Raw genomic sequence first — 143545 nt, 5'->3', positions numbered from 1 at the left:
AGCACTGACTGCTTTTTGGAACTGTTCACACTTGACTTAGACCCCCGTTCCAAGTGAAGAAAACTAGCCCCAAAGCATGATGTTGCCACCACAATGCTTCACTGGAGAATTCGAGTGGTGGTAAGCAGTGTTCTGTTTTAACCAATACACTTTTTGAAATTATGGCCAAAAAGTTCAAGATTGGTTTCATCAAATCATAATCAAAAATTTCCCCACATGCGTTTGGGAGATTCCAAGTGTGGTTTTGGAAAATATTTGTGGGTGTGGGTCTTTTTGTTCTTGAAAGCAAAGATGGGCGAATGTTCTCACATGTACGAAACAGACAGTAGTTTCCGCAGTAATTCCTACAGCTCCTTCAATGTGCCTGGTTGTGATATTTTCTTCACTGTGTTCTATAGTATCTTTCATGCCTTGTAAATTTGTTGTTACCCTTCTCCTGACTTGATACCTTTGAACAATGAGATCCCAGTGAAAATTGTTGGCTCGTGCTGTAAAATGTAAAAACAAAAATGTCAGGAAAAGCCAACTAGAACATCAAAACTTCGGGTCAATCAGAGCAACTTTGAAATGTGGCAGGTGTCTGTTGACTCCCATTCAACAGTATTATCCTTGTCAAAATGTTTTATGTTTTTAGTTGAGTTGAACAGGTGACCTATTTATGCTGCAAAAACGTTTCTGATTGATATATCTTGGTGTAATTTTTTTTTTTAAATCACAAATTTTAACCAGTGTGTAGACTTTTTATAACGATTATAAATGCATCACTATTTAAGTTTTAAAGAGGCGTTAAAGTCCCTCCCTAAATCACCTTTTATTATTATGTTAAAATAAATAAATAATAAATCAATAATCATTATCGCTCTGTTCCTCGAAAAATATTTTTCAATAATGATCACTGAGGGACACTGTGACTTGGCTGGAATGGACTTGACCAGCAGAAGCGGTTATTCTCGCCTTCTTTGAAACAATGACTTCAGTCACACAGTACAGGAAATATTTATTCTCTTTCTCTCCTCCATTCTGAGGAGATGTAATAAAAGTTAACGGTTTGCGTTAGAGTTGTAGATGGGGAGAGCGGTGACTCAGAAACTTAGAAATACTGGGTGTGAAACATGTTAACTTTGTCTTGTAGTCGAAGAGAGAAATGAGCACGATTGTCTTGAATGAAAAAAAAGAGAAGGTGCACCGAAAGTGAGATAGTGAGTGAGGAATTTGCCTGAGAGGAAAATGGAAAGAAAAAAAAAAAGGTATGCAAGTTTGCCTGTCACTTATCACATTTATTTATCACATTTCAGCACATATTGCAACATTCTACTATTAATCTTTTGCGAATGAAATGAATCATGCTGCGTATACTCGGATGTCAGGGAGAATGTGTTAAAAAAAAAATTATAATAATTTTTTTCTTCTGGTGTGACCTGCAAGCAGGGCAAGTGGACGAGATCCAGGTCAAAGCAAGAGATTTATCCACACGGACAGACTGGGAGGAAAGGGCACACCCCTGCAGCAGTGCACTGACCTGAGGGGAAGCACCTCCCCACGGCTCCATGGGTGGGAAGATTTACTGGAGTCCTAATCACATGCCCGCACTTTGCCTGCATGTTCTCTGGCCAATGGGAGCGCAGCTGCGGTCCACGCGTTGTCTCCTTGACTTCCATTTTGACAGCCTGTAAATGTCAGACATTTTTGGCATGCTGGACTTCTTCACGCCACAAACGTTGTTTTCTTCATTCGTGATCTCGAAATTAGGATTGTGTTTGTAAAACTGTGACATGAAAAGTCTCAGCTGTACAGAGCTTACTGCACTCATTCTCTACGCTGACAAGGAAACACTTTTCATTCTAGCCTAATATTGTATATTTCTTTTGGAATAGAAATTGAAGTAAAACAAAAAACATCAGGAAGTGAAAGTCTACTGTATACAGTAGGATGAACTCTATTGAGTCATTGGTTTTCTTCTTATCAAATTGAGAATGTGTGACTAAACGACGGATCGCAACAACAGGAGAAGATAAATTGTCATTCAGTTGGGTATAGACATGCAAGGTGTCAAGAGGTTGCATCACAGAGGTGTTGCAAACTTCGCGACCTGTCCTCAAGTTTCTTACAAAGTCATTGATCCAGAAAATTGTTTGTTTCATCACTGCGTGGAGTCAAAACTCATGAGTCACAGATGGCACCCCTTCCAAACTGATGAAGTGTTCTGCATCTAGACTGACTTGTGAGAAAAAGTAATTTCAAACCAATCTACGACGTGCCATGTTTGTGTGAAGGGTTTTTGCCATTCTTTTGTTGTGGAAAAGGCTTCTTACATTGATTACATGATTGCATCATGACATTGATAAAAGTCAGAACTGCCTCGAGGAAATAAGTAAGCTATAAGTTTAAGTTAAAAAAGAAAATTCCTTGCCCTCTAAAAGGCTACAGCCAAAGTGACCCAAACTGTAAAAAATGGTAGGGGAAAAAAATCCAACTGATGCATAATTTAAATAAAATATGTCCTGTTTGTCGGAACACGGCATATATTTGATGACCCACATGGATAAATTGCGATGTAGTTTGGGATGAATAAATATGAAGTGAAGAACCAATGTACGGGCAATTGATATTTGTCCCTCCAGTCTTACTCCCAGAAACACACCGACACCTTTTCTTCATGACACATCTCGGTAGGCTGTCTTGGCGGCAGTGGAATGCTCGTTCAGGTGTACGCGCTGCCTCTTTGATCCTGACTGATTGGAGGTAACCATCATCTCAAGGTTCCTTTTCTAGGTCAGCTATGCCACCGACATCTTTTGGTTTGTCGGTGCTGAACGTTATGAAGGGGGTCATAAAAATTGAGTCACCCGGGTGCTTGAGATGAGATGCGAACGGCTCTTTAATCTCCTTGAAAGGACATTAGGTGCACTGGAGTGCCCTAAATTCAATCTTTTTTGGGTCCATGTGATTGTCTGAATACCATCCAAAAACTTTGTAGTTTTTTTTTTTCTCATACAAAGTGATAAGTTCCACAGTGTGCCCAACAAACATGGATTTGCCGCAGAAGTGTTTGACGTGTCACTTTCAAGATCCAGTCAAAATTAAAATAGAACATGTTGCTTGGTTCCTTGCGCACACATTTGCTGCTGATTCCTGAAGCTGTGATTGAAAAAAAAAAGTGGCTTCCCAATTTAAGCTATGAAATTTCACAATATTCAGCAAATGAATTTGCAAGATGCAACAGGTACTGCTTTGCTTTCATGACTGTCTGCATACCATTGTGACCACAGTCTAACTATTACTCTCTTTATCTTTGCACCCTGCGGCACCAGTTTAGAACATGCTCTGTTCTCCTTCCAAAAAAAAAAAAAAAAAAAGGGAAAAAAATCCCTACTCTGGAAAACTTTGTCGAAATATGTACATTTGTTAGTGTTTAAGCTCAACAGCCGGAGCCTTGAGTGAGCTTTTTTTTCACAGACCATCACATTCAAACACACCACAAAAGATGTTAAGGGCATGACACAATGTGCACAGTCGGGTCTGTTGGTTGGCTTTTTTGGGGGGATCTGCTTGATGAGATGGCTGTGTGTAGATTTGACATGAATGCCAGTGCATGTGGTAAGCAGGTTCGCTCAGACTGACATCAGACTGACCATATTTTTATCCCCCAAATAAAAGCAGCAATCAACATCAATCATGTCCTCCCAAACCCTTTTAAACGCTTCAAGAGATGTTTTTTTTTTTTTTAAACGACAGGTTGATTTGCTGCTATTTCTGTCTAAACGTCTAACTAGTCACCAATGTACAAACTTATGACTCACAAGCGACACACCCAGATAATGCTGTCTCAAAATTTCCCTGGCGCTTCACAACTCCTCTCAAGTTGCCTTGGGAAGCGTACGGGTGACCATTTGCACTCGGAGCACAGTGAAGGTATTTCCTTCTCCATTCTCCAAAACAACTTCACCTGACATGTAGTCATTTTTCTGGCTGACGCAAGTGAACCGTCAAGGCACGGGGGAAATTCTCATCATGTTGAAACAATGTCATCGCAAAGGTTTTGACAGGGAATGCACAGTGAGTCCTGTCGGGTGATAGAGGCCGCAGCTACTAAATATTTTCAGCAGTATTTTTTTCGGTGCAAGCCATTTCCCAGGTCAAGAAGATCTGGTCAAATGAGTCTTTCCTGAGAGGCCTTCATGTTGTGCACAGGCTACCCTCAACTTTCAATCAAGTACACAGGGTGGAGTTATGTGGTGGCCACCCCTGGCCACTCTCTGGACCCCTCCCACAGACTTCATATACAGCTGTCACATTGGCACGGCCTGTTGGCGTCATGGTGGCCATCGGCCTGCAGATTCTCACTTCCGCTTAAAACCTGAAAACGTATTTTTTTGTGTGGGGGTGGGAGGGGTCAACGCTCATGTGCATTTTTGGTTGGCTGTTATATCTGCTACATGGTAACACCGTTTACTGACGGTTCCAAATTTGAATCATGGCAAAAACAGTGGCCGACTATCTGCCACTCATAAAAACTGGTTGGCAAACAGCATTGCGCACACAGTTCTGTCAGTTTGGACTACGTGGTTTGGTGTGAGACAGGCCATTGGTGCATGTTGTTTCTGTCACCGTTTGTTTTCATCATTTATCGTTTGGTCGGCACGGTGGTCGACTGGTTAGCATGTCTGCCTCACAGTGCAGAGGTGCAGGGTTCAATTCTGGCTCTGGTCTTCCTCCCCGTGTCTGCATGAGTTTTGTGCGGGTACCCCGGATTACTCACACATTCCAAAATTGTGCACGGCAGGCTAATGGAACACTCTAAATTGTCCCTTGGTGTGAGTGTGAGAGCGGATGGTTGTTCGTCTGTGTGTGCCCTGCCATTGGCTGTCAACCAGTTCAGGTTGTACCATGCCTACTGCCCGAAGACACTTGGCATAGGCTCCAGCACCCACCGCGACCCTTGTGAGGATAAAGCGGTTCCGAAAATGGATGGATTGATTTATCGTTTGTAAGGCTATAACATCGCATGCTGCCACTGGTGCTTCTGTCATAGGCTCCTCCAGCCAAGGGTACTTTTCGAGACGAGTAAAATGATTCACGCCAGTTATCTTAAATATGAACAAAAACATTCTCTCTTTGAGCATGATTGTGATGCAGTACAAAGTCAAGGACTAAAAAGTCAAGCTTGGGTGAGTTTTATGTGGATGGACTTGAAAGCCCTTTCAAAGACCTTTGGCATGAAGGGATGTTTTAATGAAGAAGGGCACATAGACGCACTGCTTAGTAAAGTGCTTTGTCAACAATGGAGGCCGCATCCTCAGTTTTCTTCTGCAATCAGTTCCTGTACTGGCAAAGTGTCACACTACTTTTGGGTGCATCATGTGTCTGGTATCCAGTGTGTGAAAAGAGGGTTTGTAACTGTGGCAAGGAACTGCACTGGACACTATTAACTGGTATCCAGTGTGTGAAAAGAGGGTTTGTAACTGCACTGGACACTATTAGTGGTACTTTCAAGGCCCACTTTGGACAAGGTGCACACCCGACATTATGGAAACGGGAGGAACACTCAACAAATTCCTCAGATAAAAGTTGAAGAAAATGACATCCTATGAATGCCGTCATTGTTTCCTTTCCTTTGGTGTTTCACATCATAAAGCTCACGGAATGCCACGTCATCGCCGTTTGAGCTTGGACTTAAAATCCATTTGGACTCTTTGCTGTGCAGTCATTCACATCACACACACGCACACACACACACACGCACACACACACGCACGCACGCATGCACACACGCGCACACACACACACGCACGCACGCATGCACGCACGCACACACACAGTCGTGATGCACACACACAGTCGTGATTATCAGTCATCTACTGTGGCACTCTGCATCGCGATCAACACGCAACAGATCTGTGCAAACGCTACACTTCCTTTCACTGAATCTGCTCCTTCTGATTTCTCCTTTCTGTAGCCTACAATGCAGGGAGAACACTATCGGTTACAATCACACATGCTATCAGATGCCTTCACGGCTGCATTTCACACCCTTGCTGCAAATTATTGTCATGACTGCAAAATACACAACATCCAAAACAACAGCAGTAGTTGTTGAGCCTTCTGAGAAAGGAAGAAAAAAAAATGCCAGCATCGAAGCTCAAAGGAGCAATTCAGCTGCATTAGTGCAAAAGGGCCCGGAGTGGGTTGGAGACTTTTGGTCTCCTTTGAATCCGAACAGAACTTTTAGATCAGACCTGCAGCTATGCTCTGACTGCTAGTTTGATCAAGCAGCTGCCAATATGAAAAGAAGCGCTGTATCCTCTCAGCACCTGGGGGCAGTGTGAAATGAATACAACCCGCCTGGTTCCCCTCTTACATGCACCTCTCAGCCTTGGAGACATTTTTTCATAATTGCGTATAATTCTATGGTAGGTGTCCCCACTCCAGAGAAGCCTTTCTACCTTTGTCATGCTCGTTTTGGGCCGGTGTCCTTGATGTAACACACACACACAGACACAGGATTCCCTTTCATGAGCGCAGTGCTTTTAGGAGTTTAAAAACGTCAAAGAAATATCTTGGTGAAGAACCCACACTAAAAAACATTTTTGTTGAATTTACTCAATTTTATTTCATCAAGTGGCTACATTCAATAAAAGCATCTCGATTCAGGAGCATTTCTGATGTTTGTCTACTTAGGAATATTTACCTAGATGCACATCGTTTTATTTTGTGTAAGCACTTAACAAAATAAAATCGACTAAATTACACAAAAGAATAAAATAAATACCCTGTGACCCTTATGAGGATAAGCGGATCAGAAAATGGATGAATGGATGGAATAAATTAAATAATAATTAGTAGGCTACACATCTACTTGGATTCAGACAATTTGAATTTATGCAACCACTTGAAGAAATAAAATTTAGTAAATTCAACACACTTTTTTTGGATTTTTTTAACTCAATTCAATTCATCTCGGCTCAAGCGTATTTCTAGAGCACTATAAAACAACCACCGCTGTATACAAAGTGCTACACATGGAGCAAAACCAAAGAATGAGTTTTAAAACGAGTTTTAAAGAGATAATACGTCATTAGAATGTATTCTTTCATTTTTATTTGCTGTTTTTTTTTTTTTTTTTTTTTAATGAACCTGCATGATCATGTTTAATGCCACCGCAGTTGTCTATTTGGCTAGAGGATCAATAGAATTATGAATAGTTGGGCAAGAGTTTATCCTTGGTTCACGTTGCTCTTATCTTCTTGGTAGCTCAGGATTTTTGGCTAGATTTTTACTGACATGTTCATGAAAGTGCGCAGACGTGCACTCATGCCTCCACTTGCATGCACGTATTCTCGTACACACCACGAAGGGGATAACTGTAGTTTTGTCTTCAAAATTGGGAGGATGGGTTCATTATGGGATTTTAAAAAGTCAACTCTGGCATCAGAGGATCACCATTGCGCAAAGATCAAATAAGAAGAATCACGGTGCAATTCATGACAATAACAACTGTTCTCTCTCTCTCTCTCTCTCTCTCTCTCTCTCTCTCTATCTCTCTCAAAATGTACACTTCTCCTGAAGATATTTTTAAATCGCTTGTAAGCACTTTCAAGGCCCTACTCATTTGAAGCCATCACTCATTTCTACGGGACATTATGAAAACAGAAACACATTCTTATGGAATTGCAATTATGACATAATGGTTGTTTATGATCCACCCCGAGCCCACTGAGCGCTGCACTGCTGTTCACCGCTGCGAAAAAAAAAAACAAAAAAAAAACATGTTTGGTACAGGCTGAGGCCCCAAGGCAAGCTGAGAGTCAGTATGCATTCCTTTCTGCTTGATTTAAAAGAGGCTAATCAAAAGGTCTCATCTTTTTTTCTTCATGCATTTTTAGTTGATCAGAGATGAGCAGGAGGCATTTGTTGATCGAAACTCGACAATATGTGTCTGATTTCTTGGATCTGAGGTTTAATATCTCCTTATTGAGAGCAAATTAAGCTATGATGTGTGTCTTTATTGTTTTAGTGTAAAAGAACATTGCGTTCATTTAAAAAAATATCTATATTTAAATTGACACGATATACCAGTTCAGTAAAACAACTTGCTTTCTTTGTTGCACTAATACAGAGGTCAGAAATGTCAATCATTGAAAGTTTTTTTCCAATTTAAATGACTGTTTAAGGCTCAAAAATACAAGTTTGTGAATGCGCGTACTTGTGTGCCTGTGTGTGTGTGTGTGTGTGTGTGTGTGTGTGTGTGCGCGCGCGCGCGCGCGCGTGTATTTGTTTTACAGTGTACTGTACTTCCCAATAATCCTAATTCATGTTTTCACTGAGTAACACCGAGCAGTCACAACATTATAACCCCAATATCAAGACCGGTGAAAGATTCAGAATTTGTAGATGGCGTCGTGTGCAATAGTACTTGCATCACAACGAGAGCTGTGTGTAATATTTGGGCCACTTCCTGGAGTCTGTCATAGTGCGCTGAAACTCCAACCGTCTGATGTAATCAGATGGTAAGTGTAGTTGAATACATTTAAAATCGGTGTCATCTGTTTAGATGGTTCATGTTAACATCAACAACAGCAGGAACCAACGCTGTGATCTGTATCCTTTCCAGGGAGATGCACCGTCTTGTTTGTTATTTTGTTGACTCATCACGATGGAAGAGGAAACAGCGCTCCCTGGTGGCAAATCAGTGTGATCGAGGGGAAAGGCGGGTGGGCGATTGAATTAGGGTTACTGTATATCGAATGGTTATAGTTTACTCGGTGCTTCTCTTTGGTTGAGAGTAGCAAGGGAAGAAAAGTGGCTGAATCGCTGTGACTCCCTGTGTGTCACTGAGTGTCCACTCGTAATAAGCTGATCATGATTTCATGACTCATGTCCCAGGTGCAATGGTCTCTGACCGTATTCAACAAGCATTTGTATTTTCCTCCCGTGCCATTTCCTTTTTTTGCGTGGCCTATTCATCCAGGACCCATTTGGATTTTTACCTGCAGGGCTGTGCTTTCTCTGTTTTTCTTCCCCTCTGCCTCATTGACTCTAATATGGGCTTCCCGGAAGGGTTATCTTCAGACTTGTTCCCACAAGAGCTGATGACTTCAAATCATTTCAAAGGTGCTCTTGATGAGAACGTAGATCTTTGTGGGTTCAAACAGCTGCATTTGATTTGATTTTCCTGCAGACACACGTGCTGCGAACATGGACGATAAAGAGCCCTAGCAGGGCAGCTGCATACGTACGACCCTCCCTCACCATCACCCTTTACATGTAATTCTTCTTCTTCTTCTTCTCCTTTCGGCACGTCCCTATTCAGGGGTCGCCACAGCGAGTCAGTAATTTCCATCCGCCCCTGTAAACCGTCCTACCAACTCGCATGGTCGTCTTGGCAAAAGTTTTACGCCGGATGCCATTCCTGACGCAACCCTCCCCATTTCTCCGGGCTTGGGACCGGCACTGGGGAACAGTGCACCCCCAGGGGAGGGCACTGCTTCCCAGCGGCTGGGTTACCCTTTACATGTAATTATTAGAGTAATACGTATAAACTGATTACGATTACAGCTTTGTGTTAAAAACAGATAAAGCACAGTGATTAGCATCTCATGTACCCAAAATGTGTTCAATCGCCAATACCTGACCGAAGGAAGGACAAGTGATAAAGACACGACCAGACACAGTGTCAGCGGTAAGGTGTCCTACTTGTTCCACCAATAAATTTACTTACGCTTGCGGGTATGTGAATGTGTGTTTTACCTCAACCAGAGCTCGGAATAGTTGTATGCTAGAGGAGGCTCATTTTCATATAACTTTGGCTTACTCATGAAAAACGTGTGGGCCCCCCCACTCCTGAAATGATGGTTACGCCCCTGTGTTGAGACATTAATGGTAACCGCAGGATTAATTTCTTTCTCCCAGGCACATATCTGTTTTTTGTTTTTTTAATTCATAGCTAAATACCTCCACACGCAATGACATTCCCATAGGCATAGGTTGTACTTTGTGTCCCCTGCCAACTGGCAAATGCAAACATGTTACAGATTTTCAATAAAAATAAATGGTAAAGATTAAATCTCCATTGTGTGGTGGGAATCGACCAAATTTGGATCAGTATGTTCAACTGGTGTCATAATAGGATATTTTTTTTTACAGTACCGCTCATACAGTAAATCAGAGTCAAATAGAAACGTCACAGCATGTTAAATGGTTAAGCTGTTATGGCTCGTGGTTTTTTTTTTGTTTGTTTTTTTTTTATTGTTCATGATGTTATAATTCACTTTAAGATACTTTAAGTCTGTTCCAATTAATATGCTTGCCAAAAATATTTTCGTTTGTGTTCCAAAGTGTCTTCTGTGTTGAAAACAGGTCAGTAATACCGGACACTCATGAAACTTTACACATTCTCATTGTTTTGGGTTATATTTCATTGACTAAATGTTGTTTACTCCAGAAAAAAAAAAATCACATTCATTTAATTTATCAGTATTTTCATCAGACAATTCCGAAAATAAAAAATACGAGTATGTAAGGTGTATTTTGTGTAAAGCCTTTTTTAAGTGTTTGTATGTTCCACAAGCTAAAAATATTATTTCTACCCGTTTGCTTCTTTTTTATAAATACCGTGATGCATCGTGGACCTTTTTCTCCCTAATTATCGACAACTGTCTTTCCTTCCATTTACAGGACATGTTTTTAGACCATGTTCTCAGGAACGTGACGTGTCTCCATAAGTTACGGCAGGAAGTACAACAATGTACCGAGTCGATCAGTAGCATTGCTAAGCAGTGGAAGGGAATCCCGCGCTGTACATTTTGTTCAGAAGCAAAGTTGCGGTGGCAGTTAGCAACCCACGGGTCAATGTAACGAAGGCGATTTCATTATTTTGTGGGGAAAAGCCTGGTCATTATAATGAATTTGATGCTGTAAAAGTGTTAGTTATAAGCAAAATTAGCAAGCAAAAATTTACGTACGTGAAATCAGAACTTTGAACGTTATCAAGGTGAAAACGTTGGAACCAGGGTACGGTGAAATGAGGTTCGACTGTACCATCCACAGTCATGGTTTCATGAGGTAAAATGCACACAAGGACCAATCTTGCACTCACACTCATAATACAAGTAGGAAAAAAAATAAAAAGCAATGTTTAGAATTGTGAAAAGTCCAGAGTTTTGTTGGGGTTTTTTGTCGCTGTACTTTTAAATATGATTTTCATGAATGCGCCATTGATTGCAGAATGCCAAAATGGCGTTTGCTGTCGGTGACAATCGATCACACTGACTGGCTGTAAGCTAGCGAGTCAGAGCATGAGACAGAAGTAGACAATGAGAGAGTCCATAAAGTCAATTAAGTTCAGCAAAACTGAGGTGTTATGTCACCCTGGCCACCCCACTGAAAAATGTCTGGCCGACGCCCCTGCGTCTAATCACCCTGTGAGGCAAAGGCCATCATTAGCAAATTATCACAATAACACAATCATATATTGAATTGACAAGTATCCAATAGAAAAAGCATGTTTATCGTAGTAGGACTAAAAATAAATTACGGCCCAAAACTAAAATAAGAAAAAGCAAGTATTTCTTTGTGCTGCTTTAAACATGCTGACACAAATTATTGGCCATCGTGAATTGTTAATGTGCTATTAAAGGCCTCTTGCTTAAGTTATATTAACATCTTAGTTAACACCTTTTGGTTGTGGACTGCACCTATGAAACTACTGCATTTGTGGTCAGAAGTATTCGCCGCTGCTCCCACAATGACATTTCCTCGGCGGGTGCAGTGCATTCCACATGGTGGGTTTGCCTCACACAGCTAACCTGCTACAGTCATGCTTATTATCGACACTAAATGGCAATAAGTCAGGGCAATGAAATGTCTGTGGCTGAGCAACGTGTTGTAGGTTGAAGAGTTGGGGCTTGCCGTGGAAGAAACAATGTCATCCAAGTCATGATTTGGCTCTGACTGTTTGTTATTTCAAAACACATTTTTCCTCTTCACGGTGTGAACCTGAAATGGCTCGAGACTTTGCTGTGGCATGTTTGGGATTTGTCTCGGGATTCCCACAAGGCTGCCCGGCTCCGAGGAGCGCAGCAATCCTAAAATAGAATTAATGGACATAAATCTCGATTTGTGACAAATCTATCCGGACATAAATAAGTGACAACGGAATGCTATGTGATCATTGCTTGAATGAATGAACGAATGGATGATTGAATATATTTCAACGAGCGTTTGCCAGGGATTGGCGCTACACCAGGGCGAGGTGGGTGCTTTAGCCCAGTCAGAAATCAGTGTAGGCCCTGTTAAGACCTCCTGCATTTTATTTTGATCTTCTAAAAGAATATTTGTTAACGCTTTTTTCATCCCCACTCTGTATCTGTCAAGCCCCCCTTTCAGCCCTAGGAGACAAAAAGTCCTCGCATGGTCCACTTAAAACAAATTAGCACCTCTCCCCAGGTAGACAATTCCTTTTTTTCTCCTGAGGAATTAAATGGAAAGTAACTGTCATGACCGTTTGTGCACACTATTGTTCACCGATGTGTAGTATTGAAAATGCAACCATTTATTACGAACCAAATCAGTAGCACCAACATAGAGTAGGTGCAATATTTTACTGATCATTTTTAAGGACAAGTATGGAACTGCGAGGGAGTTTTCTTTTACTGGCTGATCTGTAGTGGCAGTGACATGCTTGTGTTTTATGGTGTTGTATCCCTTTGTGAAATTTTGAATTCACTTGAAGGATGACTGGAAACTAGCCAGTCGGATGAATTTTAAATCCTCTTTTATAAAGACATTGCCATACATGTTTGGAGTTGACTCAAGTTGGTATTTTAAATTGTGTATTTATGCGATTGTTTTTTTTTTTTTTTAATTTTTTTTTTTTTTTAATTTTTTTTTTTTTTTAATTTTTTTTTTTTTTTAATTTTTTTTTTTTTTTAATTTTTTTTTTTTTTTAATTTTTTTTTTTTTTTAATTTTTTTTTTTTTTTAATTTTTTTTTTTTTTTAATTTTTTTTTTTTTTTAATTTTTTTTTTTTTTTAATTTTTTTTTTTTTTTAATTTTTTTTTTTTTTTAATTTTTTTTTTTTTTTAATTTTTTTTTTTTTTTAATTTTTTTTTTTTTTTAATTTTTTTTTTTTTTTAATTTTTTTTTTTTTTTAATTTTTTTTTTTTTTTAATTTTTTTTTTTTTTTAATTTTTTTTTTTTTTTAATTTTTTTTTTTTTTTAATTTTTTTTTTTTTTTAATTTTTTTTTTTTTTTAATTTTTTTTTTTTTTTAATTTTTTTTTTTTTTTAATTTTTTTTTTTTTTTAATTTTTTTTTTTTTTTAATTTTTTTTTTTTTTTAATTTTTTTTTTTTTTTAATTTTTTTTTTTTTTTAATTTTTTTTTTTTTTTAATTTTTTTTTTTTTTTAATTTTTTTTTTTTTTTTTTTTTTTTTTTAATGTCACTGAGATCAGTTCAAGCGTGATTTTTCACCGGCTGCCATTCCGATGTAGTAAACGAGTTCCCTGTGGGGTATTCAAGATGAATACGTGGAACGTTCCAGTCACGTCTGTGCTCGCTCTGCATTGTTGTATGCGTCCATTTTTGTTCCAGAGAGCTTGCTACAGTTCCTGTTTTCTTTTTTTTGTTTGTTTGTTTTTTAGAATAATTATGTTTTGGGTTTTTTTTTTTTTTTTTTGCTTTTGGCCTGGTGGTTAGTACGTCGTGGAGTTTGCATGTTCTTTGGCTTACTCCCACATTACAAAATTGCCCATGGGTGAATGGTTATTTGTTTATGTACTCTTGGATTGGATGGAGATCTGTCCAGAGTGTACCTGTGGCTGGTCTATTTTACCTGCAACCGAATGACGACCAGCACATTGTAAAACGGATGGCTTGTAAAAGTGATTTAAAACAAAGATAATAATTACATTTACATTGGTCAACAAATGTTGACATTTTCTTTTTAATCAGAGATGCAAGTCTCTAGGGTTCTTTAATGCACAGATTCAGAATGAGCAATTTTTTAAAAGAATAATATAACATGTAATGTTTTTATTAAATGCATTTGTGCAATAAAGACCTCGCCATTATTAACCATAATGTTACCATTAGAAAAAGAAAAAAATAGATTAATAACAACAACAACAAAAACATTGTGTTAAAGCAAGTAAGGATTACATTCTGTAACTGTACATAGTGTGCCATGTATTCTAAAATGCTGCCCCCATCTGGTGTGGAGTGGTATAGATACTGTAAAATGTAGTGGAAAACTGTCGTTCATAAAATCATGTATGCCTGTACAAACAACATGAAATAGGAAATAAAAGACATTTACCACAATTTAATTAGCAGGACTGGAGTGTAATTAACACTTTTCATCTAGTGTCGCAAAATGTGAGGGCAATTATACTTAACAAAACAAAAACAAGACCAGAAGACAATTTAAAAAAAGCTGCATCTAAGCACTTTGACGATTATAGCATGAGAATCAACTCTTGACTGTTCTTGACATGTTTAGTCAGACTGAACTGTTGTTTACCTAAGCCGGCCAGGGAATGAACTTTTGCAGTTTTGATCTTAAATCATCACCTTGCTGAGTGTTCATGTAGGAGGTCGCATCGTGGGCCGTGGCAGCCTTCGTGCCATTTACCCTCCACATGAGTCTTGCGCGTGCAAATGCAGTTACGCACGTTGGCACACACAACGAGGAAGGAATGCGCTGCCTGCCTTTCAAGTCGGAGGTAACCGAGTGAAATCCGTTGACAAAGTGCGCGATAGCCAAAGATCGGTCTGCGCACTCAGCTAGTCAATCGCACTCATCCATGCTGGGATGATACTTCTCTGTCAGTGTGGCCCTCTCAGATTGAATTACTGTCATAGCTGCCTTGATGACTCTCTTCAGGTGATAAAAGAGGTGTTGATTCAGCCGCATCTGGCAGGCCTGGAGGATCTCGACAGATTGCGCTCTCACCCAAGTCTCTCCAAGCGCCGAATCAGCTCACATCCCCGTTAGCCAATTTGGCGCATATGGCGGTATCCAATTAGGTTGTTGAATTTGCGTGACAAGCTCTTGATGTTGTTGACTAAACTTGGATTCATTCACAGAGAGAAGGAAGGCCGGGTCTATAGAACATCTGCTCCTTAGCATGAAAACGGCAGGGTTTTTCCTGAGCGTGTCGCCCGGGGCATGTGTTTGAAAGCCTTTGATTGATCACAAGCATTTAGGGTGAAATCCCGCACGATTGAAAACAAATCATGAAAGACTTGAGCAATGTGCCGCAAAGATGCTCACCGCTGACACCTTGGATGTAGCAGGACACCTGTTCTCATTCACAATGTTGACAATGAAAAGTAATTAACTGTGTGAGTAGTAGAGTCATCATGACTGTGTCTCCTTCCACTTACACACATACACACGTACATCATTTCTTTGTCTCGCATGGGGGCTAAGAGCCCTGCGCAATTGAAGACAATTTTCCGTATAACTACAAAAATACCTGCCCGACTGGTTCTGAGAACGCCTTTCCAAGGAGCGGTGACTCTTTTCTATAAAGTACAGTAGCACTCATGAAAACCCGTGAGCATGTGGGTTTATTAAAAATATATATATATCGATATATAGATCTCTCCCTCGCTCTCTCTCTCTCTCTCTCTCTCTCTCTCTGTCTCTCTGTCTCTCTCTTTCTTTCTCTCTCTCGCTATATATCTATATCTATATATATATCTCTCTATATATATCTATATCTACATATTAGATATATATATATATATAGATATAGATATATATAGATAGATAGATAGATAGATAGATAGATAGATAGATAGATATAGATAGATAGATAGATATCTATATTAGAGCTGTCAGTTTAGCGCGTTTTTATTGGCATTAATTTAAATGAATTTTAACGGGATTAAATTTTTTCTCGCGAGATTAACGCGGCACACGTCACATCGGATGTGACGTTGTTCTATAAATAAACCGGAAACAAAACAACAAGCGCGCTGCATAGGTCCACGCACGTTTGTTTTGCCAGCCACGGCAGCGCGAGACACCGAAAACGGATACTTAAAGAGTTTATGAATGGAAAGTTTACTTTTAAAAAGTTGCCAGATTGCTCCACTGACAAGACCAAAGTTACCTGTATCATACAGGTATACAATGTATGCCACTGACGCGATTGTTACTTGTTTGGAACTATTTTGTGTGTAAGGTTACAGTGTTCCGTGTCCATATAAATAGAGCGGGTGGAGCTTCTCTGTGTTCATCTGACAGTGACGGTGTGCTGAGGCGATGACATGACAACGAAAGTTCAGCGGTGCAGTGGTCGCGACCTAGCGAAAATAAAACGTCTCCAGTGTTGTCATCGAACCAAGTGTAGTCATCCGAAATGATGTCTACACAAAACCGTAGAGAGACTTCCGCGCAAGAAGGACCAACAGAATCAACATAGCCTGACTGCTGTGTTCAAAGCAAACTTGAGAAAAACGAAGTATGCAACCATGGCTTAAATCCACTATAGGCTGAGTACTAGTTTACCTTAGATGTGCACTTTATAATGTTATATTGCTCTGTTTTGATTCCATAAAAAGAGCTGTTAAAGCAGCTGTTGTGTGACAAAATATTTTTTTCACTTTTGTTGATGGACAGTAATATTGTGTGACAGATTATGTGTGAATAACTGCTCCAAATGAAAAATGTTCATGTAAAATTGACAATCGAAATTATTTCAGTAAATATTTGCATTTTGCACATAGAAAACTGATTCATGATTCCATGTTGATGAGAGCATTAAAATGGGGGCAAATAGGACAAAAAAAATATAAAAGGAAATTCAGAAACGATAAAAAATGCGTGAGTAATCATGATTAATTTTTCGTGAATTTAAGTTAATTATGACAGTTGCATTTTTAATTAGATTAAATATTTTAATCGTTTGACAGCTCTAATATATATATATACTTTTTTTAATATTGTCTTTGCTGTATATATGCAGATACGCTCACTTTTTCTGCCACATAGAAATACGAATACGAACACAAATACGAATGCTGACGCTATGACCCAACACTGACAACTACATTCAGTTCCGTGAGGGACATTAGCAGCAAGGAATTTCCCTGAGGACAAATCAGCACAGACTTGGTGAGCTGACACTGTCTTTGGGGTGTACAGCAAGTCTGCTGAAGCTCTGAGGTAATGTTTGTCTCTGTCTCCCTTCCAGATAAACCTGTCATTAGCCCACTGACAACCATGTCACATTCTCACTCTGTTTTCCCATTTTGTTTCTCAATCAGCAGGGCAGTCCATCACAAAAGTCCTATTCAGGTGAAATAATATTCTTTTAATGTCCACTGGTGAACGCTACAAGATGGACTCTTCTTAGTACCGCTTGCTAACTGCAGGTGGAGACGGGCTTCTTTTGCAGTTTCAAGTCACCTGATACTGTTTTGACATCTCTCCGTCTTCCCGTGTGAACTACCTTCGTGTCACCTTTGAGTTACTTTCACCAAAACTACCATTCATGCACACATTGCCACCTACAAAAAATTTCAGACAGTCTTCATGTACTCTAACGTGCATTTTTTTGGAAAGGTGGAGGAAGTAGATGGAGAAACCCCACATGCGCATGGGGAACCTACAAAACTGCACACATGAGGCCCAGAGTGGAGATTCAGACCCCGAACTTCACAACGGTGAGCCAAACATGCTGCCCTGCAGTTTGGTACTTGAAATTCATTAATTACCTCATGTCGTTTAATGTTTTTATGTTATTATTTTCTTGTTTTCACTATCATTGTCTTTATATGTCCGATTTGTACTTTCTGTCCAGCACTTTGCACGCCCCTGTGGTTGTTTTTAAAGTGCTCTGTCAATAAAGTTGAGTTGAGTCGAAGTGAGCTCATTGATTTGAGTCCTTCGAGGACGAAAGGTAGCAGCAGTTCATCATTGACCTTTGTCGCCTCTCTCCAGAAGGAATGCACTTTGCTGCTTTAAAAATCAAATAATTTCCCAACTTTAGAGAGGAGACGCTTGCTAATGTTTGCGCCCAGTGTCATTTGTCTTGTCTTAATGGCAAATCATAATAAAGCAATAATCATCAATCGACATACGGTAGGTGTAGACTAAGAGACTCTGTAAAATCATTCAAGACAAAGTGAAAGTGCCTGTCTCTCGATTGTGTTGCTTTCTTTATGTCGCTTCCCTTTTGTGCTATTCTTTGTCTCATTACCATCACTGAAGCTGACCTCAGTGCCGAGCATCCAGCTGTGCGCCCCTGCCCTACAGACAAACCTTTGCCCCGGTGCTGAACTGCAGGATCATCTCGCACTGTCACGGCCTCATCTGCAACTGTCAGCGAATGACCCCCGGTGACTCGGACGCCATTCAGGGCACATTACATGGCCGCTCATTTCAATTCCTATGAGAACCTAATCACTGGCAGCGACCGAGAGAGTGAAGAGCGCACAGTGGGAATTATTTTCGCGATGACCTGAGATTTTTACCTGTTGGACATCTTTGTGTTTACAGCCAACAATGACTGTTATTTGCAGGCACTCGGAGATAGACGGTAAAACTTCAGTACACAAAAGATTTTCGTCATCCTCATACAGGAACCCAATTTTACGTCCCCATGTACTTGGACCGATCGCTTGTGTGTTGTTGCCTCTTGATTCAGCGTCAGGAAATGAAAGGGTGATAACGTTCTTGAAGAGGTTTGTGGCACCGACTTCAAAACACTTTGGTCACCAGCATTGTGGGATACATATCAAAAGGTGCACTTTCAGGTATCGCTTTACGTCTTTGGGTGGAAAGTGAGGGTGTTCCCACATCTTGGCAAGGCATGAGTGGAGCGAAGGCAGAAGATTAATGATATAATAGCTCTGACCACATGCTCTAGTTATTTAAACTGGCAGCACCAGCTCAAATTGTTTCATGGCTTTCTGCAATGATACATTTGGAGCGTGTCTGGACAGGTTGTAGGATGCTCGGGGAGAGAATTCATTGCAACTGCTCAGCCAGAAGACTGCAGCCTGGAAGCTATGACACCATCAGGAAAGTACACGTACGGCGAGTGTTTACATCCCGTGGCTTGTTTGTGCACCTTTCCATTGTTGACTCTTCTCTCCCGCATCACTGTCAAAGCACCCGATTGTGTGGTGAACAGCTGCATTAAAAAAAAAAAAGTTTTTCGATGGTGAAAGTTTGACGGTGTAACAATATTTTTTCTGCTTCCAATACTTTCGATGGGGGAAAAAAATGGAAGTCAACTGGCATCCCCTCATTCATTACCATTCAATCTCCGAGGCTCTGCTCTCTTCTCAATATTGTTTTCGATAAATCGACACTTACTGATAACCAATCACTAAGAAGATGGCTAACTCTCTGGCAGTGGAAGCAATCTTAACGGCCATTGAGCATAGGAATGTGGGTGGCAGTCTGTTACGAGGTCTGATGACGATCAGTGATGTTGCCTATAAGCATCTGCAGAGGTCTGTAGTGACTTTGGTGTTTTGATTCTAAACATCCCGTGTCGTGACGCCGGAGACATTGGAGGATTACTGTAAGCTTAGTTAAGGTGACGTCCTGTGTGTGTGTGTGTGTGTGGGGGGGGGGGGGGGGGGTATCAGGTATGAGGGCCCGCCGTACTACTTAACCTTGTTTACTTCATGAATAAAATAGAACAGCACAACTCCTCATCATGTCTGTCAAATGCGGCCTTTAACCCGGTCCAGTTTCTCATGTCGTTTCTTCAACGCACAGTTACGCTTGTTTTCAGAGCTTTGAAAAGACTGCACAACGGGGCTGGTATGTTGCTTCAAATCATTATGAAAAGCTCCTACAACAATCCCCCCACAGAGCTCTTTGTATAGGTGCCTTAATGCCACTGACAATACCTTGAAGCTATTTGACCGCTGTGTTTACATGCACAAATCAGATAGCGCATGGGAAGTCAGATAGACCTTGCAAGGCCTTGTGCATCTCTCTTGCTGGGAGTGCAGATTGTCTCCTATCTTTGGCTTCCATCTCCGAGCCTCAAACACCGTGCTGCGAAGAGAGTGCCTGAATGAGCTCCTGCAGCTCCTCACAGTATCTCTGGAATCACATAAAGACAACTTTGTGCTCTGCAATTTACTGTGCCGTGCTCAGGTGCTTGTGCATGTCTCAACCAGAGGCAAGACAAAAGTATGACTGACATAATCATGTGTCATGAGATTTATGGCCAGAGAAGGCGAAGTGGAGAAAGAAATGTGAGCGCACGCTTTCTCGCTCCGCCTCCACCTCCTTCAAATGACTGTCTTCAATGCCCCCCACTTGTTTGATTGAAGCGTCGGCGGATGTTGACACGTGAGCAGTCAATTGAATCCGATCACACATGCGTCTTTATAATGTCGGGGCAGCTTCATTGTGCATATGAATTATCAGCGGCTCTGATTTGAACCACTGGCAGGAGTTCATGGCGAAACCAAGCATAACTCTGCAGACCACTTCCAAAAGTGAGCGTGTTTTGACAAACACAATTCCTAAGGGGAACGCCACCAAACCTCACAGCAACATGCACATCACACCCTTGAGCGTGTTGGCGTGGACCCGATCCTGTTTTTGGAAAAACAGTGTTCGCAGTATAATTAGCATGTCGGTGATTGCACGGGGCATGTAATATCAAAGGACGTGGTATTTTGTGGGGATCAAGCTACTGAGGTCTTTGTGTGGTTTCTACTTTGTGCAGCTGGAATACACGGCAGCTGGATCATTTGGTAGCTCACCACAGGGTTTTTATTCATAGCAAACCGGTGCAAGATTATTATTGAAGGTTTGATGGCAGAGACCATTAAGATTATTAAGGATTGGAAGAATTTAAGAAAAAAAATCCCAAGTGCTCTGTAACTTCAGAACACCACATTCAAGATAATGGTCGCACCGAGATAGTACTGTATTATGAATCAAAAAGTACATTTGTTAAAACGCCAAGCCAAGTGTAGTTAGGTAGATGATGAGATTTTGAAAACACACAACTCTGAAAAGTAACACTAATGGACTGGTACTCCTAACACAACTTGAGGGCGACCTAGCAAGCAGTGTAGCATCAAAAGAAAGGATTCAAAAGTATAATTACGTACCACAAAATGTTTTCTCTAAACAAGCTGCCTGATGTATAGCAAGTTAGATAATGCAGGCCTACTACATATCACTTTTGGCACAGTTTTCAAGAGAACTGCACACACCCCTGAAATGCAACTTTCGCGTTAGCACACGTAGGTTGCTAGCACATAAGCAGTCCCAGTTAAATCATTTCCAAGTAAGGTATAGTTACAACAATTGCTGTTATTGTGGTTGCTTAAATGACAGCACTGCTTGGAACTTAAAGCAACTTCAAGATTGGAGCTTCTGCTCATGCCAAATGGGAGTAAAATCTTTTTGATACCGTTATTTTGAGGTATGAACACAAAACCAAAGCGCATTCCACATTCTTTATGCTCTCATTCATACATTTTGAAAGCTGCAAGCAGCAGTGAGGACATACAAAAGACTCCGAGGTGTATGTGTTCATGGGGTAATGTGATGCATGCAAAAAACTTCAACAGAGGCTTAACCTGAGCTTTTTGAATGCCTTCCGAACCTGACATCAGCCTTTTGTATGAATATCATGAAAGGCCTTTGTCAAAAGTGACAAGCCTTCGTTATTGTTTCCATCGTTCTTTATGCGGAGCGCTTTAGCACCGGCAAAGACACATGATATGGCGAAAACACAGTAAATTAACCTGAGGAAATTGCTCAGAAAGGCAACAAAGGCGAAACATGTATCTGTCCTGGAAGATGACCCGGAGCAGGTTTCCCATCAAGACCTTAAGCCCCGTCTCTGTTCCACTCCCATGCCGATGAGAGTGGAATCTGTAACGACCGTGGGCTCCGGCATCGTTAACATTTCCCTGACGTGTCGGCCGGCCTCTCTTGGAGACTGCCCCGCATTTTCTGAGCGCCGCTGAGGTTGTTGTGGCAACGAGTCGCCCAGAAGTGAATGAAGCAGATGTGCTAGTCATCTATCACCTGACAGCTCCCACTCCCCCAACTGAGCAAGCCATCACCGTGACAGTTGGTCCAGCTAGTCTCATCAATTACGCCGGTACCCTGCTATTAGAACACAAACACTTCTTCTCTTCCAACACGTTTAACCACTTCCCGGTCTGCAAGATGGGCCCTCAATTAAGACTGAATAACTTTCCCCTCTCACAGCACATCTCTTTCTTCCGTCGTCATTGTATACATAGACATAGCGGGATTTATCAGCATGGTGATATCCGAATGACCGAGGAGGATTAATAATTAACTTCTCCGTTCATCTGAAAGCTAAACTAATGATTAAAGCTCAATTGATCAATATTTAATGAGTAATTGGTAATGTTTGTCATGAAACTTGAACTATTAGCCATTTACAGACGATCACTAATGAAGCTCCTAAAGTAGGCTGCAGGATATTTTTTTTTGCTCTTGATAAAGAAGTGGAGGGAAGGAAACAGTGATTGCATTGTGCTGCATAGTTCACACAAGTACTGCACACATTTTTGAAAAACTATTCGCCGAAGAGAGGGACAAGGGGGAGATATATATATATATATATATATATATATATATATCATTAATGGTGAATGAATGTTTTGAATTACCCCCCTAATAAAAGTAAAACTAGCAACATTAACCTGAAGCCAACATTTGATGTTAAGATTATGACATTGGCTTTCAAGCAAAGTGCCTCACTGAGAAAGAGGTTGTCAGAGGAAACAAAAATGAAATCATGCCATGTTGGTGTTATTCTGCGCCTGTATTCCATCAGTAGTAGTCATGAAATGCAGTAAACAGCAGCTTCTATAACTCACACTACACAACCACGGCAGTGACAACAGGGGCAAACGTACATTATCAGCATTTTACAGACATGTGTCCGAGCTTAAAGTTGAATATTATGCAACAGATATAAATAAAAACATCCATACAAAAATAGGCTCTTACAAAATATACTCTATGAACCAATATTTACCAAAGGTGGAAAATGTGCCTGTGTTTTTGAAGCTCCGACCTAAACAAAAAAAAAATTAATGGGATTCTCGGGACTAGCAGCAAACAGAGGGAAGACACAAGTGGGTCACGAGTTAATATGACGGATTCCAGGTGGATTCAAATCCAGTGTGTTAACAGTTTCTGGTCCCTTTAATAAACTAAGCCCTCCCAACATGGAGTTATTTGTGACCCATAATGGACAAAATCAGTAGTTCTTATCCAATAAATTAATATTAATTATCTCCATTCTATAAAAGACAGTATGTTAAATATTCCACATGGATGAGTTATACCATGCGTGACAGACAGCAGTATGCGCGGCTTAGGCATCGCGCGCGCCGTATTCCATTTCTCGTCCCCACTACCGTACGTGTCCGTGTAGATTCAAGTCTTTGTGCTTCAGTTGTGTGCAGTTTTACCCCTTAACGGTGTTTGGCCACTCTGCATCCCAACCAACCCAAAGTGCGCACACCAGTGGCTTCTGCTCGTGCCGCAGGAAGATCCAAAGAGACACGCGTGTTCACGACCACACGCACGCCAGCACCAATAAATATTCTCATTTGCACGTGTACACCTCTGTCCTCTCACTGCACGTGTTGCATTTGACGTAGCAGCACCAGAAGAACTTGCAGTTGCACTGCCACACTCTGGAGTACTGATGCGTGTTGTAGCCGCGGCCGCAGCACATCAAGTCGCAGCCGCTGATGTGCTGCATCATAGTCTTATTGCACACTCGCCCTTGCGTCCCCAAGCTGCCCGTCACCGTGTCCGCCTCGCAGTAGTTTGGGGACTTGTCTATGTACACCAGGTCTGTATCCATGGGCTTCCGGTAAGAATATGGCTTCTTGATCTTCAGGAATTTGGGGCGCTTGTTGCGGCTGGCTTTGACCGGTTCCACGTGCACTGCGTGGGCATATTTCTCCTTGAGAATGTAGCCAAGCTCGCGGAACTTGGGAAGTGTAGTCCAGCAGGTTTTGGTGGTGCAGGAGCCCGACACGCCATGACACTTGCATTCCAGTCGCATGTTCTTCTCCAAGACCTAGAAACACAAAAAAACGCTCAGCAACCAAGACATAATACAGCCATAAAAACTTGGTCTTAGCGGCCAAAAAAAAAGCACTCTAAAAATGAGGTTCATAACCGTTGTTGACAGCAAATTGGAATCAGAGATGGCTTTATGTGACCCAAAATATAATATTTGATGCCGCTTTTTTTAAAATTCTTCACACATTTTTTTTCTAGCACAGTTTTTGAGCTATTTTCAGTTCTTGTTTTGAAGTTTGACCTTTAAAAGGTTGCGGCCTATGGATTTCTTTCATGCGTTGTCATTTATAGTTATGATGTTTCAGAAAAAAATTCGGAACCTAACTCTGAATTCAATTCATAAATGTTACTAAAAATATTACTGGAATAGAACTGGTGTGATTCAAGGAAAAGAAGTTTCGGGGCATCTAGTTTATTAGCTAGTCAGTAGCACCTTGGCTTTAATATTAACGTGCGCATGGCAAAAGTGGGACTGTCTGTCCACCTGTAACATTGCAGCTAATTCATTCATAAGAATAAACAATTACTGATGGGTAAGTGCAGAATAAAATAATACTTATACAAATGTGTTGATATCGAGTGGTACAAGTTAAAAATTTTGCGACACCTTGTTGAAGTACGGTGGGGCCACTCACTCAAACTACTCCATGTGACAGAGGACTGGATCAAACCATTTTTGAGGCAAAAGGGGTGGACATTGTATTTTTGTGGATGATGATGATGATGATTATCATTTTGAAAACCTGCTGTGCTTGAGAAAAAAAACATGGGCAAATTCTAAATCAGCGCAAAAAAAAGTACCAGTAGTAAAAATGTGTTGACCCGTGTAATCATTTTCCAAGTCAAGCATGGATTGAGTATAATGTGCAGCTCTGTGACATGACAAGCGAGCACCCTGCAGTTGGGGATTAAATGGAAGCCCATCGCATTGCTGCTTTATAGCGTACACACAGAAGCCAAAATAAAGTATCAGATGTCAGCCGGTGTGTGTGTAGTCACCACACAACACACAAATGTCAAGAGAGAGCATCGGAGGCGTAGAGTGACTGGGATTACTGCTAAAGCCCGGCCTGATGACAATGAGGAGCGCTATTGGCCAGAACGGGAATTTTCTTAACAAGGTGAAATGTGAATTTCCTCCCGAGTTTCGTGTTCAAAATGGCATCTTCAAGTTGAAAGCCAAGCGTTCCTTAACATTGTAACTCAAATTCCTTCATAAAGTTGCGAGCTTCAGCAGCCTTAATCCATCAGTTCTTGCGTGACCAACATTTGTGGCAGCCTTTGTCTGGAGGATTGGACCAGGGGAGCTCCTGCTCGGCGTCACTGCCTTTGATTAGCATAAATAAAGGAGGGGGGGGTCGCTATCAAAACAGAGAGTGCCTTTATTAGCAAAAAGAACAAAAAAAAAACGCTGCTCGGCGTTTCCTGGAAGACAAATTTGCTGTCCAGAAAAGCCAGTTTCGATTCACCGCCACAGAAACTGATCGGCTCGGTGCGATTGTGTCCGAGGGCTTTCAGACGACGAGGCCATGGACGTGTCGGTTGTGTGAATCGGGCTTTTCTGGCACAGGGAAAGGAAGAGGGGGATATGAGTTAACTTGGCCAAAGCTACTTTTTATTCTTCACCAGGTCCTCTTTAGCTGTTTGGCACGTCACTCCACTTGGTCTTTAACCTCTTAGACCGAATGGAGTCTCATTGTCACCCTGTGCTGAAAAGGAGAACGCGATGTTTGTCCTCTTTGTATCCTGCCGCACAATTGTTGTCTGTCTTGGTGCCCTGTGCTGCACATTCTGTTACTTTCTCGCAGAAAATGGAAGTGTATCATTATTTTAGTCATGTCCCCGGATAAGAATGAACCAGTGGCACTGAATCAAATTACACCCAATAATTGAAAGTGAATTGAAAGAGGCCATTGAATTGCACTCATCACTGCAGTCCTGGAGTGCACAAACAAGCACAAAGCTACTGATTTATCACGTTCGAGGGACATTAGAAACGAAAGTAATTGTGTCAGGCCCGACTGGTGAAGCACCCGAGGGACGGGGATAATGTCTTTTTGGACGGTGCCCATGTCTTTTCTGTGCAATCATCTCATCAATCACTTTTGACAGTTTTTTTTTTTCTCTGAAAGCCATCTTCATTCCACTGTTTGTTCAAGCTGGGCAGAACCTTGGCAACGCTCGCTTCCGCCACTACTTGGCAGAGGTTTCCAGGTCACTGCGATTATCAAGGCCACCCCAAAAAAAAAATAGTAATGATTTTGGAGACGGCTGCAGCTTACCTTGCGTCCCACCTCATTATTATGGAGGTTCATGAGCGTCCTGGCGTTCTGCTTGACCTCTCGGGCATCAATAAACACTTTGGAAAAGCCGAGGCCGTAGCTGATGTCCGCAGAGCAGCCTCCCCACTTCCATCCTTGGTCCCTGCTATAGAAACCCTGCTTCTCTTTGTCACAGCTGCAGTCGCTCAGGTTACCCTGCGTACAGGCGGCGGTGATGGCGTGGGCCACCCCGGCCGCGATAATGGCGTACGTAAAGGCTGCTTCTTTGCTCCCTGCAAAAGCGCAGAAGAAAATACATCAGAGTAAGGAATGTGGTTTTTGTTTTGATTTTGCTTCACGCGCACCCCTTCAAGCTCTGAAATGTAATTGACTGTCGAATCTGGAGTAACTCCAACATATTGTGTATATGTTGTATTTACTTGCTAAACAGCTTGAGAAAAAGACACCTTGTGACTTGGTTTGATTTGTAAAGACACCCTGCACAGACGACACAAGTCAGTGCAATTCATGTTCGTGTTACATTCATTAATAAGTGGAGTTTTGGACAAAGTCTTTTAAAAGGGAAGTCAAGTGAAAAATATCTTAGGTATGTACTCTGTGGCCCGACTAATCTAAACGAGGCATTCTGGTTAGTACTATTTTTGTGGAGTTAAGCAGCAAAAGCCATCCATTTTTATCCATGTAAGCGGGCGGCCATTTTCCCGCTTGCTATTGACTGAAAATGACATCACAATGTGTATAAGTACTAAGCTTGCAAATGTCACATGACCAAAACGCAGAAAAACAGGTGAGTCGTCATTGGTCATTAACTGAACCCTGAGGCACTCTGACGTCATTTTAAGTCCACAGCAAGTGTCAGTACGGGGCAAAATGGCCGCCACTACAAACGCACTTGTAATCGGAATGTCGTGTTTCAACTCGTGGGGGAGCAGATAACACATTTGTATTTTTTTTTCTTTTTTCAACTTTGAGCTGAAAAAAATGGAAGGGATAAAATTCAAATAAAAAAATATACATGCTCAACTCAACTAGAGTTTCTTGAGTTTATTTGTGTTTGTTTGTGTTGTGTTGTATTTGGGGATTTACGATGAATTCAGTTCAGATGATCAGAACAACAGCAACATAAAATGTCATGAAATCATATCTTGACATCAACATTGTCGCGCCCGTCAATGTTTGCACCACCGATATCATGGACCACAAAGGCAGATGACGATGAAGCAGCTGCTATTCTAATTATGATAACATTATGACAGTTTCTACTCAGTGTCAAATGTTGTTGGTTTTAAATGAATGATACGAGATTACCAATTAACAGTATGTGAGTTGACATCATGGTCTCAATGACATATCACTGAAGGGCGCCAGTGTTTTGAAATCTGACCTGGAAACTGTCCTGCCTGTGAACCAAGATGGCTGCTGGCAGTTTAGTCAACAAAGCAGCATGAATAAGAGGGCTGTCAGGAAGGGAACAGCTATTGATCCATTCAGAAATGACACATTCTGTGTAAACTCATCAGACATGAGCATCTCCATCCTGGCCTTATCTACGCCAGGTCTGCTGAACAAATCATTTACACATGCGGCAATATTGACAATAAACTAAAGGTTAATCTGACAGAGTGTGACGAATAGTTTTGGGGTGAAATATGACAAGGGGAAGGAGCCTTATTTTAAAAATGCTTCAACGGGAAATTAAAAATGCCAGTTTGAATGTCTAAAATGCTAACCGGAGGCAGCAGATTACGTCCATCAATATTTGTATAAACAAGCTCCTTTTTGGGCTGTTTGTTCACATCCTCACTTTCTTTGTGTCCTCCTGCCACCGAGCTCACCAGAAGCGCCACATACAGCAAGCATGTCCTGGCCGTGTGCCACCTTTCTATCCTTGAAAGAAAGATAGAAAGAAAAAAAAAACCCTCATATCGAGGCATAAATTATGTTGACATTTTTACAGACTAAATGGGCTCCGGGCCAAAAAACAAGGTGTGTCGGTGCACTCAGTCACATCTGAGTGCAGTGCTGTTCATTTTTCTCTGCGATTCCTGCGCCTGACTCCTCCAAAAGAAACAGTAGGAGCACTTCATAAGATTGTACTGAGTGATGGAAGATATTTAGAAGGGAGAACTGAAATTCAGTCGTGAAAATGTCCCTTTTCTTTCTAGTCGGGCCTCTCCTCAAAAGCTTATTCTTCAGCCTTAGGGGCCAATCGTAGCAAAGCGATGCACCTTGCACTACCCACACTCCTTCAGAGAACAATTGCAAGCCACACAGCCCCACTCGGCTTTGCGCCAACAATGGCATCCATTTGCAACCACTTGGCTTCTGGGCTAATCCGATCGGTGAAACCAATCTATTTGCTATGCCTGTCCAAGCCGTGGATGTGCTGCCGGCTTTCACGCCAACACCGACACTCCTGATGGGCCAAAACTACTCATTCATAAAAGGACAGCTTGTCAAACGCGACTGACAGCATGACTGGGATTAGCTTTTCTTTCCACTGGCAGTGGGCAAGATGGCGTCACGCAGCTGGTGCAAGATACGAAGCCTTTTATTTCTATAGCACTGTTAATTTCCCCATTCAATATTTTCTATGTTCAAATTTCTCATGACACCAGTAACCGAAGGTATCTCGAGCTACAAATCGAGAATAAATTAGTCACTAAGTGTTCTTGGGTTTGCTGTCTAATATAGTCCACACCAGGGGCGATTCTAGGGTAAGACTTTTAGGGGAAAGGATCTCCCAGGAAGCTGAGATCAATTTAACCATTTGTATATTTCAACGCAATTTCATTGCCAGATTTATGAAAGAGAAGTGTAAGACTTTTCGGTCATGGGCATCCAACCAGTTAGCTCGACAGTAGCACCTTGTCTCGATTGTTTTACAGGATATTTACAACAGCTTCCCATTCCAATTCAAGCTGAGGAGAGTGCTGCCGTCTCTCACCATTCGAAACTTTTCCTGGCTGGAAACAAAAATGTCAGCTAACTTCTACCGAACAACATAAACTGTGAACTGAAATTAAATGCAGCAACATTGATAACTGTTATAATAGAGCGTTGTCAAGGTACTGAGTGGTAAAAGGTACGAAATGTTCCACATTAGGCAGGTTTAAGACAGGCATTTACTACATACACCACAACTGTACTTTCAGGATATTATTTGAAGGCACCTGTGCAAAAAGCGATCAAGTGGAACAAACCATTTTTGAGGCAAGGAGGCATTGCTTTAATTTTATTTATTTATTTTTTTTATTTCACCAGAGTGCTTTTGTTAATGCGCTTCTCTAACTTGTTTAAAAAGGGCACATTCAAATAAAGTAAAGAAATATTCGTTAGAGAATGGTGGCACGGTGGGCGACTGGTTAGCACATCGGCCTCCCAGTGCAGGCTACAGCCTCCCTGTGTGGAGTTTGCATGTATTCTCCATGCCGGCGTGGGTTTTCTCCCGGTACTCCAGTTTCCTTCCACATTCCAAAAACATGCATGGCAGGTTAATGGAACACTCTAAATTGTCCCTAGGTGTGATTGTGAGCGTGGATGGCTCTTCGTCTATGTGTGCCCTACGTTTGACTGGCGACCAGTAAAGGGTATGCCCCGACTATTGCCCGAAGACAGCTGAGATAGGCTCCAGCATGCCCGCAACTCTTGTGAGGATAAGTAGATTAGGGAATGGATGGATGTATAGTTGGAGAATCACTTGTCTATAGCAGTGATTCCCAACCAGGATGCCGTGGCACACTAACATGTCCCTTGACAGATCATCCGCCGTGCTGCAGAAAATTCTATAATTTTAGTGTGTGGGGGCAGTCATTCAATTTAGGGCTGCTTGATCTCTCCCCAAAATGGGCTAGAAACACGGACCACCATACTCAAAAACAGACAACACCAATTACCCAATCTCTGTCGGACACATCCGTCTCCATTGGAGCTGGCGAGTTTCTCTACTATGGTACTTTGGTCATTGTAACTTATACCCGTGGTAACGTCCACGTCCTTACAGTGGGAGCTGCAGCACCCATCAGCAGATGGGAGAAAGTCCACTGAAACTGTGTCTCATGAGACTCGGCCTGGTATGAAAAGAAAGGCTGTGACTATTCACAAGAGCTATGTTACAGTCTTGGCTCCAGATACCTTTTATACATGCTCCGCGAAAAAAAAAAAGTCTGGAGAGCAGCTGACACTTGCTGCAAAAAAATATTTACTTCCCATCTAAGCAAGCACATTTGTGTTCTAAAATATAAATTGCACTTCCATGCGATTTTCACACCTAAAAGAATGCCCCTACCCCCTCAAAAAATAAATAATAATAATAGTTATATTTGCAGTATGTTTACAAATAGATTCATATGAAGTTTTCCAAATTTGGATGCAGAAATCAAGTGCACCTTGCATTTCAGGGGCGTTTGCTTCAACCGGTTATACAATGTTCACTTTCATTGAACGATGTTAGAAGCAGAGTGTGTTTGTACAGCTCAAGTCGGTACTGAAATGCGCATGCAATCACAAACATGGTGGGGGGGGGGGGACACCTTTACGCAAGGGGCGCACAATTGTGCACCAATGCAAGTGACTCAATATTCTAATTATGAACAAACATGAACAGATAGCAACATACCCACTTTCAACTCTTTTCCGAAGACGGTCCTCTCGCCCAGGGCCGAGCAGTTCCAGCGCCCGTTTTTGAACTGGAACTGACACTCGTTGATGCCCATTTGCGCGCCCTCTCCGATGACGATAATGGCATCGGGGCGACTCTGGCAGATAATCCGCTGCCTCGGGGCCAAACCGGGGATTTTGTTACAGATTATGCTCGCTCCGAGGGCCACCACCGATGAGAAGCCCCTGGGGAGGGGAACAAAAAGATTTTACCTTAAGCGGCAGGTGCAATTTCACTTCCCAAAAGTTCCATAAATAACACGTAACTATACCCACGTTTCACCAAGCGCAAACATTGGACGACACTTCAACTTTCAAATACTACGACTTTAGGACGCTGTTTAACGACTTTAACAGATGACAGCAATGTCATTACGTGTCTTGATTGTGGTTAATTGCAAACCAATGACACAAAGTCGTGTGCTTTAGAGAGCGTAATAACACTCTGGTATTAACCCACAACGGCGTGGCGCAGCTCACCCAATTTTCAGGTAGACTATTCCCAGACAAAGTAAAACTCTTAAAATCCAGCGCCGAGTTCTCCGACTCATCGCGGCCTCACGGTCATGCAATGACTGCTGAAGCTGAGGAGGAACTCGATTCGGTTAGTCTCCGATCGATCACAGCACAGGTAACTCCACAGGCAGGTCCACAAGCCGGGGAAACATTGAAAAAAAAAACTTATATTGCCAAGTCGAGCCAAGATCCTTTTAGGTGGCCCCCTTGTCGCCGGGTCCCGTTGTCATTGCGATGATGATGTCAGCACAGGTAAGCCTCAACAAGTGCGATGGCTTATTTCTCACAGTTCTTAGGCGAACAGCACGTCTCGACTTTATATCGCGCTCATCTCAGTGGGCGTGGCTGCGGGAGACTTGCGAGGGGCCCCACGGAAGAATCCTCTCTCTCTCTCTCTCTCTCTCTCTCTCTCTCTCTCTCTCTCTCTCTCTCTCTCTCTCTCTCTCTCTCTCTCAAAAACAGGACGTTCAGGTGTCGCATTCATGTTCCAGGGCCTGATAACAACGCGTCTGAAATGTGAAAGTTGTTTAAAATTGTAAAGAATTTAAACACCCTAGCAGTGGTTCCAATTAATCAATAATAATAATCACAATAATTAAAAAAATGAAAATGACAAGGAGTGTCTAGCTCTGGTCCTCAAGGGCCCCAATCCAGCCTGTTGGAGATGTCGTCCTTCTCCAACACACTTGATTCAAATGATCAGAATCATTATCAGGCTTCTCAGGACTTGCAGGTGATCATTGATGATGATCATTTTGATCATTTGAATCAGGTGTATTGCAGAAGGGAGACATGTAAGGCGTGATGGATAGGGGCCCTCGAGGACTGGGGTTGCCCACCCCTGATCATGACCAACATTTAATACAGCCTACAGTAGCTTAGTCGGCTCAAGTGTTCATTCCTTAAAAGTATATTTCATATAATTGTGGGCCACTCTAACATTATGTACAGTTTGAACACTAACACTGCACTTTAATCTAGGAAAATAAAAACTGAAATTAGATATTCAAGATGCAATGAAAATGTTAGTCATGTAGTAGTGGTACATTCGCCTGGCTTGTATGCGGGCAGCGTGGGATCAGTTCCCACTCAGTGACGGTGTGGATGTGAGCATGAATGGTCGTTTGTCTCTGTATGTGCCCTGTGACTGACTGCCGACCAGTTCAGGGTGTCGTCTACCTTCCACCCGAAGTCAGCTGGGATTGACTCCAGCAACCGGCTGCTCTTCAGGATAAGCGGTGTTGAAAAATGGATGGATGGATGAAAAAATGAAAATGTAGTACATGTAAATGTTAAATAGCAATTCTACCAAAATAAAAACAAACAGTTCTAAGATTGAATGCAAATGCGGTGTACTTAATCACTGAACAGTCCATAACAAATATATTGCACTGGATTTTAAAAAATTATTAACCCAGAGTAACAATATGCACAGTTGAAATATTTAATTCGGCTTTCAGTTCCCACGACAGGTAGCCTGCATCTACCACTAGTGGTGGAAAAACACTAACGCGAAACCTAACTCTAACCCAACCCATACCCTAAAACTTACCCTAACCCCAACCCGAACCATAAACCTTGACTCTAACCTAACCCCAACCCAACCCTACTCAAGGATCCTGTTTGTGGACTTCAATGCTGCGTTCAATATATCATCCCGGAACTCCTCGCCTCCAAACTTCATCAGCTCAGTGTGTCCCCTACGATCTGCCAGTGGCTCCTCAGCTACCTGACGGGAAGGACACAACAGGTGAGGCTGGGAAGGACAACATCATCAACACGCACCATCAGCATTGGGGGCCCCCCCAAGGATGCATCCTCTCTTCGCTGCTCTTGTCCCTCAACACAAACGCCTACACCTCAACACATCCAGCCATCAAACTCATCAAGTTCGCAGACGACACCGCAGTCACCGGTCTCATCAAAGACGGTGACGAATCTGCGTACCGACAAGAAGTGGAGCAAGTGGCGCACTGGTGTAGCCAAAACTACCTGGAGCCGAACACGCTCAAGACGGTACAGATGATCGTGGACTTCAGGAAAGATCCTTCACCACAGCTGCCCCTCAAACTATCCAACTGCCCCGTGTCAACCATAGAGACCTTCAAGTTCCTGGGAATCACAGTCTCCCAGGACATGAAATGGGAGGTCAACACCAACTCCAACCTGAAAAAGGCCCAGCAGAGGATGTACTTCCTGAGGCTGCTGAGAAAGCGCGGCCTGCCATAGCAGCTGATAAGACAGTTCTACACAGCAGTCATCAAATCAGTCTTGTGTTCCTCCATCACAATTTGGTTTGGGGCTGCCACAAAAAAGGACAAAATCCGACTGCAACAGACAGTAATGACTGCAGAATAAATCATTGGCACTGCCCTACCCACTCTTGAGGACTTGCACACCGCAAGAACCAAGACAAAGGCACAGATAATCCTACTGGACCCCCGTCATCCCCACACTCACCCTTCCCACCACCTTTTTCAGCTACTCCCAGGCAAGCGCTACCAATCCATCTTCACCAAAACCATAAGACATTCAAACAGTTTCTTCCCTCTCACCATTAATTCCCTAAACAGTAACCCAAATATATAGTGGCTCTTTGTATTTTTGCACATCCATGTGGAACAGTATTACCGCAATGATCGTTGGACCTCCAGCTCTTTACATACTTGAACAATAGTACAATACAATACATGCTGTGATGTATATAGCATTTTCACAACAGCTGCAGTTTAACAAAGCGCTTAACAAAACAGTTAACATAAAGTAAAATAATAAACACAACACAATTGTCATTGAATTACATTCCACAGCACCAGACACTTTAAAGTGCTCAAGGACTTTCTGTACGACTGCACAATTTAAGTTGTTCTACAAATGTTGTTTTATGTTGAGAGGGAAGAAATTTCATCTGTGCTGTATGTTACACATATGCACAGCACATTTGACAATAAAGTTGTATTCAATTCAATTCAATTCAAAATACTGCTACTGGTCACTTTAAAAATGGTGCAGCGATTATCTGCACCAACTGCACAACCGTCATAGAATTGTATTCCACCACCGACCACTTTGCACATTGTCTCACAGCTGTCATTGGGTGGTACTACTGCACGATGGTACTGTACCCTTACATTACGGAAAGTCTTTCCATACTTATTTGTCATGTCCTGTCATGTCATGGATACTGAGGCGTTCTTGGGGGTTGATTTCCCTTTAAGATGGCGACATCTAGTGGCAGAATGACAATCATGCCGGCTGCGCGTGATCTCACTTATTTCTTCCTGCTTTTGCTTCACAATCGCAGGACGAGAAAGAACGTCACTATGGATCCCCAGCACTTGCTCGGCGATTGTCTCATTCATGTGTTTACATTTTTGACCGAGGAAGATTTAATCAGGGCCTCGAGCGTGTGTATGGTAAGGGCATGCGAATATACAACATGCGGAAGTAACTTTAACAAGCGAAACAACACTCAGAATAGGTTGTCTGTTTTCCAGAACTGGCACAATGCTGCCGAGACTCCGTGGTTATGGAGGTGAGTGTTTTGCGTGGAAATACTTTTCTTGTCACCACAGAAATGTCAAATGGTCGTTTGTTTTCTTCTCATCAGGAGGATGTGCTTGCAGCGATGGGGCTTTTGTAGCCAGGCTGTGTTGGGGAGCCCTCACGTCAATAACTCTTGGAAGAAATACTTCCTGCGACGATCCCATTTGGAGACAAAGATGAAGGAAGGTCGAACTGGGGGTTACACTTGCAAGAGCCTCCGAGGCCACACAGGTCTGTGAAAAATTTAAAGCCAGTTTAAATCAGATGCGTCAAAAGTACTCATACTCTGGACTCAAGTGGAAGTGCAGACACTGAAAAAAAGTATTCCATTAGGGCAAATAGTGGGCCTGGTCTACCTGCAGGGGAGCTCACCTCTGGGTCCTGACCTCTGCGACACCCCAACCACAGTCTGCAGTGCTTCGACTGATGGTACAGTCCGGGCATGGAACATCCAGAATGTTAGTGGACAATCTCCAGAATTTCAACACATACATTTGACTACGTAATCGTTACAGAGAGTTTTTATATACCCCTCGGCAGAATTAAGGATACATCATTTTACTGTATTCTCTTTGAACAACAATTAAAAATGTATATTAGATCTCAAGGATGTCCGAGTGAGTGGAATGTCCTGCAGTGTTGTTTCAGGAGGCTTTCTCTAACTCAAGGGCTCCTCATGAGTCCCCGTTTCCTTTTTTTTTTTTTTGTGTGTGTGTGTGTGTGGTTTGCAATTGGTCTTAAACATGTGATACACTGGTCCCCAGACCGAGTTCTTATCGACAAAGTATGTAGTAAGCAGGGTGGTTGGGTGCATAATGTAGGTTGTTGTCAGTTCATGATGGAGTTCTGCTCCTCCAACAGCTTCACGGCCTGAATTTGCAAGTCAGAAATTTTTGCCGAGTGTCACTAACTAATTATCTGCATGTAACAAACACTTCTAAGTGGCGCAAAGAAATTGATGCAAAATCTCACCAAGTGCGTATAGCTGTGCAGACAAATATCATCCAAGTTTTGCAAATGAAAATCTTGAAACTGAAGTTTGCTATCTTACGAACAAAGCAATGTGCCATCAACCCCCTAACAGACTTCCTGAGCCTGAAAGGTTCACTAATATGAGTTCATTTCATCTCAGGGTCAACTCGTGTGGTGCACTGCCAAGCAGAATCCTTTATCTCGCATCATAATTGACGAGGAGCTTGACTTTGTCATCACGGTAGACTCTGCCGGCCTGATCAAGGTCTGGCAAGGTCAGACTGGCCAGGAGGTGGCGTCCTATTCAGTTGCGTCTGCACACTGTACATTGCTACAGTATAATAAGGACAATGATTGGTTTCTATCTGTAAGTATCCTCCTTTTTTTTTTTTTTTTTTGCATGTTTAGAATGACCACTGTGATTGTAATTTACACAGTGGGAGTTTTGTCCCTGCTCATATTTTTCTCAAGGTTGGAACGAGTCCTGGGTCAGTGTGTACACTAGCTGGAACAGCTTTGACTAAAAAATCCAGTATAATGGTGTGCGACAGCTTTAAAGTCAACATACTCTTGGTTTCACCTGACAAGAAATGGATCACAGCTGGCTCAAAGGACAACGTTGATTCAAGTCTAAAGGTATGTCTTTGTTTTGCTGGACAGCAACTCAATGGTGTTTGACCAATTGCTATTAAGAAATATACATATGAATACTGCTTTTTTTTTATGTCTTGGTCATCGGCAGGTGATTTATGCTGATAGTTTGACCTCCCCGTGTGAGGACGAAGACCCACTGTGCCAGTTAGTGCCGGTCACTGGGTGCCAGGCCGCCGTCTTCATCCCCACGCAGTCTGCCAGACTGGCCATGGTCCACTGGAATGAGCACACTAACAACAAAGCACTCACTGTCTTCGATGTCAGCATGAAAAAGTCAAAGTACACGTCCCAGATCCAAGGTGAAAAAGGAGAAACTGTAAAACGAGTAGCATACCTGCCTTAGAGGTCACATTTGTGTGTCATACATAAAGACAAGGAGCATCCTGAGCAGTTATTCCCTAAAATGACTTGAGATAAGAATAATACTCGCGTAACCGGTGGTATTCGACCGCGTTGTGTTTAAGACTGTCGACGACGCACAGCAGGATTTCTTGTGTCGGCTGCGTTTAATCGTCTCAATCAGAAAACTTGACGAAAACAGCAGAAAACAAATGTCCTACCGTCAATTACAGTGATGCAGCGCGCCCCTACACAAATTATATGGCACAGCAATTTAATAAAATACTTCAACTTATGAATAAAAACACAAGTTTGTCCAGCTCTAAAAAATGCTTGCATTTTAGTCCAACAGGTTGAGTCCTCTCCTTTGTCGCTGCCGAGCACGTCCTCCAACATTCTTCTTGAGGCAAAGGACAGCAACTCCATTGTGATGGCAGTTGATTGTCATCTCTTCTTGTATTCTCTAAAAGGCGCCTTGCTCGCAAGCTTCAAAGAGCACACAATGCCAATTACTTCTTTATGTGTGGTAAGAATTTTTTAAGCCTACTTATTAAAGGGAGATGTCAAGTCAAACTTTTTTTTTTTTACATTATGTTCTATGCGCCCCCACCATTCTGAACATGGCACTCTGATTAATATTGCGTTTGTGGAGTATGAATGAAGTAGCAAAATCCAACCATTTTTGTCCATATCAGGAGGCGGCCAATTTGCGACTTGCTAACGACCAATCATGGCTCACCTGTTTGCTAGGTTTGGGCATGAGACGTTCGCAAGCTGAGCCCGCCTGGCACTGTGATGTCGTTTTCAGTTGACAGCAAGTCGCAAAGTGGCCCTCCCTGCGATGGAAACAAACGTGTCCACAAATTTAACAGAATGTCTTGTTTGGACTAGTGGGGGCGCATAGAACACACACTACTCACAAAAAATTGGGGATATTTGATTTTCAGGTGAAAATTCAGGACGAGGCTAAAATGCAGTCAAACCTTTACAGGTGAACTTAATTTGACCTTCTCGAAGCTTTTGAATGCACATGTCCAACTGTTTCAGGATACTTTTTGCACAAGTTGCTGTACTCTAATGAGCCGCCTTACACTTTGTGAAGGGTACAGTGACAAGCTTATACCAACTGAGTTGTCATGTCGAGGCTCGAATCTCTGCACATCAGAACCTCAATGACCTGAGGGCTGACCTTCAAGAAGAGTGGGATGCTGTGCATCAGTAGACAATAAGACAACGCGTGAACAGCGGGAGATGTCATTGTCAAACTGTAATTAATGCTCAATGGCACAGGACGAGTAATTGAGACGTTGACATTTTTTGTTGATGTGTACGCACCATTGTTGTGAACTTTTGTATCAATGAATTGTTTTAGATGAGGAAATCACCAGTGCATCCTTGTACTGAAATGTCCTACATCCATGATACAATAGCACTGTAACGTGAACTTAATTACATTTCCCATAAATGTCACCTGAAAGCCAAATATCCCTAACTTTTTGGAAGTAGTGTATTATTGTAAAGATTTTTTTTGAATTGACTCCCCCTTTAAAAGTTTTTATTTGCACAACTGCACGATTTTTAATTACTTTTAATGAATATCCAATATCAAACTGAATATCTAATATCGAACTAACTTCAAACTGGAGGACATGAGGACTGACTGAAATAATAATGTAAGGTAGCAATATTGTGAGATATTTTGAGGGATTTACTGTATTATAATTGCCACTCATGACTGTGACATTTCACAGGACAGCTTCCGTGTGGTAACAGCATCTCAGGACCTTTCTTTGCGCGTGCTGACCTGGAAACGTGACAGAGATGGTGGGTTGACCTTGGAGAGTCGATACCACTTACTGGGAGGTTCTCACACTATGTCAAGGTTTGTTCTGACATTTAGATATCTGTGCAGCATTAAAAAAGAGCCAGAATGTGGATAGGACCGAATGTCTCTGTTTCCTGTGCTTTTAGAGGGTTCAGCCTCGTCGCTTGTGACTACGCCAGCATTGTTGGTTCAGTTGAAGGGAAGGATGGCAATGACGTTTTAAAAGCTTACACATTCACTTCCTGAACCTCCAAAACAGTGGCGACGTGAGTTTTGCACAGCCCCCGAAAGAGGAACATTTGCTCCTTGTTCACTGTCATTGACGCATGATTTTATTATGAAGTATTTCGGGTTTTTTTTTTTTTTTTTACAAAGGGATAACATTGTTACTCTAAAGGCATTGAGAGAGACTAATGTGCATGATAACAAACCTGTGTTCGTAAATTGATTGGCTAATTCTGGAGCTGAACGTGACCAGTCTTAAGGCAAAACATTGCATTAAAAAAAACTGTTCTTCATTGCGTTGCCTCAATGTGGGGGTGAAGAAATGCTAGGGCAGTACATGTCATGAGTTGTATTCATCTCACATCGTCACATCATAATGACAGAATAAATATTTTCAACATTAAGGCACAAAGTGTCCCCTCCATGTTTCCATATGTAGCATCTACGCACACGTTAAAGGAGTCTTTGTAGGCTCTTCTGCTTTGGTGGCGACACATCTCATGTCCTCAAGGACACAGCGAAGGACTCTAGTCATGGACTCATACACTTGGCTTCCATCGTTGGAACTGCTTCCCATCTGTTGAAAGGTGAACATCATATGACAATGACAAAAAAATTTGGACTGCAATTGTGCAATGGAGTCATCACGCTTACCCAAGTGAAAGCCTTGATAGTACGATTCAGAAATGCATGTTCAACCTCCTCAGGTAGTGTCAGTAACTGAGCCAGACAGTCCAATATGCACATTAATGTTTCTTTGGGTGCCTATGGAGACATTGAGCAAATATGAAGATAACAGCCACGTGACTACTACATATGTGGAGATTTTTTTTTTCCCAATTGTGGTTGAACAGTAAGGTTTTACCTGGCCAAGTGTGCTGAGGACAGTTTGCGCATCAGTGTTTTCAAGGTTCAAGGCCATGGCATCTTGGAGACAGATGACTGGCTCCTTAAGCTGCTCCAGCCATGCCCACATCAGACCTGTGAGGATGAAGGGATCCCGCTCCATGCAGAGCCTTTCCCATGCGCCACCTTGATTCAGCTCCGCCTGCAAGCACACATTCAGCACTCGCACTTGTCAACTAATCTTAGGTCTGTCAGGAGTTATTAATATTGATTTTGAGTATGTATCAAACACATTTACCTGATGGAAAACATTGAATTAGCAATGTGATCCCTGACAGACACCTGGCATGACTGACATGTCACCGGAGAGTGATTAAGGGATGTGAAACAAGCATGCCATTGTTGTATGTAAATACAGGGTGACCCCCCACCCCCCCCAAAAAAAAAAATTGATAGCATTTCAAAAGCAATTATCTTGGGACCGTCTGGTTGCAGAAAACCAAGCTCGGTGCTGTGGTGAGTCGTCATTTTCATGCACTTGGAATTTGCGTTGTATCGTATTTTGAAGGCATTAAACATTGCCATAGCGATCGGAGTGTTGCGGCCAGATTAGACGCTCCTTGTGTTTATTATATTTCGAAAACGCCACAGTTTTCATGCAGCTCATATCATATTATTTCGTTGTATTATTTCCACCACACTTTAAATGCCGGTCCCTGAAAATATTGTCTGACATAAACCGGTCCGTGGGGCAAAAAAGGTTGGGGGCCCCTGGTTTATGTCAAGTCTACTTCGTAATTTTGTTTTCGTCGCCGTTGCTGCAGAACCCCCGCCTCACACAGGTAGGATGTCGGAAATAGCAACAGTGCTATTGTGGCGATCCCAGAGTATTCAGCCATAACTTTAATCCAGTTGTCTCGAACATACTTTTAAAGCCGCCGTGATTTGCGATCTCCAGCAGTTTTTTTTCCTCATTTTGCAAGTTCCTGCGTTTTGTTTTGAAGTAATCGGTCACGTGATGGAGAAGCGTGGCTTGATGTGTGTCAAGCGTGACACAGACGAATGTAATGGAGAATCCGTTAGTTTTTCAAAATAAAACATCTTTCGTTTTCCGAAATCAATAAAACGGAATTAAGGCAAGTTCTTTCTGTGCGGCCCGGTACCAAATGCCCGGCGGACCGGTACCGGTCCGCGGACCAGCGGTTGGGGACCCCTGTCCTAAGTGATTCTCTGCCTGAGTTTGTCAATGCGAGTAAGAAGATGGAGGACATAAATATAAATTCTTAATCTGTTTCTACCCTGTAAAAAAAAAAAAAAAAAGTGGGTGAACTCGAAGATTTAAGGCAACAAACCGATAGAATTTTCAGCTGTGCGTTTGAGCGATTTAGTTTGAGTTGCTGTTGTGAAACGTGGCTTTCGAGCATTTCACAATAAATAAGAGTTGACAGAACCACTGTCTCTTGTATTGATCCCCAACTTAAATATATTAGTATAAACAACTAAGATCTAATTAAAAGCAACTCAGCAAATTGTTTTGGACCAAACAACTTGCTCACTGTTTTAGCCCCCCCCCCCACCTCCAAAATACAACTTGTCTTTTTTACCGTGTGTGTCTGCATCCTGTGAAAAATGTTGGTTATTTCAGTAACATTTGCCCAAATTATCAGCTTGCGAAATGATTATTTGGGGCTGTCCTGTATCATCTCACTGGATTGGCCCGGATCAATTACCTGCCACGTTAACACTTTGTTCCTGTGATCTTCTGCCCCATCGAGAAAAAGGTCCACTGCTAGCGCCTGTGCCACCAACAGCCTCCTCGCCTCCAGAGATAACTCAGACTGCAGAGTGATGCATGGCACCTCTGACTGCTCCTCATCTCTCTGCTGAGACTTCCTCTCGCTTTCTGCCAACTCTTCTCTCTGCTCAGCCTTCAATCTGGAGAGCATACTACCTTTTTGGAGTGGGCCATTGTGTCCAACAGATCCACTGCGTTGGATGGGCATCTGCCTGACTTTCTTCAACAAAATGGAACCGTCCCTTTCATGATTCTTGACTTGCCAGAGAGATCCTGTGGAGCTTTGGGAGATGTCAGATGTGTTACTATTCCAACTCTTCCACTGCGTTACCGGTTGAGCAGTTTCGGATGGGGAAATTGGCCTGGCCACGTTGCCCTGTGAGAGGGAGCCCAAGGGTTGTGTCAGGAGATTGAGCTGCGATCCCAGACGTCTTAGATCAGACTCACTGTAACTAAGACTCTTGCGATGGTAGAAGATGGGCGGCTCATGAAAATGTCTCGGTAAGGTCGGGGAACCTGGCAAGCGAGGCTCCCTTGCGCAAAACTGAGGCCCAAGCTTTTCAATGATGCTGAGAGTCATCTCAATGTCATGGATGTCCGGCGCCTCCAAAACGTCCTCCTCGATCACTTGTCGATTCTCCGCAATATCCAACAGCAGCCGGGACACAAGGTGAACAATCTTTGGCAGGTACCTCAATTCTTTCCGCTCGGGGCCATGCAGAATGTGTCTCTGACGATTGAGGTACTGAGTCAAGGTGACGGGTTGGGATCGAGGCTCAGTGCAGGAAAACACACTCCTTAGAGGGGCAAGGAACTGGACAAATTCGCGGACACAGCTCAGCTGACTGCGCGTCTGGATGGAACCAGGCCGTTTAGCCCGAACATACAAGATCGCTTGATTGGCTGTCATCCTTGTGGCATAGGCCAAAAAACATGCCATTAACACACCTAAGAAAAAGGGAGAGAAACTATGTTGCGACACTGCGCCATTGGTGCAAGGTCAAACAGTCGTGTCAACATTCCAGGTGCAGCTCTACCTGTTCTCCCAAGACCTGCATGGCAGTGCACAGCTATCTTCCCCTCCTGCAGTGCAAAGGCCATAACTTTAACAATGTCCAGAACAGTAGTCAGGTTGGCCACTCCATAGTCACTCCACCCAAAGTTGTAGAAATAAACTGAAATCAGACGCAGTGAGACTTGAGTAGCATTATACACTCACCAAAATCAACGAAGCACTTACTGTTATTTTCCATAAAGGCCTCTGGATTGTAGGAGAAACCACTCTCTGGCTCCAGAGGGTTTCCACAGCTTGCATGCTCACCAGGTATCTGGAGGTTGATCACCGTTTTAATGCCATTCCTTGAAATGAACACAAGTGGTGTGAGCTCATACCACCTGTTGAGAGAACTTGTAACGAAAGGCGCATATACCTTCTGAATTGCTCAATAACGTTATACTTCTCAATAACTTCAGTCGAGGGCCTGGACATCGCAAGTAGATGATCAGTCACCCTAAAAAAATAATAAATACCATGATACTTAGAAAAAAGCCACTTTCCAGGACATTGAGATTGAAGGTGGATGTGTACCATGATGAGTAAAGGCCTTTAATCGCCTGTTGGTCATCACGCCAGAAATGCGGGTTGTCGTACTTGCAGCCTTGACCACCACAGCCGATAGAACATTGCATGTGTGCCGGAATGACATAGCGAATCGCCTCTCCGAATATAGTGTAATTTGCCCTGGGTGCTCTAACTACAAAGAGGTACAAAGTAACATAGAACAAGTCCTGTAGAAGTGATGACATCAACATTCCAGAAATAGAGCTGAAGAGTTTAATCTCAAACACCAGAATGATTAAACTCAGTAGTAGCAAATGCTCATTCAGTGGTGTCTAACCTCTGTTTGTTGGCATTCCACGTCTGTTATCAGTACAAATAGCCCAGTGGCACATTATAATACACAATTACAATTTAGCCTTTAGGTAGGAGACATACTGCACCAGGAGCAATTACAATCACTTACTGAATTCCATCAGAGCACCCCCATGGGACCTTTCATGGAGTGCCATATGAATCTCCCCTTAGGTTGATGTCCACAGTCATAGCAGAGCCTGAAGACACAAATCTACCAGTTGGACCCACCATGAAATGACAGGATCACTCATTGTCTAAATCAAATCCAGGCAAAATATTTATCTGTTATTATGTGTGCATAAATTCAGTGTTCAAGACAAATATGTTAAACATAAATCCATCAACAATTAAATAAGAATGGGAAAAAAAACATTTACCTGTAAGTGACTCTTAGGCGAACACCATCTCAGGGCTCAATTGCCCCACAGCTGCCAAACTATGTGACATCAACCTCCCCAGCTCTGACGTTACCACTCTCTTTGGATCTGTGGAAAGTCAATCCTTTGGCCTCGCTTGATTTGATTCGCCTCAGATTATCTCTGTGTGCGGGGGAGGGAGGGGCGTGCCCTCAGATATCGTGGTCCCTTTTCACCTCATCAGGATGTCAAGTCCAGTGTAGGAATAAGGGACAACAAAAACAGCTTGGAAAAGTAGGAAAGATGTGGGCTGTGTAAAGACACAGGTTGCTCTGGTTCTTCCTCTTATTCTTAGTCTAGAGTGGGATAGTGTTGGGCTATTCCTGTCTCCTCTGGGATTAGACTGCTAATCTTATTATTGTACCAGTATAAAATAAAGCACCCACTACTCAACAAAAATCATAGTATGATCGTATCAACTTTGCCTTCTGTTGCAATGTTTGCATCTGCAATCATCTGCTAATATATTCCTGTGAAATTGCTAAAGATAAGTAATTTATAAAAACATCCAATTGATTTAACCAGATTATGTCTATGATTATGTTTGTCACAGAAGGGTTTGGGAAACTTTTGCAACCAATATGCTAATGTTCTACAAATAGCAGTACATTTGTAACATACCCAAAAGATAAAATCTGATTGTTTACCTTCAGTCTTAAAAAAGATGGTTAGGTTTGTGAAGGGATTGGTTTATGACGTCTACCATTAGGGATAACCCCCAAAGCCTATTTAGACCACAATTAATTAGTCATATTTGCTGCAGTGGCCGAAGTTACATACTCCATATGAAGTAAATCAGTTGATTTTACATTTAACCATGAAAGGAAATGAACCCTTTAACATGATGTATTAGTATATCACATTAAAGGTGCAAATCTTTAATATTTCTGTAACCTGCATTAAAGCCAAGAACAAAGTGTGAAATATTTGTACTAAGGTCTAATGAATTAGAAACCGTTTTTGAAATGGTCCAGGAGATGGAGCTCAACGATCTATCTATCTGTGTATACATCTATGTATCTATCTTTTTGTCTGTCTATCTACCTACCTGTATGTCCACCTATTATTTACCTACCTACCTATACAGTACTGTATTTACCTAGCTACCCACTTCGCCACAGTACGCGCTGAATCGTTCGTCAACCTCACCGCCATATTGAATGTGGCATAGACTAGCGACAGGAGATAAAGGCTAAATCCCATTTCTTGATTTGCAACCTCCTCGGTCTTCAATCGTGGGTCCTCGCTCATCTGTTTGCATGTTAGACTCTCCATCCATACATCCCTTCAAGGAATCGATGAGGAAAAACAAAGGAGCCCGCAGCGAAGAGGGAAAAACGTTAGGAGAAATCAGACGTTCAGTCCTCGTCGTCGTCATCCCATAGAGACGTCGATTAAAGATGACGTCATGCCTTTGAGGAAAAAAAAATGTTCTTCATTGAATAGGCATAACACAGTACAATTCCACTTTGTTTTATGTTTCATACAGATAATCGCCAAATAATTCACAAAATCAAGACCAAAAAATGATATTGTAGCGCCGCTGGGAGACTGGGTGCCCTCATAGCATGCTTTGCGGCACTAAGGATGTAAATACAATAGTGTTTAAAGGCATGTTTTGTGTAGGTTGTTCTTCCTACAAAAAAATCAAAGCACTATTGTCCACGCTGCCTCGTGAGCGCCACAATATATTCAAGTGGTACAGTATATTTAATTAAAAACAAATTTAATAAAACAGGCTTCCTAAAATGATCAAACTGGACAAATAAATGAAGAAAAGACCAAAAATAAATAAAAAACATAAGAACTGAAATCGTCGAAATGAAAACTGCTCTGAATAAGTGACATAAGAAAGCATCAAATACATTTAAAAAAACAACTTTTGACGAATGAGGTAAAGGGAGGAGGCTAGTTCAATTATTTCACAAGACCATCTCTTTGTTAAAGAAGAAAAAAACGGACTTTCCTCAAGTATTTCTTGATCAATGGCAAGCAGGAGAAATTCAGATGGCCCTTCGATTTCAGGGATCAGAACCATACTTTGGGTAGCTAATATTAATAATGAGACTATTACTATGCCAATAAAATCAAATAAACAGCTTAATAACATTGTTTTCTTTATTATGCCACTTAGTATGCTGCTTTATATGCACATTACATTCTTACCTTCTCTGTATGAATTTGTAATGTTATTGGCTAACAAAATTATTCCTTGTTTGTAAACTTTATTCAGCCAGGATACTGTAGTTAAAAATATTATTGTTTTTGTTCAACATCTTATTACACGAGCTACTTCATGTTCCACTTCAAAAAGATTTTAGTCATACTTAATTTTCTTCACATTAAAACAAAGAATTTTTATCCATCCATCCATGATCTAAATGATTTTATCCTCACGAGGATTGCGGGCATGCTGCAGCCTGTCCGGGCTGAAATTGGACAGCACGCCGGTTATACCCTGAACCCACAAACTCTGCACTGTGAGGAGGACACGCTAACCAGTCGACCGCCGTGACACCCTGAGGATTTTCAATTAAATTAAAACTAATTACTCTTACTTGAGCTTGTGTGTTACAATGATGCTAGGAGCTCAATTATTGGGGGCTTTATGTCTTATGTCTTGACACACAGTTTGGACTAATACTTACCTCGACCTTGACTAAAGCCCCAGATTAACTAATCATACCTTTTGGAATTATGGTCAAAAAGTTCAACCTTGGTCTCGTTATACCATCATACATTTTCTCACATGTGTCGGTAATATTTCAAATGTTTTTTTTTTCCTCTCCTCTCATTTTGTAAGATAAAGCTTCTTGTCACCCAAGTCACTACCCCAGATACAGTATATGGATAATGAAGATGGGAGATATCACAACTTCTTGGGAGCCTCCCTGAATAGTTTTCTTCTTGTCTTCATCAATTTTGGAGGGGCGTGCAACTCTTGGTAATGTCACTGTTGCTCCACTTTTTCATGAATTCATGATTATATGATAGTCTTCTCTGTGTTCCATGGTAAATGTAATGCCTTGAAAATTATTTTGTACCCTTCTCGTGAGTGACAACTGGAAACAATAACATCCCTCTGATGAGGTGGAAGGTCTCTACAGACCGTGACTTGTGCTAAAAGATGTCACTCTGAAAATGTCAGAAAAAGCTCATTAGAATTTGATTTGGGGTTAATTGGAGGCATTTTGATGTTTCATTGTGAAGTATAACTGAGTTACAAACATTGGTAGCTTTGGTTTGGTGCTTACCGATGTCATAAGTCAGGGGTGTCAAACTCATTTTCTGTTGCGTGCCACTTCGGAGTTACGGCTTCCCTCAGAGGGCCGGTGCAAAATCTCAACATTATTTATTACCCATGACAATTTGACATTTCAGTACAGATTTCAGCAAGAATCATGATAGTTGACACACATGATTTGCTCCCGCGGGCCACATAAAATTATGTGGGGGGCCGGATCTGGCCCCCGGGCCTTGACTTTGATACAGGGTCATAAATAGACTACCTTCTGTGTGAAATTGTACAATAATGAGATTAAAAGGGGCATACATTGTGTTTGGTATATATTAATTCCCCAAATATATCAGTGTGTGTCCGATTGGGTGAATTATATGCATTAACTTTATGCACTGTGCATTTATTTGCACTCGTTTATGAGCAGATTTGCCACATTCAACATGGTGGACGCACTGACGTCTGCTCAAGATATCTCTTTAGTCACCTCCCTTGGGAGAAATGTGAGTTGTAACAACTTAAAGGACAACTGTCTACATGAATACAAGCAATCACGCATCAACATCGCGTATACTGTAAACACCACAATGACCACATACACATGTTTACATTAATGCAAAACGACACCACCCAGTCACAAATCATCGTTGTTCATGTTGATTTACTTCAATGACTAGGAGCGAATGATTGTTTATATGTATATATTGTATTTACGTAGTAATTAACTAATATCGTAGCAACGGACCAACCCACCCAAGGCGACGCCTTGAGTTCGTCTTCAATATTTCATTATCGGTTTCAAGTCATTTCCAACAGATGGCAGCAAGCAACCCTGTAATAGTAAGAGCCGTATGGCGCCTGTTGCTAAACAACAACCGGTGCTGACACACATTTCCGGGTTCCACATCGGCAGACACGTAAAGCATAGCGGGAAATGAGTTTTTTCACCGTGTCGCCAGCCTTATTTTGCTCACGACAAAACTACCTTTCCCACAATGCATCGCAAACGTTTTAACAGCTGCCCCAACCGGCTGCGCTCAGCTGTTTCATTGAGTTGCAACGATTCGTTTGAACGTGCCGGAACTTGATTTGCTTTGCTTTCAATACAAAATCTCCATTTGTTTAGATTTTGTGAGGCCTGACGAATTTTCACTGAATACATATTATTTCTTTTTAGAAATCGTTTAATTACACAGTAAATAAAATATGGGCATCACTACGGTGTGGTGTGATTTGTAAGGTTGTTTGTATTTTATGCTGAAAGTATTAAACAGAATTTGTCTATCGGTTCCCCTGCCGTCACAATGAGTCCACGCCCACTCCTGCGGTAGGGCTGGGACAAGTCAATGGAGGGGCGAGGAAAACCACAAGGCAAAGCGATGAAGATTTCCGAAGGGGTTACACCGTCTGTGCTTAGTGGGTCTTGAACGGAGTCATCTACATGACCAGAGACGCCACACCAGCATCGAAAGACGCAAACGCAGCAACCATGCAATTCAAATACAGACGAATTTGAGCAACCAATCGTTCTTCAAGGTTACATCGCCTGAACGCGCACCGCATCCTTCTTGTCTGAGACCAGCCGGCTGACCCGTTGTCATCCGTCACGACAATGTCCGTGGAAGATCAGGGCTACCCCGACCCTTTGCTTTTGCTCCAGGCCGGTCCGGAATGGATGCGGGCCGAGATCCAGCGCCTGTCCCGGGAACTGAGCGAAACCACCAACGAGAAGATCCAGGCGGCTGAGTACGGGCTGGTGGTACTGGAGGAGAAACAGCAGCTCAAACAGCAGTACGACGAGCTAGAGATTGAATATGAGGGCGTAAGGCAGGAGCTCGACTTGCTGAAAGAGGTAAAATGCACAAGAGATCGTGTGCACTCATGCATTTAATTGGCCTGGAACGATAAGCATTGAATTCAGTGATGTCAGCTGAGCTCATGCTTCATTGCAATTATTGATCCTTTTTAAATGTTGTAGTTTTTCATTATGTTGATTAGTTTGTTATTTGAAGTAGGTTCCATCATAAAATACTTGTCCCTTACGCTGTAAGGTCAAGATGAGAATGGGCTGCTTTACACCCAACCGCCTCTTTGCTCAGGGTATCCCTGTTGCACTTCAACCTTTTATTAATTCATGCTTCTTCTTGAAGGTGTCTGCCATGGCTACGCAAGACACAGTATGTGTGTTTTATGCTTTATTTTCATCGTGTGCTTGTCTTATGAGAAAGTTGGCTAAGACATGAGATTTTTCCATACCAAACTGCTCCAAAAATCAGGACATCAAATTTGTTACAGATACAAATTATCACGATCATAGTCAAAATGACCAAATTTTCACTGCCCCTCTGGTCGGAAGAGTTCCGCTGACAAGAATGACCGGTTTCCGTTGCAAGGGGCGGCGCAGGTTTGAATTTTGAAACCTTCCCGCGCAGGAGAGGAGGATGAGCCGCCGAGGGAGGAAAGCAGGCTTGTCGCAATCCTTTGGGAATGGGAAGAATGTGACAGTTGAAGTTGATTTCGAGAGTCACATAAAAGAGGTGTCTGTTTTTCAACAGTAGCTGGGGTAGCTCCCAGCCTTCTCACACTGTGTTCATTTGTTTGCTCTAGAGCTGCACTTTGTTGTTAGATTGTTGGACGGAGAAAAATGCTACAAAGAAGTACATGCTGTCATGGAGGGGAAAAACAACAAATCCCTGCCCCGACAGGCTAGTTTGTGGTTGCTCATATCCCGTTTTCAGATACTGAAGGATCAAGTCACTACTGTCAACCAAGTATAAAGTCAGTAGTTGGCTCCCTGTCAAAGCAGGGCTTTCTTGCTACCGTAGTTGGACATTGCTAACGTTACCCACAGATGACTGGAGCCATGTAGCTTTATCTCATGAGCCCTACCCAACAGCAGTCTGAAGGAAAGACGAAGGTGATGCTATCTGAAATGAAATACAAACACATTCCTCTCCTGTCCCTCTTGACTTCCTCTCTACTTCCTGCTGAAGAACTAGTGACAGTAATGAGACTAAATTGGAACGTGATTAGCACGTGACGCGAGAACGATGCAAAATTTTTCTCATTACTTATACAGCGTATAACGTTCCTCCAATCAATTTCCAAGTGAGATGCTCAGGTCCACTCTGCTGCTGTTTATTTACACTGGTGGAAGTGATGGCCATGATCTTTGACTACCCCTTGTTGTGTCTAGGTCTTAGGCAGCCTGGAATAGAATGTCCAGGAGACTCAACATGTGATTCTCCTCAGTGATCCAAAATACATGATGTGTAAATACATCTACAATGTTTTTCCTACTGATTTTTGTATGTGCATGGAGTGTCGTTCCAAAAGCGAGATTTGCCTCTTGTTCAGTTTTGGACAAAAACCACTGGCCATGAGCCTGTTCTTGCATTCTTATCCTATGTAGGATGGGCGACTAATATTCCCACCCACACATTTATTCTACTTTGCCGGCAGTGTGATGGATGAAATTTGTGCCGTGGCGTTGCTTAGTAACAACACACTTGTATGCCTGAATGTTAGCGGCCAAGCTGGTTCCACAGTAGATGCTGTTGTTTGACTATATTGATTGGTGTGTGCCGAGGGATCCTCTCCTATAGCTTGATGGACTTAATCCTGATATTTTGTCATCTTAATGGCGACTTGCTTATCGCTTAATAATTATTATTAATTGGTATTAATATGAAGAAATATATTTGTATTTATATTGTCACTCTTGTGCATTGTCAGCCATCTGGCACCATTTCAGCCAGCTGGGTTGTTCATTCTCTCATTGGCTTTCAACCACATTATGCGCTCTGCTATTATTTGCAACTCTCTTGGGACACTTTGCCATCTATTATGTTTATTTCCTCTTCTGTGGACATCTCTCAGGCGAAAGAATGAGGTAAAACTAAACAAAACCTAACATGTTGACTGCCATTTTCTCGTATGATACCAAAAGGCTATCTGCTGCTATATTCTGGTGTAGTTGGCCAAAGACACACTACTTCTAACAATGCAACAAAAAAAAAAAGCATGCACCATATTGAACTAAGCAAATGGTGGAAACAAGACCAAAGCTACTCTCGATTTGCAGAGTGTTGAGACAAATTGCACGCCTTGTCTGATAATGAAGTTGAGCGTGGATTACTGTTCCAGTCAGGTGAAGGCACTAATGACGTTATATTGCTCTAACTACACTGTGTCGGTAGCTACAAGGCTTATGTTCCCTCAGCTCTTGTTGATATTCTTATCCTAAGCCAGTCACAGATGACATCACGTGCCACACCTTCAACTGTTAATGCACGAGAGGGAAGCTGTAGCTCCTGTCGCACTGTGTCGTCCAATATGTGCTTTCTCTGCCGACCTAAGTTTGGACTCTTGTCAACTCCTCAAGTCCTGAATCTGTTTGATAGCAAACAGAGATTCGGGTTCACACCATTTGCCCGCCGTGTCAATGTGGCAACAGCTGTGCACTGTGGAATTTAAGTTGACAGTCACAGCCCTAAATATTGGGCTCTTTAAAAGCGTGTCTGTGTAGTCAGCCCTGTGGCCCTTTGTGAGGTGTGTGAGTATGAGAGCCTGTTGGGGTTAACTGGTCTTTGGTGTTATTGGGGACCAGATTAAGGCTACAGCCAACAGGAGAACGTTCAGTTCAGCGCCCTGTTGTGCATGTATTTCAAAAGAATTGGTGATTCTGATCCCGCATAGTCCTGTGTTCTTGAACAGCTATATCAGGAGTTAGTCTAAGGCCTCCCAGCATTGATGAGGTATTCTGATCATTCCTCTTATCTATTCTCCACTGCAAGTCTGCAGTTGAGGGGTAATCTTTTCTAAATGCCCCTAAATAAAGACCCAAATCCCCTCCCATCGGGGCATAAGAGGATGAATCATCAACCACTATGCAGGGTTTAGAGGGGACTGGGCATCTGCCAAGCCCACCCATTCTCAGCAGCCTCCGGTCAGTGACAGTCCGGTGCCTTTTTAAGAGAGTACCTCTTAACCTTGGACAGGGACTCCACTCTGAGGAGGCAAGATAATACCTGGCTCGGACATTGTCCTACTCCATCAGATGCCAAGTCTAGAGCAGTGTTTCCCAACCTTTAGTGCGCCAAGGCGCACATTTCACATCGAAAAAAAATGTCACGGCAAGCCACACAAAATAATAGGGGTGGATGAAAAAACAATTTGTATTAGGAATGTTTTTTTTTTTTTTTTAATTGATGCAAGTGCATCGAACCGAATCGTTCCACTTTAAAATGTACAAAGATACAGTATATATTGAATCATCTTTTATTGGATAGATAGTCCGAATTCACTTCAAGGCAGTCTAGCACGGTTCAACCAGTCTGGAATCCGGTTACAGGAGACTACTTAGCTCTAAAAGCAGATGATGAGGTCATTGAAAATACTGTGCAACAATACAATGTTTCCCTTGTCTTCGTTTCCCTTCTGTCAGACATGTGTCCAAACCACAGAAACAAAGGTCCCCTCACACCAATTTGTCTTTGGGAATTTCGTTGTTAAGACTTGTGCAGAATATTTGATTTTTTTTTCACAGCATGACTTCCAAGAATTAATCTTTTCCTTTATGCTCATCAACAAGTTTGTTTTAGGTCGTGTTAAGTCGTATCTGTGCTGACACGGTGGCAACTTCCTGGATTTTAAAATTAATTCATTAGCAGTAATGGGTATGACAAGTTACGACTGTATTGTTCCAATGACATACAAAAACAAACCAGGAATGTGAAGAGATTGGCAAAGACAATGTTCTTGTCTGATAAATTGTCCTTATATAGAAATATAGTCCGCAAGCTCCTCCTTTGTTGCTTAATCTACATCCTGTTTACGTGAAAGGTAACTTTTTTTTCTTTAAAGATAACTGCAGTGGGAAGCATGTGAATTATGGCTCACAATAGGCCGGATATCTTGAAATGGATCAGAGGAAATGATCACATGTTGCTCAGCAGTGAAGTCACCTCAGCCAGAAACATGGAGGAAGTCAACACCAACATCCTTTTGGCTGCATTTCTATGTGATAGCCCCGACAAACGAATTTAATATTAATTTTTTGCTACCCTAGTATTAACTGTCTAGCACAGCCATTTGTACAATTATATGGTTTGTTTGTCTATGTGTGTCCAGTTCAGGGTGCATTGCTCGAAGTCAGCTGGGATTGGATCCAGCACGCTGGCGACCCTCGTGAGGATAAAGCGAACCAGATCATGGATGGGTAGTTTAACCATTCATTTTCATGGCTTGGATTTTATTTTTGACTCTTTGTCAGTGTGACCTAGCACTGGTTCCCATCTCCGTAAATTAATGAAACCAAAGGGCAGAAACTGAAAGGGAACGCCTCATTTTAATTGAGCAATTTAAAAAGATTACCGCTTTTCCTTGAGGCTTCTTTTTTCTTGACGCTAGGACACAATCAGAGTAGTGTCTGCAATCTCTCCACCATAACCACTCCCCAGCGATTCCCTCCATCCCCTTCCCAGAGTCCTTTTAAGGCTTGTGCGTCTGATTATTGAAGTGTGTTCTTTCCAAGGCAGACAAAGCGTGTGCGTGTGTGCCTGTGCGTGCGTGTGCGTGCGTGTGCGCGCGTGTGCGCGTGTGCGCGCGTGCGTGTGTGTTTTAAGAGGATGGCACAAGTTGGGGCTCTTGGTTTCACGACAAAAATAACATAAGTGGTTAGGTGCCTAACTCTCAGGGGCTCTGAGAAATGGGGATTTCAGACAGAAAGGATGGAGTGCGTAATGGAAGGGGCACTCGCCAATGTAGGGTTGAATGCGAAGAAGAATAAAATTGCTGTACATTGTACATATGCCACATCAAGTACCTTTTAAAGCATATCTCAGTTTGGGGAAGCACAGGACAAGTGTAGTGATGGTTGACAGAGCAGTATCGAGGAGAGACAAGCTGAGTGAGATGAGCCCTTTGAACGAGCGTCTCTGCGGCCTTGACGGCCATCTCTTGCCGCTTTTGACCGCCTCTAGCTCAGTCACTGTGATTAGCATAGCAACTTTGACATTTGCCTGGGGCGAGGCTTCGTGGGCATGGGCCTTCTAATCCAACACCATCAATTAGGTGAGATAAAGCAGTTTTTGCATTGCAAATTGAGACACTCCGAACCGGTCTGGGACATTCCAGCGATAAACATATAAAAAGACTGTAAAGAGACGATAAAGAAACTCTGGTCCCTCCCTCAAATCACAGTTTTTTCCCTTTGTTGAAATGCTGCTTTACTAGTTGACAAGTGAACCCCCCCCCCCACCCAAAAAAAAAGAAAAGTACTGTACATGCTTCCTTGTGATTAAATGATGGTTATGGTTCAAAAAGATTGTGGCTCATTATCTAAAAAGCAACACACCAAAAATGCAGTTAAACACGTTTATCTTCTGGCTGTAACTTGTATTTCTCTCATACATATCTCAAAATTGTTCTGCCATTATATTCTGTTTTACACTAACTGAAACGTTCTCCCCTTACATAGAAGCTAATTAAACTCCTGAGACCTCATTGGCATCATGACTGTTTATATTCTGAAATAGATGAGCAATCAAGCTGTACATTCACACCAGTGTTAATTTTTTTACAAGAAAATTCAATTTTGTTTTCATTATAATTTAGTGATCGGTTTGTATTTTAGTTTTAGTCAACGAAAACATAGCAATTTTAGTCAACTAAATTAAAAATCAATATAGTCGGGGTTTCTCTTCGAGATGTATCAAAACTTTGACACAGAAAAGTGTAACACCCATTTGTAAGGGTATTTTAACATGCAAGACACACATTTAACACAACCGTGTCTTTATTCAACTTTGTTTCAAGAAAAAAAATGTTGAAATGACATTATTATGAGACCTTAAAACTGAGCAATTAGTTTTCAGCTAAATAAAGGAACTTGCATAATTGCCATAATTGCCCCAGATTAATTACAATGTAACCATGTTTGTACATTTTGTTTTCGTTTCATTTTCATCATTAGTGACGAAATGAATAATGACAATTTTTAGTCAACAAAATTAACACTAATACACACACCTGAAGTGTCACATCGTCCTTCTCTAGGTGTACTGTAAAGCGATAATTTACTCCGGTACTAACATTTTGTTCAGGTTTTCGTATATTCCTTGAATCTTTTCAGCTCGGGGTTGAAGATAAATATGCACCGCACGTACACTGGAATAACAGCTGAATGTTATCAAAGGCAGCTTGTGTAAATATTTGAGATTTTGTTTTCTGCTTGAGGATGTCATTTTCAGGCTGGCTTGTAATAAGCTTCTTGGCTTGTTTTTTGTACAGCCACTCCAAACCACTCCATCGCTTCGGGCTTTCTTCCTTTTTTTTGCCAAGAGAAGCTCTTGTGATGCACAAACTGTAAGGATAGACGTTTTTTGAAGTGTCATACCTCCGGGAGAATTGCCTTTCTACTTGAAGCAAGCATATTCCTTTTTCAGGAAGTATGAATCCCCTTCACACTTGGTTGTTGTCTGGTGCACGCCCTGCTTCGCTAATATGATTTACTAGCATCTCAAAGCCCTAGCGGGCTTTTCCCCCTCTCCTCCATAACAAAGGTGAGACTCTCCACAAGGGCTGAGCACCAGGTGCTGCGGTATCGCTGGCCGGTGGGCACACTTTCAACATTCATAGCCTTGAATTTCTGGTCTCTGCAATAATTCACAGCGGTGCAGTGCTACGGAGCAGCGAATATGTCAACCTCCCTCCCCGTTAGGCTGCTTTCATGAGCTCTCTATGTGAATATTCTAGGATCACCGCCCCTTGTGCGGAAAAAACATGCCAGTTCAAATTCAGAATTGATGATGAAACTGTGAGTCAATCAAAAGGGTGGGGGACAACTCGAACCAGCGGGCGGTAAATCTCTGCAGATGGCCACTGAAGACTCAAATCCAAAGCAATCATTAGCTTCTCCGTTACTCATTAGAGCAACGTCATTGGTGTTGGCATTGCATCCACTAATCAGTCACTGGCTGTAAATTGAGTTAACTCTCGCCGGCACACAGTGGCACGTGACGTGGTGTGCATTGCTCACACAACCATGTTGTTACAAAAATAAAAGTGTTGTTCTGGGTGCAGTACTGGTTCGGCCTGCAGTGATGGACCACGGTTCATGTTTAAAAAAATGCAGCAGTTCTCAAGATGCCTATAACCACGGCCCCCCTTCCCCTGCCCCCCTCCGAAGAATTGTATTGTGAGGAGTTGATAGTCTTGAGCTTAATAAAGGAATGCAACACATCTCGGAGCAATGTAGCCGACTGCTCAGTGGCCTGTGAGTGAACATGGAGCCACAGGAAGTAGGCGGGAGGATGGTGTTGCTGTTTATCATGGCAAGCTCTTACTCCACGTGAGCTGTGATTCACGAGGCAGAAGATTCCATTCGCTGTGTGTAACTGATTTCCCCCTTCCTATTCCACTGTTCTTCCCCGGCCCGCATCCAGATGGAGTGTCTTCCTGGCACTTTGTGAAAAACTGCGGTAGTACCCAGTGGTCTCTGCATCCGAATGTCTGAACTACTTTTGGCACGTTATGTTTTTCTGCAATAATAAGAAAGCCCGAACATCAGCGCCAGCGCATTCAAGTCTGGTCGTGCGTCTTGGGATATCAGATTTCAACATCTCAAGGGGACTGCTCTTTTGTTTTGGTTTGATGGCGTCATCTCATCAATATTTTGCCTCAAGAAAGTTTCACCACAGGATCACGTCATTCGTGGAAATGTTCATGATCCATGATGTTTTGTCTAAGGTATTCATTAAAATGATCATCCCCTGGATGTATGGACATTGGTGTACTATCCTCTTTGCTCCCTAGGCAGCGGTGGAATTTGTGATCCATGTTTTCTCAGGCGAGTCGACACCCCCTAGATCCCCACCTAAGGAACTTGATGTAACTGTCTGAATCCTATGCGAGCAGTTGGTGGATGGTGTTGCTACAGTTCAGGTTTAGTCTAAAACACTAAATCTCAAATTACAGCCACATCCCAAACCTGTTCTGACACGCTTTCAACAATATGCATTGTTTTTATTCAAGATTTGACCACCGGTGTCGTCGCGCCCTTTGAGTTGCTGAACAATCAAGTGAGAAGCAGCTGGTGTAGAGTTGATCCTATCTGACTACAACGCAAACCATAGCATAGCAACTTGCTCGTTCATGTTGCCTTTTCGGAATCTTTTTAGAGCCTCTCTCCCCACACGTCCATCTTGTAACCAGTGTAATCACGGAATTTTCACGATGGATGTAGAATTACTTTAATGAAGAAGCATGACTGATGTAGCTCAGTGAAAACACTATCAGATTCTCTCAAAGGGAATCGATTCATTGGTTCTGTGATGGTCTTCAATCTGTCTGTGTTGGATTTTCAGTCAACCATATCACTGGAGTCCACATTAGAGAAATTGAAGGTTACTGTCTTGATTGTCAAAGCTAAAATGTTCCTGACTTCTGAAATTCTAGTTTATGGGGGCAATATAGTGCATGTGTCAATGGTGAACTTTGTCATCATTTTTTTCCATCATTATGTCCTTTTGATCCTGCATGGGTGTTCAGAAATCAGCCTGGCAGGGTGTATCGCCTCACCCCATCTTTGCACTCAACTGGAATCAGACATCAGAGCTCATGTATATGACTGTCTGTTCGGCGATTTATTTATTTATTTATTTCCAGTGAAAAAAATCTGTCAGGCCATGCAGACTGTACGGTGTAATCATGACTAAAGACCATCTTTTGATTAGCTTTACGAGAGATTAATAATCCATGCTCTCATGTACAATGCAAAACTGCAGCATATGGCAAGATAAAGATGAATATTAATTTGGGTAGGCACTGGCAGCTCACCCTGAGATTAGAGGTTTGGTGGCGTGTGTCCCAAAGTTACCCTCCCTAAATCCATGCTTGGGCGTTGAGATTAGAGGCCTTCAGTCAGTAGGCTTTAGTCTTTGGGGTGCACACACTTTAAGGGACAAACCTTTGATTGGCGCTGTCCTTTGACAATCTATCCCCGAGGGATGAGAAGGTACGGAGTCTTTGATGAAAGGAGAAAACACGACTCGACACAGGAAAGGCCATTTTCTATCAGTGAACACACGTTTTGGTTTTGAAATATTGAACCCCACCAGTTGTGCTATGAATGATGCCAGAGTGCGGTGATCTCAGAACTGTCCTTTGGCTGGCAGGCTGGTTGATGGGCTCTTTCTTGTTGGGACCAAATTTCTATTGGCTAGGACGACCGGCATTACTTAAGGAGGAAATCTCTTCCTCTCGACCGCCCTCTCCTTCTCAGACTAATCCATTATTTTCATTGGTGGAAGGAGATTGTTTTCGCCAACGTTGGTTTGTCTGTCTGCAAGTAGGATTAGACAAAAACCACATGGCTCATTTCCTTCAAATTTCGGTGCGGGAGCGTAGCAAGAAGAACCCCTTTAAATGGATAGGGTGCACTTTTCAGTGATACACTTGAATTCAGTTTTGCCTGCGCGTACTGATTATGGTCCCCTTAGCACCACTTCATATATCCATACTGTGGTATAATACTTTGCTTTGGGAATCCCTGTATTGTATATTCATGGTAAGGTGTTGTTGGCAAATGGAGATGTTAAGTATGACAGACGTGGGCTACGTGTGGCCCACCTTTACAACCATTCTGATCCATTTACTGCAAGCACTTGGTGCTAGAATGTCAAATACCGAACGCGGTTATGACGGAGAAGTCGATGTTTTATAATTGACTGAAACATGTGAATCGCATCATCAAAAAGCAGTCAGTCATAAATTGGCCTCATCTAAAAAACCCAGTAGCATACATTCTCATATTTGTCTACAAAAGTCCCCAAAATAGGTCAATTCGACTTGATACGAATGCTCACACTTTTTTTTTCTCTCTGACAGAATTCTAGAGCTTAATCTAATGCGGTGTGAAGTGGAGCAAACCTGGCAGTAGCCATTCACGTGCAGGTTTGCGTTCCTCAACGAAAGCATTTATGCCGCTGCAAACAAAGTCAGATTAAGCCTGCAGGTGATTCAATATTACGTGACGCATGTGACCGTGAAGCAAAATAAGAACCCGCATTTGTCAGTGGAACACTGCTGACGAGTTGACAGGGTGGAGAATTAAATTTGTGAGGTGATTTTAATGAGAGGGAATTGCCTAACCTAGATTCTGCTGGTAGCAATACACTTCTAACTGGCTGGACCTGTCTTGCCTTTTTCCCTCTTCCTTAAAGGCCATAAACAAGTTCGGTGTCAAATTTGTTTTATTTACCACTTTTTCCCCGGCTCACAATAGAAGTTGAAATCCCCGCATAAGGTAGAATTCTCATTATACGTGCCCTCTTTAGTGACTTAATCTGTACAACATTCAGATAGCCAGTGACCTTCCCGCTATGATCTCCCTCCGACAGTATTAAGAGTATTAGAATACAGGCCTCTCTTTAGACCCATTGCTCTACTTTTCCCCATGTGCTTTCCCATCAGTTCAGTCACTGGCGTGCACGTGCAGGGGTGAGGCTTGGGGGGATGGGGTGGAATGCATCAAGCGGCCCAGATGGAGCTAAACTGATTATTTTTCCAGGGTGATGCAAGCCCCAGTCCATTGCTAAGCCTCACTGATAGACCACTTACCGTATAGCAAAATAGTCCCTCTGAGTTTGTGTGATTTACTTTTCTTAATTTTTGTTTTCTGTAGGTTCTAACTGACGTTGTCCTCCTGTGTTGTAGGCTTTTGGACAAGCCTACTCCAACCACCGGAAAGTGGCAGCGGATGGGGAGAGCCGAGAGGAGTCTCTCATCCAGGAGTCGGCCTGTAAGGAGGCCTACTACGAGCAGAGGGTCCTTGAACTGCAGAATGAGCTCCGGCAAACTCGCAACATGCTTACCAATATGCAGTCTGAGAATGAACGCCTGAGCACAATCACCCAGGAGATAAGAGAGGTAAGAAATGACCTAAAATTAATTTGCTCAACTAAGAATGGAGACTCGTAATTAGCGTTCTGTATTATGCTGTTTGTCTTCAGCTTTTCCTTTTTTTTTTTTTTTTTTTTTTTTAAAAAATATTTGATCGCTAGCATCCACCGGGCTAAGCATAGCAAACGGGAGAGCTGTTCTATCTCAAATGATGTGCGGTGAAGCTATGTAGCATATTCATGTGTACTAACTTTGTATCCGTCCCACAATGGACAAGGATCAGTTCCTCATGGAAATTTAAGAAAGTGCACAAGTGCGGCATTCGTCATCTTGGATTCTTTGGCCAAGCCTGGAGGAGCTGGTGTTTGATTGCAGCTTGCATAACTTGGTCTATTTTCAACTGCTTGCTCCTTCTTGGGAAATTCATCGAACTTGAAGGAACATTTTGCCTTTGGCCTCTTTGTTATGTTCTCCGCCTCTATTGTACGTCCTGAGTGTAGTTCACATTACAGATATGTCAGCAAAACACAGAGGCCATGGAAAGAAAGGTGGAATGCTCATGACGCCATAATATTTGGAATTCAGTCAAATTTAAAAAATCTAATTAGACAAGTCTCATGGACGCCTCTGTAATGGCAGCTCGGTGAAACATGTCCAGAGCTACAACAACCTAATGCTAGTCCTTGCCAGGGAATTGCTTTTTACACATTTTATCCAACACATTCTCCTCTTATCAGCTCCCCAAACGTTGATAATGCATACCCTTATTGTCTCTGCCCCACTTTGGACAATGGTCTCACCCTGTGATGGCATCCATCACTTGCACTCACAACTGACCTCTTTAGAGGAGACAAGAGAGCAGTGCAGACGCAGAGTGTGCCTTGCGTGTCTTTGATCATGTGATGTGTCATGGAGCTAGTGATGGGGAGAGCAGCGATCAAGCTTGAAGAGCTTTGAAGAGGCCTCGTTTAACTGAAGGATGGCGGAGAACTGAAGGGATCAAAAGAGATGAGCAGAGTGAGGGGAGAGCAGAATTTGATGGTTACCTTCAGAACCTTTTTTGAATTTGTCGATTTTGACAACATTTTAGGATCCTCACTCGGAAGCCATTTTGCTTTCAAACTATGCCCTGATCCAACTTTCACTCTCTTGACACCTAAACGCATCATTATTCTAGTTTATCGATTTTTATGATCAGAGCAGCAGCTCAAGGTCAAATTTATAAATACAGTGTAGGCTGGTGATAAAATAGTAATTAAGATATTTTTTTAACAGACCGTAGTAATATAGCTGCAGGGGATCAGTGCTGTTTTCTATGACTCGTTGCTGGAGACAGATGTCTTCAGTGTTTCTTGACTGAGATTAGTGAAAGACTTAAAAATGGCATGTTGCTCACGACGACTTAAGTTCTGAAAATCTCTGAGTCCCTCCTTTTAATTGGGTCAACTGCTGCTGAGCACTGCATCCCGGATGGTGTATTTTGGTTGTCACGGAAACCAAATGCGCCTCACGAGATTTTGATTCAATAGAGCATTGATGTTTCAAACGTTTAAAAATTCGGAAAATCTTATTCATGGTGAAAAGTTCAGAAAAGTCAAACAATTACAGTTAATCTTGTGAGGAGATTTAAAAGTGGACACTGAGATTTCTTGCCTCAGATCTCAGGGAAGGGAAATAGACACCTGGGGTCCTTGAGCTGGGAAAGCTCGGTCACCCTGACCAGGCAAGTTTTTTTTGCTCCATTTACTTTGTATACAGCGGTAGTTGTTTTCAAGTGCTCTGTAAATCCGGTTAAATTGTGCTGAGTTAAGAATTTAAGTATGACACCAAATGCAAGTCATTTAAGCACAGTATGTCTAAGGTGCATCCTGAGCCGAATAGATGTCGGGAATTTCTTGTATGTTTACACTTGCAAATGAATTCCAGTTACAGCGCCAAAGCAGGGGCACCGAGCGTTTTGCCAGTGGGGCCTGCACTGCTGTGTCATCCGCACCGATCCAGCACGATGGGCCTCAGCCAATTCCAATTGGTGTCATTCGACTGTCTGAATAGCCCCATCCATTTCACATAATGACGCCTCTAATGGTGCTTCAGCGGGTGCTTGGCAGATTTTGTGTGGCAGGCAAGTGGAGGCAGCATGGGCACCAACGGTGGCATTGTGACCAGACTCCAAAGAGGCTTTTGTCTCCTCGATTTTAAATTAGCCCAGAAACCAACGCGGCGTAAGAAAGAAAAGAAGGAAGGGAGCGGGGTTACAGGAGGAGATGAAAATGGCAAGATAAAGAAGGAAAGAAGCCTCAAATCTTTTAGCAAAAGAGGCAGGCTTATAGGAGTAAATTTGCTTTCATGGGGGACAGTGGTCCTTTCCCGAGACATAAATATGTCTGAATAATTCAAATCATTGTAGAATAAAAGCAACAATTGTGTTCCCTCAAAGGGGAGCGCTTTCATGGCATCAGCAGAGCTTGACTAGATCTGCGCATTGCGCACATCACAGCTAAATTTAAAAAGGCTGTCTCTGATGCCAATACGTTCAAATGTGTCCCCCAAGAACACACATTTAACACAAGACGCATTTCTTAGTTTCGGCGTACTCAACAGGATTAAGCCTTCACAAGAAGCAGAAATATCGTCAGGGCGCGTACGCTAATAGGCGCAACATCATTAAACCCATTTGCATGTCTTAAGAGGAATGTGCCTGCAGTGATGACTTTCATTGTGGGCACAAAATGGGGATTTAAGTTGCCAACGTTTTCCTGCAAGTACCCCACTGCAGATACTTGCTTAGATGTCCATGTCACCCCCATTAGATGTTTGGATTCAGATACCGGTACTCTCAAAATCATTCTTCCATGCTAAGAATATATCCTGCCTTATATTGCACTTAAAAGTCGAAACGGCCTTATTTGACATTAGAAGAGAACGTTTTTTGTTGGTGTTGTTGTTTTTTTTTTGGGCGGGGGGCAAAAGTGTTTTCTAAAACCAATAAAAACAAATGGGTCATTTTCTTTTTTTATTAATTTATTTGCTAATATGATAAATGATCCGATCAGTGACTCAAACGCGTGATCCGAATATTGAGTTTTTTGATCCATTGCACCACTAGAGTATAACATTAGGCTCTTTCCATCTGGATTTGTTGAAAGAGATGATGGATGGATGGACAGATTATTTGGAATTGTTTGCGCAACAGAGCAGATGGATGTGGATGGATTTTCACACTGCATGCAAATTCGAGGTTGATTTGCAAGGCACACAGGACTCCTCCAGGGCTTTAGGCTTATGAAGTCATCAGTTCTACGTGTGTAGTTACTATTGCACCATTTTGGACCACTGTAGGGACTTGACTACTACTCTAAACCCTGCAGATGTTATGTGGGTTAGCTGTCACAGCCGCCAGCGCAATTTAATGCAGCTCTGCTAAATCTGTCTCCTTTATAACCAATGTGTCTATTTATAGCCTTTAAAGTCACTAGACTCGACCAGGCAGAGTTGCTTTGCCATTAACCTCAGTCCTTTGTCTGCTTACAGAAAGTGTCAGTCTTGATTTAAGCCCAAGGCTCAAATGACAAGAGGATCTTTCTGTGCTGGATCAATCGATTTGAATAAATCAACAGCACATAGACTCGAGTCTGACACATTGACTTCACTAATGGAGCCATGTTTCTCCAGCTTTTGTCCCGATGGCCTAAAAACTTAAGTGCACCAAGGCACATTTTCACCCTGGCTATTCAGCAGTTTCACAATGGGAAATGTTACAATCAAGCACCCGCACGCAACTTTGCATCCAAACTTCAAAACTGTTATTTTGAAGGTATGTCTTCCTGACTGCAGTCAAGAAAGTCTGAGTCAAATAATAATACTTGGCGGCGGAGGGACACATGCAGACTGATCATCTTTCATCCTCACAGATGGTAGGAAAGGTTGACTGAGCACAATTATGCCCCCGCTCGGCTGTCAGGTGGTGGCACTTAAGGTTGGTGATCATTTTGCTCATTTTACTGAAGGTGACCTGTGATAGGAATAAATAAGACGCTGTGCTTTTGTGGGCTTCATTTTTAGTTTGCCGGATGAAGGACATATACTGTAGCTCTCAATACAGTTTGTAATGCTGCATCAACGCAGATACTCTAAGTCAGGGGATTCAAACTCATTTTTGTCACCGGCCACATCGTAATTTGGGTTTCCTACGCAGGGCCTTTATGACTGAAGTTCACCTATCCATTCATTTTTCAACATCGCTTATCCTGAAGAGGGTCGCGGGGAGTTGCTGGAGCCTATCCCAGTGAACTTTGGGTGGAAGGTGGGCTACACCCTGAACTGGTTTCCAGTCAGTCGCACACCGGCACTGAGTGGATACCGATCCCACGCTACCCGTCTGGCGAGTGTACCATGGCACTACTATACCAGCAGCGAGGGACTTGGAAGTTCAGTGTAAATTCAAACAAATGTATGGCTGTCTCAGATTACATACACACAACAAATCTATGAATGACTAGTTTTGAAATCAGAGACCAGTAAACTGTTTGTCCTAATGCTACATTTATTTTGAAAGAAGCGATTGGAAACAAAGAAAATGCTTGTAAAATCTCATTGTTTTTAAAAGTAAAGAGAATTTGCACTTTTGGTATTTAGCAAGAAACATGAAGTTGATGCACATAATTTTCTTTGGCGGGCCACATCGAATGATGTGGCGGGCCTCAAGTTTGACCCCTCTGCTCTCAGTGTTGCCCGAGTCTATTGGACAGCACTCATTTCAGAGCCATCCGATTTAAATATCGACTGTAGAAAGGCAAGTTGGATTCTCTGGTGTTAAGGAAATAGCCTTTAACCAAGCACAAAAATCCTAATCTACATTTGCCGTAATCCTGATACTTTGCCACTGTGACTGCGCTGTTGCCCCATTGAAGTTTTGCTTATCGCGGCTTAAACACATTGGGAAATAACTCCAAGCTTTGGGGTGATTTAAGCAGGCTGAGCATCATCATGCTGTTAAGCTTTTCTTGGTTCACTTGACAGCTCTGGAGGTCCGACAGACACTTTGGGCTTGGACTTTTAAAAGCCTCGCCTAGTAATGTGCTTTTGTGACATTTTGCAGCACTCCGTGGTCTAGAAATGGGAAGGACCCCCCCTCCCCCGACCCCCCATCTGCTTTATCATGCATTCATAGTCACTATGCTCTGAATTCTTCCTTCAAACATGGCTGCCTTAGAGCATGTATTGCAAAAAGTGTCACTTTGGATGGAAGTGGCACATTTGTCAGTTCAAGTGCGGTGCATGGGCAGCTGTCCAGACGTCACCTGCTAAGTTTGGGGGAAGGAACAACCTCTTTTTATTGATTGATTGATTTATTTATTTATTTATTTATTTATTTATTGGGGTGGCCCCTCAGATGGCCATTGATCACACCTTGATAGCTAATCAGCCACACACATTTTCTCACCACACATCAGGAGATGTCGCTTGGCTGTTTAGTTCACAAGGCCTCCCCATTCTCTAATGACCTTCTGTCAGGGGGCCGGGCCATCTGACCTTAGTCTCCAATGTGGAAATAGAATGTGTGGCGCAGGATGTGGAGGTGAAAGGTCAAAGCTCAGGCATCCCACATAATCGGATGGAGGGGGGCTTTTAATCAGGTTGGCTTGTGGCCTGCATTTGTACTAAATCAACAGCAGGCACCCACCACTTGAGACAAATGACGTTTGACAAAGAAGATGCCTAAGCAACCAGCTGGCACGAATCTTCAGCATTTCTGATTCTATGAAGTTGTTCGAAGAGGGCAGAAGTCACGTTCTACTGAGTGCCGCATTTGGTTTAAGGAAGGATATTTGGCTGAATGTTTGATTTCGGTGAAAATAAACTCCTCATGAATTGTTCTTTCTTGGTGAATGGTAAACCAACATTAAGTGCAATATTTCATTTTGCACATTTTTATTCCACAAAAATCAACAGTTTAGATCAAGAGCTATAATTCAACAGAAAATGTGGATTGGTTTCAGCATTCACACAATTAATAATTATCATAGCCATCCCCAATTTAGACTGAACTGTATAATTGTGAAAATCAGCAGCACTGCCACACTCCAAAAACTCCCACTCATTAGAGGTGCGCCAGTCCTCCCAAATATGAATTAGACTTGTAACATCCGCCGCAGCTCAACTCTGCACATGGTAATTAATCATTTGGTGCGGCAAACATAAAGGGCGTTGCCTCTACTAGCAGAAACAAAACACTTCCAATGAGACAGAGGTTTTGGTGCCCAGATTACATTTCTCTTGAGGCACGTTAGCCATGTTGTTGATGGTGTTGTTGGGGAAAGAAATGTCACTTTTATTGGAAATTAACTGCATCGTATGGTCATTGAAAAAAACATTCTTCCTATCAGGTTATTAGAGAGTAACTTGACTGATTCAGTCAGTCAGCCTGTCAGGTCTGATTTCATCGAACAATCTTGCATGCACTGGCTAATGGGGTTGGTGCTGTCAAGCGTGAGTGGTAGTGGCCACCTGGCAAAGGGATTGCTCGGCTAAGTATGCCTCTGCAGCTATTAGGTTATCTCTGCTGAGGGAATGACACACCCACATGCAAAGTCTCACGTGCTCCCCACCCGGCTCAGGCGATGACGCCATCCTCGCCGTGTGAGTGCATGTGCTTTACTTCCTCTTCCTCACGTCACCTGATCACTTTTGCCGCTTCAAATGTAGTGGGTGGTTTGTTACCAAGAGCAATACATGAGTTTGTGAAGAAACAGGTGGCCCAGTAGAACCGATGGCATCCTTACAGATTCAGGTTTGCGCGTGCAAGTGGAGGAAGGGACCTTCTCTTGACTCTCTTACCTTTTTTTATAATGGATGAAGGCTTTTCTGCACAGCACGACAGTGTGCGGGGCACATTTGCCAGCATGTAATCTCTGAAATGAGCATCCAGTCTGTTAGATCTCGTTAATTGTGCAACTGAAGACTCGTCATCGAGGAGGCTTAAGTGTATTTTTGTGGCATCACAGCCGGAAGACACCTGGCATCTCATGTCTTCATCAAGCACATGTTGGTTACGGCCAGATGGAGATTTAGATTTAGTGCATGAGACAATCTGACACAAAGAAACATTATCCTGTCAGTTGCCATTTACACCTCTACTGTGTGTTTAAAAAAAAAAAAAAAAAGTTTGAAAACGTCACTTTCAGCTCTTCCTCTTTGCTTATATCTCGGCTGTGCCACCATTTTGATGCCACAGAACAGCCAGACGGTGGAGCTCCAGAGGAATCAATTGCGTGATGACATCAAGGAGTACAAGTTCCGGGAGGCTCGTCTGCTGCAGGACTACACCGAGCTGGAGGAGGAAAACATCTCGTTGCAGAAGCAGGTCTCAGGGCTCAAGCAGAGCCAGGTGAGGTGTCGTTTGTTCATATCTGGAAAATTTGAGCCACAGTTTTGCTCAGGCTACCAGAGAAGTGCTGAAAACTGATTTAATGACGATAAGAAGCCATTTTTTTCAGCAGGACTTTGCTCAATTTCTCATCTTCTTCCATATTAAACCAACATGCTATGGTGAATAAGTACAGTGGCATGGTAGCATTAGTAGGGAGGACACCAGTAGTGAGAGATACTGTCAAGATGAATGAGGAGTCCTATTGAGCCTTTTTTGTCCCATGGCACTGTGGACACAGCTTATGGGAACCAGCAGGCCAATTGGAATGCAGCTTTAGTGGTTGCTGAGGCAAAAACAGTGCCATGGGAGGAATTTCGTCAAGCTATTGAGAAGGACTTCTGGACTGAAATTCAAGTCCGCCATCCGGCGTCTCAGGAGGAGGGAAAGCAGTGCACCATCAACCATGTTTAGAGTGGAGACGGGGTGCTGATGACCTTGGCCAGGAGGACTCTCGATTTACCAGTCGAGCTACTTCCCCACCCTCACGTATTGCCTCCCAAGCAGGAATAAGATGGATAGATTGTATAGCATGAAAGAAACAAAGTAATAACAGCACAATTGTTTGAAGAAATTTGGTTTTAATTGACCTGGCATCTATGATCAATGTAAGTGTTTGTTTTTCTCCAATTCTAGAACTATTTACCACTGCTGTATAGTTGACACACCAAATTAACTGTTTTCATATCCTTCCAATCTTGGGGGGGAAAAAACCCCCACCAAAACCATGCCAGCACCAAAATAGAAATAGTACTCAATATAGTTTCTGTGAGAATGATTTCATGAACATTAATTTTCTATAGAATTGCATAATACCTCAAACTTTTGCTATCTGTTATTTTTTTCATGCACAGGTTGAGTTTGAAGGCTTGAAGCATGAAATCCGTCGTTTGGAGGAGGATATGCAGTTTCTGAACAGCCAGTTGGAGGATGCCATCCGCCTAAAAGAGATTGCTGAGCGTCAGCTGGGTGAAGCCCTCGAGACCATCAAGACTGAGCGTGAGCTGAAAACCTCTCTGAGGAAGGAGCTGTCCCACTACATGAACATTGGAGACACACTTTACAACAGGTACGTGTTGAGCAGGACCACAATGTCTGCCTCCTCTCTAAATGCCATTCGGTATTCTCACACCACCCTCAATTTCCCCCCTGCAGTCCTCTTAGCATCTCTCTGGATGGCCTCAAGTTCTCCGACGATGCCACCACTGAACCCAACAACGACGATGCTCTTCACGGTTACGAGAATGGCTTCGGCAAGCTGCTCACCGACGACAACCGCATGCCCAAGAAGGAAGAGTTGTTCAACCCAGCACCCAGTCTTGTGGACGACCTACTGAGCGAGTTGAACATTTCTGAGATCCAGAAGCTAAAGCAGCAACTGATTCAGGTTTGTGTTTTGCCAAGAGCAGATATTCGAGTGATAAACTTTTTTTCAACTTATGCTCACTCGCGACTTTTATGTTAAAATTACAGCATGGACTGGCACCCCAAATTCCCATTCTCTAAACGTGTTGACTGTCTTTTAGTGGCATAGATGGCAATTTTCCGCATATCCACGGAAATCCGCCGTTTTATTTCTTAAATTGATCATTTTTGTGAATCGTCTAAATCCGTTGAGAAAATTTTAGGGGCGGTCAGGTACCTTATCGTCGAGTTTTCACGAGCTCTCCCGAACAGTCTCTCCGTTTTCCGTTTGTAAACAGCCCTGCGATTGGACGTGTATGAAAGCTTCAACTAATCAGATCACTGAAGGCATTATTTGTTGCGGAAGTCTTAGCTCGATTATAAACGGCCCAGCGATTGGTTAACTACAAGCGATTGGACCAATCAAATTGCATGTAACATATTGTTTTACCTGATTCATGGCGGCCTGTTCGTCTCGCAAATTCATTGTTCTGGGATCGTTTTGAGCGGAATTATGAAATTTTTGACGAAACATCAGGAGTCTTTAATCCTAGAAATTGACTCAAATGTCAAGAATAAATTCCGATTGGACTGGCTTGACAGAAAAATCACTGTAAAGGTTAAAATTGGTTCCAAGTTCGACGAAGTTACAGAAGCTCTTGGACAATAAGCTTTGACGTAGCAGGCAAAGCTTATTGTGTGTATTGTAGTGACTTAATTAACTATGGCAACCGTGGATGCGTGGCACTGACAGATCATGCAACAAAAGTGAAAAAACATGCCGACAAAATCGCCATTCGACGGAGCAATTATTCTTTGGGATCGGCATTTTTCAAACAAACTTCGTCAGCGGATACAACTAAAGACGTTACGCGCTGGGGTACTTACTTTGGCTGAACCAAGCAACGAAATCTGCTCCACTGACGCCCCTCGCCGATAGACAGGTACACTCCGAGGTATATATTTTTTTATTCAAATATACGAGGATGATCTTTTCAATTTTATTTGGTATGCATTTGTAGCAACAGCATGATAACATTTATTTGTTTTTATTTGCGTTTTATATTCATATTGATAATTCACGTTTTGTCTTGGATAATAAAGCACGGTTATGCATAATAAATTGTATGCATAATATTCACTATCACTGTATGAGGTAAGAATCAACAGCTTTTTATCACATTTACACAACACTTTATGAATACAAGTCATGAACAAATCTTAAATATGGCAGGGGATGTGTTTACTTTTTTTGTTTTGATTTTGAGCAGCAAATTTTGAGTTACATATTTTTGCTCACCAGGAATGCATAGGCAAAATTGCACAAATTTTCACTTGAAAGAATAGTGGCGATCTTGGGATTTTTTTCTGTTCAATTTTCAAACTGTGTAAATTTAATACACTTCATCTTCAGCATGTTTAGTGCCACTTTTGTAAGTAACCACGCCCCGTCCAGGCCACGCCCCCGTCCAGGCCACGCCCCTTCCGCTTTTTTCATCACTCGCCATTGCCATCTATGTAGTGGTTGACAAATACTTTTGCTGAAATATCATTAGTGGTCACCTTCTTCAGCATGCTAAAGGTGGTGGTGGTAATGCACCAAAAGTATTTGCCAACCGCCAAAAGAAAGTTGAGGAAGTAGTAGTCATAGCAACCAATGTGCGACGTATCTCAAGTTTAGCATATGCAGCTTCCGCCACAACAAGGATTTACTTTTTACAGTATTGAAAGTTGCAACACCTGACCAGGATTGTACATTTGGCCACATTTGACACGCTCCGAAATTCACTCTCAAACCCTAACACCACTCTGCAAGTGATTGTGTTCGGAGTGGCAGAGCGCGCTCCCCTCCCATTAATTTCTGAATGCAGCCTACGTTATAAACCCATCAGCAGCTCATGCTTGAACTGTTTTCATCAGTACCGCCTGAAACACTGGGCTCTGACACTCCTTTTTGGGGGCATTCTGAATAACGGAACGGCACATTTGAACAACACTCTGTGTTTCCAAACAGTTGTGAGTGAACCAGTCGTACCTGGAAAACATTTCCGATCCACCCCCTTTTTAGGTAATTGGAATTTTGGGTACGCATTCCAGCTCTACTGTTCTTAATAAATTTGCCCAAAAAATATATCCTCCCGAGCAACTTTGTTTTTTTTTTTCTTGTTCATGATGCGCTTTTTGATTGGTATGACTTATGTTGTGGGTTAATTTTCTCTATCGTCGGAAAATACGGTACAAAGTATTGCATGCATATTCGTTTTATTTTGTGTCACATTCATAGTAACAGAACCTAGGAGACAGGGGCTTACTGTGGGTTGTCAGCGAAGGGAGGTGATTGGATGTTGGGGTACACAGCACACGCGCGCGCACACACACACACACACACACACACACACACACACACACACACACCAGACTGCTGAGGCGTGAGACAGTGGGTGGTGTGATACCAGTTGCCCTGCCATCTGCTTCATTGCCACTCCATGAATTCAACCCTATCCCTGACTGGCTACCATGGTTACGAGAAAGAATTTGGATTGTTGACAAAGAATGTTTCTTTTACGCTGCCATTTGTCAAACATAAACACAGTCAGATGTTCTTGCGCCTGTTCTTGCTAAATTTGTCTCCATTGCTGTCAGCTTCAGATTCCAAACAGAAGTTGAGGAGACTATTAAAATCTTCCTTAAGTATTCTCATTTTGATAAATGACTGGACGGAATTGATTGAATACAGATCTTTTTCCCCGAGGTGGCTTTATGTTTTAAGTCACTAATGGTGTAGTTATAGTGGTTCATTTGTCTGACTTCTGCGCGGGGAATGTGGGTTCCGTTCCCACTCAGTGACGAGTATGAATTAATTGTCTGTCTATATGTGTCCTGTGATTGACTGGCATCCAGTCGAGTACGTAGTTTGCCTTTTACCTGAAGTCAGCTGGGTACTTAAATGGTCACACATCTTTCATTGTACTCTTGGTTTGGTCGTCTCTCCTCAGATGGAGCGTGAGAAGGTCAACCTGCTGTCCACTCTGCAGGATTCCCAGAAACAACTTGAGCAGGCCAATGGCGCTCTCTCAGAGCACCAGGAGAAGGTGAACCGTCTGACAGAAAACCTTAACGCCATCCGCAAGCTTCAGGCCAGCAAGGAGCGCCAGTCTGCCCTGGACAATGAGAAAGAACGCGACAGCAATGAAGATGGAGACTACTACGAGGTGGACATCAATGGACCAGAGATCCTGGAGTGCAAGTACAAGGTTAGGAGGTGTCTCGGAGTTGAACGGTGTAGAGAGAACGACATCAGGGCAGATTTAGTGACCAAAATCTTTGCCTTTTTTAGGTTGCCGTTTCAGAAGCTGGGGAGCTGAAAGAGGAGCTGAAGACCCTAAAGGCAGAATACCAGGCCTGTCAGTCCCGTTATGATGAAGAGCGAACCCGTCTGGAGAACGATGTCACTACACTCGGAGAGAAGCTGTCCACTCTGGAGAAGACAAGAGGTTTCGAGAAGGACGAGAAGGCCAAGCTGGAGAAAGAGTTGCGAAAGGTACGTTTGATCTGACACCTTACTTGAAAGTCACCGTTAAATCCGTTCATGCTCCTCATTTCCGTCCCTTTGCTCCCAGGTGAGTGACATGGCAGGTGAATCTCAGGGCAGCCTGAGTGTGGCTCAGGACGAGCTGGTCACGTTCAGCGAAGAACTGGCGACCCTCTACAACCACGTGTGCATGTGCAACAATGAGACCCCCAACCGCGTGATGCTCGACTTCTACAAGGAGGGCAAGGCAGGTCGTAGCAGCCCCGAAGGCCGCGGCCGCCGCTCTCCCATCCTGCTCACCAAGGGCCTCTTCCCAGAGCCTGTTAAGATGGAGCTCAATGATATCGCTCCATCCGCGGGCCTGCCTTCTCCTGTGTCCGACCACCGCCGTGAGCCCATGAACATCTACAATCTGGTGGCCATCATAAGGGACCAGATCAAGCACCTGCAGCTGGCCGTGGACCGCACCACAGAGCTGTCGCGCCAGAGGGTGGCCTCCCTGGAGCTCGGCGCCGTGGCCGACAAGGACAAAGAGGCCTGCATGGAGGAGATCCTCAAACTGAAATCCCTCCTCAGCACAAAGAGGGAACAGATTGCTACTCTGAGGACTGTTCTGAAGGCTAACAAGCAGGTCAGTTTGTCTTTTACCCACTGGGGATGTCTCTTGTAGATTTGACATCCCAAACATTTGTCATCTTGCCTTGAAGGACAGATAAAGAAGATGGGGCATATGGAAGCTATTTCAAGGCTTTTCAGCTGTTGAGCAAATGTGATGTGGTCGACAGCAAACATGGGTGGGGACAGCAGTCCTTTGGTGTCAGCTGCATAAAGAAACCGAATTGTATCTGCAGTTGTTGTGCTTTTAAAATTTGTGTGGTTGAGAGAGAACAGAGACATGAAAGCCCCTCATTTTCAAACAACTGACCAATAAGAGCTTCAGACCAAGCTGTCTGTATGATTTACTGCACATGTGGCAGAATTAAACCAATCTATATAATAAGTTCATAGTCTTCCTTGGTTCCCCACCTCTCTAATCTTGTTCTGCATTGTTGCTGCCTACAGACTGCTGAAGTTGCTCTGGCCAACCTGAAGAGCAAGTACGAAAACGAGAAGGCGATGGTGACTGAGACCATGATGAAATTGAGGAATGAGCTCAAAACCCTGAAGGAGGACGCGGCCACCTTTTCCTCCCTCCGAGCGATGTTTGCCACACGGTGAGAGACTTGCCAGAACCACTTCCCCACTGTTGTGTGGGATGATGTTTTCGTTCTGTGTGTGTCAAAGGAGGGGCTCCGTGGTCCAACGCTATCACTAATCTTTGCGTATCCCGAAGCGATGCCGGTCAAAGGTTGTGTGTGGAATCCCACTTTAATCTGGTGTGGTTTACGCATTGACCCCTTGACTCAGATTATTTTTACTATTTTTTTTTACATCACAAATGCATGCATATGTCCTCTGATGTGTTTACATTTGAGTTTGCTGACACTCTGTAAGAGAGGCTTGTTTCCCTCATGAGCCTTGCTCAGTTGTCCTGTAAACAAATGGCAGCATTGGGACAGCTTTCTGTTCCAAATTCATGACTACTTTTAAATTCACAGCCTGGCAAGGGGAGACCGGGGGGGTGCTACCACGGAGTGTTAGCTTCCTTTTAGTGTGCAGGGATTCAACTTGGACAATTCCCCAGTCCGCAAATGTCAAATGCTGGTGTCACTTTGGCACTCTGCAGAATCACATGGCCGCGGGTTGTCTATGGAATGCTGAAAGGAGATGGTGAATCACGCTCTTGTTGCTCTTCATCATGTGTTTACGCTTCCAAAACGCCTCCATTGATGACAAAATCTGCCAGGCTCTGGTTCTGTCAGCGTTCTGCTTCCTCTGCATGAATTACACTCTGTTTATGGGATCCTTATATTGGTATGTAAATTCAGTCCTATACAGCAGAAGGTTCCGTTGGGGGACTGTGTGAGGGACTGCTGTTTTCCCACACTCCCTTCCCTTGATGTACCCACCCGCATCTCCTTCCTCACTACTAAGCACCCGCTTCTCACGTCTCCTGAAGAAGAAAGGGAGGAAAGAGTCCTTCACATGCTGTTTTTTTTCTGTGTTCACCACCATGGTAATGCCTGTGATGGTGGATTCCTGGGGAAAAAAACTGTTACAGTTTGATTGCTTGACAAAGAGAAACAAAAAGGAGAAACGTGTGTGTTTTGTTTTTTTTGTTTTTGGTGTGTGTGACTTCATACTGCAGTCCGATTCAAGGGTAGGGTCTGTATGTTCCTTTATCTGGGATGCTGTGATTTTTGTTTTTTGTTTTTTTTTTTGTCCATCCAGCTGCAGCTTCTGAAGTCATGTTAGCACTTGCCTCTTCACATTCCAAAGACATGTGCCCATTGCAGGCTCCATCTGATTAACAGCCCAGCCATGAGCCCGAGTTACTTTTACTCCTCACCCTCACCGGACCTGCTGCCCCTTTGTTAGCTGTTGTCCCCCTTCATCATTCAATTAAATCTCCTCTCCTACCCTTCTCTTTGATGGATAGCCAACCGGCCATGACCAATCGAGTTCCAGACAACACAACAGCTGTGTGTGTGTGTGTGTGTGTGTGTGTGTGTGTGTGTGTGTGTGTGTGTGTGTGTGTGTGTGTGCGCGCGCGCGCGTGCGTGTATATTTGCATGTGCTTCTCAGCGATTCTTCTCAGCGATTCTGAATTACGGCTGCGTGAATGATGCAATAGTTGAGGGATCATGTGACAAATAGATTGTCACCACCAGATGCAGAAAACTTGCAAATTGTGAATGTAATCACTATTTGGCAGCCTTCCGTCTGCCATTGTGCCTCTCACCCCGTCACCAGCACAGAAACGCTCCTATTGTATCCAAGCAGTCCCAAGAACAAACTCCTCAGTTTGTTTTCTTGGGAAAACCCCTCTTAGCCCCCGCCCAGCTTTAAGGCGACTCGCACGCCCTCCCACCATCATGGTGGGTTTAATGAAGCAGGACTGATCCCTTTTGTCTGTGTGTCTATGTCCTACTGGGAATCAAACTGCACACACAAGGTCAGGGTGAAGGTTATGTTTGTCCGGCTTCACACTCTCCAAGCACGTGTAACACGCATGCAGCAAAACATCTGTACATGGTGTCACTGTTTTGAGATTGTGCCCTCGGGATATTTTAAACAATAGTGTCCTTTGTACACATGACCACATTTTCTTCTGTGTCTTATAACTAGAAAGGAAAATAACTTGACTTCACGAGAACTACATTTGGAATACATTTTAGAAATTTCTTTGGCCTGCAAATAAGTAAAAAAAAAAAACTGCTTCAATAAACCGGGCAAGAGAATTACACTTAAGCTGGATAACAGCATCAGAATCAAAATGCATTTAGGGAAATAAAGACACAGCATGCAGTGAATATGTGGCAGAAATAGTAGAACGGTGGAGGTAGACATTGGAGGATAAAAGACTCTTCCCTCAATAGAGGTGAGCTGTCCTCAAAGGAATGTCACTTTGATTTCTTTGTCAGCAGATTTCTTTGTCAGTGAGTGAGTCACTGTCACTTTTTCAGTTCAGTGACACGCCTCAACTTGCAGCAGGTGATGGATGACATGACCGGAGTGCAGCATGCATGCACTCATGTGGTGTAGTTGATGTGTGCTATTTTGCACAGAGATGGTAAAACTGTGTCAGTAATAGGATCTCACTTCTGTTGCAAAAGTTACGGGGCGGTGTGAGGGGCTACTCCACAGGGTGAGGTTGACTATTTTGAAGTTTGTTCATCTTCTTCGCAATTTTATTCTTTAGTCAGGCAGGGGTTGGACACGACATTGTTCCCCATGGAATCTCAATTCTTCTTCTTACAGAGCCATTTTGGTCAATTCCATCCTCCCAACAGTTTTGAGAATGCCCCCAAGGGCCCAGTTGGATGTTTATGATGCATGGCAATGAATTAGCGAGCCCGCTCTAACATTGACCATATTCAACACGGTTGAGGGTCGATTTAGAAGCGAAATTGTGACCTTTGAATGAATGGACACAAATTCCATCCAACACATGCGAAGATTTTGTTGAAGTCATGACACTGGAAGCTGTTTTGGCAAGACATTTTAATTCTTTCTTCTTCCTGAAATGTGCAATGGATTCTTTCAAGTGGCTCTTGATGTCCAAGTAGAGAGAGTTAAAAAAAAGGAGGGAATTTATGGTAATTAATATAATGGAGGATGGCACAATGTTCGACTGGTGAGCGCGTCGGCCTCACAGTGCAGAGGTGCAGGGTTCGATTCTGGCTCCGGCCTACCTTTGTGGAGTTTGCATGTTCTCCCCGTGCCCGCGTGGGTTTTCCCCAGGTACTCTGGTTCCCTCCCACATTCCAATAACATACTTGGCAGGTTGGTTGGGGACTCGAAATTGTCCCTTTGTGTGAGTGTGAGCGCGGATGGTTGTTTGTCTATGTGTCCCCTACAATTGGCTGGCAACCAGTTAAGGGTGTACCCCGCCGACTGCCCAAAGACAGCTGGAATAGAGGCTCCAGCACGGCCGTGACCCCTTTGAGGAGAAGCGGATGAGAAGATGTTAGGATGGATGGATGCATTGATGGATGGTAATTATTATAATGGAACCAGTTTAGTGACGAACTCTCTTTAGAATTATGAGAACCAAACTGGCTGACAACAAGTCTGCATCGACTAGAGGTTCAATAGCGTCCCCTGGTGGTGGCATAAAACACATTTATCTGGCAAGAGTGTGTGTGTGTGTGTGTGTGTGTGTGTGTGTGTGTGTGTGTGTGTGGCTCTGTACACTGTTACAATTTTACTGTTGTACATTTTTAACAAGTACAGTAAAGTGAAGCACATTTTCATGCCGGCTAAAGCCTAATGGTACAGTCTTTTCCGCTGTTCTGGCGCATTAGCAGCTATAGAGGTACAATGTTCAAGTGAATGTCACGTGATGTGGTCAAAGTTAAATGTTTCTGTTTATTTTCACCCCCAGTTGTGACGAATATGTCACTCAGTTGGAAGCCATGCAGAGACAGCTGGCTGCAGCAGAGGATGAAAAGAAGACCCTCAACTCCCTGCTGAGGATGGCCATCCAGCAGAAGTTGGCCCTGACGCAGCGCCTGGAAGACCTGGAGTTCGACCACGAGCAGACGCGAGCTGGAATAGGGGCTCCAGCACGGCCGTGACCCCTTTGAGGAGAAGCGGATGAGAAGATGTTAGGATGGATGGATGCATTGATGGATGGTAATTATTATAATGGAACCAGTTTAGTGACGAACTCTCTTTAGAATTATGAGAACCAAACTGGCTGACAACAAGTCTGCATCGACTAGAGGTTCAATAGCGTCCCCTGGTGGTGGCATAAAACACATTTATCTGGCAAGAGTGTGTGTGTGTGTGTGTGTGTGTGTGTGTGTGTGTGTGTGTGTGTGTGTGTGTGTGTGTGTGTGGCTCTGTACACTGTTACAATTTTACTGTTGTACATTTTTAACAAGTACAGTAAAGTGAAGCACATTTTCATGCCGGCTAAAGCCTAATGGTACAGTCTTTTCCGCTGTTCTGGCGCATTAGCAGCTATAGAGGTACAATGTTCAAGTGAATGTCACGTGATGTGGTCAAAGTTAAATGTTTCTGTTTATTTTCACCCCCAGTTGTGACGAATATGTCACTCAGTTGGAAGCCATGCAGAGACAGCTGGCTGCAGCAGAGGATGAAAAGAAGACCCTCAACTCCCTGCTGAGGATGGCCATCCAGCAGAAGTTGGCCCTGACGCAGCGCCTGGAAGACCTGGAGTTCGACCACGAGCAGACGCGGCGCACGGGCACCGGCATGCGGTCAAAAACACGCGTCAAGGTTTCGCAAGGCGCTGTCAGCAACCCCAACGTAAGCCAGGGCCTCACCTGCGCCGGCTCCGGCCAACCCGAGTACGGCAACGCCATGCCCAGCGGCCTCCTGGGAGGCCCCGCGGTCTTCTGCAGCGAGAAGTACAAGATCTACTGCGATTGAAGCGGTTGCCGAGTCAGCAAGAAACCGCTTTGTACAGACGGGAGGGGGTCTGAGAGCCAGACCTTCCCTGCCATAGTGTTAAAGAGCCCCACTCGCTCGCTTTGCTCCCTGGTTGGCCCGTGCTCCTCTTGGGACTACCGTGTGATTAACCATCTGCTTGTGTGTGCTAGTGTCAAGGCTTGCCGATGCACAGGTGTGTGTGTATAGTGTGCACTAGACAATTGGACCGTAGTAGACAAAACAAGGCATTGTAAGATCCCTGATTATGGTCAGGCGACGTTGTGGATATACGGGAGTGTCTATTCTTTCCATAGTCTCGGTGCTGTGCATAGGAAGCACAAGGTGGCGTTTGTGCTTTGTGCTACAGTCTTCTGCCTCCTGATTGTGTTTGTTGCCCGGCAACAGGAAACACATCACGGAGATGTGTTGAGCTGGAGGATGTCCAAAGATGGCATCTGGCGGCACGGGTGCTCCTCGCAACGACGGAAGCTCAGCTGAGCAACGTTACGGTAAATGTTTACAAGATGATTGAACACAAAATATGCAATCTCACCCTGCAGTCTGACCGGGGCAAGGGTGCTGTTTGAATTGATATATGAAAATCAGCAACTTTTCACAATGGGAACTAAAAGGAGCACCTGTGACCGCCGCGGTTTTATTATTTTAGGATTGCTTTCAAGTTCAAGCTGTGGCGCTAGTGCAGCAATATGGCTCACGCACAATAGAAATGCATGGCTTTGCAGCCGTATGAGCTTTTTAAGTGCTTTTTTTCTGTTGTCGAGGTACATGATCAACTCGTGTACTACATTGTCAGTGAGGAGTTATCTGTACGCTGAAAAGTAGAGGGGTCTCCTCACTATGACCTATTCATGTTACAAAGGATTTTTTCAGAGCCATGCGAGGAGGGAGACTGGATATTTGACAAATTGATCTCCAAACCTAAAATAAGTGCGCTTCAACATAGGTGCCTCAGGTTCAACCTACTGGCAAAATAAAAAGATATTCATTGATGACTGTGAACAGAGCCACGATAAAGGTTGGAACAAAATGATTCTTTTCAATCCTAAAAGAGCACAAATTGACAAACAGACAAACCACTCGGCGAAAGTGCCTGACAAAGCAAACACTTGATATATTTATCTGGTGACATCAAAACCTGACCTTGTGTCCTACTCTCCCTTCCTCCGTTGTCTATATGCTTCTCCTGTCTCCAATTGGACTTGAGGAGCATTTTAGATTGCCAGCATCCCTCCCAAGATCAACCTTAAAGTACAATTTAGGATTTGTGTCGTTTGAGGTAACGTCCACGCTCTTGCGAGCAACCCTTTGGAACTCGTGTGTGTGTGTGTGTGCGTGTGTGTGTATGTGTGTGTGCGTGTGCGTGTGTGTGTGTGTGTGTGTGCGTGTGTGTGTGTGTGTTCAGGTGGACCCTCACCCTCCTTTTTTACTATGTTTGGTGTGCGAGGACAAAGCGAAGTACTGTCTTAGTAGCCAGAATAGCTTTAACCCCTCGCTGAACTTATGTTACGCAATTAGCAAAAAATATATATAAATATATGAGTGGGGCTTGTGTTTAATATGTGTGTGTGTGTGTGTGTGTGTGTGTTCAGGTGGACCCTCATCCTCCTTTTTTACTATGTTTGGTGTGCGAGGACAAAGCGAAGTACTGTCTTAGTAGCCAGAATAGCTTTAACCCCTCGCTGAACTTATGTTACGCAATTAGCAAAAAATATATATAAATATATGAGTGGGGCTTGTGTTTAATACTCAATGTACTGCTTGTGGATCATAGAAACTTTAGCTTTATGATTCTCAAAGCAGGGTTGATGCGAGGGATTCCTGCAAGATTGAGCAAAAATGTTTTTTCTACCGATATAAATGAAACTCTATATTCTTAACATGATCTCGTTCAGGTGAGCGATCTTGCAGGATCCTGCTGCAGTATTTATTCCTCTCACAATGTCAGCGTCGCGTCAACCCTGCTCGAGTGAGCACCAGTATAGCAACCGCTCACAGCATGGAGATGGATGTGGCGGTGGGCTGTAAGTTAAGAAACCTCCTTGGAGGTCCGTCACTCTTCTGTTGACTCTTCACGCATCTCACATATATGACAGTGATGGAGAGAAGTAGAGGACGGCGGGCTAATTGTTGACTAGACCGTGAGGACATTTCCCGAGGGAGAAGCCCATTTCGACTCGAATTAGCTGAGCCAGCCGTTCTTCGTGAAAAAAAAGCTCAGTCAAAGCCTACGAGGATCCGTACCTGCCTAAATCTGCGTCCATTTTATGTGGTGTCATCAATACATGTCATCCGATTGGCTCCTCCTACCTCCTACCGCTCCATTTTTCCGTCGCTATCATATAAAACGTCCTGCATGTCAAATGCATTACTCGTGAATTTGTGTACAAGAAAGCATCATCTCCTCTGTAAGTGCAACTGTAAAAAACAAGTTGGGTGAACTTAAAATTTCAAGGCAACAAACTTTGAAGGGCAATTCAACAAAATATTTGAAGTTTGGCAAATGTGGAAATTGGCTTTCCTGCTTTACCCCCCCAAAATAAATAAATAAATAAAGGTGAACTAATTGTCCCCAACTTAAAGATAGAAGTTAAAAACAGCTAAGCAAATTGTTTTGGAGTAAACAACTTGCTTGCTTTGTTGTGCTAGCTAACATTGTTGTCCTCAATCTCAATATTTTATATTGTTCCAACTTAATTGACAAATTTTAGGCCAAACAAATACAAGTTGTGCTTTTTTTACAGCGTGGCTTCAAGCCTTGTGAATTGATTGGCTCATCCCGTCCACCAGTGACAAAACGCAGGAGATGCTTTTTGTATTTTTTTTTTCCCAAGTTATCTTTTTGATTTATTTTTGTTTTAGTTTGTTTTTAATCTGTGCACTTTCATCATATAGAACTTTAACAGATTCTGATTAATCTTTAGGAACGTGTGGTAGTACTATGGTTTGTGAGATATTCAGTACAGGATAATATAAGTTCAAGTTATTACTTTATGCGTGTCCCACAAAATATGTACTCGACTAAAGTTTACTCCACAAACCACAGAGCTACGACTTTTGCCTAATCCTAAAGGAGTTACACATCAGTTACTCATTCTTTAAAGTTGATATGTTTCATTCATATGTTGTGCTGTTTTTTTTTTTATCTATATGTTCGTTCTACTGCCATATTCGCTACAAAAATCCAGGGTGATCTAATTCTGGGGTTTTTCGTGTATTTATTATTCCTAGGAATAGTTCAAAATAACTCGATGAAACTTGACAATGCTCTCATTTGAAACGGGTAAGCTGTGTCTTGGCAAAATTTGAGCGAGACGACTTTCCCAAGCTTCTTACCGAGAGCGCTCCACTGAAATGGGATCACTGACCTTCAGAATTCTCTGCAAAAGCGACCATGAAATTCCAAATTGGAATTGTTTCATTCTCTCTTGGTTTATCGTGCCAAATCTTGGTACACCATTTAAGGTCTGACAAAACAAGCACCAACTGCAAAAGGTGTCAGTTGGGCTGGGAAATCTTTTTGCTTTGTTTCCGTCTTTGTTTCTGACCAGTAGTGCCTTTCATTGTTTCAAGGGAGAATTTTAGACTCTCATTTTTTTTCTTTTTTTTTGTCTCTCTGGGTGAGGGCTTGGGAGTTCAAATGACTATGAGCAGCAATAAGCGCAAAAGGGATTTGTGCCCCTTTCCGCATGACTAAGAAGATACTTTTAGAATTAGCTGAATAAATCGAAGATTGTATTGAATTCTACAGGTCAGTGATCCTCTCAATAAATTCAGGGGTATTAACAAAATGTTTTCTTTTGAAATCAAACTTTTAAGAACCAAAAGTCCCTTTGGCCTCCTGTTGTTGAACAAACGGCTCCAAGCATCTTTAATGTGTTTGTGTAGCTGAGTGTATTATTTGGAAACTACAAGCGTTGTTTGGTGAAGGTCATGGCGTATCGATAGTATTATTGGAAGAAAATGTGCAGAGAGCGCATTTGATCTTACTTTTGTGTCTTGTTTTTTCCACTTTTGAATCTTTTTTTTTCCCTGCATTGTTAAGCGATTTGCTTTCAGGAAACAGAAAACTAAATTAGCATCAACAAGCGTGAATAGTGCCATGATAGCCAGTGCTCGTTTGTTGAGGCGTCAAAGTTAACAATATGGAAGTGAAGCTAACAAGAAAAAAAGTGCAATTCTGATACTGTTGAAGTTTAAAAACAAAACAGTTTTCTGTTTGCTGTAAGCGACAGCATTGTGGTAATTAAGCTACCGGTAGCTGTGCAAACTTAATATTGTCATATTGTGTTTTCAGTATTGATCCATAAGAGTTTGATATCTTTCTATGAAATAATGACTTCATTTGTGTGTTCATATTTATTTGACTTGTCATGCAGTACTGTATTCTTATCAATAATGTGCATTATGATTAGTGGTCTTGATTACAACTAAATGTCATATGCATGTTTGTCAGCTATGGGACCTTTACACAGCAATGAAAACAAAACAGGTGAACTTTTTAGGGTCTTGGACAATTAGGAAAAATAAATTGAGATGAATGAGATGATGAATCTGATGTATTACTGCTGAATTAACCCAGTTAAAGTGTTTGGTTTGTTTTCTGGCTGGGATGTCGTCCAAACTGTGTAAAGGTAGTCATGCTGCCGAAAATCAATAAATGTGACTTAAGTCGCAGAGCGTGTCACTGTTGTCTTTTTGTGCGGTATGAAGTCGCTCCTGCACGGCAGCAGCCGATGCAGGGTTAACAAGCGAAGTGTGTGCTCAAACGTACAGAGACGCTTGAGCACTCCCAGATGGACGCCATGCACAGGAGAGCTTCCCAGCTGTGAAAGGCTTCAGGATCACATTTCATACAACGCGCAACAACACTCCCAAAGCCTCTTCCCAGCCTTCAGACTCAACTGCCATCCCCCTCCCCGTTTTCCCTCTTTCCTAGCATCCCTCTGGGGACACGCCCACATATCTCATCGCAGCGAATTTCCTCTGACCTTTGGTGCCCCCAGTACTTCCTGTCCCGGCTCTGGAGACCAGTTCTCATTTTTCAAAGCAGTTGTTGGGCTCTTAATACAGAGTGCATTAAGTGCAAAGCAAAAAAAAAAAAACAAGCCCTCTTTTAAAAAGACTATCGCTGGCAGAATGCCACATTTGGATTTACATATGTAGGGCATGACCAAAAATAATACAAAAATATTAATGCGGAATCAAATAGAAACCCATTCAAAGATGTATTTTAGATCGTAAGAACACGATGTCCCCTTTGTTTGCTTGCTTTACGTTTTAGCCTTGTGTCCCCTGTTGGGATCTTTACTGACCATAAAAAATAAAGCAATGAGTCACAGCAATGCATCACTTGTAGGATGTAAGTGCATACAAGACATGCCATCACTTTTTTAACAGGGGAGAATCTTTTGGTAACCCTGCGTGGTTCTCTCACTCGGCGGGACTGGCAGACAAAATGTGGGTCAGTGGGACTGCTCCCATGGCTCCGTGCAGTAATGTTCAGGGCGGAGTCAACACAGCGGAACGAACAGCTGTTTCACATCGGAGACGTGATACGCATTATTCAAAATCACCACTCGATGTCGCTATAATACCGTTTTCGTTGAGCTTCAGCTCAGCGCTGAATGTCAAGGTTCGATTTGGTCTGTGAGTTTGTGCCTACAAAGAGGCCCCTTTATCAGCGTCAGCCATGTGATCAATTCATGTGGAGCCTAAGGAGCAATGAGCCACGATCAGCTGGTCTGAAGGAGGACGCACTCTCACGTGGCTCTCCTTAGTATACCCACACACATGCACATTTTCAGAAGAGAGCCACCGGAGCAGGAATAAGACCATTGATGGTGAAAACAAATGCGTGGCCAGTGGGGCTGTGAGCTCGGCCTCATGATGTGATTCAACACCAACTCACTTGAGTTTTATCTCCACTGCACATACTTGACTGCAGAGTCACTTTGAATGTGATGACTAGATAGATGCCGCAAAAGTTACAAAATTATAGATGTATTGCAGTATACAGTACAGTATATATAAACCTACATGGGTGGTAAATATCAAATTAGTTTGAGGTCTGAAACCTGACCCTATGACAATACCGTAGCAGCTACTGAGCTACAGTATTTACCAGTTGTATCTGGGCTTCATTGCAGATCACGACCGCCCTCCCGCTCCCCCCAGACGCCCACAGTAGTGTTGATTCAAACAGTAGGACGCTTCTTCACACCTCAAAAAGAGAAACAATGCTGGCAAGCGTCTCAAGTCTGAGTGTTGATAGCAACATGGAGGATTTGAAATGTGAAAAAACAAAACAGGTAGCTCATGTCATACATATGAGTGGTGAGTTTCGCATAGGCTTAATTGCCTTAATTCTAGTCAGCTCTCACCTCTCCCTTTGTATGATTGCTCTTATTTCCTTGTTGCTCTTTGTTTCTCCAGTTAGTGATGGTGTTGTGGTACACTCGTTTCAATCGTATGCCGGCAGCGTGCGACCGGCTCCCAGTCAGTGATTGTGTGGATGTGGGTGTGAATGGTTGTTCGTGTCTCTAAGTGCCCTGCGACTGACTGGCGACCAGGTCCGGGTTTTGTCCGGTTTCCACCTCAAGTCAGCTGGGATAGGCTCCAGCAACTATAAAGCGATGTTGAAAATGGCTGCTTTTGTTCTTTTGCTGGTGATGAAACTAGGAAAAAGACAATAGCAGCATGCAAGGTTTGCAACTCAAAAATAGGAGACACAAAACCTACTATGTTTACCTTTTAGCTAGCTGCGCGAACTGTGAAGGCAAGATAGCTAAGTTATCTTAAACCTTGTAGTGAACCATACGAGACTATGTTTGCATTTGTTTCTGTCGCTTTGTTATGACTGTGGCTGTGATGTCTTGAAAGATGACAGGGCAAAAGGAACATTGCAGATGAAAGGTCAAGACGGACACTCACGCTTGAAGGTTGTCTTATTGAAAATGAGGCAGACAGTACTGTGGAGTGACTTGTGAGTTGCGGCCATTAGCTGCTCATTTTCTGTTACACGCTCATCTTGATCGTTTTCCACAGTAATTTGGCACTTGTTTGAGACTTGAAGGTTATGATTTGAGACTTGCACATACCGTATAGGACAAACTTTTAAGACATATTCGCACAGACCTTAGTCTTTCAGACTTTGCAGAGATATAAGTGGAGTTCATTTACAACTGTCCTCTTTCGTTTGGCAAAAATGGGGGTCATGGTTTGCCAATTAGAGTATATGTGTCAATGAATGGCTGCAATTGGGCCTTAATGCTCTAGTCTACACATTTTCAGGAGATGCCGTCAAAGGAGTTCTGCTATAGGATGTAATCTAAAAGACTCTTGCTTGGCCTTTGAAAATAAAATCTAAAAGATTGACTTATACTTGGAGTCTAACTTTTGGTCACCACTAATTTGTACTCTCAAATCCGTGGGTCTCTTGTAAGATATGACACTTTCGTCCCGGAATGGAGACATTATAAATCATTTCAGCAACAATAGTGGATACGGTACATTTAAAAAACAAAAATAAAATAGCAGGCCATAGAAGTAATTTGTACAAAAAGCACACCGCACACAATAGGCAACAGTTCAGTCTATCCAATCCAATCTTTCAGCGATCCCATGTCCCAGTTGTACTCTTGACAGCTGCAGGCATCTGCAATTTTTGCCATATTCAATAGTCAGTTCTAACAATTATAAGAATATCGCAGAAACATAAGTCACATACAGTAAAAGAATGCCTGTAACAAAATCTGATTGCTCGTGAGCTCGACCCCCTTATAGTTTCGCCAAAATGGGCTTTCTTCTGGTACTGATTTCCTTTCATGTTGAAAACACGCATGATAAATTGATTAAGCGCTGATGGTTGTTTGTCACCAGTATATGTGACAAACAATTTATTTACTGGTGCATTCCTTACTTTGTATGCTCCAAACAAAGCTTGAACTTGCTATAGTGTCATGTCATCCTGTTAGTTTCAGAGGATGGCCACAATTTGGCTTCTGGGCTCATACATTATCGACATGATCAAATTACCACTGAAGTCTGTGAACTGAATAGTTCTCCCAACTACTTTCCATTTATTCTATGATGTGCATGGCCTACTGTCACTTGTTTATGACTCATAAAGGCAATGACTCGCTCAGCTGATTGCAAAGCAGCACAAAGCACGCAAGGAGCTTGTTAAAGTTCACGTTCACGGGTTTCCTCACAAATGGCTGCCCCTCAAGCTATCGAGGCAGATCTGTAATAGACATCAAGAGTCATCCTCAGTCAGCGTTTCTGAAATATACTGCTCTTGATATAGGCCTACACAAGAACACTATTAAATCTAGTATTGCTAGTCTTTCATGGCTTATACTATTTTTTAAGTTTATTTATTTATTTATTTTTGCGTGTGCACAATGACAAATGGCCCACATTTGTGGGAGTATTTTTATTTTTATTTCTTCTTTTATTTTATTTTATTTTATTTTTTTTACTTTAATATGCCATAGGAGTAAGTAGTAGTTTTTTTCTGCATGGAAAGTAGGTTTTCTCACCAATCTGATGGCATGTAATCATTTATGCTGAGCGCTGTACATAGCAGCATTGCAGGTAAGATACAAACTTTTTTTTTCTTGGTATGTGAATATCAGTGCATTTGATGCTCTGTTTGAATACGTCTTCAGATTACCTATTAGTATGTAATCGTAGTAGAATCTTTTTAGAAAGCGAATTCCAATGAAGTTGGGATGTTGTGTAACAAAAACAGAATGCAGTACAGTGATTTGCAAATCATGTTCAACCTATATCTAACTGAATACACTACAGAGACAAGATATTTAATGTTCAAACTGAGAAGCTTTATTGTTTTTAGCAAGTAATCAATAATTTAAAATGAAATGGCTGCAACACATTCCGAAAAAGCTGGGACAGGTGGCAAAAAGTCGTGGAATGCTCATCAAACACCTGTTTGGAACATCCCACGGGTGAATAGGCTAAATGGGAACAGGTGGGTGCCATGATTGGGTATAAAAGGAGCTTCCCTAAATTACTCAGTCATCCACAGGCAAAGACGCACCGAGGTTCACCTCTTTGTGTGCGAAAATGGTCAGAGATTAAGAACAATGTTACTCAATGTATAGTTGCAAGGAATTTAGAGATTTCATCATCTATGGTCTATAATATCATCAAAAGGTTCTGATATTCTGAAGAAATCACAGCATTTAAAGGCACCCCCCCCCAAAAAAAATAAAGAAATCTATGTGTAAAGAATATCATTACATGGGCCTGGGAACACTTCAGAAAACCAAATTCAGTCAATACAGTTGGGTGTTACATCCGTAAGTGCAACTGAAATCTCATCTACATATAGCAAAAGCCATTCATCAACAACACCTGGAAATGTCGCAGGCTTCTCCGAGCCCGAGCTCATCTAAGATGGACTCAGGCAAAGTGGAAGAATGTTCTGAGGTCTGACGAGTCCACATTTCCTTTTTTTTGAAATTGTGGATGTCGTGTCCTCCACGCCGAAGAGGAAAAAGACCATCTGGCTTGGTATCAGCGGAAACTTCAAAAGTCATTATTTGTGATGGTATGCGGCCATGTTAGTGCCAATGGCATGGCTAGCTTACACATCTGTGAAGGTACCATGAATGCTAAAAGGAACATACAGGTTTTGGAGAAACATGTGCTGCCATCCAAGCAATGTCTTTTCATGGACACCCTTGCTTACTTCAACAAAACAATGCCAAACCACATTCTGCATGTGTTACAAGAGCCTGGCTTCATAGTAAAAAAAGTGCGGGCACTAGACTGGCCTGCGTGAAGCCCAGACCTGCCTCTCATTGAAAATGTATGGCGCATTATAAAGTGTCAAATATGACAACGGAGACCGCGGACGATTGAACACCTGAAGCTGTACAGCAAGCAAGAATGGTAAAGGATTACAAAGCTTCAACAATTAGTGTCCTCAGTTCCCAAACGTTTATTGAATGTTGTTAAAAGAAAAGGTGATGTAACAGAGTGGAAAAAATGAACCCGTGTCAGCTTTTATGGAGCGTGTTGCAGCCATAAAATATAAAGTTAATGATTATTTGCTAAACACAATAATGTTTATCAGTTTGAACATAAAATATCTCATCTTTGTGTTGTATTTCCCGTAACCCTCGTGAGGATAAAGCGGTTCAGATCAGACGGATGTAGTGTACTCAAGTATAAGTTGAACATGATTTGCGATTAAATGTATTCTCTTTTTTATTTATGTTTAAAACAATTCCCCAACTTCATTGGAATTCTTCTTTAGAGCCATTGCTTAGATTATTATATTGTTGGACAAAAGTAAATCACTATAATGTTTATAAAGTATTAAATTATATGATGGCGTGCTTATGTAAAAGTCCATTCATGTACTTTTCTGTCAGTATATAATCTACATAGGCCTCCTGATTGTAATACTGTTAGTTTAACTGCATAGCAGAATTGTATATGTCTGTCCCTTATCAGGGTGTCTAACGTAAAATAGTCGCATCATTTAATCATGCAATCAGTTCACAAATGTCACACTTGACTATGCTAGACTTCACTTAAAAAAAACAAAATGATATTTTCAGTGAGCGTGTCGGCGAAAACAATACAATGAATGGGGTTTGGCGTGAGCGCGCTTGGCCCCAGTAGCGCGCATTTTCTTGTTTCCAGCAGTGGGGAGGACAGGACAGAGTTCTTTATGTGGAGAGGGAGGAGGAAGGAGCCACGCAAGACCAGCAAACAGAAAAGAACAAAAAAACACTCGATCAAAATTTGTTTTATGCTCTACCAAGCCATGAAGAGTCCATAGCGCGTGAGGGGTTTCTTTTTCCTTTTTTAAATGAATATTTTATTTTTGAAGCGGTAACAGGATTACGAGGAGGTCGGTTCAGAGACGCTCGCTCGTTCAAGTTGGACGCTCCTGGAGCCCACTTTCTCCTTGGAAAGGATACGACCGGCGAGCAACTTTGTGCAAGATGCAGGGACTTTCAGCCACTGGTAAGAAACCGAGTCTGGGTTAAAAGTCGCGTTTCCAAAGTTTTCGTTCCGGGTCGTCTCGCGGCTCCTATTACACGTCCCGAAACGGTTTTTTGAGGCGGGGGGGCGGGGGGGTGTTTGTGTTGTTGTTGCCAGCTGTCAGCGGGACAGCTGCGGGCTTTTTATCGACTCCACGTCGGCCTCAAGTCGTGTTTCTCACCCCACCGACACGCTGTTGATGCCGGAGACCTGATGTGACTCAATGTAGCAGCACATCTGGGCCGAACTCTTTAGGTCCGAGTTCTGACATCAACGTTAAAACTGCCTATAGATTCCATTAACATTCAAAATCGGAATTGCTGATAGCGGTGATTAAACCCAGAGTCATTCATGCATCATACCTTACCGTGCATGGGTGTGTGTGATGGGCTCGGATGCATGGAGAGTGTGTGTGTGTGTGTGTGTGTGTGTGTGTGTGTGTGTGTGTGTGTGTCACAAAGCAGAGGTCACTACTTTCGCTCCAAATGCAGTATAGTGTAGTTCAGAAGTCAATTTTACGTCAAGTATATATATGTCTGCATCTGTTGAATGTAACTTAATAAGTCATTTTTAATCTTAGTTACATTCAAAATCACGTAATCATTAACTTTACTACAATTCTTTTCATGTCAAGGGTCAGTAAAATAACTTGTCATGTGAATGACTGATTTTGATATGAATGTTCGTTGTCGTCGTAACTCGATGTTTGCACGTTTGCCACACAGTTCTAAGGTTTGGGTTTTGAATCTCAACTCAGGCCACTCTGTGTGGAGTTTGAATGATATGACATACATGGAAAAGTACAATATTGTACTCCTTTGCTCCTAAGTGGAAATACTGTTACAACTTGGACCACCAAACTGCTCGCATTCTTTTTCCTTCTACTTGTTGCCAGGCCGACTTCATTGAGGCGCAATCATAAATTTCCCATATGCCCGCCACATTCACCTGGATTTGATTCACCATGTGACAGAGAGCTACCTTGAACTGCAAGGGAGACACACAAATTAAGGAAATTACTGTAACCGTTTATATACATAGATTCATTTGAATTGAATCACTGCTCTGTATTCTATATAAAATATGTGCCTTCCCAGGGGAAACATCAAAACAGCACCATCTGGTGTGCATAATAAATACTGGAAGATCAGCTGTTCAACTTTTTTCTCCCACATTTGCTCAATCAAGTGCTTTTGCTCTTAATTTGTAGTAACTGGCCTCTTATCCCAAATCAAACTACCCAACTCCATACACGCGCACACATTCACATGCATACATGCTTTTTTTGCCGCTCTTCTTTCCAGTTGCTTACTGTATTCCTACCCCATGGGAACCAAAGCGTAGTGTATGTGCACTCTTTGGCTTATTTTCATTTTGGCCATTGGAAGGTCGAGTGAGTTGAAAACACATCGTTTGCATATCCGTTTCAACATATCACAAATATTCGGTGTTGTCTTGACGTTAAAGTCACATTGGTATCACAGGCTCAGGACTGTATTGCCCACTTTCTCCCCTGGTTTATACACATTACAATGGTGGTTCTCACAAAGCAGCAAGACGCTCCAGCATAGACGTCCTGGCTCGCCGTCTTAAGTTATTTATTATTAACAAAAGCTATGCGAGGCTGTCTGTGTTTCACCAAGTCAATGTAAACATCTCCCCTCTTTGTGAGATAAACACTGACCAAGAGGAAAATGAACAGGACAGTAAGAATATTATTTACACTGATTCCCTTGTTCCATCTTCTTTTTTTTAAGACTTTGACTTTCCTTTTAGTACTGGCCATCTAAGGTGACTTTTTTGTGCTTGTTTGCCAGCTCACTGTGCTATGCAAGGATCCCACCACAGATTTTGGGTCGTGTGAAAAATTATTACTTTGGGCCCCACCACTTCATTGCTGTAAATTGAAAACACGATACAAAAAATATATTATAATTATTTTTAATTATTTAAAGACATCATCACTTTTATCCCCTCTACAGTGCTCCCAGTCCTACGTGTAGTGAATATACAGCTGTGGTGGGGGAAATTTGCCATTTTCCAAGGTAGAAACGGGCAGAACTCCACCATTGTGTGGGGGAGTGTTAGCTTTAATACCAAAGAGTCACTGCAAATGGCTCTTATGTCAAAAGCAGTTGCCGCTGCTGCGCTGACATAGCTGCACATCTAATTAACTCAATACGCAGAGCCGCACTGGGTGTACTGTGGAAAAGGCACAGGCGAATAAATCCCAGCTCTACGGTTGCACACTGTACTGATTGCACAATTCACCGGGAAGTTGGCGTAAAAGTGGCTATGAGGGCAAGCACATAATAAAATGCTGAAAGCTAATCTTGTAAAACAACGAGATTTGTCAGAATCCACTTTCACGAAAGAATCTTTTTTAGAAATGATTATTCAATTGATTATTCCATCCATTACTCCGGTAGGTCATCGCCCCCACACTCAGGCACCCACACATCGCCCAGGTGACTTAAATTCTTTGGAAAATGTCTGACAGTGATAAGCATGCATCGATTAATAATAAAACATACATTTGCCAAAGTTGATACATATTTTACATGATCATTTAAGAGCAAAGAAGATTTTCATATTGATTTTCATCTTAGCCAGGGTGTAAAATGGCTCCGGTGACCGTTTAGGCTGCTCTTATGACTCGCTGGCAGTGGACGTGAGGACTTATTAAAAAGAAAGATATGATTGTCATGCTGCAAGGTATGCTATCCATCCATTGATCCATTTTCTAATCCGCTTATCGTGAGAAGGGTCGGGGGTGTTCTGGAGCCTATCCCAGCAGTCTTCGGGCAGTCGGTAGGGCACGCCCTTAACTAGTTGCCAGCCAATCGCAGGGCACACATAGACAAACAATTATCCACGCTCACAATCACACCTCGGGACAATTTAGAGTGTTCCATTAACCTGCCATGCATGTTTTGGGAATGTGGTCTGCTATGGTAAACTAATTTAAATGGATAAGCTTTAATATATTTCACCGGTCATGACAATTTAGTGGAAGATGCTTTGCTCCCGTAAAGTAGTGATGAGACATACACTGAAGATGCTTAAGCTTGTTCAGTGCCAGTGCAAACAACAGCAGGATTTCCTTGATTAAGAACGTTTTTTTTTTTTTTTTTTTTTTTTTAATGATTGTAGTCCCTGAATGGAATTTCAATGAACATTTTGATATGTACAAATTTTGTGTTGGACACCAAACACACTGTAGAACTAAATCACACACAAGCAGGCACGTCAGGAAAGACGTCATTGTGACAGGGCAGTGCTGCGCCCTTTGATCTGGGACATGGGGGTCAGTGCTTTGCTCAAGGGCACCTTGACAGTAGCCAGCAAGCAGATGAGGATCTCTCCAATAGCTAGTCGCCATTTTCACATTTTGGCTGCAGCGGGACTTGAATTGCGACGCTTTGGTTCTTAAAATCGTCATGACTGTGCTTCCACCTGTTGATCTGATGGGCCCGTGTTGGATGTAACGGACAAACTGCTTTGCCCTTGAAGGTTGATCTCAATTATGGAGGTACAGTCATGTGATATCTCGGGAACATTGAAGCTAAACTGCTGCACTGCACTTTGGTTTCAAACGCTTTCTCGAACTCCTGGCAGGTTCATGGAGCCTGAAATGAGGGTGGAAATAATGACGAACTGAACTGCTTTCCTTTCTGTTCCTTGCTTATTTCTTTTCCCCCAAGCTCAACATACATTGTCTCCTATATCGCCAGCATTTGCCAGTTTGTAATGAAACTTGCAGTCATTTTCAGCTGCGGGCTCTCCGTGAATCAGAAAAACAGCAGACACACCCAATATAATCGACCGTGCCCTTCAAAAATGTTGGAATGGCAAAGTCAATTCCTCTGTTTCTGTTGTATACTGAAGCCATTTTGGATTTCAGATCAAAATATCAATCTGAGACAAAAGTTCCCAAGTCCAACTTGTGTTGATTTCATTGTATTTACATTGAAATGTGTTTACCCACTGTGGACAGATCACATTTTGTTTGAAGCCACCCACTTTTCAAGTGAGCAAAAGTATTGGAACAGACATCATTAAATGAAGCAAAGTGAATACCATTTCATATTTGGTGGCAAAGCCTGACTTACAATAACTGCCTGCAGCAGACTGTTTTCAGGCCTTTGCTGCAGCTTCTTTCAGCTCTGGTTTGTTTCTGGGGCTTTCTCCAATCCTTCTCCACATCACGAGGTGAAACGCATGCTCTATTGGGTTTCGGTCCAGCGATTGACTTGGCCAGTCTAAAGTCTTCCACTTCAATGGTTTGGTAGACTTCAGAATTCATTCTGCTGCTGTACAATCATGACTTACATCATCAATAAAGACGCGTGAACTTATTTCACAAGCAGTCATGCAAGCCCGAGCCGTGAAATCAAACAACACGAGCTTGTGTGTTTTGCATCATAAGAAGATATTTTTCTTTCCATCACTTCGGTCGAGGTTCATCTTGGTCTCATCAGGCCATAAAACTTTGTTCCAGAACTTTTGTGTTTCATCTCTGTAATCTCATCTTGTGTTCAGTACTGCGAAATCCAATTTGACCTTTAAAGCATCGCTTCACTTTTGACAACTTGATGCCATTCATACATCTATGATTGATCAGATCTTCTGAGCATAATTTGCACATCTAGAATTGATCAATTCTTTGTCAAGTGTTTGATTGGTGAGATGACCTCACCAGGTAGAGAAACTATTCTCTAGCCGTGTGGCCATCCACCTACAAAATTGACTCGCAACCAGGCGGCATAAAGAGATCATTGACAAGCATGCCTTTCCACTTGCGCTTGGAATATAAAGTGGTGTGGAACTCCACTGCATGATACCGAGGGGTGTTTCTTATTGCCATGCTCTGTCCCACATATAATAGGATGATTATTACAGAAACAAAATAAAACATGTTGCACAAGTTCTTAGAGATGTTAGATTAGACTGGAGGGTGCTATTGACCCAAGTATTAGAAGGACAAGATGTGAATCGAAAAGGTGTAAAAAGTCCAGTTGGCATTGTTCTCTAAAATGGACTCCTGAGCCTTCCATTGATATTGTAGACAGATTTTTTTTTTACTATTGACCAGGGCCTGCTAATTTAATCCTTGTCATTCCATTTAAATTAGTTTATGCTATTCAGATGCCTAGTGATCTGTCGATTATGCCCGTCGCCACGTAACATGAGACTCCAATCATGTACATGTACAGCCATCTTTTAGTTTCTTCCTGGAAGTACCAATTTTGAACCTTACTCAGCCCCCGCAACGGCGCATGGGCTCACGTCACTCCGCTCTCTTCCTGTCAATCACATTACGTGAGTGAGACAGCGTGAATCACTTTGCGGGCCACGCAGAAGCTTAAGGCTCTTTCCACGCTCGCCTGAGTGTCACATCGATTTTCCCAATGGCGGTCATGTGTGGATGCCGCTGTAGCTATTCCAAGTGTGGATGTGCAAAAGTGCCCTACATTGTGATGGCTCACTTCTCTGACTTGACACTTTTCTTTTTCTTTCTTTACTGGCCTAAATGTGGTCGCACCCGAGGCTCTTGACCCAATTTTATGAATCGTAAAAGTGTGTGAAAAGTTGTTCAAGTGGTGAATGACTCGGATTCTACCTTTGCTCAAGGTACATCAATCAAGAATCAGATTTACTACTTATTAGACTTGAATGCTCCTAACATCTCAGCTACCGGAGCACTCAAATGTACTGGCTGTGAGTCAGGTCTTAAGAATTATTATTAAACACACACACACACACACACACACACACACACACACACACACACAAAATAAATAAATAAATAAAAAAATCATAACATTCATAGGTGTTTTAAGGACGCTGAAGTTGATGCCTAAGAAACAAATATCAGACTGTAATTGAATGCAATGAAAGCTAGATGCAGATCCAAATACATGCTGGTCAAAACTAGAGCTCCTGTAATCTCAATTGAAGTTTGCAACATGAAGAGGCAAACCTACATATATGCCACATAGATGCTTTGAAATGGAAAATTGCAAAATGTCTGCCCGCTACAGCCTCAATCATAAGGTACTTGTTGCCGTTCAAAGTGAAGTGGATCACTAGCAAGTCAGTTACGTGGCACAGCTGTCAGGTAGCAGCCTGGTGGGCAGGTACTCGATCGAGAGTTGGTTGAAAGGCAAAACATGCCTGTTGGACAGGTTCTGGACTTACTGGTAAACATGCAGTTGTGACAGGTAATACAATACAGTACATTTATCTATACAGAGCTTTCACAGCAGCTGCATGCTGTAACAAAGCGCTTTACAGAAAACATTTGACGTAAAAACTAATAATAATACAATTGTAACAACGATTCCTACGTACTGTAGGTGAAGCGGAGCGAATCAAAGTTCCCTTTCACCAGTGGACCAGAGACCTCAGTTCTCAGTTGTGTTGCACTGCAACAGCAATGCAGTAACATGGCTCGCCTGAGTGATTACTTAGTCACATTTGAAATAACGTTTGATGCCGCGGCAGGCGTACGGTTAGGGGGTTAACCGGTTCTCCCTCCTAATGAAGAGTGATGCCCTCCAGTCACACTCTGTCACGGGATAATGATGAGGTTGTCATTGACTGAGGGCGTACGCCAAGAAAAAGGAAACAGGATATTTGTGTCAATGTCTGCTTTCACACGTTTGAATTACATTTACCGGTAATCATCAAAAATGTCAGCAGACCACAGTCTGAGTTGACAAGAGTCATCCATCAGTTCAATAGCATTCATTGATTATCATTTGATGATTTAAAATTGCAACATATATTCTGTTCACATGAAGCAGGGCACTATGTCTTAGTGCGGGGCGCACGATACTGACAAGACAGTCGTAGAAGTAGCAACATGATACTGTACATTTTTTCCTCCCGTTTCACTCAAGTGGCCTATAGCGTGATTCAACTCTACGGATTTTGAACAGCTTTCTCCTCCTCTTTCCACACGTCTGAGAAAATGTTCCAAAGTTTATAGCGCTGAAGCTGCAGTGTTCCGCACTAATCAGGTGTGACATGTGATATTCCAGTTTCAGTGGCCGCTTCGGCACCCGCAGAACCCCGACTCGTGATGAGGCTGCATAGTTTGAGCACTTGCGGAGAAGAGACATGTTTGCTTTGAGGATGTTTCTGCTCAGAGTAGCACAGTGTGTTTACACTGGAGGTCTCGCGGCTTATTGGAGGGTCTCGCAGAGGCACGCGCGCGTGCGCGCACACACACACACACACACACACACACACACACACACACACACACACACACACAGAAGAAGGAAGTGACCTAGTTTTCCTAAATGGTACCAACTGTTGAAGACAGACGGACTGTGTCACCCAGTAAAGGACTCACGTGCCAGTCTTTGAGTGAAAGTGGCAGAATCAAGATCATCCCCGTCGTGCACTTTGGACACAATATCAACGCAAACAAAAAGTCTGAGGGTTCGGGTGGAAATCTGGCTGACACGATAAAAATAGGAGCAGCTCCCTACAAAAGTCTTTCAACAAGTACGTCTTTGTGTCTCAATCTTGGTACTAAGACCATTTTTCTTCATTTCACATAGTTCATCCGTTCTCAATCCGTCTGTCTGTCTGTCTGGATTGAAACTCTCCCAGATGAGGGGGATTTTCCTGGGAAAGTCATACGAAAAAAACACAGCCCTAATAGTAAAAGCATGTTCCTATTGCTATTTCTCTGCCGTGGCGTGTGCATGTGTATGCGTTTGAATGTGTGTGAGCGTGCGTGCACGTTTTTTGAGTGCAGCTCCTTTAAACACACTGAAGGCATTGTGTTTTTTTTCTCTGATCATCAGAAGAGGCGTCTCTGTGGAAACAGGCTTCCTGTATACCGCGTGGGGGGGGCCTGTGGGATTTGGGGCGTAGTGGAGGGATATGTCCAGGTCTGGCCTATTCACTTGTAGGTAGCAGACAGCAAGCAGTTGCTGGTATCAGGGCACACACACTTAAAATCCTCCTGCTGCTGAGCCCAAGCCTTAATTCTTCATAAATACTTTTAAATCTATTCATATATGTTGACTAGTGTATTTGTTGATCCAAGAAATCAATCAAGTGATGGTGTGAGGATTTTGCACAGCATTGAGATGTATTTCCTTGCCAGCTAACCAAAATGAAAATCAAATACAATCAACATTTTTTTTTAATCATCACACCTAAATATAGAAGAAGCCCTTCCTCCCACCCTGGCTTGTTGTGAGTCCTAATCATGACCCACGCCACCATTTACTCACATCATGTGACCATGAAGCGTGTTGTCAATGTTGTCCCAGGATGGCAGCCTGTGTTGAGCCCTCCATGCTTTCTCCCCTGGGTTGCCTTCGACCCTCCATCACCGTCCTCCATCCGTCACACATTTTCGGCAGCATGACGATGTCATTGGTTGTGTATATACTGGATATGCGATTTAGTTCCATGCCAGGAAAATTGTACTGTTTGTAGCTTCGTATGCTGAGATCAAACCAATATAGTGATCCTATACCACATCTTGTGTCTGTCAGGCAAATCCACTTTTCTCACCTCCTTTACAGCCTCAGTACTTGTTTTTATGTGTGATGGTTGCAGATCACCTTTGAAAAAAAATACCCACACTGTGTGGGAACGCTGTTGAACCAGTAGAGGGCAGTAAGGCTTCATAGTTATATTTTCCCTCCACTCAAACTGAGGGAAGAAAGCTGTTTTAACAATCAATCTTCAATATTGGGAATCATTCTATGGTGTTGGGAGTATTTATGGTCGCATGCTGCTGGGTTTATTCATGCAGATCCAAAGCTTTCTTCCCATTCTTTGGTATTGGGAGTCTTAATGTTCATATGGCGCTGTTTTTATTCAGGCAGATCCAAAGCTTTCTTTTCAGGCGTGTCACATGAAAGGTCACGTTGACCGGAGCAGGCCAAATGACCTCAGTTTACGTTTGTCGCGTATCATTCCGTATGGTTGGCAAGGGAAGGCATGCAAGGCAGCTGTATTTTTATAGCACATGACTCAATGTGTTCCACACAAGCAAAGACACACTGTGTGAATAGAAAATGATCTTATATGTCTGCATCATCTCATCATTGATCAAATTGCTTCTCCATCCTGTTTGTCGTGTTGATTTCGGCAGACACAACCCCCAATTCCCCTCCCCTCTCCACACCATATTGCACTCGCCACAGCTCTCATCACTGGACAGTCATCAGACCCTGAGCCTAATGAGGAGATGAGAGCTACATCCACACAGATGGATCCTGTTCCTCTGGACCGTTGTGGATTATCTTCCTCCGTTATTTCAGGCTTTTTGCTTTTTCCTCCCTACTTTTAGTGATGCCCTGATTCACTAAGCAGCACTTCACATGCCATATGATCCTGAAAGGAGGTTAAAATAGAATAAATTAAAAAACAGCCCCAGGTTGATTGGCACGCATGTACTTTCAGTTTGTTTGCAGTGTGTGTGTGCGCGCGTGTGTGTGTGTGTGTGTGTGTGTGTGTGTGTGTGTGTGTCTGCCTGTCTGTCTGTCTGTCTGTCTGTCTGTATGTATGTATGTATGTCTCCATGTCAGCAGATTTCCAAACATTTTTCTTCTATTTTACACGCCTAAGGCAAAATTGTTATTCATTTCCTCCCCAAACATATGTTAATTAAAATAAAACATACTTGCACTGTAATTCTTTTGGCTCGATCTTCAGAGTTGAATGAGTCCCATGCAACACACACATGTGCACGCACGCACACGCGCGCGCACACACACACACACACACACACACCCACACACACACACACACACACACACACACACCAGTGGAGTCTCAGCTGTGATGAGTTGAGTCATGTGGAGCTCCCCGCTTTGTTGATTCGCTGGTAGTTGTCCTTCCAATCTCTGTTTTCCACCGTACATAGTTTTCTTCACTGTGAAGTGATGGGGGAACATGCGAATGCGAATTGAAAAGATATTTCTCTTATGATTGCATTAGTATCCGACACCAAACTGGAACAACTTCAAATGTGCATCTTAGTTTGAATCTTATTCTTGTGGGGCAGCAGTGCGAAGGATATGTTGCACTTTGCCGCCAGACTAAATGGTCACGCAAGAGTCAAATGTCCATTCAGAAAGCCATGTTCCTCTCTTTCTTTTAGGGTGTACTTTACTTGCACTGTGTGATCAGTCATGTCTCATTTGTTCGTGCTGACAAAGTTGCTTGTGTCTTTCTTGTGAAAAACGCACAGGATGTGGACATTTCGCAATCAGCTCCCGTTACACCCTACAAAAAAATCATCACTGTTAGTATTGAGGGGTAAAACTCAACAAAAATATGATTTTAAAAACAGCCATGAATCAAATATCGTTACCACATAACGGACACAGACTTTGAAGTACCATAAATGCAGCACATAATCCAGCTTCTAAAGTTAGATGCATCAAAACCCTAAAGTCGTACAAAATAAATAAAGATATGACAGGGGTGTCGAACTCATTTTTGTCGCGGGCCACTTTGGAGTTACGTCATCCCTCAGAGGGCCGAATTAATATTTAATCATCACATCGTATTATTACTTGTACACAACAAATTGATGGATTTTGAAATCAGTCAATTATTTGTTTGTTGTTTGTTTACTTCAAGTTGATTCAAGTGAGTGTAACCAGGTTCAGAAAATTATTGCAAAATCTCAATGTTATTTATTTCACGTGGCAATTCGACATTTCGGTACAGATTTTAGAAAGCATCATGAAAGTTGGCACACATGAGCTGCTTTCGCGGGCCACATAAAATGACGTGGCGGGCCAGATCTGGCCAGCCTTGAGTTTGACACCTGTGCTCTTGGACGATCTCGCTTTCGATTCCTCTTGGGAAGTATGAAACCGTTTGTACTGTGTACTATTTTATATCTATTGATCGATCGATAGATAGAGATAGAGAGAGAGAGATTTTTCCACTAGATGAACCATAAACGGTGAGCACTTGTTACCCAGCATCGCTTTTCTAGCTGAGGGACGCTTTGTTATTGGCTGCCGCTCGACGAGGTGACGGGACAGTAAAAGGACCGCAACTCCCAGACGACTGTTTGACATTCCTTCCTCCAGCTAACACCGCGCTGTGAGCCCCAAATAAATATTTTAAAAATCAACCCCTAAAAGCTCATGCATGAAATGAATTAATAAAGACAAAAACAAGGGACATTTTGCCACAATTATAGTTTGAGTTATTTTTGAAAATGTAAAATGAACTTTCAAATACTTTTCATTTTACAAAAAGTATTTTCTCTGTTTTTTTAATTTTTTTTAATTTTAGGTTTACATAGTTATTTCATTTGTTTTCCTTTATGAAATAACCTTGGCGTCCATGTTTGCTCTTTGTTTGCTGGTTTGGACAAAGCAACCCAGCTTTGTTGTGTTACTACAACCTTGAACACATCCATGTTTTCATTTAACGTCATCTTAACTTTCACCTCATCGGAACTATTTATTTTGACTCCCCACGTTTCTGTTTCCCTCTGCTGCGGACTAATCTCAGCTGATCCGTGTGTAATCACAGGCCATCTGGGCGCTGCAGGCGGAGATGAACCTGCAGCTCATCAGATGAACGAGCTCACTGTTTAGTGGATGCCTGCTCATGTGCATGCACGTGCTCTCTCTCTCTCTCTCTCTCTCTCTCTCTCTCTCTCTCTCTCTATATATATATATTTTTTTTTCAAACAGAACTTATAGACAAACTGTTACATTTTAGAGTCTGCAATTAACATAAAATACAGTACACCTTGGGTCGCTGATGGTGAAGTGGTACACCCGCCTGACTTGTGTGCGGGCAGTGTGGAATCAGGTCCCACTCAGTGATGTGTGGATGTGAGTGTGAATGGTTGTTTGTCTCTATAAATGCCCTGCGACTGACTGCCGACCAGTTCGGGGTGTAGTCTGCCCAGTCAGCTGGGACAGGCTCTAGCAACTCCCCACGACCCTGTCAGGATTGGCAGTGTTGAAAATGGATGGACGATTTATGCAGATACAGTACACTTCTCCTGTGCATCATGAAATTCATGAGGGTTCTCATCCTCACCAACAGATGCGATTCCATACATATCCATAAACATCATCACCACACATAAAATATCATAACTCATGTTTCAGCGAAACATTGTGATGATGAAAGTCGTCATCTCTGTGCAGGCTTGTCTCTAATGAAAGTGTGACTGTGTGTGTGTGTGTGTGTGTGTGTGTGTGTGTGTGTGTGTGTGTGTGTGTGTGTATTTATAAAAGATAATGAGATTTATTTCAGCTACAAAAAATACGAAGAAGCACCATTCACAGAGCCTTCTCTCAACTGTACATCTGTGCGCCACTATGCAATATTTTATTTATAATTTTAAAATATAGGGTTTTTATGTGGCCCGCAATCTGGGACCCACATTTGGGGACCACTGAAATTGGGGCCTGTGCCCCAATGGAACTTACTGCATAGCAACGTCTCTGCTCTGCACCTTCTTTCCCCACGTTGCTTGAGGCCTCAACCTCCAATCAGCAGTAGCTTTCTCCAGTGACAGCAATTCTCATCACTTTATTCAAAAGCAGGGACAGACTGCAGATGGACCACGCAAGGTTCCAACCTTTTTGTAATACAGATAAGACCTTGCCCCTGCTGCATGTATTAATAATGAATCGAAGGTTTCTCTTGTGGGTGAAATATTAATGGCTTCTTTAAAGATGAGCTTTGACTCCCATGGGAGGCAGGGAGGTAGGGAGGGAGGATAGCATGCTTGTTAGTATAATTGAAGACGTCTCTGTGATTTTTAGGCCCTGAATGTTTGAAAAGGTGTCTCTCGGCAGGGACATAATGGTGAAAGATACTTTCATGTTCAAGGGCAATTAAAATAGACATTTACAATCACTCGTCCACTTGCTAGGGAGTTTTGAAGGGCTTGTGCCGTAACCACTCCTCAGTGTCTTAGTGTGGAACTGTTCAGTCAGAATGAATGCGTGTCAGTAACCATAGAAACTACCTTTGTTTGTACTAGGCTACCTTTCCAGCGGCTCCTTTGCTGCTGTGAATACTCTAATTGCCCCACGGGGATAAATAAAGTTTTCTGAAACTGAAACTGAAACTGAAAACAGTAGTTGGCGTGACCTCTTGCCTGTTCAAACGGGATGTTGTGTCTTGCTGCTGTTGAAGACCTTCAGAGAGATTTGAATGAAAACAAGCGTGTTAGCCCAAGCACTACTGCGCACATCAATCCATAAGCACTCTTTTTAGGGAGACTTTCCTTGCTTTGGATTGTGAGTTGCCTCCATGACAACAGAATGTGTCCTCATCCGCATTCAGCTCTCATGTGTTGGCGTACGCGCAGAGGAAGATGCCATGTTCGTGCTCCTCTGAACGGTAGCAAGATTTGTATTTGTATTTGTTGTTTTTCTCTCCTCAAGTCGCCGCCAAGTGGAAGTGGTTATCAATGATGATATTTGGCGGGGCTTCAACCAAGCACTGACGCCGTGTCAGGGTATCAACTCAAGCTCATTTAACCAATTTGCCTTTTACTTGGCAAAGACATGAAATATACCTGTTGTGAAAAAAGAACTAGGATGCTTAGTGGGTGAACAAGTAGAAGTATAGTTAAGTACATTACATAATGCTAGATTGTCTTGTAACCAGCTTTGGTTGAAGTCAATAGCAAGAAGAGCGGAAACATCCTTTGTACAAGGAAGCTCTTCACTGCTGTTCTTTGCTCTTCAATTCAGGAAGAGATGATGTCTAGTTCTGATTAATTTGCTGACGTGATGCTCTGGCAACTTTCATTGTCATCTCATTGGAGGCCATTGCTTGCAGTCTCTTCTCACTTTCAGCGTATTTAAAACCCATCACGAGCCGCCAAATGGTTGGACTGGTTTTCTAATTGCAGCTAGTTGGGCATAAAATGCTTCCTATGGTGATTACTCAGTATTCAAGGATTGACACTTGTGCCTGATTGGTGTCAACGTTCTTCTAGTCTCGTCATTGAGTTCATTGTTCTTCGTCCAGCTTCTAAAATGTCTGGTATGGAAGAATTCGATGTACGGCAACGGAGGCCTTACATAAGAGGTAACGCTTTGGTGAGAGGTTCGACATTCCTCTCGAGAGCACAGCTCACATTCCTCTCCTCGGTGTAAAGAAGGGGCATGAGCACCATGCCTCATTAGATAACCACACAGACGAGGGTTCGCTTATTCAAGGAGGCTAAACCGGAGAGGCTGTGGCACAGATTTACATTTTGCCTTCATGTGAGAATATATCACCCCAGCAGGTGCTTGGGAAGCAGTTGGTATCGCCGTGGTGAACAGCACCTGTTCCCGTGTCTAAAGTGATGCATAATTCACTGTGGTCACAACGAGGTTAAGATTAGAGATGCTAAGCTAGGTGAGTATCTGTCTGTCCTTAAATTTGAGGATCAATCAGGGTCTTTGATAAGTTCCCAGGCAGACTTTAATGATTGTCACACTGTTGTAGCTAATTTTGGATTTTCTAGAACTGCTGCTGTGGTTGTCAGTGGCATTTGCCTATAGTTCAACATAGGATTCGGGTGGTGCCACCCACTCTTTTCACTCGACATTACGCTGGCTATTAGAGTTATCGCAACAAAATATTTCGGTGCAGCGTCGGACCAAATGTGTGCCGTGTGAACAGGGCTTTAGATGAAGTGGGGGGTGGGGGCAGGCACGTTGAGATTTGGAGCAAACAGGCCACTTGTAATTGTATGTGCATAAGAAACGGGTCGGTGCAGCTTGGGCCCATCGACCCGGCAGCTTTGGTGATCTACGTTAGTGAGGGGGGGGGGGCACACAAACATATGGATGTCCTCCCCAGAGACTCCTGCAACACTGAGACCCCCCGGGAGCCTGAAACGTTACTTAGCTCCCCTCTCACCTCCCTTTTGAAATGAGAAACAAGCAGACAAACAAACTATGATTCATGAGTAATTTATAAAGCATCCCATTAACCCATTTAATCCCATATTTTTCCCAGACGTTTAAAAGTCAAAATCAGGTGACATTGGTAGCTCTTTTAAGTAATCAGTCATAAAATTTTTTAGAGCCCTGTAAATTAAATCATTGTTGTCCTTCACAAATGTGACCGGTGGGATTAAATGGGTTAATATAGCCATGTTTCATCTTACATGAATGGTCACATATCAGAAGCAAAAAAAAAAAAAAAGCAACGTACTTTGCAAAATTGTATCTTAATACAGTAAATATTAGATTCGGTCTTTTTCAATGTCAAGTTCTGATTTTTGTATACGCTCATTTGTGTCTGGGTGGTACTAAAACTGTGCACTTCAATCAGTGAATGTGTTTCTAATGACTCGTTCGCTGGAGTCCTGACACACTCCTGCAACAACTGTGCAGGCGCATTCACTGATGCAAACACACACTTCCCCCATCTTTCATTCAACCACTTCTCTCACTTGATTCTCCCCTCCATCGCCATCGCCCCCTTCTCAACCTCCCGCCAGCCCCGGGCCCGTCATTAGTTTCCATGGTAACAGTTGGGAGGCATTATTGCTGGCTGAAAACTGCTCCTGGGTTCCTTTCTGAGCGCTGTTGGCGCAGGCATTGTTCAGTCCTTTGCTCCGAATGGTGCTGGGATCAGGAAGGGGAGAGCGCACAGGAGGACAAGAGTGCAATTTTTCCTGGGCTGGTTGTTGCATTGGTAGTGGGTTCTGCTAGGAGGAGGGGAGAGAGGAGGAGGAGATATAGGGGGAGGGAGGGAGAGAGAGAGAAAGAGAGAGCTAGAGAGAGAGACAGGGAGGAAGTGTGGTGCTTTGAATGAGTCAGTGAGGGCACAGGAGAAGTGGCAGTAGCACACTATGCACTCTCAGTGAGAAGGCTACACGAGCATCCAGGCTCCTTGCAGACTGGATCGCAGTTTTAGTCTTCATTCAGGCATCAGCTGACTTCTGGATCTACCCAACAAACACTGAAGACGGATTTCTAATTGATTTTAGCTGGTGAGCCTTACCTTCCCTTTCCATGTAATTTTTGTATTTGCATGTGAGCAAAAGCTGTTGTGAGGGCAGACACGTCGCTCGTTCTGTCTCCATATGAGTGTATGTGGCAGGTGGTTCTGCGCTGTCCTTGTCTCTGAGCGTCTGGCTTTGGCTGTGTAGGCTCCCCACAGTCTGCTGAAAGCAGAGTAATTCCCACTGCCCTCTGAAATATGCATACCAGTCTGCATGTTATATTCAGGATGCACGCTGGGGGCTATTTTCTGCATCTTCTGCACTGTTTTGTTGTTGTTTTTTTCAGGGAATTTCTAGGTGGCAGAGTTTCTCGGATTTGCGCTTCCGTCGATGCCACACTGGGTAATTGGGGGTGAGCGGTGAGCCCTCTGGCTCCTTGGACAAGTGAAGTGTGCTGAGAATTGGAGGGAAAGGTGATCGGTGCCAGGGTTTTCGTTCTTTGACTCTTCGTGCCTTGTCAGGATAAAACAGAAAGACCATTTTCCTCGGAAAATTACCGGTTTGTAAATAGCTCACATTTAATACCTGTGCTTGTATTATAACCATCAGTAGCGCCACAATACCTGTCACTGTGTCATAGGCATTTTATCTGCGATCTATTTCTAGCCTCAAAGTGCCATTATAATTTCACAAGGAATCTGCTTAAGGAGTGGGGAGTGTGATTGTTTCCATGACGACCAGCAGCAGCTGTGCGAGCTCTGGTCCAGGCGGAGTGTGTGACAGGCACTCTGGCATTGCCTAGAAACGATGCGGCTCAGTCTAATTGCTGACCTTTTGACCCAAATCAATAGCCTGATGCTGAGCCAAGCGTCCGCGGGATCCGCTTGACATTTATTCTGTCGTAGGACCCCGGTGCTGAACAGCTGCGGCCGCTCGCACGGTCGCAGGCTTCACTGGCAAGAGCGGACTGATTCTCTCAGATCGGTGCTATCATCATTGCGGCGTGTATCAACATAATCAAGTCAAGTCCAGTAGATGGATTTGTTTAGGCGTAATTAAAGCGTGACCTCAGAATTACTTTTCGGTATTGGGTTTCTTACCTCTTCTGAAGCGATATTTTAAGTACTTTGAAAAAAAACAAACATGATTTTTGTGGTGGAGGGGTTCCCAGTATTTTCTGCCCTGCATCTTTAGAAAACATTTTTAATAGTAATATGTCATTTGAAAATGAGTAGGTTGTCATGCATCCTCAAATAATATTGAGCATCCAATTAGGAGGCCTTGACTTGGAGCATCTTCCAAGTGTATGCACCAAATAAATGACTGATATAAGCAAGAGTCTTTTTTTTATTCAGCGCTAAAAGGGCAAAAGTATAACATCAAAGTGAGTCTGTAGCTTTTAAACAAATGAGATCTACAGCCAATCAAGTCATTCCCTCCATAAACACCCAAAGCGTGTATTTTTGCTCATGCCTCCTGTGGGGATGGCACTTGTTGTCAAGGCAACGGACAAAGACTCTCACAGTAGCCGTGTGTGAAAAGCGAAGTCTGCAAACCGCTGAGAAGTGGAAAAAAGTATTGCGTCATGTATCACCTCACTCCTTTCGGAGACTGGACAGGTTGACTTTTAGAGAGCCAGAGGAAGGCGTGCGTACAACCCACAGCTATCTAAACATACGGTGTGAAAGAGTGAGGGCCGCTCATCTGTGCAAGTGGGAAGACAGTTTGAAATAGTTAGCATCACTTCCTTCAAAAACATACTTAGACTATTGGGAAGGTCTTTATTTTTATTATTTGCTCCACTCCCTGTAATTTTGAGCTCAGGAACATCATTCCAGTGGTTTTTTTTTCCCTCCTCATTCCTTGGGTGAATCAAGAGGAAGAGGCCATTTTGGTCAGAGTTGCTGGTGGTGATGTGGACCGAGCCGCACACACAATGAAGAATGCACGAACATGCGGGCTTGAATTCAAACAGCACTTTTGTGGGATGCTGTTGTCCGGCTTCTACAAATATCATTGGGAAGGCACGCCGGCTTGCAACATTGAAATCCTGCTGTTGCTACGGCGACCCCGGATCAACTGAATTAGTAGTCTGTAATTTTCATGGGCAAGCCAGAACACCTCTCAAGTTGCGTTGGCACTAGCTAGCGTTACTGCTAATGTTACTGTGAACGCTGTTCAGTCTTCTAATTACTTGATATGGTTTAAAACTGAAGTTGAGTGATTGGATGATAACAGAGCGGCACCCTTTGCAGCCATCTTCTTCGGCAGGCGCCAGGAAGCATTTCTAACACGTCGCTCGAACAGTAAGAGACACAGGTGCTGTGTTTCCCACCATTGTGTGTTCTTTGCATGCATGCGCCCTTCACTTTCTCATCGGTTGTGGGCAGTCAGTCAGAAAGAGTTAGGAGCCCTCTTGTCTCCATTGAAGCATGTGCGTTGTCTTTGAATGGGACTTTGGGATCCGACAGAAGTAGCTGCAAGGAATCACACGCAAACGCACGTTCCCCAAACATGACAAATCTCCTGTCAAACGAAATCATATTTAGCAGCTGATAAGCTGTGCTTCCTCACTAATAGAGGCCTCTAATTGTGTCCCAATTTTACAGCCGATGCTCCCATTTCAGTCTTTGTAGTTGTGTCCCTGCTCATAAACAAGGACAAAGATTGGGGTTGGAACAGTAACCGGATAGTGAAATGAGTTTCTCCCTGGAGGACAAAGACAAAAGTGTGAATGCACGGTTGTGAAATGTGTTTTTATGGCTGTTACAGTTCTGTATGTGCACAACCTTCCAGACTGTTTTGAAGCATATATCCTGCTTTGGGGATGTTTGACCGGAGAGTCCGTTGCTGATGTATTCCCTTCAGGGGGGGAACTTTATTACATCCTTGTAAAATGGAATCTTGGTACCTGTGGACACATGGAGCTGCTTGCAACAGCCCGAACAACTTCCATACATGGCGAATTCGCGCGAGAGAAAACTGTTCCTTGTGATCTCTTCTTTGTACTTTAGCCAGTTGTCGTTTTTTTTTTTTTTCCGTGTCTTTTTCTGCGTGGCTATCTGCAACTCACAGCAAGACATTTGACTGCAGCCAGGTTGGCATTGCAGAAGAGAATCTAGTCCCAAATGCCTTTTCCTGGATAGATAAAGGTTCAATTGAACTGAACTGAAGTGACTAAGTACTTGATTTGAGTTTGGAACAATATCATGCTCATCTAGTGTCCGATCATTCGAGGGCTCATTCTGTAGACTTTCTTAAGATCTCGCTGAGGCCGCGCTGAGAAGTCCTTGAACAAATACTGTCTGTCCTAATCCCTTAAACTCCAAATTTCTGATGACATTGTGACTGTACTTTTAGGAGAGGATGATCTTAGCTACTACTTCCTTTGGCTATCCTGTGTCAGATACAATTAGAAATCATTTTATTTTGTGGCCGTGTCACACAGGGACACCAATAGGAAAGCTTTGTCAACCCACCCCCCACCCCTCCTCCACAAAACTCAAGTCCGCATTGTTACAGTAGTTCTTCCAGACAACCTTCCACTGTGTGAGTCCACTAGCGTCGCTCAGCGGGCTACAGTGTCGTGCTGCTACAAGGGGAAATCTTGGCGCCATTAGGGAGGGGATTGAAGCCTTTATTAGTCTGTCTAGTGTACACCTGGATTCTATAACAGTCTTCTCCTTGTGCACCGATTGGTGTGGGCTCCTGGATCGTGTATGACTTGGCAATTGAAGGCTCCATGCTAGAGTATTCTTGCAAAATTGTCTTTGTGTGCTTGAATGCCTCATTTAAGACACGTTAGACAAGTGGACCAGCTTTGGTTCATTAGTTGAGACTGTTGATGCAGTCTTTGAGCAGCCAAATGACATCAAAAGCGATCCTATGGGTACACGGCGATCTTTTGTTCCATCAACCCAGATGAGCAGTGACAAGAGGCTGATACTCACCGCCTTCCAGTTGCTCACCCTTAATCTCCTCTTCCTTAGCCGCCCAGTCCCGGTCACGACGACACGCTTTTTGGGTCATGTGGACACAACACATTGACCTGTGCTGGGCTGGGCTCCTGTGCACAGGGACACTTTGGCTGTCAGCGGGCTCACAGGCGCTCCCCTCTACATGCTGACACCTATCCTGCCTGGAACAGATGCAAGGTGGTGCAGTGGGCACTTCCTGTCAGCCCAGTGCCAGCACACAGCATGACTGCAGTGGTGTGGCTCGATACTTTCAAATGATTGATTTGTATTTGGCTGAAAGAAAGCTACATAATTGTCAGCGTGATCAAATTTTATTTTAGGCCCAGGATGAGTTACAAGGACTTCATGAAAATCCTGGCATTGCAAGGAATCATTATCACCGAGAGATGTTTGAATAGACTCTTGAGAGCCAGCTTGCGGAGGTACGACTTGGACACCGGGATCAATTTTATTGCTCAGCAACTGCAACACTCTGGGAGGGATCATGGTTACCGGTGGATGTGTACAAAACTTTTTGGCATTAATATCACGACTTCATGTTGGTCTAAAATAAAAACATCAGATGCAATAATTTGTGGCTTTTTGAAGGCACTGACCTGAAAAGCGAGTCTGTGAAGGTGCGCTTGATTTGTTTACCCTCTTGTCCAATAAGGGATCTTCATGTGCACACTGTGACTATTTTGTGTGCACGCTGTAACTATTTTGTACGCACAAATTAATAGTCCGTGCATACCAAGTAGCAATTTGTGTGCACAAATAAGTTTTTCAAATGTCATGTCTGGTTAAAACTCACCCTCAGCTTAAAATGAAAAAGCCATACTCGTGTAAGGCACTGCACCGGACATTGTCAGCTTGAATCGATTACAGTAATGCAAAATTTGCCATAGCAGCAGGAAGTCTTAGACCAACTTTAGCAAAGGTGTGATTCAGTGGCAATGAGAAATGTGTTTTGGTTGTACGGGAAGTGTTTTCACTGTGTCGGTTGTGTTTTTGGTTCGCAGCCGTTACAGCAGCCGCTGTGGTCGCAGTGGTGCTTGCTGATCACATTTAGAGTGCTGCAGAAAATACACGGCTTACTTAGCAGTTGGGCTTTGGCCACGAGGCTTCATGACAGAACAATGTAAGCAAGCGTGTGAGTGCTTGCCATGCGTGTTCAGTGTGCAATCGGTTGCTGCCTTCCACGTCCTCCAACATGCAAATCGTCAATTTATTGATTGAGCTGTCAAACGCATGTTTAGCCTTTGACTGGTGCTTTCCAATTCTGTGATAGTAGAGGTATTTCGATCAAAATATGGAAAAAAAAACCTCACTACTACATATTTGGGCCTCAGAGACCTTCTGGAGATTCTACTTTATCATCCGCATTGTAATGCAGCCTTGTTAGGACCGTGAGTGGATGATTGTAATTCGTTTTGAAAATGCTATTTCAGGCTTTGGATGCTGATGAGTCACGGAGCAGAGCTGTGTTTATTAAGACCTCACCGCTAATGGCTGGAGTATTTTTTTTCCCCCCAGCAGGGGGTTAGTAGGATGTAGGTGTGTTATTGAATAAAAAGCTCTGACAGGAAGCACTGTCTCCAAACGCACAGCTTCAGGCCTGAATTCTGCGCAGAACAACCAGTTGGATTTGAACGTTGCACCATGGAAACCTCCATTGACAGTGGCTTACATTAGGCTTCAGTCGTTTCTGGGACGGTTGAGCAGTCTCCTCCATGCCCCCTTGTTCTCTTGTTTGTCTGCCCTAATTGCTAATGTGCGTTTGCCTCCTTTCCAGTCGTGCTTTGGGCTACTACAGTTCATTGCGGACAGAGCAAAACTGAAACTTGCTTCTCTTGTAAGCCCATCTGTCGATGCTGCGACCATGGAGGAAAAGCAGAGGCGAAAGGTGCCAAATTTTGTGATTGTGTGTCCACACGGTCCGCCATTGACATAGTTACTGTAAAGTCTGACTGGTCCTCGTGACATGTGCTGCATGTGGCTGCTGAGTCGTCGTGGCCTTGAGTCATGCTGCTGGAAAAAAGGTCTCAGGTCAGTGAGTGTGTCACAACCCATCCCGTCGTCTCTTTACCGCACAGGCATCAAGGACACATGAGGGGAAAAAAAAGACTACTTCTTGACCTGATTCTCAGTGGCTGTTACCGCTCACACATCTGCTCTTTAAAGGGCAACAGCCAAGATGCAGCTCGCAATATGGGATTTATGCTTCCACTAAGGCGTTTTTCCTTCCACTCTATCACCTCGACCACCCTACGAGATTAACAAATAAAGATCACCAGTGTTGCCAGAGTGAGAATCAAATCTGCTGATTTTGTCCTTTTCAGGACTCTTCATTTGAGCCGTCTCAGCGTGATATGGCTGGGACGGCAATGTCCCATTGAGCCCCGTTCACACGACAAGATTTACTCCGACGCTGCACCGACTCTACGCCAGTGGAGCGTTCACACGTGCAAATTTACTTCGACGTAGCGCCGCTCAACAGCCTAGTGCGCATTAAATTTGATCCACCTCAGGGAGGTGGTTTAAAAATTTGCTCCGAAGCAAATGCTCGTTTGCGAAGCAGCACCGAAGCAAATGTGCGCGTGTGAACGCAACTGGCGTAAATTTGCTCCAGAGCAAATGCTCGCTTGCCGGGGAGTGGCCTCGCTACGCGCTGGAAGAGTCCATACGGGTACTTACGCCACGAAGTCGTCCACTTGTTGCTGAAGAAATCGAAGGATACGTTGTTTTCGTTCTCTTCTGTATTTCAGCAATCTTTCTTTTCTCGCTCTCCTGCGGCGTCTGATAATCGGCCACATCGTTGATTTCTCCGGAGAAGAAGCCATTTTTGTTACAATCGAAGGAGGGGAAATGGTACTTCCTTTCCCCGCCTTCTTCTTTCTTTACGCATGCGCATGTTTTACTGCGAAACAAAATACTGCCCCGTGTGACCGCAAGTGGAGTTACTTCGGCACTACGTCGGTGCAGCGTCGCTCAGCGGCTTGTACGTGTGAACGCTCCACGAAATTTGTTGCGGTGTAAAATATATCGCATCAAAATACTTCGGTGCAGCGTCAGAGTAAATCTTGCCGTGTGAACAGGGCTCTGGAAAGGCTAATTTGCCAACCCATGAGAGTAGCATATCCTTAATTTGGTTAAATTCATTGATGGATCTTTGTGTCTTCATGATAATGTGACTGCAAGTTTTCATGCATTGCTTTGAATGTCGATAGTTATTGTCTCATTTTTGTCAGAAACAGGCACATTATCCACGCCCCCATTATTCAAAGGATTCCATTCAACTGACACAATTTTTTTGTTGGACAGCACACTGACAACCAGATTGCACACGTGGAGACTTGCAAGGTGAGACGTGCAAAGTGAAGGGCACCTCCACAGCAGGGTGGAATTAGACGAGCATCTCTCCCACAACTGTTTTATTTATTTTTATCCACAATGGGACTTGAACACCCGAATCAATCCACTTGAGTTATTGCCGCTCTTGTTGGAAAAATGATCCAAAATGATGTTCTCTACAAAACATCATCATATTTATTCTTGCAACCAATTAGTTTTTTTCTCCGGCTGTCCATTGGAAAGAACTCAAGTTAATGCACAAGCTGAGTAGTTGAACATTTTGTTTGACTGTTTATGTTCGTATTACATAGGTCAGTTTCCAAGAGAATCTAGTTTGAATGTGCACCTACATTTGTAGGTAATTGTGTTGAAATTGAAAATAAAGCCATCATCCCTTTCGACATACTAAACATCCTGCAGTGTCATTCATACGAATTCAGTATTTATATCGACAGCATTCTATGGGCGGGCTTAGAATTTTGAGCTTCCTCCACCTTATTGGAAGTGAAAGCAGACAGAACTATTAGTTCCTCTGCTGGTTCGTTTGCTGCTTTGGCACCCCTTCACAAAGTGGTGTGATTCCCCCCCACCCCCCCATCTCTGTTCAACATTTTCTGTACCATTCCATGTTTGTGCCGCCTTCTTATCCATCTAATGGCTCCACATCCTCTTGAAACCTCAAACAGTGAGCCCATCATATGTTGCTCAAACTGAATGGTTTGAATCTTCCCAGGCCGCTTTCTGTGCTGGCTGGCCTCAAAGCCGATCAAGATGACTTTGGTTAGATGCAAATGGCATCATTATATCCTCTTTTGATTTGCCGTTTTTTTTTTTTTTTTCTGAAAAATGGTTTCAAGGTCAGTTCATGTTGGCTATTATCTCTTACTGTATGTCTTTCCTTTTCATCGTCTTGACCGTCATATTGGCATCTGCATCCTTGGTCTTGCCTCTGGCTCAACGCTCACGAGGAATGAGTCTTTCAGGGTAACTGACTGTAGACAGAAGATCAATATGAGCCAGGCTACAGAAAGGCAATATGTTGCATGCAGAATGGACCAACACAGAAGCTGTCAATGCATCCAGCGCCACTGGGAAATGTGAGAGTCATATAGGAATAATGAGATGTCACACACAGAAAAAGAGGTTCGGTTTGGTCGTCGGGGGCTGCTGGAGCAATGGCCGTCGGGTGGGTTGCTCTGCAGGAGTTGGGTCGAGCTGATTGACTGTCTGTTTGCAGAAATGCTGCTGAATGTCTCTGATATGTCTTCTATACGGAACTGGGGCGGGTTGACGGTACTGCAGGGAAGATGGGTGATAAATGACACTGAGGGGATTGCCCAAGGGTTGACAGTGACTGACAAGCAGCTAGATTTGTGCATCACCTTGAGCTATACGTGTCTCTGCCTGGGTCTTGTTCACAAATGAAGCCCTTATCATCCAAAGCAAAGTGGAGCGAGTATGGTGCAAATAAAGGTCAATGCCAAGGCTGCCTCAGAGCTTCATATATTTGGAATGTTATGTCTCTCATGTACTTGGCACGCTCGTCATTATGACAGGAGGATGTCAGCGGCAGAGTGCAATATCCTGTATTTTGACACTTGACTTAGTGATAAACAGTGGCATTTTTTTTTCAGGTTCTGAAAGTGGAGCAAAATCAGCCCGGTCATTTTTGGAATCCCATAAAATAAATTAAGAAAATAAATAAGTAAATATTCAGTCGGAATTACCTTGGAATTTGACATAGTATGAACTGAAAAAAAAATGGGTGTCTTGAATTTATTCCGTTTTATCTCATCAAGTGGTTGCATGAACAAAAATCCTCTGGATCCAAATACGTTTTTTTGAGTAGACCGTTTAAAAAAAAAAAAAAAAAGATTAAAATCCTGACGATTTTGATTTGTTTGTGATTGTGCAGTAATCAAATTAGTTTAGTTCCTCAAACAAAAGTGAAACCAGAATTTAATTGTCGAAATTACCAGGGCGTGTGATGGAAGAATACACAGCACATGCAGGTGGTTTGGCCTAAAAATCCTTGCGAGAAGTTGTGGTTAATAATAACAATAATAATAATAAGTGGTTTTTATTTATGTGTGTATGATGCTAGACAAAAATAGCATTTTCGGTCTACTGTTCATTCCTCGATCTTCCCTTTGAATTTCCTTGTCAGAACAAGCATTTTAATGATGATCTCCACCATGGTTGCTTTGTGGGAAAGTCACTCCCCTCAGGGTTGCTCCAGCTCAATGAAAATATGAGTACATGACATAGTGCAGAAACTTTCTCTCAACATGTATGGTCTCTTATTCTTGTATTTTAACTGGTGGTGTATACATTTTTTTAAGTAGACTCAACTACTTAAAAATAGATCTGGAGATGTTTTGATTTTCAACAACCACATGATGAAATAAAATGAAGGCAATTCAGCACACAGCGGACATTCTGAACTCTTCAGAATCGACGTTGGTTCAACAGCAAAAAGTATCTGAAAATGTATAAACAGCTGTCAGTCACTGTCAGTCATTCATTGTCTCTCAGGTCTCTTCCGTTAAAGTGACGAGAGACATGTCTTACATCAACCACAAGACGAAACGAGTGACACGACAGCTCTTTTGTTAACTGTTACCAGCTATTGTTTCGGCAAATTAATATGCGGTGAGGAAAAGCGGCTTCAACATTTGGAGCAGCGGATGGTTGTCATGGTGACGTGAAGCCAGTAGAGCTGAGTGCCAATAATGGTTCTCAGATGTCTAATTCCTGCCTAATTGTCCCATTCATCCCACTCTCAATAACGGGCTGAGCTGAGTATATTAATGAGACCTTCCCGTTTCTTCTATTGTGTGCCTGTTCGAAAATCCCTCTGAGAATGACACACATGCAGTGTCAGTCATAGCTGCTGTTTGCCAACGTGAGGAGAGATAGTCTCGATGTCTACTATAACGTCACTCCTGGGCCTTTTGAAAAGGTGGATTTGTGTTGTCTGGGCGCACTCACACGTCATTTCTTCCCTGGGAGGGGGAACTTTGATCAGGTTTGGCAGGAAAATGCACACGCCCACATACTGTACACGTGCCCGAGAAAGGACAAGTGTGTGTTTGTTAATGCAGGAATGAGCTGTGAAGGACATCTGGCTGTGAGTTTTTTGTTGTTTCTGAATGGATTAATATTGACTTGGTTTTCTTGGAGTATTTTTTTTTTTTTTTTTTTTTTTTTTTATTTTTTTTTTTTTTTCCCTGGGAGGGGGAACTTTGATCAGGTTTGGCAGGAAAATGCACACGCCCACATACTGTACACGTGCCCGAGAAAGGACAAGTGTGTGTTTGTTAATGCAGGAATGAGCTGTGAAGGACATCTGGCTGTGAGTTTTTTGTTGTTTCTGAATGGATTAATATTGACTTGGTTTTCTTGGGGGTGTTTTTTTTTTTTTTTTTTTTTATTTTACTATTATTATTTTTTTTTTTTTGTGAAACAATGGATACAAGGTATGGGATGTATACCAGACAATTTTTATTTGTAATTCTGTATGTGTCTACAGTCTGAACAAATATAATGAAAATTGTGTTGAGATCGTTCATGACCTAACTTGTGAAACAGTAACTCATATTTATTTTAAATCAATTTCTGTCAATCCATCTTCGGAAGCACTTAGCCTCAATATAGTCGTGAGTGAGCGAGAGTCTTTCTGAGCTGTCTTTGAGTGAGTTGCAGTGTGGGACCGATTTCCACAAGGCAACTCAATGTACTTCACACAAGCAAACACAACAGTTAAAGACATTCAGAGGCAAAGTAAAGAAAAGCAAAAGCAGGTTACAAAAATTACTCAAAGTTCATACATTGACAATGCTTAAACACATTAACGGGAAATGGTAAAGCGTTTAAAAGTAAAGAAATAAGAGTAGGTTTACTACTACTACTACTACTACTACTACTACTAACTACAAGGAAAAAAAGGATGTTTGGAAGACCTTAATCAAAGGTATGGGGCAAGTTTTGAACTGAATTTTTCAGCATTTACTCTCACGGCTGACTTCACTTCTTTTGGTAGTTTCTTTTGTGTGCAGCATAACGGCTAAATACAGCTTCACCATGTTTACTTTGAACTCTGCTCTCCATTAGGCGATCCAAGTCTGCAGATCTCAGCTTTTATTCAATCAGGATTTTTAAAAATGTATTCAGGATCCAAAATGTTCACTGATTTATAAACCAATATTTTCTACAGCTGATGGACAAGGACAATTATATCGTCTACAATGCGCTTAACATGCGTGTTTTTCGAATGTGGGAGGACCATGGAGGCCCCAGAGCAAACTCCGACCTTTGAAACTCTTAGCACTATGCCACCAAAGCCACTTAATTTGGGAAAACAATCAGCTGCTTCACTATTCTCTATGCTCAAGTTTCTGTTCAGGGCTTTGAAATGAGGGCCAGATTTTTTTTTTTTCATTCCTGTTGCTGGGCTATGCACAGTAGCCATAGGTACCAGCCCCTATGCCACCATCTCCCATACTTATTTGTTTTTCCCAGCCGCGACCCCTGTACATCCCTGGTCACAGACTTCTTGGTTAGTCATTTATTTAGAGGAGAAACATGCTCGTTGACTTACTTAAAGGTCTTGTGCTCTGACTCAATCAACTTGTGGGATCTGATTAACAGTGTGCTAATAATGTCTGCTTCTAGCTAATAGAATGTGTTTTGGGCAGTTGTTAATAAGAGTGTGAGGGCTTAGCGATTACATTTTTCTCTCCTGAGATGCTTCTTATGATGCCACGGAGCAAAAATGGTGGTGGGAAGCCTGCAGCGTGCCACATGGCGTCAAAGGCGTAACGGGACTCATTACTGAGAGAATTCTCTCCTGGAACCTGGAGCATCTTGGAGAAGACATAAAATGAGGTGTTGCTGTGTAGGGCCTGTGCCATTTTGGTTTTGTTTCTAGATACGAAAGCTTGTATTGACTGGAGTCTAATTTACCATGTGGTCAGTGCTGTTTTTTGTTAATCTGCAGTCCACAACGTCACTCCAAACTCGACGTACAAACCCCAATTTCAATCAAGTTGGGACGTTGTGTAAAACACAGAATGAATTGAAAATCACTTTCAACCAATATTCACATGCCTACACTACAAAGACAAATTATTTTGGGCACATAAAACTGCCACATAGGGTTTTTTTAGATTTGTTTTTGCGTCGGTCCCTCCGTCCCATCCATCCATGATATCCCGCATCGGTTCACTGCTGAGTTCGAACTCATCATAGTTGCCTTTGGCAAGTCATTTGGCAATCAAGTACAAGACACTACAAGACCACCAAACTTTCAGAGTCAAAGAGTCTTGACTGAACCTACCATGCATGTGTTTGAAATGGGGAAGGAAGCTGGAGCATCGAATGAAAACCACGCAAGCAACATGCAAACGTCACGCAGAAAGACTCGAGGTGACTCCTACTTTAACACTCCAAGCTATGCGAGAAGAGCACATAAATCTAGAGTTCACACAAATGATTGTTTTTGTTCCAAGCATGCCATTTATTCCCATTTCACTCATCTTCACACATATTTCATCTCTTCAATGCAGAATTTTCTGGCAATTTTTGGTCTGATGCCAACAACAGTAGAGTTATTTTCCACCCCCAATGGGTTTATTTGAAAAACACGCACAAACTTGACATGTAAAAAGCGTTTGAGCAGTTGGGTTTTCGGACCACTTTTCACTTCCTGTCCTTGCAATGTCATTTGCTCCTTTACTCACAGGTAGAACAATGAAAACAACCTTCAGGTGCTTCATCTTTTTTAAAAATGCTTCTCAGTTATTCAGTGCATGGATGTAAAAGAGGCTAAATAGATGCCGGGTAAAAACGAGCCATGCTCTCATCAAACCTCTTTGGAGGTGAACTTTGAAGTTGAAAATGTATTTGACTGTCAAACACTCGCATGCACTTTCAGTTTGTGCATTCCCGAGAAGATTAAATACAGTCAATCAGATACAAATCTGCAACTCACTCGGCTGCCTCAGGCCGCTTGGGCCAATCGATGCGGTGACACGGCCTCCCTACTCTACATAATCCCGAGAACACATAGTGAGCTCAAGGTCACACGCTTTCAGTACTGCCCCCACAAAGCCATGTGCCAGTGTTTTCAATTCACGAATACCGCATGTGCCTTTAAAGGACGATCCCGTCAAAGCCATCTTCCTTCATGTTTGTTCTCCTCAGACCTCCCTGCCGCCTCCGCCCAGTACCAGTATGGCTCAGCGGATTACCTGTGTTCTCCATCGCTGCTAAAAAGAGGATCATGTCACGAGAAGCCCGCCATCAAGCCGCGGCCACAGCCATCCAACTCCCCGAGACCGCCAGCTGCACAGAAGCCTCAAGGTAACGGCTTGGCACAAGTGCAGCCGCCGTTGATGCGCTCGCCATTTCCGTGAAGTTGTTTTTGACCTGTGGCCCGGTAGTCAACTGGTTAGCGCGTCGGCCTCACAGTGCAGAGGTGCAGGGTTCGATCCCGGCTCCGGCCTTCCTGTGTGGAGTTTGTATGCTCTCCCTGTGCCTGCATGGGTTTTCTCCGGGTACTCCAGTTTCCTCCCACATCACAAAAATATGCGTGGCAGGTTAATGGAACATTCTAAATTGTCCCTCGGTGTGAGTGTAAGCGCGAATGGTTGTTCGTTTGTGTGCCCTGTGATTGGCTGGCAACCAATTCAGGATACGCCTACTGCCCGAAGACAAACGGGATTGGCTCCAGCATGCCCGCTTGTGAGGATAAGCGGATCAGAAAATGGATGGATGGATGGATGTTTTTGACCTGCGCGTGTGTGGAGAAAAGAAGAAAGGAAAATGCGTCGGTGTCTGCCCACTGGCCTCATACTGCCACTTGCTCTGCTCACTAGGTCACCTCCTCGCAAGCTGGGGCTCCCGTGAGATTGTGTCGTGACATCTTCTAATTATGAACATCTGCTGTGTTTGGGGAATTTTTGAAGCTCACACTTGAACACTGCCCCAAATTTCAAGTGGCCTATATTCATCCACAGTTTGTGCTGTACTATAGTAACACTTACTCGATATTCCCTTAATTCCCATTTCTGGTCTGTTAGTTGATCTGCTCATTTTTCTGGCTGGATACCACAATTATTTCAGCTTGAAGCTTGAAAACAGTGCTCTGTGTGATCACTTAGTACTAATCTTAACATTTCAGTTCCCATTAACAACCGATGGTTAGAATCACAAAAGTGAACCTGAGTCATTGCTTTCAAATCATTTCATCCATAAAATGGGAACATATTCAAAACTATGGTCAACATACATGAAGCACGCACTGCTACAGTGACACATGTGAAATGTGTTTATTTGTATTGTATTGCCTGGAACTGTTGTTGTTATCTAATTTGTCATGTCACAAATGATAAGATTCCATAAAGGTATTGCCTCAAATTAATAAACATTGTTACATTTGAAATTGGGGGGGGGGGGGTTCAATTCAGTTTATATTTGGAAGAACAGAATAGAATTTTAATGTTGTGCTATATTTGGCATACACAATTTTAGGTTCGTCCTACTTCAGTGGCGCTCTTTTTGGCAGACTGTGCCATTTATCTTTGGAGAAACGCATCGAGGTAAATAAGACAGACAGACACAGAGGAAGCTCACTGTTAACGCAAACATGTCAGCCATTTCGGAAAAGATCGACACTTGTCATGGAGGACCGTGAGCAGGAAAGCATGAGCGCCGTGTGCATACTTCAGATAATCCACAACTGTGTCTGTGCATCTTTTCTCAATATACAGACAGGAACTGTGGTGGCTCACGTGCACACGCATCTCAGTATCCTGTTTGAAATAAGGAAGTTGTCAGAAAGCTGAAGAAGTAGTTCAGCACTGCTATTTTTTGTTACTGTTTGGTGCTGCTGTTTTGTTTTCAAGAGAGGACCGGGCAGGCTTAATTCTTACAGAGAGCCATGGAGGTTTTCTCCCTTGGATTTCGACATGATACACGCGTGATGACTGCAGCCTCATGTTTGTGTCTCGCTCTGCTTTTCTTGCCTTTTCTGGACATGTGCTCCTCCAGTGCCCCCTAAACCGTCGCACCTGCTCGCTCTCGGGCAAGACAAGAAACCCAAGAGGATCCCGCCGGCGCCCTGCAGGCCTCTTCCAGCGCCACCGCCGAAACCCAAACCTGGGGTTGTGCCCCCTGCGGTGGGAGCGCAGCCGCAGAGGGAGATCCAGAAAGTTGGCCTGCTCATCGAGAGGTTTGAAAATACAAGGTAACAACATAGCTGGCAAGTCTTTCATTGAATGAACACACCTCAATTTGTTTCACCATTGATGTGCTTTTTAGCCTCACTGTCCGGTGTGCAGTCATTGCTTTCCTTTCTTCCCAGGGTCCCCATCTTGGGGGCGCTTCCCCGCTCCCAGCTACACCTGTGTCTTAGAATGGACACTGCGTGTGACATCACTTCCTCCTGTGACCAGGACACCACAGCAAAGATAGCGGGAGACTCCTCCCCTTTGAACAAACTCGCACCCTGCACCTCTGAAGAAAATGACGATGTGCCCGAATTGTCCTGCCTGGCGTCTATGCACATGGACGGCTCCGATGACACCCCGTTGGATGTGGAGGTGGACATAACCCACGGCGATGGCTGCCTTGACGACAGGGAGCGGGATGAAGGCTCCTCCCACGAGTTTCTAGACAATCCAGACTCTTCGGAGCAGATCAAAATTCCCAACCGGGACAGCGGCATCGACAGCCCGTCGTGCGCCGCGGAAGGGGAGGTGTTCCCCAACGAGGACGCCATTGACGAGGAGGATCATTATGACAGTGTCACGGAAACGGAGAGCGTGTCTTGTTGTGTTACCCTAAGCAACAAACGGGATTCGACTCAGGATGAGGACAGTGACTTGGATGAAGGGAGCAGTGGAGAGATCAACTCTCTCACAGACACACAAACCGGGTATCTGACAGATGCACAAAAAGTGAGTACCTACTGAACATGCTTCCGCCGCATTGTCACGTAACCTGGTATTAGTAACTTAGTTACTTTTCAAATTACATAAAGCACATTACAAGTGACTATATTAATTACTTTTAGCTCATAGTCATGATTCAAAATTTTGAACTCTGTTCCCTGTTCCAAAAATGAGCTACTACTTCTCCAACTACAATCTCTGGAGGACTGTCATGTTGCTTGAATTATTTAAATGAGGAATTTAAAACAAAAATAATGTTTAATTATTAATGTGCAAGCGCAAATACAATCAAAGGTAGGAACAGGCTGAGGTAGGAAATGAGCTGCATCTGAGAAAAACATTGGGTTTAATGCTCAGTCCCCCAGGTCACCCTCAGTTCAAGTCGCATTCAGCGAGATCGTGACTCGTGTTGCCGTGTCATCCGTTTACAAGTGAGCTGGATATAAAATAGGGTGTCAGCGGTATGGGAATGAGGCAACATTGTCAAAACGCCTTGACTATGCTCAAGGTCAGGAGCTCTTGTACAAATGGCCATTTCTAAGAATTTTCATGGCACCTTTGAATCATCTTTCCTCCTCGAGCCAATCTCTATTATTATCTCAGCCTGGTAAGAATACTCCTCACGAAATGCGACACGCCGTGACAACCTCACATTGGCGGCCACAAGTGCTCGACTTGACTCTAAAAACGGCTCTGCAATTACAGAGAGAGATGAATACCTGCCTGCAAGCGGTAACAGGAGCTTGCGTCGGATGCTGGATAAAAGGCTCCCCGCATTTAAGATCGTTTCACTTTTCTCTTATCCTTCAGCCACACTATTGATCGTGGACAGCATCGGCCATGCATATCCTTATCCTCGTTGCTTCTTACTGTATGTGCCATACATATTTTGGCACCTGTAGGCAACAGAGGCTAATTCTTATTATTTTTTTCTGTTTGATTGATTTATCTGATCAACTTCAGTCAAAAGAGAAACAGTCAATCCAGAATTTTACAGGAAAACAAATCCAAACGAAAAGCCCTTGGGCGAAGTTGCTGCTGACCAAACCTATGCTCTTTTGTACAAGACAAGCATATTAAGAAAATTATCGAAGCACCAACACAAATTCCATCATCTCAGAATGAAATTTATGTCATGAATCGAAAACCAAACCAAAACTTGTCACGCCCAAAAAATTCCACCCAATCATGCCAACAAAAATGTACACTATGTACTGTATACGCTTTATTTTGCGCTTGGTTCCATATATTTATTCACTTCTTAAGTGAATTCTTAAGTTAAGTATTCTTTTAAAAAATACAATTGAAGCATACATTTTCAGCAAATTATCATACTTACTCCACAAATGTACACCCTTAACTGAGAGACATCCTTGTTTCTGTTAGCCCACGTCTTATATTTCTGGAAAACATCAGTTCCCCTCAAATCATCACAACTCTCTCCGTTTCCAAACAGATTCGAATTGAAAATTAGAAGATGAATATGACACTAGATCAAGGTTGCATTTTTTATTTCCATTGGCAACTCGTACACAACTGAGAAGGTAGCGTAAACAGTAATTGAAGACCACATCCTTAGGTTCGCAAAAGTATTGGAGCAGCCAGGCGTAGTCTAGATGAGTGCTGATTAAGACTTCTGATGAAGTTGCAATCGCTGCACTTGCAATGACTGCAACAAGCGTGTGACTCATTGACATTACCAAATTTTGGCATTGCTCTTCTTTTGAGAGACTTTTCCAGGTTTTCGCCACAGAGCTCATTCAGTTGATACAATGTTTTAGGATATTATGGAAATTCAGTTTCGTAAGTCCACGGGGTTTAAGCTTGGTCGTCTGACCAGTCTGAGACCTTCTTTAACTGAGCCCTGTTAATGTCTTTGTTGTGTGTTCTGGCTCCTTGCTGCATGGTGCAGGATCCACCACTCAATTTGGTTGCAGCTTTCTTTAAAATAACAAACAAAAATTTTAATGCAGACCGCTGAGTTTACTGTTGTCATCATGTGTTAACATCAGTAATAAAGATAAATGAGACGGTCAGAGAAGAAGCCCTGCAAGACTAACCCATGACAGGAGCGCCACACCATGTATCACAGATGAGATGGTCTTGTATCCTTCAGATCAGGCGCTTGATGCTCGTCTTTTTGCATTTTGACAAATTCTAGCCTGGCGTTCCTATTCTTCTTGATAATGAGTAGTTTACAGTTTCTGGGATAGGCATTGCACTGTTGCTGTTGATGTTGGTTACTAAAATCGCCAACGTGTTCCGCCTTCTCCAGGATAGTCCAAATAATTGCACCGGCAATGGCCAATGTTTGTGCAATGGCTCTGATTGATCCTCTCTCAGCTCCAGAAGTGATTTTTTTCCATTTTTTTTTTTTTTTACGCATAATACATCTCTCCCGTTTGTTGGTTGTACCCATAATAGTATAAATGTCTTGCCTTTTCAGGCAAAAAAGCCAAATCTGAAACTGAGTTTTTTTTTACAAGTGCATTGTAAAATAACTTTTTTTTTTTTTTTTTACATTTACATTTTCATTCTTCTTTATTAACATTTTGGGGTGACTTCAGTAGTAGTCTTCCCTGCACTCAATTGGTACGTGTGTGATATGTGCCCCACAGTGCTCAGAAGCGCACAGGTTGCTGAACATTGCCAAAGAACTTCTCCACACTGAAGAGGCCTACGTCAAGAGGCTCGACCTCCTCGACCAGGTAACCTCATGGGAGCCTCGTGACGTCTTGCCAACTGGCGCTTTCGTAAGCATGCCGGAATGTTTGGGTACAAATTTCAATTTCCAGAGTGTGCCAGCGGTCTGAGTGATTAAGATCAGGGCTGAGCCGGATTAATAAGTAAATGTTCTGTGATCCAGGGAAAGCAGCGTTGTGGACCGAATGAATCGGAGTAAGCGCAGTTGTGACAAACGTTGACTCTGTTGCATGCATGTGATATATACGAAATGGTTACCTCCAATCCAAGCAGATTGACAACTCTGGTGTCTGCGGAGTGCCACGTGTACAATTGTGTGTAAATCCCTGGATTAATGACGGATTAAAAGTGTGGGTTTCTGAAAATATTAGCAGGGTTTGTAATTAGAAAGCTCATTAAAACAATCTAAGACGGTGCCGAAAGTGATGCATGCCAAGAGATGACTTGTGTTTTAGTAGGAATAACTTCACCTTTTGACACATTTTTTGCGAAAGGGTTGATTTCAATGTAAATGAGTTTCACACTCCATTTATCTCCTCATACACTGTGATGCAAATTGGAATTCCAAAGTTGTCCAGTGGGTTGCGTGGTGGTCATCTACAAGCACGTTAAAAAGTCTGTTTTTCCACAGAACATTTTTGCCTCCTGTAGTGATCCCGGTGCTCTCACTCCACATGAAACAGTTCATCGCCTGTTGTTGTCACGCCGGCATTCATGTGACATTGATTGGTTTTCATGGAAATGTTTGTGCCCATCCATGACTTTGCCTCTGGCTCTAACAAAAGGTTCTGCATGTAATTAATTACCGCAGAGAAATTCCAAATCTGAGCCTTATGGCCAATTTAAAAATACTTGACACTATACTTTGCAGAATATATTTGGGTATATAATGTTTTTTAAATGTTTGATCATTTTAATAATTGAATAGGTCAGAATCAATTAAAACAGGGCTTGTTAAAATGGTGTTGTTGTCATGGCGACCATAGTTTGTCTACTTTTTTGGTGTACAACATTGGTGAGCCAATTAGGTTCAGTTTTTTTTTTTTAATGCAGCTTGTCAAAACTTTGCTGCACAAAGGTTTATGTTCATAAATGTTATGAAAACAGACATAAATTCTGCTTTCTGTCACTCACGTTCAATATCGGTGCATTGTCAAAATGTTCTGCTGGCCCCAAAAGTTTTGACAGTCGACTGTTAGTCACTACGGTGAGTTGTGTCAAGTTACAAGACAAGTTGATACAGGAAAATACTCTCGAATCATGTGTCATATTTATGCAGCTTAGTTATCAACAACCTTGAGCCTTCCTTCAGCCTTCCGTCCCTCATAAAAAGTGCGTTATAATCAAGTGAAATGCCATGAGACATTTTTGGACATTATATTAATGGACATGACTAAAATATTTTCGTGGTATGCGGCATACACCTGTCCCTTTTTTTTCTCGCTTTATTAACCAAAATCAACGTCACGTGTTTTTCACACTGAAATTACAGTATGTCGTGCGCATATTTTCTCTGCAGGTATTTTGCACTAAGCTCACAGAGGCCGGAATCCCTCAGGATGTCATTACAGGGATCTTCTCCAACATCTCCTCCATCTACTGCTTTCATGACAAGTTCCTGCTCCCAGAGCTCAAGACACGCATCACTGGAGAATGGTGAGGAGGATCCGCCACCCGTAGCATTCAAGAGACTGTGGCGATCACTTAGCAATCAGGATGATTAGCATTAGCATTAGTATTGGACTCTTGTTAGAGGTTTTACATTGTCACAGTGTTGAAACTGGAACTGGAACTATAATTGTTCAATTTCCTTACGAGGTAATGTAGCTACACTCTGTGCTTTAACACGCAACTTGTCTTCGTAAGGATCTGAGTTGTTTTTAATCAAGCTTTAAGTGCTGTTTTTGGTTTTGTTTTTTTCCCCCCGCAGGAATTCCAACCCTCGTATTGGGGACATCCTTCAGAAACTGGCACCTTTCATGAAGATGTATGGCGAGTATGTGAAAAATTTTGACCGAGCGATGGATCTGGTCAACACCTGGACACAACGGTCTTCGCAGTTTAAGGGCGTCGTCCAAAATATACAGGTTTGTGTGTATTGTGTTGTGTTGAGTGGGCATGGTGCTATTTTTTCATGTCACATTACTGTGGCACTTCAAACAAAGTCATTCACTTTTGGTTCATAGCCAAGGGACTTTCTTGTGACATTTCCTTTTCACTGGCTTGTCCTAGCTCACAGTAATGTGATCATGTCTCAGAATCCCAGTCATTTGGAATTCATGTCAAGTCACATTTTTTTATATAGCCCTTAATCACAAACAGTCTCAAAGGGCTTCACATGCCCACAGTTGACAAATTTTCGCGACATCCCCTGACCTTAACCTCCAGGAGGGCAAGGAAAAACTTGAAAAAAAAAAAAAAAAGAAAAAACCTTGAGAAGGGGCCGCAGGTGGGGGCATCCCTCTTCCAGGATGCCAGACTGCAATGTATGCCGAGTGGGGAACATTCGTCTCAATATTGTATGATGAAATGTTCGTTCAAATTATGTAAAATCTATTTGACAAGATGAAAACGCTGCAGGGAGGCGCCTTTGGAGAGGCAGGTACCCCTTCTGAACCTGACCCAGTTGGTCAATGAAGAAATCTTCATAGCAGCGCCTCCGAGTAATCGACCCAGCTCTTCAAGAATTCATGCCCACAATATATTTACACCACCCATACACTTCATTAGGTACACTTGCACATCCACTACTGGAGGAGTTGGAAAAAAAATGAAACGGATGCAAAATTCAGTGCTCAGTTTTTAGCAGCCAGAGGTTAATTTAATTGTATATACACTTTTTTCTACAACAGTTGTAGAAATAATGTCACAACGTCAGACTAATCAACACAAGCACAACCGCAAGTGAAAACAAATTGTGTCAGCGTCACTTCAAAGACAACTTTACTTTGGATCTGAATATTTTGCCGGTTTTCCGAATGTGTCTGTTGAGAGTTTCTGTATGTTTGTTTTTCACACTGCGATGAGCAGAAACAGGACGTTTGCGGCAACTTGACTTTGCAGCATCACATGCTCGAACCGGTGCAGAGGATTCCCCGCTATGAGCTCTTGCTCAAAGACTACCTGAAGAACCTGCCCGAAGATGCTCTTGACCGAAAGGATGCAGAAAGTGAGAGCAGCAAAACACTCATCATCACCTTCGCTGTCTGTCTGAGTCACAATAGCACATTGTAGTGAGTCTTTCTTTGAGATCGGGTGTAGCACTCTGGTTCTGGAAAGGTCAGATCAGACTTCAAATGCTCCAGCATCACAGTGTCCGATTACAAAAGCCTTAAGTTCAACCCTTTGTTTAGTTTATAGGGTTTTCCCTCATCCACTCCACATTCCACAGTCGTTTATCACACTGGTGTTGCTCGCAACTTTCAACAGGCTTTCCTCCACAGTTAAGAATGGCCATGTACATAACTTCCCGTCTTAACAGTCTCATTTTTGCGCATTTCAAATTTCATGCTCACATATTTATGCTCTTTTCTACAGAGGCACTGGAGTTAATATCTACTGCGGCCAATCACTCCAACGCGGCAATCAAGAAAATGGTGAGGCTCAACAAAAATCTGTCCAATACCGTCTCATTGAACTCTATGCATGACAACACTCATATGACGCACTGCTGATGCTGAATTGTTGCTGCAAGTGTTGGTCTGAGGGAGTGAACACACTGAGTTGGTTCAGACAGGAAGTTGCTGTTTCCTGCATCAAGTTTCACAGTGTGCGGATGTCTGACTGGCTTGGCGTGACACCCATCCTCTTCATCACTTTGACTTCTCGGTCTGACTTGTATCCCTTACTTCCCTGAAACCTCCCAATGTGGTCAAATGATCGATCAAGAAATATAATACCTGCTCTTTGCCTGGCCAGCAAAGCGATGGATGACTGTTCTGATAAAACAACGCCATCTTGTGGTGTGGATCTCATTCCTGCTCTGTCTGATGTTTCCAGGAGAAGATGCACAAACTGCTTGAGGTTTATGAGAGGCTGGGAGGGGAGGAGGACATTGTGAACCCAGCCAATGAGCTTATCAAGGAAGGACATATCAAGAAGATGTCAGCCAAAAATGGAACAGCACAGGACAGATACCTCTACTTGGTGAGAATGAAATGACAGCGCGAGATAGGATTTTCACAGAGAAGAGCCCCAACTTGATGTTTTTTCTTCTCTCTCTCTCTCTCTCTCTCTCTCTCTCTCTCTCTCTCTCTCTCTCTCTCTCTCTTAGTTTAACAACATGGTACTCTACTGTGTGCCTAAACTCCGACTGATGGGGCAGAAGTTCAGCGTTAGGGAGAGAATTGACATTGCTGGCATGGAGGTACTTTGTTATAGGATTGTTTTTGGGTTTTTTTTTTTTTTTTGCCTCAAGATGACCTATTTAAATTTCATGAATGCAAATCATCACGCTTCGTTGTTTCCTCAGTTGCAGGAGAACGTGAAGCAGAATCTTCCTCACACATTTGCCATTATTGGCAAACAACGTTCACTCGAACTTCAAGCCAGGTAAAAACACTTAAACAGACACCACAGAAACGTTCAAAGCTTTATCATCATTTTATCATACAGTATTAATAACTGTTGTCAAACAATAAAATAATTGGAAAACTGCATCATTTGCTTTACATAAGTCACTTTAAGACTTGATATAATTGACAGTTTTAATAAGTGGGCACTTCAGCTTCCTCCCATTTGAATGTGAGTGTTCATGGTTAATTGCCCCGCAAATGGCTGGCATCCAATCCAGGATGCAAAAATGGATACCTTGATCTTATCACATCATAAAGTATAAAGATAAGCAACATTACATACAGAAAGTGTCAAAGGTTTAAAAGTAGTGAAAAACACATATATGATGGTGGTTTTCTCCCATAGGACAGCTGAGGAAAAAGAAGACTGGATTCAGGTAAGTTAAAGCAACACAAATCTTTTGGGGGTACCAAACTCACCTCAAAAAAGAGTGCCTTAATGGTGCCGCTGGAATATGGCAATGGAGACTCTTTGATGGAACATTGGCTGAAAAGTTTGGAAAAAAATGTGTGTAAACAAACAAAGCAACATTCTGGTGCATGGTATTGAGCAATCTCCGTGTGGAGGTGCAGGGGTGGGTGAGCGTTTTGCCGGGAAATTGGGGGTCAGACCTGACCCTTGTGGTGGTTCAGCTGAATTAGAGAATGCACTCACAAAAGATTTCCTGCCCACCCACATGGTGTTGGGGGCTTACACTATTCTCCACTAAAGCCTCTCGATAATGGCTCATTGAGCTCATTACAGCAGAGAAAAGCTGATTATGAGTTTGGCGGCCTTGAAGAAGAGGTGGCCTCATTGCACAGAGGGTTGAGGGTGAAAGCTGACAGACAGTGGAACATACACTCAAAAGATTTGGATTGTGAGGAGGGTTTAATGCATGAGAAGGGTAAGGCTGAATAGGGTAAGGTAACCAAACTACTGGAAAGAAACCACCACCACCACCACTCCAAACTCCCAACAGCAATCAACATATTGTTAATTAATGGATTCCAACCGTGTACTGTACATCATTGCAGCTCAGTCATATCTCGTTCATCTCCTTCCCTGTCCTCCATCATCATCATCATCATCTGCTCCAAATCTCTGTTCACACTCAGGTCATCCAGGCCACGATTGATCGACACAAGCAAAACAGCGAGACTTTCAATAAAGCCTTCAACAGCTCCTTCTCGCGGGAGGATGACCACGCCCCGGAATCACCGGTAAGACCACCTTGAACATTTGATTGATTGGGTCAGTGATGAATTATGAGCCATACCAGGCACCAAGTACATTTACCATCATCTGGTCTGCTTGAACAATTCTCCATATATGAATGTGAATCATACACACATTCACAATTTAAGATGCTCTTCTTCTTCGCATAACGACTAGTCTCCCACACCTCACGCATGACCTTATAGGGAAAGCCCAAGTCAAAAATGATTCCTATGGATCTGCTTTGACCTACTTTAAGCTGCTGCGCCTGGTGCACAGCCAAACACAACTGGCTTCCTCTGTGACTTTAGACTGACACCTTGTGGAAGGGATGCATAACTGCAGAAATAAGCCTGTGATGCTCACGTTTGCGTTCGTATTCTCAGGGACCCTGGTCCAACACGTCCATCGACTCGGATGGGGAAAGACTGCATGAAAGGGTGAGTATACATTTCTTGTGTTGTGCTGAACTATGTGCATATCTTGACACTTTGGTTTTGTTTTGTTATTTTTGCAGAAGAGTTCAAGAAAGAAAGATAAAGAGAAGCAAACGTGTAAAGGATGCAACGAGAGTTTCAATTTCACAAAACGCAAACACCACTGCAAGTCCTGTGGAGGGGTGAGCATATTATATATACCCATCCATCCATTTTCTGATCCGCATTATCCTCACAAGGGTCGCGGGGGGTGCCGGAGCCTATCCCAGCCGTCTTCGGGCAGTAGGCAGGGGACACCCTAAACCAGTTGTTTGTCTATGTGTGCCCTGCAATTGGCTGACAATCAGTTCAGGGTGTACCCTGCCTACTGCTGGGAAAGTACGCCCCATCGTGAGGTTGAACGGATTCTAAAATGGATGGATGCATTTATTACTCTTGGGAAAATGACGCTTCATCAAGCACTTCTGATATTTTTGACTCCTCGAGATGATGCTCTTGGTTTAAAGATAAAGACTAGTACAATGGAAATGAAATTTCCACTGCATCCTTAAACCAAGAGTGCCATCTCGAGGAGTTAAAATTTTATAAATTATGTGTGCGTTTCTTTCTTAATCAAACATGTATATGATTAGTTTATATATTGTCACTGGACTGTGAAAAAAAACGCATGTCCAGTTTTTGTTGTTGTTGTTTTTTTATTTATTTTTATTTTTTTTATTCTTACGTTAATTGGGTGTCTTCATTTCGGACATCTCATTAATATTAAAAAAATGATTAAAATGGACAGCAGCAATATATATTATTTGTATATTTCTTACAAATAATGTTAATTTTGTTTGCATCTTTGAAATAAAGACAGTCAATCAATCCCACAGGCCATATGTGCAAAGTGTTCAAAAACCTTGGACAACAAAACAAGTCGAGTGTGCCCGGAGTGTTTTGAGGCCAGCCTAAGTCTGGAAAATCTCAATGGTGGTGAACAGAAGAGGAAAGCAGCGCCTGAGGTGAGACACCAAGACAGTAAGCCATAAAACACACACACGCACGCACGCACGCACGCACGCACGCACGCACGCACGCACGCACGCACGCACGCACGCACGCACATCCCTGTGAGAATCATACACTCACTGGATACATTATGTACAGCTGCAAATGTTAATGATATCGAGGGCTCTATCAGCAGTTCGCCTTGTACAAAGAAAGGAGCAAAATATTACAAACAAGCAGCAAAGTATAAAACAGTGCCATTTTAAGGCAAAGCCAATTGCAACTTCAATAACTACTCCTTTTTTATCTTATTAGATCACTTTAGATTCTGCGTGGTAATCTAGGGAAAATCAGAGTGTTTGCTGGGTGTACATTACCATGTTCAAGTGACACAGTTAGGTCTTTTTACTCCCAGGAGGAACAATTGGGATGTGGGTCATCACACTAAAATGATAACCAAAAAGTACAAAATGTTACTTCAAATATACATGCACATTTACAGGGGGTCCATTCCTGCAGCACTCAGGAGCCTAAACTGATGCATAATTAAGTAAATATTTTTTACAGTAAATATTTGTTGAACAAAAACTCTCAGAGGCCATAGATGTAAGATAATTGAAGTTATAAAACACTACGTACAGTGGTAACACTATGCCGCGAAATGTATGTCGGAAACCGAGGACCCCGATAGGCAGTCAATAGACAAGGGGTCACCAACCTTTTTGAAACTAACAGCTCCTTCTTGGGTACTGATTAAGGCGAGGTCTACTAGTTTGATATACTACACCTTTGAAATAAATTTGCTCAAACTACCTTCATATGTTATAGTTAATGATTAAATATATTCATTTCTGAGAAGACACTGATCACATCAGCGAGTTGTCACAATAATTATGAAACATTCCATTGGGTCTTACTTAAAATTGTTCCTATTGGTGAACAAGTCAAAATGTGCTGTGGAACTTGCTATTCAAATACAACACGCAAAGCCTGTTGTCTTTCACATTCCGCCGTGTCCCCGAACGCACCGGTGCTTTACCGTATTTGTACTGAAGCGGTGTCGCATGTCATCTGTTTTAGAGGCAAGCATCATTGACAGGGGAGAACTGCCTCTTGTGTGGCCACCTCCATGTGCAGGAGAAAGGAAAGAGTTGGACCAAAATGTGGGCGGCTGTCACAAAGGCTGAGCCACTGGTGTTGTATCTGCAGAGCAGTGGGCAGGTATGGCCCAATGTGTACTCTACACAAACACACATACATAGACTGGTGCCAATAGTGCTGCTTTATTTGTAAACTTTTTCATCGTTGTCTCAGAGGTTTGTTTGAAGCAGCTATTTTTGTTCACATGCAGCTAAAGAGACAAGTTGGCATCCTTGGATGGAAACGAGGGGTGTCAAAATGTATTGATTAATCGACAACTGTTTTAGTCACCGAGTAATCCTTTAGAGCCATTAACTTACAACTGTCCAAATCCTCACATTTCAGCCTTTCAACAGGAATTATTCTCTGATTACTGTAGCTCTTCATGAAAGCAGACCGATTATCATGCGTGTTTAATCAAAACAAGACATTTGCAAACATCCGCTTGTGCTTTGGAAAACAATGACCGAACCACCAACTGAATCATTTCCAAAACGGCTGCCCAGTACATCAATCCCTCACATGTGACATTGCTGCGTTAAACAATGCAGCAATAAAACAGGTTAATCAAGATGTTTTTTATGTGTCCGTAAAAATGTTTACGCTGATTTCAAAGGTGTCTTTCCATCAGGTTTGTGAGCTACAGTATCTGATGTAAAAAAAGCTTGCGCAATACAGATTTAACTGTGCGTTGTCATTTATATGTATGACGTTTCAGAAAAGAAAATCCACCTGATACAGAACCTAACCCTTAATTCAGAAATATTGATCAATATATTATTCATTATTATTATTATGATTATTAGTATAATAATTATTATTAGTATAATAATAATAATAACAATTATTATTATTATTATTACATTCTTGGCTCAGCAAACTCTGCCCTTTGAATGAAAGGACATCTACTGTATAGGGTTACCATGGCGTATTGTTTTCACGGTACCGTCTGGTGACAGTCACTTCTGGACTCTTGTCTCTGCCATCACCATCATTTTTCTTTCTTTGAGTTCACAGACGTATTGGGTTCAAGATGACGTCTACGTTTCTTTTGTCTCAGACAAACCCCTGTGAGAATCATACACTCACTGGATACATTATGTACAGCTGCAAATGTTAATGATATCGAGGGCTCTATCAGCAGTTCGCCTTGTACAAAGAAAGGAGCAAAATATTACAAACAAGCAGCAAAGTATAAAACAGTGCCATTTTAAGGCAAAGCCAATTGCAACTTCAATAACTACTCCTTTTTTATCTTATTAGATCACTTTAGATTCTGCGTGGTAATCTAGGGAAAATCAGAGTGTTTGCTGGGTGTACATTACCATGTTCAAGTGACACAGTTAGGTCTTTTTACTCCCAGGAGGAACAATTGGGATGTGGGTCATCACACTAAAATGATAACCAAAAAGTACAAAATGTTACTTCAAATATACATGCACATTTACAGGGGGTCCATTCCTGCAGCACTCAGGAGCCTAAACTGATGCATAATTAAGTAAATATTTTTTACAGTAAATATTTGTTGAACAAAAACTCTCAGAGGCCATAGATGTAAGATAATTGAAGTTATAAAACACTACGTACAGTGGTAACACTATGCCGCGAAATGTATGTCGGAAACCGAGGACCCCGATAGGCAGTCAATAGACAAGGGGTCACCAACCTTTTTGAAACTAACAGCTCCTTCTTGGGTACTGATTAAGGCGAGGTCTACTAGTTTGATATACTACACCTTTGAAATAAATTTGCTCAAACTACCTTCATATGTTATAGTTAATGATTAAATATATTCATTTCTGAGAAGACACTGATCACATCAGCGAGTTGTCACAATAATTATGAAACATTCCATTGGGTCTTACTTAAAATTGTTCCTATTGGTGAACAAGTCAAAATGTGCTGTGGAACTTGCTATTCAAATACAACACGCAAAGCCTGTTGTCTTTCACATTCCGCCGTGTCCCCGAACGCACCGGTGCTTTACCGTATTTGTACTGAAGCGGTGTCGCATGTCATCTGTTTTAGAGGCAAGCATCATTGACAGGGGAGAACTGCCTCTTGTGTGGCCACCTCCATGTGCAGGAGAAAGGAAAGAGTTGGACCAAAATGTGGGCGGCTGTCACAAAGGCTGAGCCACTGGTGTTGTATCTGCAGAGCAGTGGGCAGGTATGGCCCAATGTGTACTCTACACAAACACACATACATAGACTGGTGCCAATAGTGCTGCTTTATTTGTAAACTTTTTCATCGTTGTCTCAGAGGTTTGTTTGAAGCAGCTATTTTTGTTCACATGCAGCTAAAGAGACAAGTTGGCATCCTTGGATGGAAACGAGGGGTGTCAAAATGTATTGATTAATCGACAACTGTTTTAGTCACCGAGTAATCCTTTAGAGCCATTAACTTACAACTGTCCAAATCCTCACATTTCAGCCTTTCAACAGGAATTATTCTCTGATTACTGTAGCTCTTCATGAAAGCAGACCGATTATCATGCGTGTTTAATCAAAACAAGACATTTGCAAACATCCGCTTGTGCTTTGGAAAACAATGACCGAACCACCAACTGAATCATTTCCAAAACGGCTGCCCAGTACATCAATCCCTCACATGTGACATTGCTGCGTTAAACAATGCAGCAATAAAACAGGTTAATCAAGATGTTTTTTATGTGTCCGTAAAAATGTTTACGCTGATTTCAAAGGTGTCTTTCCATCAGGTTTGTGAGCTACAGTATCTGATGTAAAAAAAGCTTGCGCAATACAGATTTAACTGTGCGTTGTCATTTATATGTATGACGTTTCAGAAAAGAAAATCCACCTGATACAGAACCTAACCCTTAATTCAGAAATATTGATCAATATATTATTCATTATTATTATTATGATTATTAGTATAATAATTATTATTAGTATAATAATAATAATAACAATTATTATTATTATTATAATTATTATTATATAATTATTATAATAATAATAATTATTATTATTATTATTACACTACGATGTGCTTGATAAAAAGTGATTGAGGACAAAAAAATACTCTACAAAAGTTTCATCTGTGCTTAAAAAACATGTGTACATTTATTATATAACCCATATGAACTGGTTAAAAAACAGTAACCGGGAAAAAATGGTCTGGTAAAACGCTGTAAAAATTGATATTAAAAACTGTATCTGTGGATATTAAAAACTGTATCTGATTAATCGATGGAATGATCAATAGAATCATCAATTCTAGATTCTAAAAATGCTCAGTAGTCACAGCCCTCGTTTAAATCCAACTTTGAAAAAGTAATAACGATGATCATTTCGCACCATCTTTGACTACAACTCCAAATAAATGATTGATTCTGAATGTGTTGCACTTATCCCTGCAGGACCTGAAGGGGGCGAGAGCCGTGCCCCTGTCCGGCTTTGAGGTGACGACGCCGTCGCCGTCCTCAGGTGAAAGGTCAGAGGTCAAACATGTAATCCGGCTCAGTCACAGTCCGCAAACTGTGCTGTTAAGTGTGCAAGATGCCGAACTCCAGGCCAAGTGGGTTGACCTCCTCTCAAAATCAGCTCGCGGCGAAACGGCCATGAATGCGTCAACAAATGTGACTGATCACAGCAAGAGCCAGTAGTGGACACGCCCTCCTTCCCGTACTCCCCCCCACCCTGCGCCCTGTGTAAAGAGCACAACTTACTTGAATTTGCTTACCTTGGCACTTTTTGTTTCGTGGAGGGGACCATGCAGTCCTTCCTGTACACCACTTCGATCTCATCCTCACTCACACCTCCTCCTCGCCACAATGCCACGTCATAGGCTCGCCGTGTGGCGTCCGCCAGGATGTTTTGTTCCTCTGCGCAACCTAAGAGGATCTTCTGATGGACTCATGTTTTATTTTTATCATAGCTGAAGATTCCCACATGGTTTTAATGTATAAGTTCCCTGTACATTATCGTATTATTGTTGACTGTGTTGAAAAGCATCACGGCCTTGTATTTTTTCCATCATGTGAAAGTGTGTGTGTGTGTGTGTGTGTGTGTGTGTGTGTGTGTGTGTGTGTGTGTGTGTGTGTGTGGGTGTGTGGGTGTGTGTGTGTGTGTGTGTGAGAGAGAGAGAGAGAAAGAGCCTTCCTGCTCCTTCCTGGGTATATGAAGCATTTGAATGTTTGTGTCCTAAACCTGCGCCACCTCCCTGATCGTTGCTGGGACAGAGCGGCAGTTCAGTGGATCTTTTTGTACAGTATGTATACTATAGCGTGATGAAAAAGAAACAAAGTACATTTTAAGTTAAAAGACACAAGAGCTGTGTACACTTGTGGCTGGCCACCTGATTCTCCCACTGGCAGCTTCCCGTTTAACAAACCTTATCACCGTATCTCCAGTACAGTATTTAATTCCCGCGATTTGTCTTTAAAGATCCTCTCCTTCCAATTTGCACCCTTTGACTATTTAGTCAGATGAGAGCCAGACATGAGTCTGACCCCACAGTATCTCCGGTTGTTCACGTGCTAAATATTTCATTTTCTGATGTTTTCTCAGCATAGCAACACTTGACCTTCTCCTCACCCCATTGGTGATGTGACGAAGATGAAGTACTGTACTGTCACTTTCTTCTGCCTTTCCCTCTGTGCCCTGCTCTTATAAGCACCAGCCTTGAACAAAAAGTAGCAAAAATAAAACGTCATCTTGCATGTGAAGTCACCCATGAAGCAGTAAAGCATATCATCAATAAACAAACAATGTGGTAAATGAAGCATACCAGGCTGTCCAACAAGCTGTGCGTATGTCACTAATATCTGTGTCCACACCACAAAGCTCAGAACACTTGATGAGCTGCAAACTATGCATGTGTTGCCGTGTGTGCTGTGTCATGTTTTCTAATTGCACTCCAATTCTCCTTTCTTCTTTTTCATCCAAACCCCTTCCGTGTTTTTCTTGTGTAAGAAATGTGCAGAAGTGAATTTGGGCTTTAAGTCTTACCTTTGTCAAATATACTTACTCTGACTCATGACACCCAACCATAATGTAATGCGCCTGGTTTGTACCGCACAGACCATTTACATCTCTTCACTTTCTGCAACTTGCTCCATTAAAGTCAGGGAAATCAAGTCCACGGTGCAGAATTTCCACACCAAGTCGATTCAAACTCTGTCGAGTAAGAAAAGGTTTTCTTAGGTGCCCCTTCACCATGATAGACCGTTGTAGAATCTGCATCACTGTGGACACATCTGTCGTTCTCTCTTCCTTTCCATTCTTCCCTCACTCATGAACAAGACCCCAAATAATGAAAATTTTCCCCTTGAAGAAGGATCTCATCCCTGACCCATGTAGGCGCTCCACCCTTTTCTGACTCAGGACTGTGGTCTTCGCTTTGGAGGTGCTGATTCTCATTCCAGCTGCATCAATCTCAGCTTTCTTCATGGTCCCATGGAGCCAACAGAATCACATTACCTACAAAAATTCAGAGGCACAATCCATGGGCCATAAAACAAGACCCCTTCAACAACAACAGTTTTGCCTCCTAATTCTGTTCATGAAGGTTATGAAGACTATCTCCTGGTCTTCTCCACCATACTCCCAGAGCACCACCCACAGGAGTCCCCCAAGGTACACAGTCGAATACCTTGTGAAGTCCACTACCAGAAGAATATTTAATGGATTCCAGGAAGATCGAGACATGGGACATGGAGACCTTTTCTGACAGATCCAGAAGACCTAATCCTGGGGTTGGGAACTCTGGACTGTGGCTCCAAGGTCTTAAATGGTTTCAACTGGTAAGTGTGCAAGTTAGGAAGATACAGAGCCAGGAGCAAGGTCACAGCGACGCAACAGCCTAGCTCAAGTTATGTGTCAAACGGGCCTCATCTAACAGTTGTGCAACAAAAATGTAAATTTAGGCTAACATCATTTTTTCCGGACCAGTTTCATTCGAACAATAATTCTGTTGCACCACAATTTAAAAAAACAAACGCTGATTTTTATTTCTTCATTTTCAGTCCTGATCCATTTTTATCTTTTATCACCTTTGTCTGATCTGAGTTATATCAGTGACTATTGTGTGTTTGTCTTTCGTTAGGAGAGGGTTACAAACCGTTTTTATGCACATGTATACAGTACTTGGATTTGTTCTGGTTTACAAGTCTGAGAGATTTTGTACTCTCCCATCACATCTGAAGAAAATGACTTCCATGCTGGCAATTGCCACTGACGCACATGCCTATTACCAGATGTTGGCTTTAGTGTGTGCGTGCATGTGTGTGTGTGTGTGTGTGTGTGTGTGTGTGTGTGTGTGTGTGTGTGTGTGTGTGTGTGTGTGTGTGTTTGTGTTTGTGTAGACACATCTGTGTGGCTCAAAAACATTCGGGTTTCCAAATAACACCCGAGGTGACCTTCGTTTTTTGGTAAAGTGGGATTTGGGGTGATTTTTGGAGGACATTAAAACATGCAAACATTCTAACAATCACTGTGAAACGTCAAGAAAAAAAACACTCTGAAACATCACCTAAACTTTGATCTTCCTGTGATTAACGAGGACCTCACGTTGCAATCACACCGAGGATGCATCATCATATTGCCTCGTCCGTCACGTTTACAGGGAAGACATTTGAAATGTAGACAACAAAAGGTGCATTACATTGACGAGCGAAACCTGTTCTTTTGCGGGGTCGCACCTGTTTGTTTTGCAAGAATTATATGAGTTGAGACTTCTCTTTGCCTTGTTTCATTACTCTCTTCATTTTTGCGTTGCCCCAAAAAAACTCCCGTGGTGGGTAAAAAGTAATAACAGTGGTGGCAAGTAACTACTTCAGCAAATCTTTTAGGCATCTATACTTACAGGTATCTGTAATTTCTACTCATTACTTGGTCAAGACAGGCTTGTTATATTTTTAACTTCCACAGATGACAACACCATGTACAAAAAAATAAATGTAAATAAAGAGAGTTAATGTAAACCTCGGTTGCGAGCTTGATTGAGACCGAAGAACTATGGTGGGGGGAAAAGAGACGGTAGTGACAATAAAGAACGTGAACAAGGAGAATTAATGATGATTTGGAGATGCAAGATATTTCCCATCCAATGCTTTACCCGAGAGAATCACTTGATTTGTTGTAAAGCGTTCTCTTGAGCCAGCTGAAAAAAAAGACCAACTTCTAACCAAATAAAATTCTCAGTCTGGATGGATGGATTGGTTATCTGAGAAAACACAAACATTAAAAAAAAATTGTGTTTTTCTTCTCAGCACAAGCACTATGCAAGACATTAAAAGGAAAACAATTTTGTTTGCAGAGTATTTTTTGTTTTGCCATGTCATTAAAACAACAAATACTGCACAAACAGTACAACAAAAAAAATCACGTATAATTTGCATTTCTGTACTTAAGTATGTTTCAATTTGTACTTTTATCTTCAGTTTGTACTTTTATCTTCTACTGAAGATGTGAAATTAGCACTTCTCCTTAACCAGAGTACTTTTTTTACTCATTCAGCTACAAATTGTGAGCATTTTTTCCATCCCTACTAAGAATCAGAACTCACAGGATTTTAAGATGTTGACCAAATTAATCCATCTTACACCCAGTACTGCATTCATGAAAAAGAAGGCTGAATGCTACAACACATCAATGCAGAATGCATGACCCTCTCCCCAGGACTGCACGCACACTCAGTCTGTGTGGAAGGAAGCATCACGTTTGAGCTGTCTTACACAATGGTGCAACAACAAAACAAAACAAAAAAAATAATTCTAAGAAGTGAACAGAGCTAGGCATCGCTTGAAGATGTGTGTATTGACGTCCCATCAACCTGCAAGGTATGTTTTTGGAATGTGGGAGGAAACTGGAGTACCCGAATAAAACCCATGCAGGCACTGGGAGAACATGCAAACTCCACACAGAAAGGCCGGAGCCAGAATCGAGCCCTGCACCTCTGCACTGTGGCCGACGCACTAACCACTGGACTTCCGTGCCGCCATAAAGGTTCAATGCCATACTTTTAAAAAAATCCTTTTATTGGGTTTGTAAGGTGAAAAATGCCCAGGATCCCCATTGCATGCTCTACTATTCTCTGTAAATTGAAAATGTAAGACAGCTTTGTTCTTTTTGGTCGTACACTATATTTGTGCATCTTGTGTTGGCTGAGAGTTCCGAACAAAGTCATGTTTTGACCTTTCGGTGTCAGCCTTGACAGTCATTGTGAAGCAGCAGAATTCGCCAGGCATTGGAAGGTTCGCCCACCTGAACTGGGTTTAGACGGTCTTGAGACAGTCGACATTGACTGGTCATGATAGCGTTGTCCAAATGTGTTGGTGATGCATTGCAGTTAAATATTACTTTTAGAGTAGGCCTACTTTGGGCTGATGGGGATAGTTGGGTAATGCGTGTTAAGAAACTATCCTCCACAAAATGTGTTGAAATGCTTGGGGGTCTCCCAAAATAAATGGACGCCATTCATTCCTCCACTCCTTGGATGTTGGCAGGTGATGCAAAGTTAAACCTTTGCTCAACACAGAGCTGAGTTGTTGCTCAGCCACTTTTTCTGAGATGACTAGGCATGTAGCATTGCAACCACAAAGTGGGTAATTGGGCATGTAACTGAATAATGAGTTGTGTGTCTTCTGCGTTCAGAATGACATCAATATCTGATGGAGTCGTTTTGTACTTTTGTGCATTTTAATGCATGCAATCAACAAACAGCAGATATGTCAAACTGAAACCAGGTCACCGACTCATTTTGACCTATGTTAGGGATTTTGACGGAACGTGACCTTTAAAAAAAGTTCCATGATACTGCACTCTTGAGGAATTGCACCAGATAGGAAATGCTGCTTGACAAAATCAAGGTATTACAATGACAGACGCAGCGCAAACGTCAGTGTACCTTTAAGAAAACGCGTCATTCTTCTTGGTGAGGGACGTTTCCGCACTATCCGCATGCTCTCAAGTCCAATAGTTGCAAATGGCGGGTTCTCGGCTTCTGTTAGCTTCGGTTCCGGTGCACTTTTTTTGAGTTGACCAGTACGCTTCTTCCCATGACGGAAATAGACAACCACGACACCGTACAACATTTTCATGAGGCGAAACAAGTTTGTTGTCGTTTCTGTTCATTGTAGTTTCGCGACCAACAAGTCACATTGAACGGAAATGCAGTCGGCGGTTCTTTTGCTGTCATTAATAGGCGTCTTTCAAAACTGTGGCTGCTCCAAGCTTAATATGCCCAAAGTGCTCCTGCCCCTTGCCAGAAGTACACGAATTAACTTCACACTGGAAACCACTGAGGGCTGCTACAGATGGTGAGTGCAGAGAAAAAGGTAGTCAAAAGGTGTCATATTGCATCCCCCTGCACGTGGACACAGCATCTGTGAGAGTGATTTTGAGGGAGACAGTTGTGTGACCGAAATAGCCCGAAAAATATCTCTCGCTAGCACAACTCTCTTTGTGCTTCTGAACTTTAGTTCTGTCGCTTTTGTTCGTGTACATTTGAGCTCTATACGAGCAACAACTACCTCCTTCCAGGGAGTAACCTTGCGAAAAAGTACACGAATGGTGAGGACTCTCATCCATTCATAATAGCCTTAGATTAGTCTCTTAGAGAAGAAATTACAAACACTGGAAATTTAAGGCTTGAAAGAAGGAAAAGAAGGAAACAGTTGTTTTTTTGGGGGTTTTTTTTTGGCCATATCTCAGAAGCTGCTGTCCTGGAAGCAGAAATGTCAAACCTCAAGACCAGGAGTGTCAAACTCATTTCACATGGTGGGCCACATACGGCCTCGGTAGATGTCAAGTGGGCCGGACCATTAAAATGATACCATACTTTGCTATAAATAACCAAAACAATGTCTTTCCTTTGTTTTGGTATAAAGAAGCACAAGAACATTAGGAAAATGTTGAAATTTAATGAACATATCTTTTACAAAATATTTCATGAAGCACCTTACATTTCCTTCGACAAATGTGCAATTTACTTTTATCATTCACATATATGCATTGCAAATAATCCCACTGATTTTACAAACATTAACAAGTAATTGGTATTGAAAAATATAGTAATGCACTTTAAGATTAAACGAGATTCATCAAGAAAGGAAGTTTTAAACCATTTACACGTGCATATAAAATCTAAATGTAATCTTACAAACTAAGGAGAGTGCTATTGATAGCGTCTGCTGTCATGGGTCTGCAACAGTGACGGACTGAGGCTGCTGTTGTCTTCTTCTCTGATCAAAACAGTGTCCCCTTGCGGATACTCAATGAATTGCACCTTATTAAAAATATTAATTCTGTCTTTAATGCATTTTTTTCACTTTTAAATTATCCTGCGGGCCTAATTGAACCTCCTTGCGGGCCGGTTCCGGCCCGCGGGCCGTATGTTTGACACCATGCTTTACATAATCATCTCGCGGGCCGGATTAAACTCCTTTGCGGGCCGGATCCGGCCCGCGGGCCGTATGTTTGACACCCCTGCTCAAGACTATGAAACAGAGAAAATGAAACACAGTAGTGATTGAGCGCTATTGCAGCGTTCAGTGTCTTTTGGGAAAGGTTTTCACTGTAAATTTCCTCCTGAATGTTTGAAATGTTTTTCTGAAGGATGATCAGGTGATCAGGTGATATTACATATTTTAATGAACAGTTCAGTATTCATTCTGCCTTTTGCATTTTAAAAGTTAATTTATTGTGGGGATGGGGGCTTGGAACGCATCACCCGCA

General features: G+C 42.7%; 6 protein-coding genes and 1 long non-coding RNA gene across 15 annotated transcripts in view; 5 read left to right on the top strand and 2 right to left on the bottom strand.

The window, feature by feature from the left end:
- Nucleotides 1-22779: 22779 nt before the first annotated feature.
- Nucleotides 22780-31838, bottom strand: LOC109520209 (protein Wnt-7a). 2 transcript variants are annotated; one of them, XM_019877285.1, is made up of 4 exons: nt 31500-31838; nt 30979-31205; nt 26361-26632; nt 22780-24073 (listed from the first exon to the last, which is right to left on the bottom strand). In XM_019877285.1, exons 1-4 carry the CDS (start codon nt 31568-31570, stop codon nt 23591-23593), a joined length of 1053 nt encoding a protein of 350 aa, XP_019732844.1. In that variant the 5' UTR covers nt 31571-31838; the 3' UTR covers nt 22780-23590. The 2 variants fall into 2 exon arrangements, with proteins under 2 accessions (XP_019732844.1, XP_019732845.1); XM_019877286.1 differs by lacking the exons at nt 30979-31205; nt 31500-31838 and adding an exon at nt 28165-29743.
- A 2880-nt stretch (nt 31839-34718) lies between these two features.
- On the top strand, nt 34719-39379 carry fbxw12 (F-box and WD repeat domain containing 12). 3 transcript variants are annotated; one of them, XM_019877281.1, is made up of 10 exons: nt 34719-34951; nt 35033-35070; nt 35146-35312; nt 35415-35539; nt 36214-36420; nt 36525-36689; nt 36796-37006; nt 37517-37572; nt 38798-38928; nt 39018-39379. In XM_019877281.1, the coding sequence occupies exons 1-10, from the start codon at nt 34754-34756 to the stop codon at nt 39115-39117; spliced, it is 1398 nt and encodes a 465-aa protein (XP_019732840.1). In that variant the 5' UTR covers nt 34719-34753; the 3' UTR covers nt 39118-39379. The 3 variants fall into 3 exon arrangements, with proteins under 3 accessions (XP_019732840.1, XP_019732839.1, XP_019732841.1); XM_019877280.1 differs by having other exon boundaries at nt 37391-37572; XM_019877282.1 differs by having other exon boundaries at nt 35017-35070; nt 37391-37572.
- Nucleotides 39380-39430: 51 nt separating this feature from the next.
- Nucleotides 39431-45469, bottom strand: ptpdc1b (protein tyrosine phosphatase domain containing 1b). 2 transcript variants are annotated; one of them, XM_019877279.1, is made up of 11 exons: nt 44245-45469; nt 44030-44137; nt 43762-43849; nt 43326-43491; nt 43168-43248; nt 42978-43096; nt 42775-42912; nt 41673-42685; nt 39962-40144; nt 39751-39861; nt 39431-39673 (listed from the first exon to the last, which is right to left on the bottom strand). In XM_019877279.1, the coding sequence occupies exons 3-11, from the start codon at nt 43805-43807 to the stop codon at nt 39539-39541; spliced, it is 1992 nt and encodes a 663-aa protein (XP_019732838.1). In that variant the 5' UTR covers nt 43808-43849; nt 44030-44137; nt 44245-45469; the 3' UTR covers nt 39431-39538. The 2 variants fall into 2 exon arrangements, with proteins under 2 accessions (XP_019732838.1, XP_019732837.1); XM_019877278.1 differs by having other exon boundaries at nt 44030-45469.
- Nucleotides 45470-48613: 3144 nt separating this feature from the next.
- LOC109520202 (protein bicaudal D homolog 2-like) lies at nt 48614-79563 on the top strand. 2 transcript variants are annotated; one of them, XM_019877267.1, is made up of 11 exons: nt 48615-49158; nt 60024-60236; nt 67444-67596; nt 68490-68704; nt 68800-69022; nt 72036-72293; nt 72377-72580; nt 72660-73202; nt 73634-73785; nt 77559-77706; nt 78365-79563. In XM_019877267.1, the coding sequence occupies exons 1-11, from the start codon at nt 48919-48921 to the stop codon at nt 78569-78571; spliced, it is 2556 nt and encodes an 851-aa protein (XP_019732826.1). In that variant the 5' UTR covers nt 48615-48918; the 3' UTR covers nt 78572-79563. The 2 variants fall into 2 exon arrangements, with proteins under 2 accessions (XP_019732827.1, XP_019732826.1); XM_019877268.1 differs by lacking the exon at nt 77559-77706 and having other exon boundaries at nt 48614-49158; nt 78217-79563.
- A 7546-nt stretch (nt 79564-87109) lies between these two features.
- fgd (faciogenital dysplasia) lies at nt 87110-136900 on the top strand. Of its 2 annotated transcripts, XM_019877288.1 has the most exons (20): nt 87110-87187; nt 89469-89596; nt 119054-119212; nt 120902-121097; nt 121215-121809; nt 124422-124511; nt 126026-126162; nt 126437-126593; nt 127537-127675; nt 128044-128102; nt 128506-128652; nt 128780-128872; nt 128978-129057; nt 129427-129457; nt 130179-130283; nt 130665-130718; nt 130796-130897; nt 131591-131719; nt 132786-132926; nt 136228-136900. In XM_019877288.1, the coding sequence occupies exons 2-20, from the start codon at nt 89575-89577 to the stop codon at nt 136471-136473; spliced, it is 2682 nt and encodes an 893-aa protein (XP_019732847.1). In that variant the 5' UTR covers nt 87110-87187; nt 89469-89574; the 3' UTR covers nt 136474-136900. The 2 variants fall into 2 exon arrangements, with proteins under 2 accessions (XP_019732847.1, XP_019732846.1); XM_019877287.1 differs by lacking the exon at nt 87110-87187 and having other exon boundaries at nt 89295-89596.
- LOC109520211 (uncharacterized) lies at nt 105892-106871 on the top strand. The gene is made up of 2 exons (XR_002169128.1): nt 105892-106098; nt 106445-106871. It is a non-coding gene; the product is annotated as an uncharacterized LOC109520211 (long non-coding RNA).
- A 4850-nt stretch (nt 136901-141750) lies between the features above and the next one.
- nup210 (nucleoporin 210) overlaps nt 141751-143545 on the top strand; it is a 34076-nt gene continuing 32281 nt past the window's right edge. For all 3 annotated transcript variants that reach the window (XM_019877274.1, XM_019877271.1, XM_019877269.1), the window contains exon 1: nt 141751-142128. In XM_019877274.1, coding sequence (XP_019732833.1) covers nt 141980-142128 — 149 coding nt within the window. In that variant the 5' untranslated portion in view covers nt 141751-141979. The remainder of the gene's footprint in view (nt 142129-143545) is intronic.

The sequence above is a fragment of the Hippocampus comes genome, unplaced genomic scaffold (assembly GCF_001891065.2).
Source record: "Hippocampus comes isolate QL1 unplaced genomic scaffold, H_comes_QL1_v1.1 scaffold167, whole genome shotgun sequence".
NCBI lineage: Eukaryota > Metazoa > Chordata > Actinopteri > Syngnathiformes > Syngnathidae > Hippocampus > Hippocampus comes.
Note: the sequence above shows the minus strand (reverse complement) of the source record. Positions and strands in the feature narration are given on the sequence as shown.

Bases quoted from the DNA above. Each gene is read 5' to 3' on its own strand.
- fbxw12 (XM_019877280.1), top strand. From the start codon at position 34,754: ATGGCGACATCTAGTGGCAGAATGACAATCATGCCGGCTGCGCGTGAT. The intron at 37,573-38,797 runs GTAAGAATTTTT...GACATTTCACAG, and splicing joins CAATTACTTCTTTATGTGTG to GACAGCTTCCGTGTGGTAAC. The intron at 38,929-39,017 runs GTTTGTTCTGAC...CTGTGCTTTTAG, and splicing joins GGTTCTCACACTATGTCAAG to AGGGTTCAGCCTCGTCGCTT.
- LOC109520209 (XM_019877285.1), bottom strand. From the start codon at position 31,570: ATGAGTCGGAGAACTCGGCGCTGGATTTTAAGAGTTTTACTTTGTCTG. The intron at 26,633-30,978 runs GTATGTTGCTAT...GCGCTTTTGCAG, and splicing joins CGGAAAAGAGTTGAAAGTGG to GGAGCAAAGAAGCAGCCTTT. The intron at 24,074-26,360 runs GTAAGCTGCAGC...TTGTGTTTCTAG, and splicing joins ATAATGAGGTGGGACGCAAG to GTCTTGGAGAAGAACATGCG.
- fgd (XM_019877288.1), top strand. From the start codon at position 89,575: ATGCAGGGACTTTCAGCCACTG. The intron at 128,873-128,977 runs GTACTTTGTTAT...TTGTTTCCTCAG, and splicing joins TTGACATTGCTGGCATGGAG to TTGCAGGAGAACGTGAAGCA. The intron at 130,898-131,590 runs GTGAGCATATTA...TCAATCCCACAG, and splicing joins ACTGCAAGTCCTGTGGAGGG to GCCATATGTGCAAAGTGTTC.
- LOC109520202 (XM_019877268.1), top strand. From the start codon at position 48,919: ATGTCCGTGGAAGATCAGGGCTACCCCGACCCTTTGCTTTTGCTCCAG. The intron at 69,023-72,035 runs GTTTGTGTTTTG...GTCTCTCCTCAG, and splicing joins TAAAGCAGCAACTGATTCAG to ATGGAGCGTGAGAAGGTCAA. The intron at 72,294-72,376 runs GTTAGGAGGTGT...TGCCTTTTTTAG, and splicing joins TCCTGGAGTGCAAGTACAAG to GTTGCCGTTTCAGAAGCTGG.
- ptpdc1b (XM_019877278.1), bottom strand. From the start codon at position 43,807: ATGGCACTCCATGAAAGGTCCCATGGGGGTGCTCTGATGGAATTCA. The intron at 43,249-43,325 runs GTACACATCCAC...TTATTTTTTTAG, and splicing joins AAAGGCCTTTACTCATCATG to GGTGACTGATCATCTACTTG. The intron at 39,862-39,961 runs GTAAAACCTTAC...ATGTCTCCATAG, and splicing joins TCCTCAGCACACTTGGCCAG to GCACCCAAAGAAACATTAAT.